This window comes from Musa acuminata, chromosome BXJ2-2, assembly GCF_036884655.1.
Source record: "Musa acuminata AAA Group cultivar baxijiao chromosome BXJ2-2, Cavendish_Baxijiao_AAA, whole genome shotgun sequence".
Lineage (NCBI taxonomy): Eukaryota > Viridiplantae > Streptophyta > Magnoliopsida > Zingiberales > Musaceae > Musa > Musa acuminata.
In genome coordinates, this window is record NC_088339.1 from 21239891 (window position 1) to 21378169 (window position 138279).

General features: G+C 40.5%; 18 protein-coding genes and 1 pseudogene across 37 annotated transcripts; 11 read left to right on the forward strand and 8 right to left on the reverse strand.

Moving 5' to 3' along the window:
- Window positions 1-299: 299 nt before the first annotated feature.
- Window positions 300-6448, forward strand: LOC135605312 (methionine aminopeptidase 1B, chloroplastic-like). Its single transcript, XM_065095250.1, has 10 exons — window positions 300-436; window positions 982-1060; window positions 1133-1370; window positions 2209-2370; window positions 2451-2492; window positions 2637-2708; window positions 3064-3143; window positions 3554-3651; window positions 4709-4756; window positions 6175-6448. Exons 1-10 carry the CDS (start codon window positions 334-336, stop codon window positions 6318-6320), a joined length of 1068 nt encoding a protein of 355 aa, XP_064951322.1. The 5' UTR covers window positions 300-333; the 3' UTR covers window positions 6321-6448.
- Window positions 6449-7907: 1459 nt separating this feature from the next.
- On the forward strand, window positions 7908-8647 carry LOC135605316 (histone H2AX-like). The gene is made up of 2 exons (XM_065095257.1): window positions 7908-8197; window positions 8283-8647. The coding sequence occupies exons 1-2, from the start codon at window positions 7982-7984 to the stop codon at window positions 8508-8510; spliced, it is 444 nt and encodes a 147-aa protein (XP_064951329.1). The 5' UTR covers window positions 7908-7981; the 3' UTR covers window positions 8511-8647.
- A 223-nt stretch (window positions 8648-8870) lies between these two features.
- Window positions 8871-14552, forward strand: LOC103970228 (uncharacterized). 3 transcript variants are annotated; one of them, XM_065095253.1, is made up of 12 exons: window positions 8871-9037; window positions 9113-9212; window positions 9313-9424; window positions 10311-10399; window positions 11364-11420; window positions 11531-11639; window positions 11723-11824; window positions 11900-11964; window positions 13198-13301; window positions 13391-13455; window positions 13751-13805; window positions 14204-14552. In XM_065095253.1, exons 1-12 carry the CDS (start codon window positions 8980-8982, stop codon window positions 14362-14364), a joined length of 1077 nt encoding a protein of 358 aa, XP_064951325.1. In that variant the 5' UTR covers window positions 8871-8979; the 3' UTR covers window positions 14365-14552. The 3 variants fall into 3 exon arrangements, with proteins under 3 accessions (XP_064951325.1, XP_064951326.1, XP_009382200.3); XM_065095254.1 differs by lacking the exon at window positions 14204-14552 and adding an exon at window positions 13925-14041; XM_009383925.3 differs by having other exon boundaries at window positions 8875-9037; window positions 9316-9424.
- LOC103970238 (uncharacterized) lies at window positions 14229-18198 on the forward strand. Of its 6 annotated transcripts, XM_018822497.2 has the most exons (4): window positions 14863-15667; window positions 16425-16534; window positions 17649-17892; window positions 17990-18198. In XM_018822497.2, the coding sequence occupies exons 2-3, from the start codon at window positions 16438-16440 to the stop codon at window positions 17876-17878; spliced, it is 327 nt and encodes a 108-aa protein (XP_018678042.2). In that variant the 5' UTR covers window positions 14863-15667; window positions 16425-16437; the 3' UTR covers window positions 17879-17892; window positions 17990-18198. The 6 variants fall into 6 exon arrangements, with proteins under 6 accessions (XP_064951332.1, XP_064951333.1, XP_018678042.2 ...); XM_065095260.1 differs by lacking the exon at window positions 14863-15667 and adding an exon at window positions 14229-14368 and having other exon boundaries at window positions 17649-18198; XM_065095261.1 differs by lacking the exon at window positions 14863-15667 and adding an exon at window positions 14233-14368 and having other exon boundaries at window positions 16419-16534; window positions 17649-18198.
- A 135-nt stretch (window positions 18199-18333) lies between these two features.
- Window positions 18334-22007, forward strand: LOC135605313 (polygalacturonase QRT3-like). Its single transcript, XM_065095251.1, has 5 exons — window positions 18334-18511; window positions 18586-18769; window positions 19332-20174; window positions 20436-20681; window positions 20769-22007. Exons 3-5 carry the CDS (start codon window positions 20001-20003, stop codon window positions 21804-21806), a joined length of 1458 nt encoding a protein of 485 aa, XP_064951323.1. The 5' UTR covers window positions 18334-18511; window positions 18586-18769; window positions 19332-20000; the 3' UTR covers window positions 21807-22007.
- A 4166-nt stretch (window positions 22008-26173) lies between these two features.
- Window positions 26174-38538, reverse strand: LOC135605314 (uncharacterized). Its single transcript, XM_065095252.1, has 13 exons — window positions 38380-38538; window positions 38211-38306; window positions 37751-37828; window positions 31095-31175; window positions 30794-31013; window positions 30656-30714; window positions 30123-30172; window positions 29921-30008; window positions 29581-29835; window positions 29397-29489; window positions 28805-28909; window positions 28533-28649; window positions 26174-26546 (listed from the first exon to the last, which is right to left on the reverse strand). Exons 1-13 carry the CDS (start codon window positions 38452-38454, stop codon window positions 26481-26483), a joined length of 1383 nt encoding a protein of 460 aa, XP_064951324.1. The 5' UTR covers window positions 38455-38538; the 3' UTR covers window positions 26174-26480.
- Window positions 38539-39005: 467 nt separating this feature from the next.
- Window positions 39006-39859, reverse strand: LOC135605315 (uncharacterized). The gene has a single exon (XM_065095255.1). It carries the CDS (start codon window positions 39840-39842, stop codon window positions 39192-39194), a length of 651 nt encoding a protein of 216 aa, XP_064951327.1. The 5' UTR covers window positions 39843-39859; the 3' UTR covers window positions 39006-39191.
- Window positions 39860-41232: 1373 nt separating this feature from the next.
- On the reverse strand, window positions 41233-44236 carry LOC135585166 (protein RGF1 INDUCIBLE TRANSCRIPTION FACTOR 1-like). Of its 2 annotated transcripts, XM_065094571.1 has the most exons (4): window positions 43776-44236; window positions 42133-42207; window positions 41902-42042; window positions 41233-41814 (listed from the first exon to the last, which is right to left on the reverse strand). In XM_065094571.1, exons 1-4 carry the CDS (start codon window positions 43971-43973, stop codon window positions 41518-41520), a joined length of 711 nt encoding a protein of 236 aa, XP_064950643.1. In that variant the 5' UTR covers window positions 43974-44236; the 3' UTR covers window positions 41233-41517. The 2 variants fall into 2 exon arrangements, 1 of the variants encoding a protein (XP_064950643.1); XR_010484270.1 differs by lacking the exon at window positions 43776-44236 and having other exon boundaries at window positions 41794-41829; window positions 42133-42895.
- A 1311-nt stretch (window positions 44237-45547) lies between these two features.
- On the reverse strand, window positions 45548-50579 carry LOC135604793 (glyceraldehyde-3-phosphate dehydrogenase GAPCP2, chloroplastic-like; annotated as a pseudogene).
- A 6699-nt stretch (window positions 50580-57278) lies between these two features.
- LOC135605317 (probable potassium transporter 11) lies at window positions 57279-63309 on the reverse strand. Of its 3 annotated transcripts, none has more exons than XM_065095264.1 (10): window positions 62890-63309; window positions 62651-62794; window positions 61301-61526; window positions 60423-60668; window positions 59716-59766; window positions 59197-59457; window positions 59046-59098; window positions 58858-58972; window positions 58527-58781; window positions 57279-58333 (listed from the first exon to the last, which is right to left on the reverse strand). In XM_065095264.1, the coding sequence occupies exons 2-10, from the start codon at window positions 62768-62770 to the stop codon at window positions 57318-57320; spliced, it is 2343 nt and encodes a 780-aa protein (XP_064951336.1). In that variant the 5' UTR covers window positions 62771-62794; window positions 62890-63309; the 3' UTR covers window positions 57279-57317. The 3 variants fall into 3 exon arrangements, with proteins under 3 accessions (XP_064951336.1, XP_064951335.1, XP_064951338.1); XM_065095263.1 differs by having other exon boundaries at window positions 62651-62807; XM_065095266.1 differs by lacking the exons at window positions 61301-61526; window positions 62651-62794; window positions 62890-63309 and adding an exon at window positions 60828-61282.
- A 7187-nt stretch (window positions 63310-70496) lies between these two features.
- LOC135604925 (MADS-box transcription factor 29-like) lies at window positions 70497-73225 on the forward strand. Of its 2 annotated transcripts, none has more exons than XM_065094574.1 (7): window positions 70497-70775; window positions 71536-71605; window positions 71695-71856; window positions 72117-72158; window positions 72237-72278; window positions 72357-72571; window positions 72895-73225. In XM_065094574.1, coding segments are annotated over exons 1-7 (720 nt in total). In that variant the 5' UTR covers window positions 70497-70587; the 3' UTR covers window positions 72896-73225. The 2 variants fall into 2 exon arrangements, with proteins under 2 accessions (XP_064950646.1, XP_064950644.1); XM_065094572.1 differs by having other exon boundaries at window positions 72866-73224.
- A 2180-nt stretch (window positions 73226-75405) lies between these two features.
- Window positions 75406-84109, forward strand: LOC103970288 (protein NARROW LEAF 1). Of its 9 annotated transcripts, none has more exons than XM_065095268.1 (10): window positions 75406-75563; window positions 75956-76517; window positions 76641-76801; window positions 77549-77781; window positions 79217-79796; window positions 80718-80861; window positions 82174-82414; window positions 82754-83086; window positions 83171-83254; window positions 83364-84109. In XM_065095268.1, exons 5-10 carry the CDS (start codon window positions 79317-79319, stop codon window positions 83762-83764), a joined length of 1683 nt encoding a protein of 560 aa, XP_064951340.1. In that variant the 5' UTR covers window positions 75406-75563; window positions 75956-76517; window positions 76641-76801; window positions 77549-77781; window positions 79217-79316; the 3' UTR covers window positions 83765-84109. The 9 variants fall into 9 exon arrangements, with proteins under 9 accessions (XP_064951340.1, XP_064951341.1, XP_018677850.2 ...); XM_065095269.1 differs by having other exon boundaries at window positions 83415-84109; XM_018822305.2 differs by having other exon boundaries at window positions 76629-76801; window positions 82754-83254.
- Window positions 84110-84480: 371 nt separating this feature from the next.
- Window positions 84481-85212, reverse strand: LOC135605318 (protein CYSTEINE-RICH TRANSMEMBRANE MODULE 6-like). The gene is made up of 3 exons (XM_065095271.1): window positions 85054-85212; window positions 84817-84967; window positions 84481-84715 (listed from the first exon to the last, which is right to left on the reverse strand). The coding sequence occupies exons 1-3, from the start codon at window positions 85088-85090 to the stop codon at window positions 84670-84672; spliced, it is 234 nt and encodes a 77-aa protein (XP_064951343.1). The 5' UTR covers window positions 85091-85212; the 3' UTR covers window positions 84481-84669.
- Window positions 85213-97894: 12682 nt separating this feature from the next.
- On the reverse strand, window positions 97895-99865 carry LOC103970329 (uncharacterized). The gene is made up of 2 exons (XM_009384066.2): window positions 99628-99865; window positions 97895-99175 (listed from the first exon to the last, which is right to left on the reverse strand). The coding sequence occupies exons 1-2, from the start codon at window positions 99628-99630 to the stop codon at window positions 98024-98026; spliced, it is 1155 nt and encodes a 384-aa protein (XP_009382341.2). The 5' UTR covers window positions 99631-99865; the 3' UTR covers window positions 97895-98023.
- Window positions 99866-101844: 1979 nt separating this feature from the next.
- On the forward strand, window positions 101845-103493 carry LOC103970871 (uncharacterized). Its single transcript, XM_009384796.3, has 5 exons — window positions 101845-102057; window positions 102236-102366; window positions 102437-102559; window positions 102621-102782; window positions 102878-103493. The coding sequence occupies exons 2-5, from the start codon at window positions 102260-102262 to the stop codon at window positions 103401-103403; spliced, it is 918 nt and encodes a 305-aa protein (XP_009383071.2). The 5' UTR covers window positions 101845-102057; window positions 102236-102259; the 3' UTR covers window positions 103404-103493.
- Window positions 103494-103989: 496 nt separating this feature from the next.
- On the reverse strand, window positions 103990-107134 carry LOC135604926 (ABC transporter G family member 9-like). The gene is made up of 4 exons (XM_065094575.1): window positions 106647-107134; window positions 105791-106574; window positions 104900-105216; window positions 103990-104807 (listed from the first exon to the last, which is right to left on the reverse strand). Exons 1-4 carry the CDS (start codon window positions 106737-106739, stop codon window positions 104154-104156), a joined length of 1848 nt encoding a protein of 615 aa, XP_064950647.1. The 5' UTR covers window positions 106740-107134; the 3' UTR covers window positions 103990-104153.
- A 5011-nt stretch (window positions 107135-112145) lies between these two features.
- On the forward strand, window positions 112146-113585 carry LOC135605319 (GDP-mannose 4,6 dehydratase 1-like). The gene has a single exon (XM_065095272.1). It carries the CDS (start codon window positions 112242-112244, stop codon window positions 113379-113381), a length of 1140 nt encoding a protein of 379 aa, XP_064951344.1. The 5' UTR covers window positions 112146-112241; the 3' UTR covers window positions 113382-113585.
- A 1558-nt stretch (window positions 113586-115143) lies between these two features.
- On the forward strand, window positions 115144-115602 carry LOC135604794 (uncharacterized). The gene has a single exon (XM_065094444.1). It carries the CDS (start codon window positions 115144-115146, stop codon window positions 115600-115602), a length of 459 nt encoding a protein of 152 aa, XP_064950516.1.
- Window positions 115603-118066: 2464 nt separating this feature from the next.
- LOC135604795 (uncharacterized) lies at window positions 118067-119806 on the forward strand. The gene is made up of 3 exons (XM_065094445.1): window positions 118067-118381; window positions 118448-119026; window positions 119165-119806. Exons 1-3 carry the CDS (start codon window positions 118067-118069, stop codon window positions 119804-119806), a joined length of 1536 nt encoding a protein of 511 aa, XP_064950517.1.
- Window positions 119807-138279: the final 18473 nt, after the last annotated feature.

Here is a 138279-nt window from a genome sequence, read left to right on the forward strand (position 1 = left end):
CGATTTTTATATTCTTAAAAGTTACAAATAAAAATAAGACGTTTAAATCCTTTTACAGGGTTAAAAAAATAATTTTATAAGATTACAAATAAAAAAAGATTTTATTAGAATAATGATGTTAAATATTTTATTTTTATAAGTATATGGATCTTAATGTAATATTTTGGTTTGCCGGTAGTTAATCGGAGGATAATACTTAATTAGCGCCGGATACTGTGATAGCTTGGACGGACACGTGGCGATACATCAGAAATCCTATTTTCGTTATATCGGGCTTCCAACATCTACAGTCCGTTTAATTTCATCTGCAAGAACCACGGTAAGGACCGAGAGATGGAGTCGATGGTCTCCTTCATCACCGGGCCGACCCTCGCGTCGTCTTCCTCCTCTTTCTTGGAAGCACGAACCCTCCGGACCTTGTTTTCTGGCGGACGAGGTATGGACTCTGAGGAGCTCGCGCTCCCAGCCGTTTTAACTTCGATTAGGGTTTATCTTCGCCGTCGAACGAGATCATATTAGGAACTAAGTTTTCTACAGGTGCCATCGGATTGTGGTCCACAATATTTAGGACTAAATTGGCCCTTTTTCTGTGAAATAGGAACTCAATTATTCCCTGTTTACGAATGTTAGCCATGACACTACTAGTGGCTGTAGGCCTGATTGTTCTGGTGTAAGTCTTATCTCGTGTAGAAAGGCATCTAGCTATTTATTGGAGTGGGACTTATTCTTCTTCTCTACTTTCTCGAATAAGCAACTGATCAATGATCATAAAAAGAAAAGGATGATTTTTTCTTTGTTTGGGTTTTCGTTCAAAAAATATATCTATGTAATGGCAAAAACTCTAACTTGAATATACTGTCACTTTTGTAAGGAAGATTTTGCTCATATATACCATTTGTTGGTTCGTCATTTTTATACAATATAATCAGCGTGCATGTTTGCTGGCTTATTCATGTATTTTGATTCCTTTGCGTTGTACAGGAACCAGTATTGTACAAAAGAACATTGTTATAGTATCTAGGAAGTTGTCAGGACTTGAAGAGGCCATGCGAATCAGGAGGTACTAGATCTGTTGTTAGTTCTGCTGTAGTGTTGGAATTGGCTGGGTATCTTAATTATATTTTACTTAAAGGTCTAGGGAGCTCCAAAGTTCAGGTAAAGCAACAAAAAGGCCTCCGTTGAGACGTGGAAAAGTGTCAGGACCACTTCCAGTTCCAGAGCACATTCTTAGACCTCCTTATGTGGGTACAAAACTCTTGCCTGAGATTTCTAGTGAACATCAGATACATGATGAGGAGGGTATTGATCGCATGAAGGCTGCTGGTGAGCTTGCTGCACGCGTTTTAGACTTTGCAGGGACATTAGTCAGGGTAAGTGTGAATTTCACAATATTAGGATTTAGGACTTAGTTCAGATATTATGGTATACTGCTAAGTGCTTTAAAGCAGTAGTGCAGTATCTCTGCAGTTTCTTTTGTGTAGTCACGTTGTTTGATAATGTAGAACTTCCTGTCATCCTCCATTGAGTTACTTTATATTTAAGGACCTTAATGATCATTTATGCTAAAAGATCCAATTGTTCTCCTGTATTTGATAGAATAACTGGCCTTGTGTTCCCCTTGGTTGTTACCCTTAAACTATTTTTTAAATACTTCGAAACTTTTATTGTATCCTGTACTCTCATTGTTTAAGGAACTTAATATAGAAGTAGGAGTCCATCTACATCCTCATGTCCCATGTTCCTTGGAAGAATGATAGGATTTGATTGGATTTAGCATATGTCTCTTTTTTGCAACAAAAACATCTTTCCTTGGGAGAATGATAGGATGGGCCTCCTATTTACTTCTCTTCAAGGAAAGGTAGTACTCCCAAGAGAACAAGAGGGGAAGAAAGAGAGACAACTAAATTTGATTTTATTACAAACAAGGATAATATCAATTAACCATGCCTCTCTGGCTTACAAGCTCACTAATTTATAGGATCTATAGAAGAAAATGTTGATGTCATCACCCCACAAAAAATGTCTAAAAGAGGCCTCTTGAACTCTCAAAACATGTATCCTAAAAGAAAATAATTCACTTAATCTATATTATAGCCATTTATTGTCACATAGAAATCTTTGTTCTTTTGTAGAATAACTTCAAATATACATCAACCAATTGCATCCTTCTAGTAAGAATGACACATTATTAGCATGTCTCTGTACCAGCCATCAGTAACAACAGACGAGATTGATAAAGCAGTGCACAAGATGATAGTTGATGCTGGTGCTTATCCTTCCCCGCTTGGATATGGTGGTTTTCCAAAAAGTGTTTGTACATCAGTTAATGAATGCATGTGCCATGGAATACCTGATTCTCGCCAGCTACAGGTTCAGAAATAGGAGAATTGTCATATTCTTAACATTAAACAAATATTTCCCTTTCACAGATAACTTTTTCTCTTATGCAGGATGGTGACATAATAAACATAGATGTGACAGTCTACCTGAATGTATATTCCTTTCTCATTCTCTGGGATCATTTCCTTTCTAATATTTTTTCCTTCCATATATTCAAGAAAAATGGGAACTCACATAGATTTATCTACTGACTTCTTATCATTCGGATATTAAAAGTTTTTTTGCCTTTGATTCAGGGTTACCATGGTGACACATCAAAAACATTTTTATGTGGAAATGTTGATGAACCTACAAAAAGACTTGTAAAGGTATTCTGTTACTTCTTTGTAGCACAAATAAATTATGTTATTAGCATCGTGGTAGTTAAATTACTAGAACACTGATGGCGCAATATGTCAATTTCCAGAGTCAAGCAATTAACAGTTGATGAATTCTTGAAATTGAAAAAATGTACTTCTCTAGTTTTTGTCAGTTAGATCAATTTAAATTCTGGTGCTATATCAAGTTGCTGTCTAAATCATGAAATCTCTAAGCTTATGGCACTTCTTAAATGAGGTAACTGCAGCATTCTTCCATGTTTATACTTGAAGCTGTACCTTAACCTGAAATTCTGTATCTTCATTTATTGTTGATTCTGATATCAGTAACTACTTCCTGTATTAGGTGACTGAAGAATGCTTGCACAGAGCCATATCTATCTGCAAAGATGGTGTAAGCTTTAAAAAGATCGGCAAGAAAATTAGGTATGCAAATAAATATCCTAGAAACTTCAAATATTAATTTGAATCTGATTCAAACATCTTCTGGCCTGTTCAAATTGTTGTTGCTGCTCCATATTAGTTACATGTATTTGCCTTGCATGTTGTCCCTTCATGTTTACACAGAAGTCTTGGAAATTGTAGTATCTTTTGAGATAGTGGTACATAAATTACTGTAAGAACTCCATGCTTCATTGTCTTATTTCCTTGAATTCACAAATTTAATCATGTGGATTGGTATTAATTGCCTTGATAAGATGTCATAATTAGTTACCATTCATGTTTAGAAAGTGAGGTTATACAATTTAATATATAAGTCAATCTAGGATCCTCTTTGCTAGTACTTCTTTTAACTTGCATTCATATGCTTCAGTTAATGCTTTTAATACTCCTAGTGAGCTTGCTGAAAGACATGGCTTCAGCGTGGTGGAACGTTTTGTCGGACATGGTGTTGGGAAAGTATTTCACTCTGAACCGATTATTTTGCATCATCGTGAGTCATCTAACTCAATATACTTATGATTATGCCTGAGTGAGAAGTTTGAGTCTCTGAAAGGGCCTTGAATCATGTTCACAAGTCCTTTGTTAGATCCAAGACATTATTGTTCTTATCATCACTCTCACACACATATGCAATAACTTGACAGTTTGACTAGGTTAGTCTCTTGCTTAAAACTCATATACTCCAAAGATACCAGTATGACAAGATACTGATCCATTGTTTCTGATAGCTTGACAATTGCCTTTAGGCAATTATGAGGCAAGGTAGGGGCTCACACTTTACCTTATGTGATCTTAATTGAGGGTCTTCTTGTTTGGTCCCTTGTTGGAAGTTGAAACCCCAGAGGTCTGGATGTATTGGCATCCTGATAAGATGTCAAATTGAGTTGGGTAAGCTATGATCCCCTAGTAGACCAACATCAGGAAATATTTATTGGATTAATAGATATATTAATTTCACTTAGATATAAGAATTTCAATGTCATAATTAAAAGTTTGTGAACAAAGGGTTGTTAAGCTTCTAGTATAGCTGGTTGAGGCATGAACTATTCACTGTGAAGCTGTAGGAAGATAGTTGGCAGACATCAGGGTGGCTTAGAATCTTGTAGCAGATATAAAGCAGATTACTTATTAATTAAATAATAGCAAATTGCCATGATCAACCATTGATTTTGTTATTGTCATGTAATGTTGTAACATGAAACTGGTTATGTATTACTATACTCTTTTCTTATTTGGAGATAGAATGAGATGGTAAGGATGGGGAGGAACCCTTGACAAAATTTCAAGAAAGAGATTTACTCATATAGACATTTATATACAAGGCTCTTTTTTCCTTAAAACTATAGTTCAGAACTTGATCAAACTCTTAAATATATGGATATGTTATGGAGACTACATTACATGAGCAGGTACATTTGTTGTGTACATATAGATATGTGTTTAGGCTATTTTTTTATTTGTATCTGTGACATATTCATGTTAAGATTGCTTAGCATCTAACATTATTCAAATTTTGCTCATCGGAATTACAATCTTCAATTTGACAGGTAACGATAACCCTGGCTATATGGTTGAAGGTGAAACATTTACCATTGGTATGTTTCTTGTACATCATATCTCTGGAATATTCTACTTCAGAATAATCTTTTTTCTTTCAGTTTTTGTTGCATTATTTGGAACTTTAAAGAGATGATAAGTATGTTTTCATGGTTAAGCCATTGTTGATCCTTCTGATAAAATCATATGCATACATTGGGCAGATCTTCCAGAATTAGTTGTTATCTTCATGCTTATGATTGCATGTTCAGAATAGTAATAGTAGTTTCCTACTGGTCAAGCTATGTTTTAGGTACTCTGTAGTTGAGAGTGGTTAATTGATGGTTGGCATTTGGAAATTGAATTGGAGGTCAGGAAAGTTATGTATGACTACGCAGACAATTATTGATGTAGAATGCAAAATGTGTCATCAGTCATGACATCAATTCTAATTGCATAATTGAGCGTGTAGAAATACAAAAGGAGAAATGATGTTTTGTTGAACTTACAGCTGCTGTTTTCTACATTATGCCAAGTTGGTCCCATCCAAACTTTGAGAGATTTTAACTTGCAAAATTATCCCACTTCTGAAGCAAATGAAAAGTTACCACTCCTTTGCCCCATAATAACCTATATTATTGCGAAGGAACAGCTTCAATGAAGCTGACAGACAGTGATTAATGTTGTCTACACTAAAGGATTTGCGATACATCATGAGTTATGTTCAGCCTCTGCTCCCAAAATTTTACTGCCTTTGAACATGCATTTTTAGAGTTATCAATAACAAGGTTCGTAATTTCGTACTATACTGACGTATCGAGCTTTTGCAAGAGCATACCGCTTGATACGTGTGTGTATATATATATATATATATATATATATAATATAATATAATATAAATATATAAAAAAAATAAAAAAATAAAAAGGAGGTGTACGTTGCCTCGACGTCTCCTTTTCTTCTCCTCATCTGTGGCGTTCGATGAAGACATCGAAGGCCACAGACATATCCGCCCTATGGCGAATAACGTGGTGAAGAAGAAGCCGAGTCGTTGCCACTCTGTTACCTCCTGGATCGGGATCGTTGAGGGAGGGTGGCGTCGAATCGGGAAGCGTCGGAGGTTCTCTTGATTCTCCCGTTTCTTCTCCCTCTTCTCCATCGACGCTTCTTCTTCCCTCGTCCCAGCAAGGCTGATATCGCCCGGTAGCAGGTGGTGACGATCGAAATCGATCGTTACTGACCTATTTCGGGTTGTAACGGTCGAAATATCGACCATTACTGCCCGATACAACCTTGTATTATCCGATACAGGGCTAGATCAATGGTACCGCCCGGTAGTGAGTGGTCTATGTACCGGTCTACTAGCGGACCGGTACGTACCGTCCGGTATGAGCGATATCATTTGGTATTGTAATCCTTGATCAATAATCAGCTAATCTTTTTCTTCCTTGTTGCTAACTGCTTATCATTTCCACAGAGCCTATTCTCACAATGGGAAGCATTGAGTGCATAACATGGGGTGACAATTGGACTACGGTGACAGCTGATGGCAGCCTTGCTGCTCAATTCGAGCATACCATACTGATAACCCAGAAGGGAGCAGAAATTTTAACAAAGTATTAGATTAGCATCATTAAATTCTCTGATTTGTTTTTTTTACTTATAATTGTACTTCTATTCCAAGATGATTTATGATAACTCTCATGCTGCATCCAATGATTCTTTTTCTCAAAGATCCTAATATTGGCCAACCATCTGTATATTATAATATGAGACCTGCAATGCAGTCACCTGATAAATGTGCATGGTGGCATCTGTCACAATGTATTGGTTCTTGTACTGTATTGTTTGTGGCAAGAACTAATGGAAGTATGATCCTAAATTTGCAGCACCAACCTACCATTGAGTGTATCCCAATTAATTGTTATGGTGGCTGTCGTACCTACCGGCTGTTTGATAAGCCCAGATTTTGTTTGAATGACTAATTTTCTTCTTTGAAAACAATTTATTCCCTAGCATTCTGTAATTGTTAGCTTATTCTTAGCTAGAAGTAGCATGTATATAGGGTGAAGCCCCCTAAAATTTTCAGAAATGTTATTGTTGGAATATAGTTTTTCTTATCATGCAAATCATCCTATTAATCTCATTCTCGTCAAAATTTATTATATGTATGGCTTTAATCTTTTAAAAGTTCCTAATTCTTATTTCTAACTTAGATTATTCTTTATGGTTCATGTACTGCTGTGCGTTCAGAAACTAAGAGGGTCCGAAGAGCTGCTTAAACCAAATTGATATGTTATCAAATTAATTATATATTTTTTAATTAGTTATATTTAGTGTTTTGATTTTTATACTTTAAAAATTATGTCGAGATTTTTATATTTATAAAAATAAAATATTTAATTTTATCTTTTTAATATTTTTTTAATTCTATAAAATTATTTTTTATTTTTAAATATTTTATTTTCATAAATATAAAAATTATAATATATTTTTTTAAAAAATAAAAAAATTAAATATAAAAAATAATTAATTATAAAGAGGAATATGTAATTAGTCCCACGTTCTTGCATGACTTAAGTTAAACTGATCAAATACAATTAGTCCCATATTTAGTATTTTGATCGGTATATTTTAAAAATTATATTGAAAATTTTATATTTATAAAAATAAAATATTTATTTTATCGTTTTAATATATTTTTTTTAAATTTTAAATCTATAAAATTAGTTTTTAATTTTATATAAATTTTTTAAAATATTTTATTGTCATAAATATAAAGATTTTAATATAATTTTTAAAATATAAAAATAATATTAAAAATATTTAATTATAAGGAGGAAATGTAATTAGTCTAGGTTAAACTGATCAAATGATAACGAAAAAAAGACTCAACAGTCTTTTAAGTGCTCATTTGGACGCACGCAAGTTCGTTGATCTCAAAGCAACACCGTCTCACCTTGCATCTCGTATCCAACGGTTGACAGCTTCCGTGATCGCAAATGGCGTCAACCGACGTGGCACGTAAAAGGGCGGGAACGGCGGGGTCGTAAACATACTAGAATGGTGCTGTAAATAATATCCGTCCGATGTCTCATGCAACCGGTCCATCGGACGCTCCAAAGTACCGACACGATGGCGATCCGCGAGTCGGGAACTCTCACCAATAACATCGGACGACTTGTCTTTTCTATAAAAGACCACGCCCACGGATCCTAAACTCTTGCCTTCGGTCATCCCTCTTTCACTTGTTCAGAGGCAAGGCAAAGGAGACCGTCGAAGACATGAGTTCGTCGGGTGCGGCAGCGGCGGCGACTACCACAAAGGGAGGTCGGGGCAAGCCAAAGGCCTCGAAGAGCGTCTCCCGCTCTCAGAAGGCCGGACTCCAGTTCCCCGTCGGCCGGATCGCGCGCTTCCTCAAAGCCGGGCGGTACGCTGAGCGCGTCGGTGCCGGCGCCCCGGTCTATCTCTCCGCCGTTCTCGAGTATCTTGCTGCCGAGGCAAGTCGACCCCCTCTTCCCCTTGTGGGATTACAGGATTTAGCCTTTTGATCTAAGCTTGGCGAGGATTATCTTGGGTTTTCAGGTGCTAGAGTTGGCGGGGAACGCGGCCAGGGACAACAAGAAGAACCGGATCATCCCGAGGCACATACAACTGGCGGTGCGGAATGACGAGGAACTGAGCCGGCTCCTGGGCGCCGTAACCATATCCAACGGTGGAGTGGTGCCCAACATCCACCAGGTCCTGCTCCCGAAGAAGCAGACCGGCGGCAAGGGGAAGGGCGATATCGGGTCCGCTTCGCAGGAGTTCTAGGGTTTATAGTCCTCGTATATCCCGTTTGTTTTGTCCGGCTTTGTAGTATAATGTTTGCTCGGCTCTGTCTCCAAGAACCCATCAGGCTTTTGGTTAGTTAATGCAAATGTTTCGCCGGCGGATGTTATCTGTTGCCATTTATTGTTTGGTTTTTTCTAAGATTTCAAGATTTGTTCATACGGTCGTTTATAACATCGAGACTTAACGGGTTAAGATCCGACAAGGGGCGTTATCCGCAACTAAGAAAAGTTCTTTTAACGGACGTCAACTTGTTAGCGTGACAGCTGGAAAACTCTAGACTATTCTTCGCATATAATAAAAAGCAAGTGTTTTTAATAGTTAAAACATGTTATTTGGGATAACGTTTCTTTTATATGGAAAAAATGCTACCGGAAGTGTTTTCATCGCATAAGGCTCAAGAAGAGCACGGCGGCATAGGTAGAACCGTAGAAGAGGGACTGCGGGAGGAATGGCCGTTCCCATGTTCCTACTTGCGCCTGATCTCAGCGTCTCCAGGCTCTGCTTCGGTCCTCTCTCTCTCTCTCTCTCCCTCCCCTCTTTGGTTACCTTTTTAGCCCGTTTCTGATTCCAAGTCGCTCTAGGAACCATGACGCTTGGGGAGCAGAACACGGTGCCGCAGTCCTTCCGTCTTCTCGACGTGGCCTTCGAAGCCGGCATCAACTTTCTCGACAGCGCCGAGATGTAAGCAATCGCCTCCCTTTATGCCGTACGCTGCGATCCAACCAAAGCCCCTCTTCATGATTAGGGTTTCTGCGTCTGTGCTGACTTCTCTTTCTGGAAGAAGGTATCCGGTGCCGCAGCGCAGAGAGACCCAGGGGAGGAGCGAGGAGTACATTGGTCGTTGGATGCGCGCGCGGAATGTACCACGCGACCGCATTGTTCTTGCCACCAAGGTCCGTTCTTTGTGTCTGTGCTCGTGTCAGTGGCATCATTATGCTTTAGCTTCTTTTTTCTTTTTCTTTCTAGGGTGAAAATTCTAAATCTTGTTCTTAGCATCTGGCCTTCTATACCCATCTAGGAGTTCGAATTCTGGAAGTATTGTTCATTAAAGCTGAAAGCTCTTTGATGACAACATGACATTTTATAAACGTTGCAAAGACACGGAGGTCAGGGATTGTCTATGGTTCCTAGCTTTAGCAAGCAAATCTCGACAAGAGTAATCTAAGTTGTGATGTGAAATATCTGAATTGGCCATGGACATCATTTTGCTGAATGACAAAATGGTTTGGCCATGAACAGCATTTGGTTGGATGACTTCATAGTAATAGAAGGGCTTGTTGTTATTGTTCGATGGGTATATATTTTTTCCTCAGCTGAACTTATTGGACAGTTCATCTCTTGGAAATGGATATCTATGCCTCACCTTTGGTCACTAGGAACTAGCTTAACATCATAAACGCAGACAGCCATTTAAGTAGATCGATATCTAGAATACTATTCACTCTGATATCACACATTACCTTCCATAATTCGTATATCTTATATAAGTTTGAGTACCAGGAACTGGTGCCAATTCATATCCAGATTCTTTGATTTGGTACACTGCTCGACAATCTTGCTTCTATTTTTCTCTTCGTTTTTGTCGGTTAATAACCATTATCTCACAATCTGACACATTTATGTGACCAAATTCTGGTCTTCTTATTACTTGACCCTTTGAGACATTTAAATTACTAAATCAGTCCTAATAATCTGTTATATCTGGAGTGCATACTATAGTTTGGTTGGACGTCCTATACTATTTGATTCTTCAGACAATTCAAACTACTCAACTTGCAGGTGACAGGACCTTCTGGTCAGATGACTTGGATACGTGGGGGACCTAAATCATTGGATGCTAATAACATTTTAGAGGCTATCAATGACAGGTTCTTTGTATCACTTCTTTCAGTGTGCAATTACCTCACCTGGAGAGTGAAAAATGTGATTTAATTGCTATTTTGATTGACAAAATCAGAATGACCATATTCCCACAATAGGGAAGTTACCTGATTTTGGGAATTTCGAAGGATTGATAGGTTATGCAGATGAGACTATTGTAATATTTAAGGTGGATTCTAAACCACCCTTGTCTAGACAAGTGGCCCCTACTGGCATGGCCTAGATTGTGTAGCTGGGCCCTGCATGAGGTCCTTTCGTAACTAACCGATTGAGGCTTGTTATTGTGCCTCAATCTTCGATTCTTCTGTAGTTTAAATTTTACATATCAAACGTAGCTCTGTATGTTGTCCATTTTTTATTAATTAAACTTGTTCTTGTCTGGCCATGAAAAAACGAAGTTGTAGTTTAAGATCACATACTCATTGTGCATCACACACACACACATATAACAAAAGGACTGGTAAGATTGGAGCAAAAGATGAACGCTCTACCCATATCAACCATCAGTAAGCAACTAACAAACACTTCAAATTTCTTAGATTAAACATCTGCTTTGGCTGTAGAGAATTAAGAGGCAAACTTTCGAGCATTCAGTTAAGATAATTAAAATTTGAACTTCAATGAGTCAGCTAAACATATGAACGAAATGGATTAGTCAAATCTCTTTTCATATGGAATTTTGCCTGGAGTAGTCTAGGTAAGGTGGAGCAATAAGAGGTGATATAGAACATGTCATTTTATAACATGTATGAACTTGTAGATGCACTTTCTCCTAGCATGCTTTGTCTGCAAATAAATCATTCATAGTGCAGATACAGAAATTAGACTTCCAATGAAATGATTATCAGAATTGCTTATATCAAGCAGTTAAGGTTGGCTTTGGAACATGATATATTGTTGTTTGTTGTTTGGTGATTACTTTTCTTATTCATGCCTTTTCACTTAATACAGCTTGTTGAGACTCAGCACAGACTACATCGACCTTTACCAGATACATTGGCCTGACCGGTATATGCCTATATATTACTCAGTAAATTAAACATTTTTGAAATACCTTGCTGATAATTCCAATTTTAGCTTAACTTCTAATTGCTATCTTTTCTCTAAGCCATTTTCAGTTATGTTCCAATGTTTGGAGAAACTGATTATGATCCACGTCAACAGTATGGGTCTGTAGCTATAGAGGAGCAGCTTGATGCTCTAGGAAAAGCTGTTGATTCTGGCAAGGTATTCCTTTAGTGTGACATTTTAGCAATGGTTGTCAGATTGTTTTAATAGTAAGCATTTGATTTACATTCTCTTGCTTGCAGATCAGGTACATTGGGCTCAGTAATGAAACACCATATGGTGTGATGAAGTTTCTTCATATTTCTAATTACATTCAGTCCAGCCCTAAGATAATCACTGTGCAGGTAACAACTTTAACCTGAGACATGAAATATGTGTACCCTTTTATGATTTATGACAATTGCTAACTTTCCTGCCAGAACTCCTATAACTTGCTCTGTCGAAATTTTGATTGTGGATTAGCTGAGTGCTGCCATCATGAGAGGTGATACTTTATCAGGTTAATTTAGTGTTGCCCTTGTATTCATGTCCAGATCTGTTTCCTTTTGGAAGTATGATGGCTGTGTGGTCTTATTTAGTTTCATTTCTAAGCTAGTCTCACGCATGCCTTGTTGTACTGTGCTTTTCTTAATAACATAAAGGCTTTTCGTCATATCTTGAACTCAGAATTTGAGCAGTAACTGCAGCAATTGATCTATCAAAGAGACAATTTTGAACCCCAGCTAATTTCAATAGCTTCTGAATGTCATATTAAACCATTATAGAATACTGTAATCAGTTTGTTTTTGCTTCAAGAAAAAAGAAATGCCTTATCTTTATTACCTTGGTTGTGTCATTAACATAGAAGACAACTTGGTGATCTTACTTGAATGATAAGTACAATCATATGAGTAGCATTGCACAAATGTTTAGCACATGGAATCCCATGTACAGCCAAAAATAAATAAAAAAAAGGATGATGTGCAATAGCACAGACATGAGAAAATTCATAGATCGAGCATACAAGTACAACTTAGTACTCAAGTGTTACTTGTTATATCTTTGCACTTTAAACAGTAAGGATCAGAGTTGATACTAATGCTCAAAGTTCTAGTTGACTATGCTCTTGCTATTTGTTCTTGAGATGGTTTTCTCTTGTGAAGGCCCTAAGCAAGCAGGAGGCCTGAAAAATTCAGAATCATTGAAGATAGTGAAAGATCAGGCCTAATAGACTAGAAGAATCTTGGTGTCAAGAGAGGTTTAACTCATGGTCTGCAGTACCGAACTGTACCGCCCAGTACGGGCGGTACGTACCGGTCCGACAGGTTGTCGGTACGCGGATCGCCTACTACTGGTTCGAGTGCACTGTAGCAGAGCTACAGTACTCGGCACACCTGCGTATACCGCTCGGTACACCTGGGTGTACCGCTCGGTATACTGTACCGTGCCGGTACCGAGCCCAGGTCGAAACACCGGTACGGTACGGTATTGCGAACCTTGGTTTAACTAACTATTGTTTCTTGTTTGAAGTAGGCATATACAGTTTATTCTCAATATCATGATTGTGCCATCAATAAAACATGCATATGCTATTTCATATGTTATTTGGGTTCAGCATTGTTAGAAATGAAATTCAGTCTCTGTTGTGTTCTTCTTAATATAATTATTTCTTTCTTTTGTCAGTTTTATATGTTGGTTACCGCTGTATTCTTATATCATATCAATGGAAACTTTACAGCATTAGCTTGTTAGCTTACAGTCCAATGGCGATGGGCATACTTTCAGGGAAGTACTTTTCAGCAGGAGGAGGCCCATCAGATGCGAGAATGAATCTTTTTCGAGGTTAAAGCCATTTCATATCCTAAAAGCTAACATTATCCTGCATCCATTTCTTTCCTTTTGATTTTGCCCCCTTTTTTCCTCCTTCCTAGGAAGGTACTCTGAAGGTGAATCCAGATACAACCTCTCAAATGTAACCTTGAAAGCAGCTGTTGAGGTAGGCAGGTTTAGTTTATGTCTTTTCATGAAGAATACACCTGAAAATCTGAATACTCAAGAAAAATTTTGGACACATAAAGATAATAGTGAAAAATGCTGTTTTCCTTAATTGTATAGTTTTATTGACTAGATTATATATAAAATATGTCATCCTCTTAATACAATTTGATATGTGAATAAAGTATATTGTGCTCAAATGGGTTTGCAAATCCTACAGCTATCTAGAAACTTAGCCAAGTTACCTATGCGAGTATCCTTGACCTGCTCTTGGTTTGATTGGTATACTTATGCAGGATTACATAAATATTGCCAGAAAATTTGGTCTCTCTCCTTTATCTCTTGCAATAGGTATGGTTCTTAATCTTGTTTACTCGATGTAGGTGCAAAACTCTATAATTCCCACTCATGCAACATTCTGGGATGATTTTTTTGTCACCATAGACTTAAGCTGTGTATGGCTTATGCAGATGTTATCTTTTGAGTATGATGTTCCAGGAACCATCTGACCCCAATAGCGAACATTGTCAGTTGATTCTATGTGCCACTAAGAAGTTAAATTGCTTAAATGCATCCATCTTCTGGAATTTTATGATGTAGAACACTGTCATTATTGTTACCTGTGTTGTTTCTGATTTGGCATATGCTTTCTAATATTATCAGATATTGGTTCTGCCATTTGTCAGTTCCTGACTGTTGGTTATAAATTGTGTTCTATCGTCCAAGATTCATGTGCTCCTCCTTTGCAGCATTTGTGTTGATTCACCCTCTTGTGGCAAGTGCCGTTTTTGGTGCAACAAAAGTTTGGCAACTTAGGGAGGTGGTCGAAGCTTGTAATGTCCATCTTACATCAGAAATGACTGCAGAGATCAACATGGTTCATGCAAGATATCCAAATCCTTGCCCGTGACCAGGTCCCTATATTAATTATATTTATTGTTCTAATTGATTTACTGAAAGAGATCCCTTTTCATGTGTCTTTAACCAATGTTCAGAGAGGGAAAGAAAATTCAAAATGATTAAATGGTCTGGATTTTGTGTATGCTGCAGGCAGCTATATTGCAAACCTGGCATTAGTTTTGATCTTTGTTTGCTGTATATTATTTTTCTGCTCCTGGATACGTAGCATTTCTTGGTAGTACACCCATCCAGTATTTTGCAAGAGTCTTAATTACCATTTGTGTACTTGTTTGTCGAATCATATTACTGTTTGCAAAGATATTTCGTATAACCGAGTCAGCTCTGTGAATCCCTTCTGTTGTGAAACTATATATTCTGTCTGATCCATCATATTGTTTCTTTGAGTTCTCTTCATCATATACTCATCATCTACAATTTGACCTAAATGTTGACAATATGAACTGATGTTGTTTCATGGAGTTCTCTTTGCTATATAGTCATCATTTCTACAATTATCTACAATATATGGCGTGGTGGCCTGAGCCACCGAGGCGGTGGGGCTCGGCGACACAGCGGAACTCATCAGACGCGGCGGAGGCAGCTTCTGGGGCGTGGTTTCCAGTCCGTGGTCTTCATATTAAGCATTGGCTGCCTCTCAGCCTCGACGGCCCAAAGATCCCAAGTCGATGGCTGCAGCAAAACCCCGATCAGAGGAGGGAGGCCGAGAAAACTACAAAAAGCTAACACCGGAACATGACTTTTACCCAATGCCAAACAATCATACAAGCACGCATCTACACATCAGGGGCCTAAACCAACGATAAACCAACGATCTCCCATCAGATAGAAAGACAAGCCTTGGGTATGGAACCGATCTTGAGATTGGCGTAGAGGGGGGTTTACTTGGTCTTTGCGGTGCAGAGCTTCTTGTGGCGCTTGAAGGTTTCTGCTGCTGACCGAGGATTTTTCCCATCGTCGAACTCTTGGTCTCGCCGTCTTTTTCCCATCGCCGCCGCCCTTGCCGATACAATAGGGTTGACAATTCATTCCATCCTCTTCGATCGGCCGCCGGATATTTCGGAGACTGGCGATTCAAGAGAACTTCGAAAAGGGGAGAGAGAGTTACTGCTTTGAGATTCGTGACATCCGAATCCGATGCCGACGAGCTTTTTTATATGCGGTCATCGGCGGATGTAACAGACACGACACGGCTGCGAGGAGAAGAGAGGGACCATAGGGGAATCCTTTTTGCTGCTGTTGCTCTTCGCTTACGAGATTTATCTGTCTCTTGATCTCCTTGATTCTTCAGCGTGGTAAGGTTCTTCACCAGCGGCAATTCCTGTCGGGTCTTCTTTGTTTGCTTGCGCTGTGTCGATGATGGTCTGCCGTCTCCTAGGGTTTGTGCAAGGGGAGGTGAAGAGGGTGGGGGGTTCAGTTGGTAGTGACTAAGATCTTTATGGCCGTGAAGCGTTGTGCGCATGATCGTTGGAAGACAAATGGTTCAGGAATTCTATAAAAGTACATGATAATTTTGGATCAACTGGCAGAGTTGTCTCTTCCAATGGGTTTGGGTACCTTCGTGTGCCTCAACTGATTCTTCTTGGTGTTCCCATTAGGCAGAGTAGTACCAACTGTGGCCGCACTCTACATGGTGGCAAGTTGCCATCGCCTAGACCAACCCTTGTAGCACATAAAACATTGCTGTAATGGTATAATCGCATTAATGACATGGACTTACAGCCATTATGGCAACATTCAAAAACCAGTGGGCGCTCTACTTAAGTTGTAATTTAGTTCTGCATGCTCAATGTTTTTGGACTGAGAGTTCGTCTAGATGCTGATAAAACTAGGTTTTATATACATAGCTTTGATAACTGAAATATTCAGATTTCTACTAATTTGATGTAAATGAATGACGTCAATATTCCTGTTTAATATGAGGCTTCTTTAATTTAATGTGAATGAATGACAACAGTATTCCTGTTTAATGTAAATATCATTGATGATTGCAATTTCACATGATTCTGCAGTAAAATGAGGCTTCTTTAATTGATTTTCATGAAGTTGCAGAATAGTAGAGGCAATGTCAAGGGTGATCAAGAAGTTCTTTATTGCATCGATGGTCATGTGGATAGCTCCAGTAGCTATATTATATGGGTTTAATAATCACATATTTCCTGGTACAGTAAGTTGCATTCTAGCATTCTTTATCATAATCTACAATTGTTGGTTACCAGCTTTTTATACTTGCAATCTCCAAGTTGAGAATGATGTTTGAGCTGTATACTTAAGCATGTCTTCAAGCTCCATTGTAATAATTGTTTCATTATGATATTATTTTGTGTCGCTTATCATGCTCTAATATGATGTCTAGACTAAAGATCATAAGAAACTATGGTTTACATGGACCAGAACTGTGCTCTTTTGCTATAGGCTAGGAAACTTTACATGGACCAGAATTTTGCAGCTTAGGAGAAAAAAAAAGCTTGCATCAATAATATATTCTTTGCATAAGAGCACAAGACACTTTGGATCAGTTCTGTTTGATTCAGAAATCCCATTCCTTTCTCCAGTCGCAGTCACTCAGAACCGTCAAATAATAGTATCTATAGTAGCTGTCATTTGAATCTAAGAATGAGTTGTCTTTGTTATAGAAGGTATATGAACAATTGATTAACAGATTCTAGATTTAGTGGATGAGATAGATTGAGATGCTAGTTTGAAGCTAAATGTTGGTTAAAGAGAATTAATAGTGATCAAGTGTTGGTAAGTTCTATTTTAGATCTCGTTGGCAAATTAGTAGTGAAGAACTTTATGTTCTTTGCCTTGGTGTTGTATACTATCAAAGATGTTATTGGAATTTTAGATGTAGACTTGTATTTAAGAGTATAGTACAAATTGTTTGCAAGGTGAATAAAAGGAGATAACATATCTCTGTGTTGTTTAAATGCCTTCATGCATGTGGTTTTAATATGCTTTTCACTAGTTTTCAGCTCTGGTGAATTCCATGGCTACTCTGCAGCATATGTGCCAAAAAGAGAAGGGCTTCTCTTTTTTATTATTGACTACTCTAATCTCATAAGATTATATTTCATTTAATGGACGTGACTACTTGTGGATTAGCTTTTTTTATGAATAGTTGACTACAGATCAGATAGTTCCACCAATGGAGATAAGAAAAAGAAATTGTTTTTTTTTTCTTGCCCCATTCTTTTGATGTGTGCTATACTCTTTGTTGATCACCATCTCTATCGCCCTAATCAAACACAATCTAATATTATTCTTGATGACCAGGTACAAGTAAGCTTTCATCTTCATCTCAAACACTTGTTAGTGGATTTCTTGCTGTTATATCAGTGAATCTGGTGATTGTGCTATACATAATCATGGCGATAAAGGAGCCTGGCAGCAATATGGAGCACCAGCCTGATCCTGCATTCTTAGCGGAAGCTAAAGCTAGCATTAACCAACCAGCAGCTGTGACACCTGATGACAATGCCCAAACTCGGGAGAAAGCAGAATAAGGATTCGTGTCCAAGTCAGATATGCTTCTCAAACTTAATTTACATTCTCACTGCAAGTGAAAGTTTGTGTAAGATCATGCAGTAGTATATGGCTTCTTTTTCTTCCATTAGGTCAAATTCCTTGAGAAATTTAATGCAAGTGGCGCCCAGATGGAGTGGATTACCTAGAGAAAGACAAACTGTGAACATGATGTTGCCTGTAACATTTTGGTTTGGCATTGCAATAACTTAGGACAGTAACATTGCCATGTGATATTGGTAGTACTTGTGTACCTCAAAACCTTTGTGCAAATTGTAATGACAACATCCATGTTCATGCCTCTGATGCTTTTGACTGACAGCTGCGTTGCTTGACATCTTATTCTATGCTTTCTATTTTTTCATGAAGAATAGTTCGTAACAAGTTGCTTTATTCCTCATGATGGGTCTCTCTTTTAAGACTTTTGCCTTACTGGAAGGGTTTGTGTTGTTCTGCTAATGTGCTCTTTCTCCAAGCAGTGATTTATTTCCTATCCTTTCTGCCTAGCCATCCTTACACCACCATATGATCCATTCCTACTGACATTTTATTGGAAATAAATGACATGGTATCGAATCTAGTGAGAGGCACAACATCCCTCCTTAAAGGATGAGGTATCACAAGGAACACTCTTGGCTTATTTTCTGTAATAAATTCTTCTTATTTGATTTCTTCATGGCATGGACAGGTAAGATATGAGGGTCCTTCTCAAGGCCAACATTGAGCTCAGAATGCCATTTTATATTCATTGGGAGGGACAGTTGAAAGAAGGCCACCAAAATTACCAAGAAAAAAGAGGCATCCAACAACTATCTCCACCAACCTTGCTTGCATACTCCACCATCTGGTCATTATCATGCTGCTACCACCAGGTGATGTCCATTTCTTTGGCTTCTTATGCATCCACATCACCTCAGAAGTTTGAGGCCAAATGACCTTTGAATCAATGAAATTAGCACTTGATTATTAGGGCTTATATGGGAAATGCATCAGTGAGGCATGGATTTGGTTGCATGAATCCATCAATTGGTAGGATGAGCTTAGACAGGCATCATAGGGGGACCTAAATGCAGTTAGAAAAGGTCAGGTTGGGATTTGGAAAGATGAGCTAACAGAGCTCTTCTACCAACCTTTTCCTCAATAAGAGGAAACATGAGATCTATCTTTTGCCTGATAAAATATGAAAGTTCTTTGTAGGCAAATGATGCATCGTTTTCTGGAAAATATAGCAAGCAGTTCTTTAAGGTGTAAAAAAGCTTTGTTGATATTAGACATCACACAGACCAGGCAAAGTCAAAGATTAAACAGCAGGGAGGTGTCATGTGTACCAAAACCCATCAATTTGTTCCAATAAAAAAGCTTGGATGAATGTGCTATTGGTTTTAGAGGCTCAAAGTCTCATTTGTGGGAGAATAATATGCTGCTACTTTTCAGCTTTTGGAGCCCCAATCCATGTCCAAAAGAACAACAAAAAGAAAAGAGAACAGAAGAGAGAAAAAGATGCTCCAGAATGCAAAGCTATTGATTTACAATATTCTGTACATTAGAAGGACCCAATTGATCCATCCACTGTGGTGCAAAGCCATCAAGTGGAAGCTTGGTATCAGAGACAAAAGATAAAGTGATGGAGTATACCAGCTGAGCTTTTTCCAGAAGGAAATCCCACAGAACCTGTGAGGTTTCTTGTCTGCTTCTTCACTCTTTTATCAGCACAAGGATCCCAAGTTTAGATGACCAGAAAGCACAAAGATGGGAAGACTGAAAGAAAAGTAAGAAGGGGGTAGAAAGAAGGGTTGGAATACCACAGCACCAAAGCAACTTTTCTATGCCCAGACATCTTTAGAACGTATCACATGCGTCCACGCCTGCTCATGTTCTTCTCTTCGCTCAGCACATCTCCACCCGTCCGCTTCCCATCCAATGCACGGTTTGTAAGACTCCCATGCACTCTTGCTTCTTCCGGAAGAGTTCCTCGTATAAAAGAGGTACAGGGAGAAGCTCCTCACCACCCTTCCTCTTCTCCTCTCCTCTCGTTTCAAGGCGCACAAGGGGACGAGAAAGAGTGGAGAGAAGGTAGGTCTGAGGAGATCATAGCTGATAACGATGGTGGCCAGAGGAGGAGCTCAGCTGAGCTGCTGTGTGTTGATGATCGTTAGCCTTGTCATCGCCGCCGCTCCGCTCGGGTTCTCCGGTGGCGGAGCACGCAGCCACCGGGACCGCATGGCCCGCCGCTTGGAGACCCTCATTGCTCCATCGTCCGCCGCCGATTCTCCGTCTGTGAGTCACTGTTTTCTTCTCCCTTCCTTTCTCTTTCAGGTTCGGGCTTTTGGTGAATCCAATGTCGGAAACCCGTTTCATTGTGAACCCTGTTCTCGGAAGCCTCGGCCCTAACTCGGTGGGCTGTTCCCAACATCTTGTTTCTTGCACACAACTTAATCCATGGATTGTCGGCTCTCTCTTCCCCACAGATCGTTTCCTTATCTTGTTCATCGGAGCTCGCGATTGATCGTTTACAGATATGCTCTATGAATGGCGCAGATCTCGCAGGCGAAGTCCGGTTCGCGTGTATACCATGTGATCGACTACGGCGCCGATCCGAAGGGAGTTGCCGATTCCTTCGCGGCAATCTCGAAGGCCATCTCCGACGCCTTCGCCGACGCCGCCTCCGGGCTTTCGCTGATCGCCGGAATCTCCAACCTTGGTGGTGTGGAGGTACACCTTGATGGTGGCGTGTACGTGGTCACTTCTCCCTTAACCTTACCAGCCAACGGCGGCAATGTGAAGGTACGTTTCAATTATGTTGAGGATGAGAAGTACTACTGAAGAAGAAGAAGAAGAAGAATGCTGAGTCGAGTATGGATGGACGAACAGATTCACGGGGGAAGCCTGCGGGCGGCCGACGACTTCCCGGCGGATCGGTATCTGATCGAGCTTTGGGCCGCGCATGACTCCACCGCCGGTGGTGGAGCCAGCTCTTCCGGCTACGACTACGAGTACGTCACGCTGAGGGACCTGATGCTGGACTCCAACTACAGAGGCGGCGGCGTCGCCGTCGTCAACTCTCTCCGGACCAGCATCGACAACTGCTACATTGTCCATTTCACATCCGACGGCGTCTCCGTCCGGTCCGGGCACGAGACCTTCATCAGGAACTCCTTCATAGGTCAGCACATCACCGCCGGGAACGATCCCGGCGAGAAGAACTTCACCGGCACCGGAATCAACCTGGCGGGAAACGACAATGCGGTCACCGACGTCGTCATTTTCTCTGCGGCCATCGGCATCCTCGTCTCCGGCCAGGCCAACACCCTGTCCGGAGTGCATTGCTACAACAAGGCGGCCGGGTGGGGCGGGACGGGGATCTACTTGAAGCTTCCCGGACTAACCCAGACCCGAATCACCAACTGTTACTTGGACTACACCGGCATCGTCTCCGAGGATCCCGTCCAGCTGCACATCTCCGGCTCCTTCTTTCTGGGCGACGCCAACGTGGTGCTCAAGTCGGTCAAGGGCGTGGTCAAGGGCGTCGACATCGTCGACAACATGTTCTCCGGCGGCGGCAAAGGCGTCGACATCGTCCGCTTGGACGAATCCAACGGGAAGTTCGTCAACGTTGATCAGGTGACCGTGCGGCGAAACAGCGTGAGCGGCATGACGGCGCGGTCGACGGCGGCGAGGGCGACGGTGGAGGGCAACGGGACGACATGGTCGGTGGACTTCTCGCCGGTGCTCCTGTTTCCTGGGCGCATCGGGCACGTGCAGTACACGCTGTTGGCTGACTCGGCGTTTCCGAGCCACGCGTTGAGGAACGTGTCGGGGAACACGGTCGTCATCGAGTCTGACGTGGCGGTTCAGGCTACTCTCCACGTGGAGGTCGACCAGGGCTTGGGCAGCATGGATGGTGTCTGAACACACCCGTTTCTTTTCTTTTCTCTAAAACGCGTAACAAAAAGTTTACGCACCACCGCACAACAGCTGATGGGAAAGAAGCAATTGTTGGCTCCTCCGGCTGTGTTTTGTTCCCTCCATTCCTGCCTTCGACATTCAATCACTCTGTAAGTAAACAATGTTCATGGAGATGGAGAATTCTGTGAAGCAACTATTTGGGTTTCTTTTTGGCAAAACTAATAGAAAATTAGATACGATAAATGGTGGACTGGAATCACAGCATCCACAAGGGCAGCAGTAGGTATAGTGATTCAGGAAGAAGGTGAGTTGCAGGATTGAATGATTTCAGCAGGCACCTAAACAAAGAAAAAGATTGTGCAAGCTTTGAACAATACGAATCATGTTGTTAGCACCTACTGATGTGGAGGAGCAGGTACCAAACTGCACTGACCTTGTCATCCATGAGATGTGGTTCATATCGCTTTCTGCAGAGGTGCTTTACTGACTCTGTCAAGTTCCATGTTGTTGCCATTGATTTGCAACAGTGCAAAGAGATGTACCTGCAGTGCAAGAAATTGTGCAATCGAATTATAATTGCAGGGGGAATAGAAGAACTAGCATCATCAATAAACATGCAATTTCGGCAGCAAGCACATGATAAATCATCCATTTGAATTTTCCTTCTGATGTAGATAGCTCAGCTTGATGACGGTCAAACCTGTTAAAGGTAAGCGAACAAGAAAACATGAGTTTATGGAGTTGGTAAAGAATATTCAGAGGTGGATTACATGAGTTTAGTACGAATTTTCCAGTAAAAACAAACAAAATGGATGACAATCAAAAGGAAACAATGTGTATCATGAACTCAGAAGAGTTGAACTAATTCATATTCCTCTTCAAACACATGGAAGTTACATCATCCTATGGTCGCTGGTCTCTTCCGTATGTAGAACATGCAAATATTAAGAGCTTGGACCGGTGATCAGGCAATGACAAAGGCAACAGGAGTTAGCAGAAGTCAAATGTATCCTAACTCTGTTCTGAAGCCTAAAAACTCCAAGAAAAAAGATGTCAAAAAGGATTGTTGCTCCACCTCAGATAATTTTTTTTCTCCTTCTGGATGGTGTAGTGTCAGTATCACAATGAAGGCAGGTGGATAAGTATAGGTGTTGCACTTGTGCTTCACATCAGGTAGATGACTATATATATATATATATATATATATATATATATATATATATATATATATATATATAATATGTAGATTTCAGTTAGGTAAAAACAGAACCTGGTCAAAAAGCAGGCAGACAGCACAAAATATTCATCACCCATTCTCATGGTTGGTGAACAAACACAAGGCAATTAATATAACAAACTGATAAAGCCCAATGTTAGCTTACCTACAAACCTTGAAGTCAAGGAGTCTCAAGCAAAGCCACTGCCTCTCTCTCAAATCCAATATGTCTCAAACACTTTGGGGACATGAAAAGAAGCACTTGTAACTGTGGATTGGCTGGTCTACTTCTTAACCCAAGTATCTTAGATCAATTAAGTTATTCCTCTGAGTTTAGTAGAAAACTACTAGATCGCTAAGCATTAGTTTTCAACTCTAACCCAAGTTACACGAAATTTTATTTCTTTCAGGAGTTGGCATTCTGATGCTAGTTCTTCTATTCCCCCTGCAATTATAATTCGATTGCACAATTTCTTGCACTGATGGTGTAGTGTCAGTATCACAATGAAGGCAGGTGGATAAGTATAGGTGTTGCACTTGTGCTTCACATCAGGTAGATGACTATATATATATATATATATATATATATATATATATATATATATATATATATATAATATGTAGATTTCAGTTAGGTAAAAACAGAACCTGGTCAAAAAGCAGGCAGACAGCACAAAATATTCATCACCCATTCTCATGGTTGGTGAACAAACACAAGGCAATTAATATAACAAACTGATAAAGCCCAATGTTAGCTTACCTACAAACCTTGAAGTCAAGGAGTCTCAAGCAAAGCCACTGCCTCTCTCTCAAATCCAATATGTCTCAAACACTTTGGGGACATGAAAAGAAGCACTTGTAACTGTGGATTGGCTGGTCTACTTCTTAACCCAAGTATCTTAGATCAATTAAGTTATTCCTCTGAGTTTAGTAGAAAACTACTAGATCGCTAAGCATTAGTTTTCAACTCTAACCCAAGTTACACGAAATTTTATTTCTTTCAGGAGTTGGCATTCTGAGGTTAATTAAGATGGTGTGTATATGAATTTCAATGAAAGGTTTGGTTTCTACCAACATTGGTGTCCTCCAAAACATTTGGAACAATCAAGTAGGTCTCATAACAAGGAACCGTGACAAGATTTGGGATCAATATAAAGATTTAAAGCACCACATTCGACAAATTATGAGTAAGAGAAATATAATAAGAGGGCGTATTTATACCTTCATGTTTTTTGTTAGAACATTAAGTAGCAGTTGCTTGGTAAGTGAATGTAAGAACAATTTCTCGTTGTAATTGCTAAGATTTTGACATTTGAAGGAAGAAAGAAATACAAATTATTCATTATAGATATTAGCAATAATGAATAAACCTCAAGAAGCACTCTCTCAAATGTAGTAGATATTAAACTATAGCAAATGAATCAGCAATAATGGCGCCGATAATGTATGGAATTATTACAAATAATAGAAATTCTAGAGCTTCAACATGCATCCATCTTATTAAAACTGGAGCTGGCTGATATGAAAATGGAAGACCTATTTTGCTCACTTGCTATACATATAGATGTGAGGTTTTGTGATGCTTACCAAAACTATATGTGTGCATATAAAATTTGTATATAGGCCTTTAGTCCATATGCATCCCTGTAGATATGGACATACCTCGCCACCTACCTGATTAACCCAATCTAAACATATACAATCAACATCATTTTCAATACACAAATTCCAATAAACATGCATATAACCTTGGAGGCATGATAAAAGGTAATTCCCAGCTGAAACATAGCACAGTCTATTGTTGACTCGTACGCAAAGCTCAAATTTAGTATGCGTGATTGCTGATCAGCTTCTACTTACAGCACATCAAGCCAACTGAAAATTAGGTTATTTTGGGGGGTGATTAAATTTTAACAATCAAAAGAGGCACACGATTCTTCAGAGAGCATTTCAAATTCTAAGAACAGCAGTAGGAAAACTTCATGGATGGAATAAGGGGAAAGCTTGTAAGAAATGAAAAAGAAAGAGCAAGATACGGTACTTGCGGTTCATAACCCTCGGTTCCCAATCATGGCAGTCTTCTTCCTGTTTCTTCGTCATCGCAGCAACCCACAAGAAGATATGTGCTTCGAAACATACAGGGCGAGAAGAATCAATTAGTCTCCCAGAAATCATTTCATAAGGTACATAAATTCGCATGACTATATTTTCTAGCACATCGAAACTTGCAATGGCAAAAAAATCGATCTTTTCTATCAGAAAGATACAACAAGTCCAAGACCGACAACCGCCACACTCGAAAAGCTTGTGGTATAATCCAATCGAAAAGATACGAGCAAAGCCGATCCGACGCAGTTCACAAGTCGAGCGATCAAGAAAGGAACCGAAGGAAGCAAGATATTTACCTTTTCTTCGCCCGCTGGAGAGATCAGAGATTCCATGGCCGTAGAGACTACTCCCCCCTTCGTCCTGCGTCTGCTTCCGCCTCGTGGGCCGTGCCGCTTCGTCCAGCTATTCCGCATGCTCGAGTTCGGGTTCCGCATCCGCCACCGGAGAGCGATGGATCGTAATCGAATTCCACGGGGAGCGAATCGTCGGGCTTGCAGCAAATCTAAGTGGGATAACGAGTGAAGGACAGACTCCTCCCCCTCCGGCGGAGATCATGGCGGGTGATGATTGAATTGAATGTTGTTAGGGCCGAGTCGAGTTAGCATCGAGACCAGAGAGACATTGGACCTGTTTCAGAGCGAACCTAAGTGGGATTAACGAGTGAAGGACAGACCTCCTTCCCCCCGGCGGAGATCATGGCGGGTGACGATTGAATTGAATGTTGTTAGGGCCGAGTCGAGTTAGCATCGAGACCAGGGAGACATCGGACCTGTTTCAGAGCGAACCTAATAATTATATGACCAAACGGCGTTGTTCTCTTCGGTGCATCCAAGCTGGTAATATGATCTTAGTTGGGCATTCTCCATATGCCTTAATAGGTATATGGAGGTAAAATTTAGTAGCATCATGTCAGACGTGAAATCGAGATATGAATGAAATAAATCGAACATTTCACTGCAATCAATTAAACAAAGTAGGACACCAAAAAAAATAAAATGCAAAACCCTACAACAGTGACGATCTGACAGAGATTAGCTAATAATCATTGAAAAAAATGGAAGAAATTAATTAAGGAAATCAAAAGCAGTGATATGAATAGAAACCAAATTTTACATGCAAACATATGATACGAGACAGTTCAGAATTCTATCAAGGATATGGCATATTGTGATGGTGTACTTGGGTAAAAAAATAAGACAAGAAAAAGCAATAGACATAGATAAAAAGGGAGACAACAAAATGGCTCTCTCTCTCTCTCTCTCTCTCATGACCTCAAAGCACATGGATGTATAGGCCTGAGTTCCGCCGAAAAAGCAAGCAATTAGGAAACCTTGCGAGAGACTTGTTAGCACTTATTTTCTTGCAAGCGATTCGGACTTGTGTTCACTGCCAGTTGTGACAACATAACCAGCACCAACCTGACAGTTCAAGACAATGGAACAACCAGAGGAAATCAAACAAACAAGTCAGTAATAACATTATGTGATGCTAATAGTTATAGCAGTGTAAGGTACAGATTATTCAGGAACACAGCTTGCAGAAAACATGCAAGCTTGACAAATTTTAGGCAGCAAGGGGAAGTGGACTTTTAATTTCCAGAACAAACTTAGAGACATCTACTTGTGATCACTGAAAGCAATTCATGCTCATTCTGTTCAGCTGGAAGTATCATATAGAACATCACACGCAAGGTGCAAATTATCAAAGCAATACTCTAGTTTGATACCAGAGCCCAAGAAAACTGGGTTTCTTTGTCTGCTCATAGGTTTAATATGAACATTTCAAATACCAACTTGATCGGTTGCTGGTAGCGAAGAACACTCTAAAGTGTGCTTGGAGTTGGAAGCTGAAGAGTTGGTCTCTATAGTTGGTTAAGACTTGTGTCTCTAAATGCACAGAATAATCTCGGCACAATTTTGAGTCTTTTTGGGCATCCCAACACTGTTCTTAGTTTACCGGCAAATGATGGGAGTGTGTCTAGAAAGAAAAATGACTAAAAAAAGGATGGACCAGCAGTGCACAGGGAATGCAGGATTGGAGAAGGTAAATGTACTCATCCTAAAGAAATTCACTGTGAAAAGGTGGTCTTCCTTTTCTTGGAAACATCAGGATTGCCTGTGATGGAAGACGATTATAGCTTCCAACCCTTTCAACTTCCCCTCTCCTAATCTCTTCAAATAGAAAAAGCAATCCTCAGTTTGATATTTCAAATGGACAAAATCATCCAAGCAAGTCCACTCATGAAGGGTGAGATGTGTAATGTAACAGTACTTACGCAAGTAAAACCATGAATGCAGGTATAGGTGCAATTTTGATTAGATTCTATAGTTGTATGAGAACACGATGGTCCTTATAAGGCTGCACAAGGCAGCTGTTCAACAATGGGTCAGGAAGGTGCTTGTGTTGCTACAGAGAGCTGAAGGTGAAAACTCAAATATGATGATATAATTCTTAGTGGCATAATAATAGCCCAAGACTCAGGGCAACAGGAAATGATAGTACTCATTAAAAAAGAGATTAAAAATTAAGTCAATGTGAAGATTGTAATAAGTTGGTCTTACGATTCTAACCACTAAAGAAAGTGGAGATCATTGGTAATTTGAATTCAATTTTAGATCACTTGCATCTGGTGTGAAAAATGGGATAAAGAGATGAAAGCCAACTCCTATTAGATCTGAACTTAGGTTAATCATAATCATAAATAAAAAGCCATTAAGGACTACAAGACTCATCTGGGCAACTCATATGATGTTCGATGTGGATTCCTTCCTTGGGAGTTCTTTCTGATTCTAAGACCACCACTAGTGAACTTGTGTCTAATCCTTGTGGGCACAAGTTCAAAAATTCAAAACTATAAGCTGTAGGCCTGTGAAGTATTGCAAATGGGTTGTTCCATTAATGAGTTGCACATACACATGTAACTTGCTTCCTCGCATGTCTGTACGGTTCACAAAGTGGTTAGGCTCATTAATAAGAGAGGGTTAGGACTGATTTGTACCTGTAATTACAGAAGCTCTATTGTATATTTTGGCATTATAGACATGCAAATCCTTTATCCTAGATAACTTAATATTTATCACGCATAAATTGTTCAGTGAGGTGATCAGAGTGAGATTTCCTGCAGAGATTCTTGTTACAAGTGTTGGAGGTTCCACATGCAGTACTTAGGCTTTAAATTTTACGTAAACGTTATGTCAGAGGTTATAATTCTTGTACCCACAATAGAAATATTCTCAAACTCTCCCCATGGACTTAGACTATTGAGACAAAACAACATATCTCTATCTTCCTGTATGACTTGCACTTCATTGTAATGTATTCAGGAAGAGATCTTTGTAGTAATCCTTTTTTTTTCTCATTCACAAATAGTAAGAGAAACAGAGAAGGAAAAAAAAATAGTGCACCTGACAGTCCTTTAGAACAACACGCTCTTGAAGTTGCACATTACTGCATACAACAGAACCTTGAATAGAACAACCATCTTCAATAGTGACATGATTCATCACAATAGAATTGACAATCTGCAGTCCCAAACACAAATCATTAATATCATAAATTGAAGTAATGTCTTCCCGCAGCATATACATGTTTTTCATATATGGCTGCAAGAATTACACTTTTGATAATAACACATCAGAATTGGCTTGAGATCAGGTTTACTGCAGTGTCTATGTACCTTGACATTTGAACCAATCCTGCAGTGGCGACCAATGACAGATCGTTTCACACTACATTTATCACCTAATTTTGAGCCTTCTGCGAGCATGCATTGTGGACCAACCTATATCACTAAGTTACATGAGTCATGTGGATAATAAAAAACAACACATGATTTTACAAAGTACAACAAAATATCAAGTACCAAAATGCATTGAAAATAAAATGTAGTCCAACAGAGAAAACTCAGTACAGAACATAACTCCAATGAACTTCACTTAGAAAGTAAAGATTGCAAGGGCATTAATACATGAAAAGGTAAAAGCAAAATTGATTTTTGAAGTGGCAACAAGTTAACAATTCAGCCCTATTGGTTAAACAAGGTAACTTCTGGGGTTTTATATATGGACTGATGTCTATTATATCATTAATCATGCATAAGAAAGTGACTCGATGATCACCTATGCCATACCAGAAGTATTATGCCATTTAGCTTACCTTTCTAATAAAATGCATGCATGAAAAATCAAATATATATATTGAAAAATCAAATATATACTATACGCACCATAGGTAGAACAAAATGATACTAAGAATGTGCAATGGCTCACCGTAGTTTTAGATCCCAGCTCAGCAGATGGATGAATGATGTTGTTTTGTGCAGAGAAAGAATACCCAGAAAGGTGACTAGCCTCTCCTACCACCTATTTGCCATATGAAAATTTATTAGCTGTTACAATACAAAGTTACTCAGCTGCAACGTCATGATTGTATTCTAGGTTTTTAGATTCTTACATCACGATTAATGTCACTATATGCCTGAATAGAGTTTAAACGAGCACAATACTTGCTTTCACTGGCGATATAAGCACAGCATTTATGGGTTCTTCGAGCATCAGGTAGCGGCTTAAGACTAAAAGCATGGGGCTCCTGGAAAGCAGAAGGAGCAATTTCTCGGTGTTGAGACAACCATCTCAGGTCATTTTGTGAAGATATATTATCCATCCCCAATTCAGATTTAATACCTCCATTATCTGATACTTCTGAATTCTGATGACAATGATGTAATTGTAATGTTAGCTAATGGTAGCAAAAATAAAAAATTACTAAGAAGTACAGATATTACTTAGCATACCAGCTGGGTTCTGATCAGATATGGTAGAATATCCTGTCTAATGCTATGAAATTTATCCTTTTGATCCAAAATGTCCTGCAGAACACTCCTGATATATGATAACTTGTTAGAGGACAAAGAAATGGATTTAGTGGTCAAAAGCATAAGAAAGATTTTATAAAAATATATATATAATAGTCACCACTTAAAGGAAATGCCAGACCTTTTAAACGCATACATGTGTGCATCCATGAGGTCAGCTCGAATTTCAATCTAATGGCAGCCAAAAAAATCATGACATGAGAACAATAAGTGAATTAAATAGAGGATCTATATAATTCTTTGAAACCCAAGATCAGATTGAGCACAAAAGGCAAAAGGTGGCAGCAACAATGACTAGAAAGCCAAATTAACTAATAAAAACACCACTTGACACGAAATTCAACAGAATATTGATGAGATTCGCCTGTACAAAAAGCATATGATGGAGGTGTCATTTACACGCTAGTGACAATTAGTGTGTGGCATCTGATTGTACAGGTAATTGTTTTAACTGAGAAGTTAGAATATTTTCTATATCAGTTCCACATGATTTGCATGTGTGGTTATCTCAGTCTCTTGTTAACAGAATATTGGAACCAAAAAATCACTCAAAAACTGAACCAAGAGAAAAGGATGCAACATGCAGTGAAAAGCAAGAAGAGGTTACAATATTATTATCCATAGTTATGAAAAATTATGAAACAGATTTTATACCTGTCCCACAGCCCGAAGAAGGCTCTTTTGAACTCGAATATCCTTTTCAACTTCAGCCCCTGTCAAGGTATTATGTTACATACAAGTAACCAAAAAAGAAGCTAGGTAAATTATACTTGGCATGATAAATTTAACAACCTGTTGCCAAGTGTAATAAATATTGTCTTGTTGGATCCAGCCCCACAATATTGCAGCGGACTGGTTTTTTAGCCTTTTCCTTTCCTCCAGAAGTTCCTGTATCAGATGGACCACTAACAGGAGCTGGACACAGCAATGCTGTCACTACTGCACTATGTCTTCGGTGTGTTGCAGCCACAGCCCCAGGAGGCACATCAGTAACAAGGTCACCGCTTACAATCTACAAATAAACTGAATTAATACAACGGAAACCCACAGTCTTTTTTCTCCTTCAAAATCACCAAGGAATTTAGATGACTACCAGAACATCATTGGCAGTGAGGTAAGATGCCACAGCTCGCAAAGCTCCTGCAGTGCCAACACCCTCGGGCACAGCTGCCACCTATAAAGGGACAAATAGATGCTTTCATAGAGCCTCGACGAAAGTTAATCTTCACTTCAAGTAGTTGATCGAGTTTGGTGCGTATATAAGTAACTGCAGCAGTCATTCCAAATAAGTAGTATTTTCTTACTTCTTTTTTAGCTATAGCTACGATGTTCACTATATAAAATCTTTACTTCTACATTATGTCCTGGAACCTGACATTTAAAGTTACTTAAATTCTGTAATTATCTAAACTTCAACCTTTAATTTGATTATAAAGTATCATATATATAACTAACATTGTTTTTCTCAATCCATGGCTTACCAACAGAACATATGAATAAAGTATTACACACTCATAATTCACATGTACTTGTCCCTGTGCCTTTTGCTAAGACATTCAAACACTGCCTCTGTTGGTCCCAAGCCCGGATAAAAAGGGTGGATGGTTGTGTTAGGCCATTGACAACCAACGCTCTACAACGGATCACATGAACATGGATCTACCGATTTTACTCAACGACAGCAAATGATGTATATAGCCGATACTGCTAAATAGTTGGGTGAGAAATTAAACTCCAACGTTCGGATAGTCAGTGACATATCAGAAATAGCTATTAAGAGGCGTAACTCAGAAAACATACAACATCCATAACACTTGATTGTGATAGTGAAAAAAATCAGCAAATGGAACCACTTTTAAAATCAGCATATTTCGGGCAGGAGGCCAAATGGGTCTGATGCAAGATAGAATATTCAAATTGACATTGATTTCAGACTTTGGTAAGTAGTAAATCTTAACTTGCGAGTGCATGATTGAGGAAAGGCATCAAATAGAATGCACTAATCCACTGAGCATGGTAGGTCATATAGTTGACAGTGGGCAGCATTGTAAGCACTAGCAGGAAAAAATTTGACTACACTATATAGTTAAAACAAAGGTATACAGTTTCGAATAATACCGCCCGTACCGGGCGGTACATACCAGTCCGTCAGTTGACCGGTACACGGACCGCCCGTTACCGGACAGTATATATATATATATATATATATATATATATTAAGGCGACGTCGCGTCGCCTCGATGACGTCGCCTTGAAGCTACACGACATCGCCTTTTATAAAAATCTTATATATATATAAAATCTTATATATATAAATAATATATATATATATATATATATATATATATATATATATATATATATATATAATACCGAGCGGTATGCAGATCTGTATACCACTCGGTATACAGTATCATACTGTACCGAGCGAATGTCGAAACGCCGGTACGATACGATATTTCAAACCTTGGTTAAAACATAATGTAATCATATGCATCAGAAAATGACAGAAAAAAAAGGAAAAAAAGTGGAAAGATTGCCTATACCACTATACTGTCACGAACAAATGTATACACAGGGTGTTCGAATTAATGTTTGCATATGTCTGTGTCTTTCGGTTTTGTTTATGTTTTGCACAGCATGTAGAGGGTTTGTAATAGGCTTGATAGAACTATTTTGGTTGACTTTTGTGATTGTTTCAGTCTTGTAAACACAGGTTATGTGCAGTCATCATGTAGAGGTAAAACTGTCCAAAAATAAGATATCCAGGCAGTCATTTTGAGGGTTTTCTAGTTCTGCAAAATGGTGCGGAGTGTCAACCAGCACAACACCCAAGAGCTATCCGGGTGGCATATGATTGGATGGGCCTTTGAGGTAGTGTTTAGGGTTGGTTTGTTGCCTTGTTTTTTAGTAGTCTCATGTGGACACTTGTGGAAACTTTTAGCCGCGATGAACCACTTGAACCCTTTGTTGCACGGCCGTTCAAAGCTTTTGAAGTCTATGTTTATAATTTACATTATTTATCAAGTGTTTGCCAGAATATCTATTTGTGGGATCCCGACTTAAACGCTTCCTCTAGCCCGTCTTCTCTTTTATAGGTCCTTAAGGGATCATAAGAGGTTTTGGGGAGACTGACCCCTTACGGATAGACATGCAATGATGCCACATGATTTAGGCAAAGCTAGGTAAGTCCGTGACAGATAATATTAGAGCGAGACAAACACACTTAGAAACACTTGGCATGTAAACGTAGAGGACCTAGTAGAACTATGTTAAGGGCAGACAGCACACGCAACCGTTTGAGGGAAACGAGCATAAAGACACCACAGGGACAAGTGAGCTGGGAAGAACGCGTAGTGCACAAAGGCCGAGATGATTGAATTCGAGCTACAACTCGATGTTGGCAACCAAATTTGATAGTGCTTAAGGCAAGCAGAGCACTTGGAAAAGGATAAGACTATACAAGGAGGGATGAGTTGCTCGATGACCGAAAGAGTTGTGCAAAGCTCACAGAGGTGAGGAATTGTTAATTCGAAGTATTTGATGCCCATGAAATGGTTTGTATGCGGACGAAGTATTATTCGTGGCTATCCTAAGGCGCGACCGAAACTCGTCGCTATGGAGCATGAAATCTTTCTCTTCAACACGGGAAGGATACGTCCATAAGAGGCTGAAGTGTGCAATAAGTTTAGCATTTTCTTGACCTTGAGTGACGTAGTAGCCATTGTATTGGCGAAGAGTCATAATCTAGCAAGTGCATTCGCGATGGTTAAACAATGCATAGTTTTTTAGCAAGGCGGAGTAGTCCAAAGGGATGGTGGTCTCCAAAACTTCTAAAAGGAATGATACGAAGAGAAAAGTTGCTCCAATAGGATAGATATCCAGGAGGGATAAGTCTTGGTTTTCCTGAAGGAGAATCATGTGCAACGGACTGCACATGTTGAGGGGAGTACCTCAAGACAACAGTTCCATAAAGCTCAACGGATCGAGCGAGCGATAATGAGTCACATGATCTTGCACGAGGTAATGCGTTGGTGGATGCATTGTTAGATCAAGTGGGGGAACAACCTTAGGCAACATCAAATGAAGGTACACTTAGAACCGATGCGGAAATCAGACTCAATGAAAGGCTGACCCATGGAATGGTGGACATGAGCGCCACCATCAACTCAATATAAACCAAGCGAAGCAATTTAGGTGGAACTTGATGAAGTGCTCGAGCCGTATGAAGGGAGTCGATATAGAAGACGGAATATGAAGTGGAAGCACAAAGTTTTCCTTGGTCAGAGGTCAAGGACATGAACTCTTGCAGAAGCAAAAGTGAAATCATGTCATTCCATGAGTCTCTCTTTCTAATGGAGCGGATTCATCTTGCATGGTGCCAAAGAAGAAGGGAGCTTCGAGGCACATGTATCTTATCTCGACAAAGCAATTACTGGAGGGACTAAGGTGACTCAACTTGCGGAGGCGAAGTTCGGGTCATAATGCTTTGGCATGAGATAAGAGGACACAAAGGCGGGTACTCTTGAAGAATATGCAACATTGCTACAAGTTGTGCATAATAGAGATTGTGCTGGGGGGCAACGGTCCAGTATCCAGAAAATGACGCATTAATTTCATCGAAGTCGGTGGCCTTCGAGAGCTACTAGGCGATGGACTGTCCTAGAGTTGTGCTTCATCCGCATGTGACCCGAGAATGGATGGACGAAGGTCGATTTCCAAAGGAGCAAATGGAGGTGACGGAGGCCCTGCGATGTATTGGTAGACGCCACACATGGAGAGATCGAAGTCCGAGTTTATCCCACAAAGATCAGAAAGCAATAGAGATGCCACCAAGAGGTGACATGGTGCAGCGAATCGTGGTGGAACAATTCGAGGCAATACGACACACGGGAGAAGTCCTGTGAGGGACTTGATCATACGAAGGTATGATTAAGAGCTATTGGTAGCTCCACTTTAGTAAACAACACGATGGCAAGAAGGGCTATGAATTCAAGGAGTAAATGTCATAGCACCGAAGAGGTGGGCCTTTCGTATGTGCATCGAATTTTGTATCGGATGAAAGCCTTAATTATCAGCATATGGGGGTTGTGTACTATCGAAGGGGATTTCGAGTGCAAGTACCTATAGTCCCATGGGGGGACTTGATTATACAACGGTATGATTAGAGCAGTTGGAGAGTTGTACTACTCCATAGCTCATATTCGCTTAAGGAAGCCCAACAAATCAAGAGGCAAGGCAAAGTAAACAAACGTTGCTACCAATGATGCAAAGGAGAACATAATCGATGCGAGCCTTGCAATATAATGATAGAGGTCATGCATGAGAGTTGTAGTCTATCTTTCCATCGACCAAGGGAAACTACTCGGAGAACACAAATGTATTGAAGCAACTGATCGAAAGGGGTGACGAAGCGACGACGAGTCAGAGGGAGTTAGCTACCCAAAAACTAAGCATCGATTAAGATGGAGGTGGACTCGAAGGAGCGCCACAATGCTATAGAGACGGACCTACCGATCGCGAAGAAAGGGACTTAGATGCGAGGCGACGGATAGTTAAACCATAGGCATGACAATATCATGGTACCACAGAGGTGAGACTTCCGTGGAGTCATCGATCCCTTGCTCTCATGAAAAGAGAACACATGGTCATAAAAAGGGTCGAGGTGGAGAATGCAGAGGCAAACTCGAAGTATTGAGACAAGACAGAAGGGCAGAGGCCAGGGAACTTCACAAGGCCGATGTCGATGTGCTTCTCATCAAAATAACCAAAAGTGGAGGACTTCAGGTTGATGCAGGAGTACTCGACCAAGGAACGAAATAGGCAATACGCGGTGTTGTGCCTTATCTACTCAGAGGAGCAGGTAGCGAAAATGATGGAGAAGACGATATAATCCAAGAGGCGACCAAAGCTTTCAGAGACTTGCTCTGAGTCGGGACGAAATTTTACTCTTTTTATGTAAAACTTCTTGTATTCCATAAGTTCAATAGCTATGAGAAGGCGAATTGCAGTAGCTAGGAATGCAAACACTTCGAGTGCTTCAGAAGTATAAGCAAAGAGCAAGCGAAGGCTAGTAATTAGCTTGATGCATGAAATATAATCCTCGAGGAGGCGAGTGCAGTCAAGTAATCATTACCTTCTCAACTTTTAAAAGAATGGGCAAAACCGAGTACCCTGGTTCTCTGCACATGTTCAAAGACCCTTCGAAGAAACTTAGTAGGAGACAATGATTGTCAAATCCTCACCAATGGTGATCGGTTATACTAAGAGTAGATTGTCCGCTTCATTTCCCAACAAAATATCAATCGAAAGCGGAAGTGATATAAACCTACTTGGAAGCGACAAGTAAAAGAAAAATTGATGGGCAAATTTTATGGAGGAAAGACCTAAAAATACTTCAAAGTCTGCAAGATAATGCTCGTTAAAGCTCCAACAAGCATCCACCCAGTTCAAGCAACACGAGACTTTTGACTCGACTGAGGGATCTTCGAGGTAATACTCGTTAAAGCGCACAACAAGAAAGATCTTTTCCTTAATCTGAGGGATCTGTAGGAGCCAACAAATATTAGCACAACTCGACTGATCACACACCCGAGTCAAAATCATTTGTGAGTTGAAGTAGTATTGGCGAATCAAAGTTCGATTACTCAACAACAGTGGCGGAGAGCAGCTAAGAGCCCAGAGGTGCGTTGCAACTAAGCAGAAGATTGAAGATTCATTAAAGGCGAGGAAATATCGTGTTTGCAAAGGCTTCGACGAGGATGTCAAAAGAATAAGTGAAGGAGAATGTCACAGACAAATCTATACACAGAGTGTTCGATGTAATGTATGTGTATGTTCGTGTCTTTTGGATTTGTTCATGCTTTACATAGCATGTAGATGGCTCGCAGTAGGCTTCACAACCCTATTTTGGTTGGCTTTTATTGTTGTTTTAGTCTTGCAAACATATATTGTGTGTAGCTGTCACGCTAAAGCAAAACTACCCAAACATAAGCCATCCAAACAATCATTTTTAGAGTTTTCTAGCTCCGTAGAGTGGTGCAGAGTGTCGACTAACATAGCACCCTAGAGCTACCCGTTGGCACATGGTTAGATGGACTTTTAGGGTATTGTCTAGGGCCGATTCGTTGCCTTATTCCGTAACAATGACATGTGAGCACTCATAGGGACTTTGGCCTCGACGGACCCTTTGTCACATGATCGTTCAGAGCTTGCGAAGTCTATGTTTTTAATTTGCATTGTCTATCAAGTGTTTACTGAAATATTTGCTTGTAGGATCTCGAGTTAAAACGCTTCCTCTAATCCGACTTTTCCTTTACAGGTCCTTAAGGGACCATAAAAGGTTTCGTGAAGGCTAAGCCTTTGCGGACGGATACGCAAGAGTGTCGCACGACTTAAGCAAAACCAACCAAATTCATGACAATACGATGGAAGATAAAAAAGAGAAAACAATATGAAACAAGAACAATGGTGACTGCAAAGTCATAAAAATAGGAACATGAATGTGAAATTATATTATAATGTTTATGTAAAAGAGGTAATAATTAATATTATGTGTATATTATCAACTAATTTAGAAGATGTGGTTAAAAATCTAACAAATATACCATCTTGGGTTGGCTAGTTACACTAGAAACCTGGGTTTTAACAAACTAAAGTATCCACATTAGCACAAAAGAATGAGTCCCGAAGTCTGGCTCCATCAAATATGAAGACCAAACATTCCAATTAATCCAGATAGAGACTAACCTCAACATGAAGACGGTCAACGTAAGCACCCGATATCCATCCGCCAATGCGGAGTGCAGCATCTTCTCCCTCAACCACCTGTGTGCATTTGGCAGTCAATTCAGAAACACTGCAAAAGCTACAAAAATCCGACTATTGATACCTCAACATGTAAAATAAGGGGAAAAAATTCGAGCTTATTCAAGCTGAAGTCACTTGGATAAACGGGACACAACTACTCATCCGTTTGCATCTATAAATATACGATTAAAATCTCTAAAAGCCGAATCCTTCGTAGTCTCGAAGAGGGAAAAAGCATGGAAAAGAACAAAAATTTCAAACAACTTCGTAATAAAGCAAAAGCCCTAAAGAACTAAACTTCAGCCTTCCAAGGGAAAGGGAAAAGTAAAAGATCAAAGAACTCGAGACTTCTCACTGTCAAATTTTCAGAAAGGAGAATCGGTGGGGAAACGGAGCTCACCACAATGAGATCCTTGAGGTTGCTGGCTTCGAGGAGCTCGAGGACGTAAGACAGGACGGGGCGGTTGGCGACAGGGAGCAACGCCTTGGGGACCTCCTGTGATCGAAGCAAAATCCCCAGATTAAGCGCACGCGATGGAGATCGAGAGACCGAGAGCCAGAGGGAGGACCTGGGAGACGAGGGGGTTGAGATTGCGGGAGGTGCCGCCGGCGAGGACGACGACTTCGAAATCCATCCTGGCCATCGGGACGAGACGGGTCGAATTCGCTGTCGAGAACTGCCGGTGCGGAGTGGCGAGGGTTTACTGCCATCCAATCGAACCGTGTGGAGGCTCCAATTAATGGGTTAATCCGGACCCGTCAATCTCGACGCCCGACCCAACTAAAATAGGGATTCCGATCGAGCTTAAGTCAGACTCAATACGGTCGGTCGAGACTGGTAGAATTTCCAGTCACGATGAGCGTATATTAAATTGATTCGAGTCAATTCACCATTAATAAGAGTAAACGGTTGAATCGAACCAAGTTAAGGAATTCAGTACACACATGCGGCACATTCCATTGGTTCTGTCGGTAGTGAGTTCAATCCTAATTCGATGAAAGCTTTACCCAATGAATGAATCCACGGGAGAGCTACGAAATCTAAGCGTCAAAGAAACGTGATAATGGAATTTTCAACCTCATGAGTCCAACATTTTCCTGTGGAAAATGTTGACTTTGCAATGTGTTGCCTTTACTGCTTTTACACGCGACCCAATCAAGCGTGCATTTTTTCTGCGGCAAACAGCTTGTCCACTTGGAGAGCAATTAATCACATCACCTCTTTCTGATTCGATACATATTGCATAAGACTAGTAAGGATATGATGACAATGTATATGCACATGCGTTGTCGCCCGTCTCGCTCTCTTCCCCATACACACGTTACATACATACAAGTATCGAAAGTGCTCTCTCATCTCTAATCCCGCCCTTATCCCGTCTCAAGAAAAGTACCCATGAGCCCTGTGGTCAGTGGAGGTTGGCCTTGGCATCATTTGGCTGTACGTACCATCAAAGAAAAAGTCATCGCCCACCTCCAAGGCAGTGCCGGAGTTGTTGAACCCTTGAAGAAGAAGAGCATCGTTGCTGTTGTTGCTACGATAAGCGCCACCGGCTGCGGTAAAGATGTTACCATCAGATGACTGATACTGCTGTCGCTCCTCCTGTGGGTACTGCAAGCTCTGCCCCTGGTACTGGTGATGCTGGAGGTGGCCGAAGGACGTGAAGGCTGTCTGGTTCAGTGGCTCATGCGAACTATAACCACCGCCCAGGTTGGAGATCGGGACGCCGCCAGGCCGGTACTCGGCCGAGTACGGTCCCGAAGGGACGCCGGTGAATTGCTGGACCATGGCGCGGAAATTGGTGGTGTCGGTGTTGAGCATGGTGGTCGGAGCCCTCCGGGTGGCTCTCGACCGCCGCCTCACCGGCTTCCCCACCCGGCCCTCGATCTGTTGGTGGGTGACCTTGGCCGGCAGCCCATCGGCGGTCAGGTTCGAGTCCGATGCGGCGGGCGTGGCCGAGGGGTACGGCCGGGCGCCGCCGCCGAGTTGAGCCCACTGCGCTGGGCCGGAGACGGTGTCACCCATGGCCATCGATGGATGGAATAAGCGTCCGAGGGTGGGCATATATAGGGGAGGACTCGGGCGGTCAATGGTTGCCTAAGATTTGGACGTGAGCCATCCGATTCTGACGTGTGAACCATGGATGGCTGCCACGTGCGGGCTGTCGCACCCGCAGCGTCGGCTTTCTGATCTTAAAAGCAAGGTTGGTTCGCGGAAGCATCCTCCCGAATTGTTTGGTCGAGAAAGAAGGGGGTGTTGACTCGGTCGGTTCGACCAAAGTCGGCCTTCGGCGCCGAAGCATTCCGCATGGTGTGCACAACACTAAGCAACACTGTTCATCATTTCACGTCTCCAAACGCTCACGGTATGACGAAGGAAGATTATAATACATTAGTACTTTTGAATCGTCATCATCCTTCTTTCAGCTTCTTACTTTCAGTCTTTCAACTTCGATACAGCAACTCCGAACCCTATTTTGTCTCCCAGGCATACACAAAAGTGGGGGGAGAGAGACAGAGGTATATGTTTTGTTCAGAAAGAATACAGTAGAAGAAGTGTGGCACTTGGAGAAGTAAAGACTAAGATGCGTGTGAAGTGACCGCATGTTCTAAGTGGCCACAGACACCCTCTTGCGTTGCCAGCTGCTGATGCTGCAGAGGCCGAAGAAGGAGTCAACAAACGACGTAATTATATTTAAAGACATTAATGAGAGAGAGAGAGAGAGAGAGAGAGGCGGGAAATAGGACCCACCAGAAGAAGACTTAGAATTGGTCAACAAAGGAAAGGGATCCATGTAGACGTGGACTTTACCACTGGAACCTATAAAGGTCTGTCTAATACTACTAAATTAGATTTAAGCATTTCGAACCAATTATACGATGAGGTTGAATTATGATAAATAACACTTTCAACTTATAAAAGACCTTAAAATTTAAATTATGATGCAATTTCGATTTCAATTTGACCTATTGGTTCTGATTAATAAAATAAAATAAATAAATTATTTCATCAAAATTTAAAGATCAAATTATTCTATTTTAAATTTGAAGTGTTAATCACTATATCATGGAATCCACTTATATTTTATTTTATTGTTAGTTGGTTTGGAATCAAATCAGACTCGTAACTCTCATTTTGGATTCAATTTGAAATCATCGAATTATTAACTCAATTTATTTCTTTCGGATCGATTCAACACTCTGTGCACTTATAATAATAATAATAATAATAATAATAATAATAATAATAATAATAATAATAATAATAATAATAATAATAATAATAATAATAATTCTTTCTGTTTATTACCCACATGAAGGCTGCTGAGTCAGTCGTACGAGTGGGAGACTTTGGTGTTCATTATTACAGCCATGTCAACATATAGCTGAGCAGTATGTATATGTATATATGTGGACAGATATAGATGCATTCCATTACACTGATACAAAACTGGTGGGCACAACTCCGAGCCACAGCCTCATCATCAACAATGGCCCATCGTCTCCACCTTGTCAGTAGTGGAAATGCTCGGCCACAGCCTCATCATCAACCGTGGCCCATCGTCTCCACCTTGACAGTAATGGAAATGCAGAGTCCTCTCGGACCAGTAAGCCACAGCTCTTTCACCCTCTTCTACGAATAACAACTTGTAAGAAGCTAAACCTAGATGCTTAGTCCTCTGGTAACATTAAGCTGAAGCATGACGCTAAGAGAGAGGTGATCTATGCGGAGCTCCCTTCCTCCTGTTGTTCAGGGACAGTACTATCCGAGGGAAGAACCTGCTCTTCCTCGTTCCTGAGCTGCCGCTGCCACCGCCGCCGTGGCTCGGCGGCAAGCATTCCTCCTTGCTCTGCGCTGGCTGTTCCAGGGTTGCATTAGCGGCGATCGGACCGTCATCCTCGTCCACCTGGAGACTCTCGAATCGAGAGAAGGCGAAGTCGGAGTCTTCGAACCTGAACAGGATGCTCGATAGATCCTCCCCACGTAGCAGAACATGGTCCACCTGCAATCCCAAACTCTGTACATCGTCATCTATGTCGAGTCGGGTTCAGCATGTGGAGAGCTCTCCGCGAGTTGTGAGAGTTGGTACCTTGCAAGAGAGGGAGCAGAAGTGGAAGGGTTCTTGGAGGATTCTGTCGCAGGTCAAGCAGATGTTGCTGGAGCCTTTGGAAGGCCGGGACTGTGGCCTTGGCTTCAGGAACACCACTTTGGCACTGTTGATGGTGTAAGGCTGCCACCAAGAAAGATGAAGCGTCATCAAAGAATCACATGCCACGATTTGCAGCACCAATTCAAATGCTCTAAGATTTTACTGGAGCACCTGCACAAAGCAACAGTCCACAAGCTTCTCGAGATCATCCAGTCGAACCACATCGTTGTAGACATAGCGGCGCACCTAAACAGGATCAAGACGGGTTGCTGTCATCGGTGATAGATCCAACTGTGTGCAGTAATTTTGCAAGGGAACAATTGGCAAAAGGGTTGCAGACAGATTTGGCCTCATTTGCTAATCATATAGCATCAGAAGTGATGAACTGGGAATACTGCAATGAATGCCAAGTTAAAAGAGTGTTGTAACGCTTTGACGACACGATCCTTATCAGAGGAAGCCACGAAGGAAAAGAGAGGACGGGAGATGGAAGACAACAGAGCACGGAGAGCATTCCTTGGAAAATGGCAGACTACAACCGGTAAATGTAGGAGGATTTGGAGGGTGAAAAGGGCCACACCATTGATTGGGACTCAGCATGGCATGGCTAATGGCCGTAAGCGTGGTCAAAAAAGTTACCATAGTAAAAAACAAACGGCAGGAAACAGATGGAAGGAGGAGTGAGAATGAGAGTTGTGTTTGTGGGGAGGGGAAAGCTCATACTTTTTGTGGTAAAAAGCTGCAAGTTATCAAAAGGAATCAGAAAGCTAAGGAGAAAAAGGAGCCAACCATTTCTCCTTAGAAAAGGCAAGTCCAGACAGGCCTCGATGAACAGAGAGAAGTGGTACAGGCAGCAGAAACTGGTTTTGCTTGCTGGAGAAGTAGATCAAGGCATGCAAACAAAGATGAAGAACAAGTGGAATTTAGAGCAGAGTTCAAGATTAGTTTGGATCAAGTGTCTAAAATCTACAAAAGGTGTTGGTGTCTAAATCAAGAATGATGATGACCTCAAGAGAAAATGAAGTGATATTTCAACTAGCATGTGAGCTTCTGCAGATGGGGCCATGACTACCACCACCACCACCATTCAGGAAAGCAATGCCTACAAATCCCATTTCTGACAGTTACTATACCCATATGCATTCATCTCTCTCTCTCTCTCTCTCTCTCTCTTTATCTGGAATAGATGTTGTGGAGAAAATTATTGGCATTGCAAGTATCAGAAGAAGGGAGAGAGAGAGCGAGAGAGAGAGAGAGAGAGAGAGAGATGTGCCGCAGCTATTCCCACCACTGTTGAAGCTGCAACAACTGCTGCTTCTCTGATGCCAAACAAAACCTGACCAGGATGGTAGTAATTTCCCCCTTTTCCAAATAAGAGATCCTAGAAAATGAATTGATCAGGGAATATAATTGCACAAACATGTGGAATTCTTTCTATATAGTGTCTTTTCTTTCCTATGACTAAACTGGAAAATAAAGAGAAAGTAGAACACAAAGGAGAGAAAGATACCACTGCGAGTCTCAAAAGATTAGTGTTGCTATCAGTAATATCCAATCAATTAATTCCTGGAATAATCATTTGGAAGAATAATCTAACTGAGGAGCACAACATTATGAGAGAGAGAGAGAGAGAGAGAGAGAGAGACTTTTTCTCACAGAAATTTCCTCTGTGCTTGCAGGGATGATTCTATATCTCAACCGCCGTGCTGGTAACATTAGTAGGAACAAAAGAGGAGCAGAGAAGATGGAAGAGTTGGGAGGAGAATAAAGAGGAAGAGGGGCACATCATGCAGAGGGAGAAGGATCATCATCACCTGGAGGAGCGGGTGGGAGCGGTGGGCGGGAGCGCAGTGGGTGCAGATGCTGGTGCAGCAGCCGAGGCAGAAGATGTTTTTCTCGTTCTTCCTCCTGCTCTCGTGGGCCTCGCAACCCACAAAGAAGCTCTCCTCCACCAGTCCCCCCAGCCACCCCGGCATTCCTCCCCCTCCTCCTACGTACTCCCTTCTCCCCATGTACGCGCGCCAGCGCACACACACGACTTGTTCTTTCTCTCTCTCTCTCTCTCTCTCTCTCTCTCGCTGTATGTAAATATCTATGCAGAAGAAGAACAGTTCTTTACCACTGGTTTACGCAGACTTGAGAAGAGGCGAGGAGAGAAGGAAGGCAGTGGTGCAGCAGGGAAGGCTAACGAACTTGCTGCGCCTATATATAGAGGAAGGTGACAAGATTAAAGAGATGAAGACAGGGGAAGAATAGAGAAATGAGTAAAGAAAGGCAAGAGAGAAGATGATGGGCCCAACCAGAAGAGCAATTATGCATTTACATATAAATGTAATATATGGAATAATGGGATGATTTTAAGAATAGCTTTGTCATGTCACGCTATTTTTGTTTGGGAAGGGGAGTGGACGAATTGGTGGCTTTATCTTATGCGATTCACAAACCCCACTACTATTTCTTTGAACCCTTTTCTCGACTATCCTGCATGGCTTATTCTTCTTCCCCCATTAAATACTAAGAATGGATTGTAGGTTGAGATTAAATGGAAATGAGGAATTTTCTATCTTATTTGTAGGTTGAATGAAATATATAATATATATAAATGGTCGAAAACACACACAAAAATCATATCATCCCAAAGACTTTCGTCATCAAGTGTTTGCCACCCCTTTAGGTTTTGAAGGACCCTCTGACTTCACAATGAAGCAGCTGCTGCCACAAGACATCGCCAGGAGTTCACATGGTAGCTCCTCCACCCATTGTTTCTTCAGCTGGGGGACAGCCCATCCCCATCGCCATCCCCATCCCCATCCCCATCCCCAACCGAGAAGCTTTTCAAGTGACGACCACTCGCCTCCTCCTCCACCCGAGGATGGAGATTGCAGTACCTGCAAAGATGTGATGTCTCTTATGTTGACGCATTATTTCCTGGGAAAAGGTAGACTTGGTTAAGATGGTTGGATGACAGAGGTCAGCTATCTTTCAAGTGCGGCAGCAGGTAGAACTCGAGTTAGTCTAACCTATCATGGAGTAAAGGAGAGCTATCACACTTATTTCTCGAGGCACGGCCTCCGAGAGACGACCACTCTGGTTTGCATCACATTATCTGACTCACAAAACGCTTAACAGGAGACAAAAAAGAAGAGCAGATTTCCAAAACCATGCACAAGGAATCGGCACCATGTCAGGAGGCAATAACTCTAACCGTGTGGTGGGTACATGCAGCATAGGAACTCCACTGCAACAGTAGTGCTAAACCATCTGCCCTGACCTGTAGAAGTGGACTCGGTGCTTCCATTACAAACTCGCGTTTCAGCTTCGACCGTGGCTGCTACGGAGGATCACCCCATACTGTACACCTCGCCATCCCCTAGTGCTGGATTCCTGCCAAGAGTAAATATCATGACAACATGGTGATGGATTGGACCGAAACCTTTGCCACTCACAGAAGATGAAACAGTTCACCATTACCCCTTCAGCCGCAGATCGAGTATAATAATAATCTAGGTTTATGGGAAAAATTACAGAGCAACAGAAAACACATCAGGCTTCAGATGTATATTGCAATCAGAAATCCTATGTCAACTCATAAAGATTGTAGCGATGGAAATAAGGTCTACATTAGCCACATTTTATTTTCAATACTAGGAACAAATCACAAATGAGTGGCATCAAAATTGCATCAATTATACAGTTGAAAAACTCCAAAAGCCGTAGGAAGAGGTACCATCTCTCTAGGTAGTTCCTCAGCACATTTCAGTGTTTGGCACTCACTAGAGCAATGTGTTCGATGAGGTCCAGTACCCAGTTACTGAAGTGAAAATTTCAAGTATCAGGTGGAAATTTCTAATATTGAAAGAAAAATGGATAGGTGTAGTGGATTCTAACTTGTAACCCCACTCAGTTGTCATACCATGAGACTAGCTTCATGGAAGAGGCATTCGATCCAGTACCAACCTTAAACAAATGAACAGAATATAATCCATACGATCATGCAGTACCTCTCCTAGTTGTAAATTACATGCCGAAACAGACTTACCCTGAGTCACCAATGAAGTCATTGGAGACATCGTCTTCATCGGCGAAGCCAAGAATGCCCTTGGGTGAACCCTCTGAGGCACACCTGAATGATAATCAAAGAATAGACATGCATCATAGAAAAACAAAAGCTTCATCAATCTTCACGTAGTTTCAGTGAACTGCAATGTGGTAGAGACAAAAAAATCAAACACGACAAGAGATACAACAGAAAATAGCTACAAGGTTAATTCAAAAGGATAAGAGGCAAAGCAGACTCCATGTAGCACACGTCTCAATATATCAGCCAAGAAAATATATGGAATATAAGTGAGACAAGGGAAAGATTTGCATACTTAATTGCTGCTTTTACACCATCATATGATGCACTTTTCTCAAGTCCGCAAGTTAAGTCCACAACAGAAACATTAGGTGTAGAAACTCTGAAAGCCATCCCAGTGAGCTTCCCATTCAGTTCTGGAAGTACTTTTCCAAAAGTCTATAATCCAGGATAAAATCATTTTCATTTAGATAAATCAGAAGCACATAGTGTCTCACATATCATTTCAACCTCACCTTTGCTGCACCAGTCTGGGGATGATGTTCTGTCCAGCCCCACCGGCCCTGCGCCAATCTTTCATTGAAGGGCCATCAACAGTCTTCTGTGTTGCTGAAACAGAACGAGCCAAACTAAATTAAAAGAACAGTATAAAGTAAACAATATGATATGATGATAAATGCAATAGCAAACTTGCAAAACATATTCTGGAAAATGTGTTCCTATTTCATCTACAGTTGATGTAAAAGAAGAAACCTGTTGTTGCATGAACAGTGGTCATAAGGCCTTCAGCAATGCCAAACTCCTCATGGACAACCTACAAGATATGAAATGGTCAATCATGTAGTGGCATAGCGATGTTCCACGTTCTATGAAACTTGGGATCCGAAAAGACAGAAGGAGAGGCAAAGCACACTAGAAAATCCTAAAAGGTCAGATGGTAGGGGACAAGCATAATTATAAACTACAAAGTACCACATGTCTCTAACAGTTATGACATTGCAGGTCATGCCGGGCAATCAGAGGAGAAAAAGACACATGATCGATAAAACAATAAATTCAAGCAACAACCTTGGCTAGAGGAGCAAGACAGTTTGCTGTTCAGCTTGCATTAGAAACAATATTCATGCTTGGTTTTTTTGTGTTCTCATTTACACCAACCGCAAACATGGGTGCATCAGCAGATGGAGCTGATATTGTCACGTTTTTTGCACCACCCTGCAGAAACATTTAAGAGGTAGCCCCTTACATTTTCATAGACATAAAAAGAAAAGCTAAATGCAATAATTGAGCATATGAAAAAGATGCAGCATGCCTTCAAGTGAGCTGATGCCTTTTCCATTATTGTAAAAACACCAGAAGATTCAACAACAAATTCAGCCCCAAAATTACCCCATGGGATATCAGCTGGATTTCTGGTAGAGGGGTGCATTTAGTCATTTTGTTACTTCAAACAGAAAGTATTCATGTATAAGCAATATATGGAGCAAAGTTGGTAAAACTTGAATTCCACTATTAAATCAAAACAAACAGTAATTTTTCTTTATATCACAAAACAAACAGAAATAAACCTGCAAATTCAGTTTAGCTCCTCCATTGCAGATAGTGTCTCTTAATAAATGTAGCACAAAATGGTAAAGAAAAAGTTTCAGATAATAGGCTAATCAGATGATGTATAGCAATCCAAACCTTATATTCATGTGCTCATACATCCATCCAAACATATGTAGATATATTGATTCAATGCGCAACAATTAAAGAAAGAGGCAAAAGAGTATACTGCAAATACCATCAAGATAGATATCCAATAAAAATTTTCATGCTGCTAAAATTTAAATATAATTGCAATACCATTTGCTTGTGACTGCAATCCTTTTACCATTGATCTCTAAGTTGGATTCATCCAAAACCTTATTGGTTCCCTTGAAGATTCCATGAGTTGAATCATACTTAAACATGTATGCCCAGAGAAAGTGATATGATCATTATTTTAAAAAAGATGGAAGAAATAGTAAGAACCATTTTGTGTAAATGAGCAGATAGGTATGATCTAGAGTAGACAAAAGCACTTCCAAATGAAAATTCAATATAACAAGGATTCAAACTACAAGTATATTTAAGATATTAATTAAGTAAACAAACACCTAAAGACACTAGATGGTTGATAATTTGGTTTGAGAAAGGTGAAATGTACCAGCATTTATTATCAGACTGAAATTTAACTGGAGAACCTTAGAGAAATCAGAATTCCATGCATCTCAGTGGTTGCTCCTCTTTGTTAATTGTTTAATTTACTCACTGAATACTTTTGCTTGCAAATTGATTTAATTTGTGAACCGATCTTAGCTATAAGATATATTTCTCTAGAATCAAAATCTTTGGAGCCCATATAATCATACATATAAATACCAATTATTTTCCATTTGCATGCGTGTTCATTTAGACCAAATAAGTTGGCACAGTCATCAAGGCAGTAAAGTGTGTACACAACAGAAGGATTCCGTTGATAATTTCAACTTCCATTAATACCAGATACAAGTAGTCCATAAAACTAATCAAGTAAATAAAGTTGGATAATCCTTTGACATAACTGTTTCACTGAGGCCTTCTCTTGGTTTACTATAGTTAATATCATTCATCTAACAAGTGATAAGTTCTAGCTAAACTAAGTACTACGAGGATTACTGACTAGTTAAAGCCTAGATACAACTTATAATCAGCTACGCTATAAATAATTGAAACAATCTAAATTAACAGGTGATTACAAATTTATGCAACTAGAAATTAAAAAAAAATCATCAAAAGTTATAGCACAATATTACTTGTACTATTGGCATAAAAGATACTTTTATCCTTATTGATTTACTTAATAAAAAGCAAGCAAATTTTAGTTCTGTGCAAATTATGAGTATCATTATGTGAATAAGAATAATAAAGATTCCCAGTTTCCTACCATATACTTGGCATCAATGAAGGGATCATTAACAGATACTGCTTCAATGTCATCTCTGGTTGTTACTATGCGCATCACAAGCCTTCCAATATGCCCAAAACCTATAATGTGAGTTTCCTACCATATACTTGGCATCAATGAAGGGGCCATGAACAGCTACTACTTCAATGTCATCTCTGGTTGTTGCCATGCGCATTACAAGCCTTCCAGAATGCCCAAAACCTATAATGTAATAGCTTGCAAGTTACAGTTACATTTAGCTTCGATAAAATAAATAAATCTTAAATCATTAAAGATATTGTAAATATACAAATTTAAGGCAAAGAAAGGTGCACTCGTATAGTTTAAATATCCTGGACAACTTGTATAACCATTCCTATGAAAGGACCTTAATCTTTACAAAATCTAGCACATAACAATCTTGCACAGGAAAATGTTACAGACACAGATTGCACTAGTTTGGCACTTTTAAACTCTTTGGTAGTCCATTGACTTTTGAGTATCCTGATATACACAAAATGTCAGCGCTTATCTAACCAACCGTTTTGACTGAGAGCATGCTCTCAAAAGCTTATTCAAAAACTAGTGTACTATATTAGTATATTCTTCTACATTGTACAGCTATCTAGGATATAAAAGGGTGAAATTAGATAAGGCATGCATTTTTCTGCTAGTCCTGGTCTATATAATTGGACATTCCATTTAAGTGAACAGTGGAGAAAAACTTTTAGATAACAACATATTTCGGCAGCTAACATCAGAATCATATATACACACAGACTAATAAGAAATATGCACACCAGAATAACAGTGCATAAGCAATAAGTCACCATCCAATGTCTTAGGAAAAGCAGTGATTAATATAAGCTAAATGGCTCTCAAATGTGGAGTTAAAAGATATGCAGGATGTGATGCCTGCTGTAGATCAAAATAGGGTAATCCAGCCTTTACAACAATGGACCAGATCACCTATTGTTGCCTCTTTAGCATTCAAAGAAGTAGATTTTCCATTGCTTCAATATCCTTCGGTAGATGCAAGTAAAGAAAAAGGACTATTTGCCATCATAGAAATATGTGACAAGCAATAGCATCGATCACATACAATTCATAAAATATGAACAAACTGAACAGTGCAATGAGAAAGGTTGTAAGGGAACTCACCATTTATGCCAATCTTTGTCTTTCTCCCACTTTTAGAACCTATAGAAAGCAAGTATAGAAGCCAACGCCATAAAAAAGCCCTCACCATAAGCAAGTTACAAGCAGAGACATAAGTGACTCCTATTCTATTTTTAACTTCTCCCGAAAAGGATTACTTTTAAGTAAAGGAGGAGCTTCAGTCACTGTCGGTTTATCTGGCTGAATATTTCTCCTAGCATCACAGTTCCTGCACGATTCGCAAAAAATAGAAAGATGGATGCTCGTTTAGCAAAGTCATACTTCAGATCACTAAACACATAGCTGCTAATCACTACCTAACGGGGACGAGCATGCTTCCACGGAGCTGAGGGCAGAACCGAAAAAGTCTGAAGAAATCTGAGCCGAGTTAAGACTCCGGATGAGCAAGAAAAGACAGTGAATGCACAACATGGAATCGTTGAGTCAGTTACAGAGCATGAGTGATGAATACAGAGACCATCTAGCAAAGACTCGATCGAACTGGAAATGGAACGGAGATGCTATAACCGTCAGTTTCCCAGTGAATCCACGTAAAATGGATCGAAAATGGACCAATAATAAAAAAGGATCGCCAAATAAGATAATTCGGGGGGAGATCGATCGGACCTTGGAAGACCCGGAGGGGAAGCAATCGCGGATCCGAGGATGGTTGAGAACGCCATCGGAGACCTTCCCTTCTCTCTCGCAAAGTGAAAAAGCCCTAGAGGCGAACGAAATGGCGCAAATGTGGGAGAGCAGAAGGTGATTCGGCGACTTTCTCTCGCTCTCTCAGGTGGGCGGTAACGTCGATGCTCTTCCGCGCCATTCTCATAAGCTCGCGTCACCCATGATGCCTGAGTGTGGGGCCCGAAGCATCAGCCAATCACAAAGCAGGTAAGAGCAAGGCACGAACTAATTGAACCAGGAAGAACAAGCGGGCGACAGAAACGCGCCCGCAGCGCCGTCCAGAGGAGATATGGTGTTTGGAGGCGGTTAGGTGGCTCGGCTGGGGCTCCAGAAACAGCGAACAGGAATTCCTACTCACAGTACTTCTCCATGCAATGACCTGAGGTCGGATCCTGGATCCTGGATCCTGAATCCTGCCGAGACAGGTACAGATGATCGTCCTAAATTCTTGGGGACGGGCATTATGTAATTGATGAAGTGTCTCTTAATGAGAATTAGTATACGTTATTCCTCGTAAACAATCTCTTCTTTTCTTCGAATTGAATCTCAACAACAATCCAGTCTCTTTCTTCACGGATTTGCTTCTCTATTTGATCGAATGGCATCAATCCGTGTCTGGTGCTTTCCACTGGTGTAGCAGTGCCTGAAGCAGATCCATTCGTAGATGTCTCAAGGACGTCAACTCAAGAAAGATTCGAGGAGGCGAAGAAAAATAAGCATAGATCAAACGTGAAAAGCAATCATTTTCTTTAGTGTATGGAAGAGAAAGTGTCAAAGTCAATAATCTCACTAAAAAAAAAAGTAAGTAACGAGAGTGAAGATCAATAATAATTCAGTAGAAAAAAATAAAATAATTATTCTCGTAGAGGTTAGTGTCCCATTTCATAGACTCGATTGATTTGATACTCGTAGGATTATAGATCAAAGCCTCTTTGTTTTTCGATATGAATGAAAGATCGAATTGATCTAATATAAATCGTCAATGACTTTTTTTTTTATTTTATGGGTGGAGAAATATTGTGAATATTTTGAGTAGTGTATCTTTTATTTATCTATTATCGGAGAGAATGGAATGGAGCAAGCAGACATTAACCTAAACGAAATGATCGAATTGTTTACGAAAGAATCCTCTTCTTGGCTATTTAAGGGATTCTACTAATTTAAGTATCATGAGAATGTGGGTAGCACTTCCACTAAAACAATGAAAAGCATAGCATCATATCTCAAGGAAAGTGGAAAAGCCCTTCTTTTTATTATTGTAGGCATCGATAATAAGAATTAAGGAAGCAATCAGCCCTCCACTACCTATGACTGGGCAGCTATCTAATCAAACCCCTTCACTCTCTCCTATATAGAAGCCTTCTTCTATTCTGTATAAATATTCTTTTAATTGAAATATTTGAAGTTGACAGTTCTCTAACAAAATATTGGTTGTCCTCTGCCCCTCAGAGAAGCTTGTCTTTAACTCTATATTCTCATTTCTTACTTGAACTAAAAAAGAAGACTACTCTCAGGCTTATAAAATGAATTACTAAATTATAGCATCTCTCTAATTCTTTATTATCCCTTAATCTGATAACTCTTTCGTATGATTTTTTTATGAATTCCACGATTACTTTGGTAGGACGTGAAAGGGTCTATGATAGTGGAGCTTCTTTCTACTAATGATATAGGGTTAATTAGGGGTTCATAATTATCTTTAACTGTATATTGGACTGTCATTAAGTATAAGTTCACTATTATATTTCTAATAAATTTAGTCGAGGCTCAATTTTTTTATCAAACATCCGGTGTCTGAGTCTCACACAAATTAAATTAAAACTCATCTATCGATAAAGATACAAATAATATATATATATATATATATATATATATATATATATATATATATATATATAATCATTTTACAATGTCTGTACTTCACAAATATGATAAAGACATGCTCATACTTTCGACATTAAAGTTGAAGTATGTGATTTCCAAAAATATTATTCTCAATATTTTATGAAATATTAGTTGAGAATATATAAGAATCAAATATTTACTTTAAATATGTTTTACAGCAAAAAAGATATGGTCCTTTGATGCAACAAGCTTAAGTGTACAAGTATATTTGAGTATAAGATTAAATTATGATAATAGACATGCTTATAGTGACTAAAAGTTGTTACTGAATTGTAATTAACCTTAAGTAAACATGATTAAAGTAATAAATTTTAAGTTTTAAATATCATGTAATAAAGGATAATAAGTTACTAATGCATAGATGAAGCAACAAAAAATTAAATAAAAAATATAAATTAAAGAGAAGTGTTATGCTGTAACCTTATAATTATATTAGCAAAAAATAAACTTGAAACAAGGACCAATAGGATTAAACCCTAGAACTCAAGACAATTTTTTAAATAACTCCATTTTATTTTAATCTCATCCTCTTTATAAACTTATAACTCATATTTTTTTCTCTTATTCTTTGGTCATTCTCTCAACTTTTCTCATGAAAGCTAGGTACCCCAAACTTAAGAAATGTTAAGATAAAAAAAACTCAATTCTTTCCTTACTATACCTAGCATTTTAATTTTATAAATTATAGACTAATATTTTTATCTACTTTTGAGCAACCTTGATTTTAAATTAATATTTAATTTTTAGATATATTTATATAAATCTCTTATGGTGTAAGACCTCTAGTATAACTTTAGTTTGGGATTAATGCATAGAGTTATAAGTGTCTCAATCCGTGATACTTAAAATTTATTATTTTTTTAGAATGAGTTTTATTTGAGTCGAATTGATGTACTTACAGATATGATTAGGCTTTATCTTTTGATATATTTTAAAATATTTCCTTAGAATTCTATGAGATTTGAAAATAAGTGAATACCAACTTTGTGCACCAACATATAAAGTTTATAAGTTCAGATAATCTCAACCTAATTTCAGTAGAATAAAATAGGTAAATTAAGAAGGTACTATAGCCTCCAAATAATTCTGTTTTAAGCTAAAAAAATTATGTATTTAGTTTGTCTTCTAGTCTTTTACAAAATTTTATGATAATTTAAGATTATTTGGTCAACTAAAATAGTAATGTAAAATGTTTTCACAGAATTATGTAATAGTTTAAGTGTTACTAACTACTATGGTGAAATTTTGATACATTTTAGGTTGAGTATAGTCTATTTTATTAGAGATTTTATCAAAAAATTTTATAAAATTATTATAAATTAAATATCTCATGACCCTATGCTTCTAATTTAATAGGCGTATCACTCTCTAGCATACTTGATCATTAAGAAATATAATCTTTCATTGACATATTTATTTTTGAATTAAATAAGGTAAATATAAATTTAATTCACTATAAAAAAGTGATCATAAAAATGAATATATATTTTATAAACATAAAAATATATGAATTGAGATGCGCATGCGCATACACACATACAAACACACACACACACATATATATATATATATATATATATATATATATATATATATATATATATATATATATATATATATATATATAAGAGTGCATGTGTTTTCAATGATATACAGTGTGAGAGTGTATAGATATATTATGACGTGCATTGCATGTATATACTATTACATATTATGTTTCGTACATATGCATACATATAAGTATTTTGAACTATTTTGATATAGAATTTTATCTCTTTATTTTGCATATACTATGTTGTAGGGTAATGCTTACAAAAAAAAATTATAAGACGAAGGGTTTACCATTAAATATCTTTTGCTAATGATTTTAAAATATTATAACATAACATGATGCATGTTCACCTAAATAAACCTATAAAAACTTATACTTATTAAGTGATTATTCACTATAAATTCTATTTTGCAGGTAAAGATATTAATACCTTACCCAAATGATTGAGTTGGAAAGTGAGCATGTACGAGCCTATGCCAATATAGATATAAACGATAACATGTGGATATTTATATGTGTATAACTTTTGGACATATTGTATAGGTGTGTATTTCTTTTAGTTAGAAGTAATACGTATGTATATGTATCAAAATCACTCTATACCGGAGGAATCCTATCATTTTATTTAGTAAATTAATATGTTTTATCTTTTAGATTGTCTATTATTTTTGCTAGACTCATTGATAACAGTAAAAGAATTGAATAACCAACATAAGAATTAGTTGAGTTTTCTCTTTCCTTTCTTTGTTCATGTCTAACCTATCGTCAGTGAGAGACGCTTTACAGCTAATACATATGCTTTTGAAGTATGATTCAGAGTTGATAATCATGGAATCTCCAAGTGGTGTCCTCTCCTTTACGAACTACGAATGCAATTTCGACCACATTTTAGCAAAGTCTGATTGATGCAGGGACCTCTTTATGGAAAAGCCGTGCGAACGTGCTCCTCTCATGCTGAGATTCAATTCCCTATCAATAATCGAAGTTTTTGGTTTTTGTCAGCAGTTTGATTATGAGCTGATAGAAACTGAAAGAGAAAAGGAAGTCAGCCTGTAGCCTTGGAAAGACAAGATTGCTTGGATTTACAATCAATCACATATTAAACCCCTCATCACTTGCCTTAAACCACCTTTGGATGTTGTTGATCAAATTCCACCACCTTATTATATAATAATGGAGTAATGGAAATCTTTTCTAAAAAAAAAAAAAACTTGCTGATGTCATAACGACTTTGGTATTAAAAACACTTTTTCGTTTTCTTTTGCTTTGTATGAATTTATCTGGTTAGTAGTAGCACAAAATAGTGGAGCTGTAAAAAGATAATTGATTTCTTTCTTGAGTCCAGGATATAGAAAATCAAATCTATAAAGAGTTGTCGAAATTGGTGCTACACTAAAGCATCGATTTGAATGAAGTGAGAAAACGTAAGGGTGAACATGGTCGTCAATCATTGATCTTCTTATTTATATATTATTATACTTTTAAATTAGAAAAATATATTTACAGATGAAATTCATAATTCCTTATCATTATTAAGTTCAAGGAAGATTTGACCTTTATCTTTTATTGGTCAAATCACCAAATGTGATGTTTATCATTTATATTCATTTTGATATATTTTTTTTTGATGTCACACATATATGATTTGTTCATATTATAATATCATGTGATTGAATAGGATTTCCGTTCTTTTCTTCTTTTTCAGCTAAATTACTTTTCTCACCGATTATTAGGATGATAATAACATGAAGAAACATAATGACTATATATATATATATATATATATATATATATATATATATATATATATATATATATATATATATATATATATATATATATATATATATATATATATATATATATATATATATATATATTAGATCTCAGTTTAGTCACGTCCATAGCTTTGATTAGACCCCATCATCTTCGTTCTTTTGGGATTCATCGATTTGATTTCTATCACATCTTCGTTTTTTCCAAGACCTCCAAGAGACATTCATCTTTATTCTCAAGTGCAAGCTTAATTTGTAATTCTTACTTTATAGATTGATCTTTTCCTTTTTTTGCAAGTCTTTATTTATGAACTTGAAGAAAACTTATTAATTCTTAAAAAGATAATTGTTCTAAGTTCTTATATGAGATGTCTTATCAATAGTTTCAATGCATTTGAGCTACATAAGATAGTCCTGTACGTGAAAGTCGTGGTGCAGCACTAAATGAGCTTTCAAGCTAAAAGGAAATAAGCTATTCTTAAAGTTAAGTGAGTCACGAAGCAAAAGGGAAGCAATGCTATTAGGTTCCTCACTCATAGCATATGTGTAGTAAGCGTTAGCACTCGACCAGAATAGGAACTCTACTTTACTACTTAGCGCTGAAGACAGAAAGCCATAATCTTCATAAAGCCAATAACCTTTTTCTATGATGTCAAGCCAAGAAATAACTGTTGGGACTTGTACTCTCTCACTAATGCTTATGGGAGAGTTTTCGAGGTGCCAACGTAAGCTTTGTTTTGAGCGAACACAGACTATAGTTGTGGTAGCATTAGAAAGTCAACACAGACCATAGTTGTGATAGAATTAGAAAGTCAAGAACTCTCGTTAGGGATGAGATTGCCAATTAATGTAATTTTCTTAAAAAAAGGGCGAAAGCAAGAGAACAAAGCCAAAGTGTGTAGTAGAGTTTTGTCACTCAATCGTATAATAGAATAAGTGCACTTCTCTTTATATTATAGCTAGTAAGGAGTAACACTTCAAGAAAAGAATTAAGACCTCAGCTCAAGTAGAAGAACACCATGCTTTTGGAACTCACATTCAATACTTAGTTATTGGGTTGGGAAAGGTTGAAGAACTCTTATATAAGAGCTCTTTAACCTCTATTCAACATAGCTAATGCAACATCTATCATTGAGGTACCTAAAATGTGTTGATCTTGATAAGACTTGATACTTGATATCAAGAACACTTACAAGTTAAATAAGTAACACATGCAAAAGAATATATAGCCTTATTTACTGGGAACATGAGCTATACATAAAACATCTGTCCTACATTCAATAGGCTCTCATGGGGAACATTAAAGATCACACTATTTTCCCTGCACACCCTCCTAAGGAAAGCATAGATGTAATCAACAGCAATCTTGTTCACGATCCCAGAGTTCCTACGTGCCCTCACAATTGTATTCCCAAGTATGTGCACCACCCCGGCTTCCTTACACCTGTTCAAGAACTCCAATTCATCACTCGTCGTGTTGCTAGTTTGCCCTGACGATCTCACTATACTGTTGTTCCCTCGACATGGAGATTGAGCAGGTACGATAAGATGGTGACAATTTCCATTCTCCCTCGCTGCTGTTAAAGCTATGGGTTTGTCTGTTACCTGTGTAGCTTGTAGGCTGTTCTCATCCGAATCCGAGTATCCTTCCATCATGCTCTCCAGTCGAACAAAGAGGGACAGACTGTCAAAGAGCATCTTCTCAAAGTCGTCGTCTTTCTTGTGGAGATCCTTGTATCCGTATCTGGTGACGCAACGGAACATATGGAAGCTCTTTGGCCCTATCCGCTTCACCAAGAACCGCTCTTCGAGTGGCACGGTATAGACCGGGAGGTACTTGATGCAGATGAAGACGACGACGGAGTGGATAGCAGGAAGGTTGGTGATGAAGTGGGAGAAGATGTGGGGGACGCCACTGGCTAGCTCCGTGTACACAAAACCTATCCCGGGAACCCGGACTAAGCCCAGGCTGGGGCCGAGGCCTAACATCCATGCCATGGAGACTCTGCTGTGCACCTCAAGCTCGTATCGCTTGACCGTGCAATAATGCCAAACATACATGACGACGAGGAATGCTGCAGCAATGACGAGAGGTACCCAGCCACCTTGATCTATCTTAAACAGCACGGCGGACAAGTAGGGGAGCTCCACCGACAGGGATAGAGTGGTGAAGATGGAGACAAGGATCCAATGGCTTCGCCAGACCAACAGCATAATTGGGATCATCAGAAACGTAGTCACCACCATAACTATCACCACTGCAGTTCCTGTTATCAAAAGAAAGCAAACAGTCGTTCAGTAACTTTTGGCAGCAATCGGTTCCACATTCCAGGCAGTCATGAGAAATGAACATGCTCAGTGTGCTCGTATTGTGGCACCATTATCATATGACAACATCTATCTCTGTTCTTTGAGATGCACATATGGCACAGGTTATCAAGATCAATCAAGCTTGCTTACCATATGCGTTTCCAATCTGACTTTGATTTTTGAATCCAACAGTTACTGCTATGCAAAGAATCATAAGGACCCAATTAATATCTGGAATATATATCTGACCAAGAAAATTCTTTGATGTGTGCACAACTTTGACCCTTGGAAAACAACCAAGTGCATGGGCTTGCTTGATTATGGAAAATGTGGCAGATATGGTGGCTTGGCTGGCGACAATTGCTGCTGCTGTTGCAACAATAAACATGGGCCAGTACACACCATCTAGAACAAGAGAAAAGAAATGTCATCACTAGGAAAAGTAATCGAAGAAATGCATACCAGAAGAGTCAGAAAGAACCTGGAATGGATCGATAGAATGCATCAGAGACATGCCCATTGTGATGAATTATGTACGCAGCTTGCCCAGTGTATGCCAAAAGAAGACAAGGGAACACAATCAGAGTGAAAGAAATCTGCTCGAAAAGACAACATTAGTGCAAGAGGAACTTTGATTGATCATGATCATGACATGGTATTACTGTTTACCTGAATAGCTAGGACAGGGAAATGACACAGGTCAGCAAATAATGCTTCTGTCCCTGAAAAACCAAGAACAGAGTGATTCTGTCTATTGTCTGAAAATATACATGATATAACACCAATGTGTATCATAATTATTTGTCTGAAGATAGCCAACCTGTTATACTAAGCAAAATTCCTCCAAGTGAAATCCAACTATCACGCTTCCGTCGTCTAAAATATCGGTATATGTAAATCGGATAAAAAGCCTTCAGGACCGAGCTATCATATTTCCATATGTTCAGAGCACCAATAGCTCCGATCAACAGAAACCAGAGGAGCACAATGGGAGCAAAAAGCCATCCAACTTTATCAGTACCACAGTGTTGCAAGCTAAACAAACCAATCAATATTACCACCGCAACGAGCACAACCACATCTGAAACATTGGGAATTAAGGGAGAAAAAAAGGCAATTATTCACAATGATCCAGACCTTGACATCAACAAGGACAAAGACACTAAATCTAAAAGAACTTGTTAACTATTCATTAGGTCCCATATAACGGAACATAATGATAACCTGCCATAATCTGTTTAGAACTGAGAGTAAAATGTTTCCTCATATGCATCTATGCAAATAAAAGTGCATAGAAACGAAAAAGAAAAGGACTCCAGTCTCAAGGTCGTAGACATACCATTACTCATCTTTGGATGGTTAACCTTTATGCCGCCTGATGCAGAAAGAACTGTAATGACATAAATTGCATAGGTTAGAAGATCAAATCCCGGATATGTAAGAGACAATCATCCTGGTAGGCCAGATAAGCATTTGCCAGACATATAAATAATTATGCAGAGAAAATTTAAGATATAATAAGCTCTGGAGAACAATAATTTATGCATGAGCAGTGGACACTTTGATGAGATGTAGAGACACCTGATCAAATTGTGTCCCTGTCAATAAACTTCAGGAGAGCTTTTTCTTCCTTTTATATGAATTTAGAAGATGTGGATCTTGCATACTTTAATTAATAGAACAATATAAACCGAGGAAACCGCAACAAAACCTTGTTATCACACCAAAAAAGAAACATTTTATAACAACTAATGAAAAATGTTGTAAAAAAGATGGTAAAGTAATTATGTCTAGAAGTGAGAAAAATGCCACATGAGATGCATGCCTTGATAGGAGATGATGAACCACAAAAGCGATTAGCCACAAAGTTACCAATGGTCATTACTGTAAAGAATGCACATTTAGTGAATAGGAAGAGAAACTATGGAATGAAACATTGTTTGGAAAGAACCAAGATACTGCAGATGATTAGGGAAAAGAAGGAATATAGAAATATAAGAAAAGTTACCTTAACAAATAGAAATATAGAAAAAGAAAAGAGTTCACCTGAGATGACAGGGGTGAGAATACCATCACCAATTGCCATACAAGTGCCAATGAGTACAAGAATAAGAAGAGCATTCTTTTTATAGGCATGCGACTCTAACCATCTCTTGACTGTTGCTGCGAGTGAGCTCTCATCATATGTATGACGACTATATGTTGTCAGTTGTTCATCAGTTCTATGTTGGTTAGGAATGGTGCTTACTCTTGCATGGCGGCAAAGCAGGGAATACAGAGCAAACGTGCCACCTGCATATAACAATGATGTATGTACTTCAAACTTCATTTTAATTGGAATGTGTCAAAGGTCTCTGATGCAACTGTAGAGAGCAGAAACTTAGCTGGACTAAGACTTAATCATGGACACAATCAATTGACAGTACAATGGACACTCAGTAAAGAGAATACCTCGATGAGAACTCTTGTTCATCTATGTATGCAGCATCAATGTTATGTCTGAAATCAAAAACTGTTACCGGACAGTATTAACATGTTTGCTTCAATGTTCATTTACATACAGACTACAACCTGATTGGTATCCACATGAATACTACAAAGAATTTTCAATATTGTGCATATAGCACTGAATTTAGACATTTCAAGCATCTACTTTTTCAAGGAAGACCAATCCCATGTGCCTGAATTTTGCTTATTGTATGAAATTTTTCATCTTTTCATAGCTTTCCTTCAAACCAAAATGTCCATACTTTATGTGCATTATTTTTTTTATTAAACACATACTTCTGCTAGGAAGCCTGTTTTCACAGTTTCGAAAATAAAATGATTTTTGATATGCAATATACAGTAAAAATACATAGAGTTGTGCATATGGTATTAGATCATTCAACTTCATAACTAAAATTTTCAGAATGATGGCTTACCCTGACCATTGTCATTTGCTCTCAGAACAACAAAAACATATTTAAGAAGTGGTATGAGTGTCAGCGAGTATATGATCAAAGAAAGAGCTCCGATTACATCTTCTGCATCTTCAACCCCATGAGGAAATGTATTATAGAACACATACAATGGTGATGTGCCCAAGTCTCCAAAGACAACACCAAGACTCTGAAAAGCAAGTCGCATAACCAAAATGGCTGAGGATTTCTGCAGAAAAGAAAAATCAGCACAATCGTTGATTTGCTTAGATGACTACATTATGAGCACGAACAGAAAGAGAAGTAGAGAGAAAGAAAGCGAAAGAGAAGAGTGAGATTAGAAAGAAGAGCAAGAGATTAAAAGAGAGAAGATGGAATTCTTTTTTATTCAAATTCTGAACTGTTCAATCCGTTGACAAACTCCACTATTTATAAGGGTTTAAAAGTCTTAGTATAATCAATGAAGACAATGATTTCTAGGAGTAACCAACCTCCTAGACTTCCTCCTTTGACTTATATGGAACTTGTATGCCTTTTGAAATCTAAAATATGACCTTCGAGAGACCTAAATAGCCTTAAAATTTATCATATGAGAAGAAAAAAAGTGCACTTAATACAAAAATAGAGTCCAAAGATTAATACCTAGAAAGACCGAAAGGACTCTTCATTTTTTCACACAACTCTCAAGAGTTTTTAAGCTAGCTAATTGATGCAATTTTGCTGATTTCTTTGCCTAGAATAAACTTTTCTAAAATCCTTCCTAAACATAGGTGGTTCTCCATCAATTAGCTTAAACAGATGGAGGAAAAGCTTAATCCAACGAAGTGCTCACTTTCTGCTGATTCCATGATTGTCAATATTTCTATTTTCTGTTGCATATACTGAAAGAACAAGCAGCTCTAAAATCCAAAGACCAGTTTTTCCCCAAAAGAAAATGAAAATGAGAACCTTTTCTCAAAAAGATTGAAAAGGCAAACAGATCAGTAAATCCTCACAATGAAAAGTTGGTAGTTGCCAAATTACCCAGATCAGTTTAAAGTACCTGCGTTTTACTTCACATGAATTTGACATGAAGTATGAAGAAAAGATTAAGACTAAAACCTATCAGTTATTATAAACCTCGATCAAGATGTACTAAAATTTAATGCAAAAAGGTGGAAATGATTCCCTAGAAAATGCACATTATTTCGGAAGTGTAATATTCGACAAGGAAAACCAATGCAAAACGACGATAGATGATCAATATGATTGAAACTTTTATCCCGTTACAGAAAGTACAAAAGAAAGAACAACAAAGGAGTATAAAACCTTTGCATAAATCACAATTGAGTCCTCAGAGCAATCGAATCACACCTTTTCTCTGTACATACTTCTCAATCTGCCAGCCTCTTCATCCATCGGTTGATCAAGATTCTGGTCCAGTTCCCACATACTTCCCCTGTTCGTCCCCTCATTTACGGGTCCGGACGCCATGAGACACCACCAAGTTCAGCAAACCTGTTCACTTTAACTGTGACCCCAACCAATATCGAGGATCTCAATCTTGGATCTGAGCGAAAAGAAGATGCCACAAACGAACATAAGAATCAAACCTAGATAACGAGACAGCTCAAACTCGAGATGCCCAGCACCCGGACCAACAGAGAGAGCTTCCGGTTGGACACCGAGATTATAACCCTTGAGATGAAACCTCTAGAGCTCGAGGTCGTTCAACTTGACAGAGACAACGAAACCAGCGGCAGAGACACCTGTTGAGCGATCGACCGAGGGAAAGGCGGCGCCTTGCGGAACTCGACGACCCCAGGCGAGGGTTTGGGATCGGAGGGAGGACACGCAGGAGGGAATTCCTTTGCCGTTTCTCGGCCGTCGGGTTTACAGATTGCAAAGAGAGAGAGAGAGAGGTGCTTTTTGGGTTCCACAACCCCTACATGCTGTCGGATTCCTATTCCCTTCGAAGAGATCAAGTCGCATTCTACTTCTTGCCGTTCCTACTCACCTGTGAGATAGTCTCGGTTCGCAAGTGAGACCTACGCACGCGATTTGCGTACACCGGTCCCGACGGACTTCTCTGTTCCACGGCGAATACGCTGGCCGACCAAGAACACGTGCCCGGGTCCCACCAGCTAACCAAAGTCGCAGTGTACGGAAACCACGTGCCGCGTGCGGACTGCAGCGGTTGGGAGTTCGCTGTCGCACGGTCCATACTTGCACTCTTCGCGCGTCTTGGCATTGGGGCAGTCCATCATCTATCATTAAGATCATCATTCGCAGCCGCCGCGTGTCCAAGAATCGTAAACGTGGCGTGCCATGGTCTCCATGACAGGTCACAGCAGTCGTCGAAAAGGACATATCGTTTAGGATACTTATCATCGGTGGGTGAGTCGAAGGATATCGAGATAAATCGCATTCGTTTTCTCTCACCCACCTACGTCATATTTTATTTGGTCATACATTTTGAAGTAAAAATAATAGATCTATTCACTTATCTTCAAAATAGCATACAATAATTAATGAATTATACGTAGCATGCATGCATGCATGCAACGGGCTTCACAAATTTATTTGTGTGTCTTAATAAATATTCTTGATTGCAATCATTTCATAGGGTTTATTAGGTAGAGTCAATTTTGATGTTAATGTAATCAATAATATACATTCCTTAATATGTAGGAATGTGACGCCAAGCTGCAGCAGATGAGATCTGATCTGATAAGACTGTCCAAGGTTCACAAATTTCCAGCTTTAAAATGGTGTTGGACCCCACCTAATTCAGGACCACATGATTCAATATTTTAGGTGAAACTATAACTTGTCTTGGGGAAAATATCACTAACGTCTTTTTCAACATGATGTGGTCATGATCCATATGTGCGGAGTTGTTCAAAGTAAAGATCGTCTTCTCCTAAGCTGTCACTTGCACAAAGATCAAAGTTGAGATAAACTTTTCGAACTGATTCCTTCGACGCTTAAATTGGTACAAAGGTCATTTCCTTTTTATCTGAGTCTCCTTTGTCTAGAGTTGATAGCGTATTTTTATACATGATCCTGAAGAGACGAAATATCCTATAAAAATTATGCAGAGAGGATGATTTATAATCCATCCGAGCTGTCCTATATTCTCAAAAATATTTTTGTGAATATTCTATATATGAGACAGTTTGTAACTGTCTTAAGTTTTCCTATGAATTTTCGAAAATATTTCTGTAGATATTCTGTAAATGAGGTAGTTTAGTAACAATTGTCCCCTAAAATTTTAAGAATATTCTTAGGAATATTCTATAAGGGAAATAGTTTGATAATCAATTCGAGTTGTCCCTACATTCTCAAAAATATTTCTATAAACATTTCATAAAAAAAAATAATTCGATAATTGATGCAATCTATCTCTTCATTTCCAATGTATATTTCCTGTCAACTTGAAAACTATACTGTGACATGATATGCCACCAAAAATTTCTTCCGTTGACCGGGACATGAGATTGATGCCAAAAGTTTGATTGGGAAGGCCGATCCTTGTTGTAGTACTACGTATCTTAATTTGCTACGTACTACGAGGAGCTGTAATTCTTACTATGTCTCGCTGATGATGATGCGATCCAGCAAAGAGTCCCGAGTACCTGTTTTAATCCCTGTCTCTTTTTCTTTGATTAATAGTTATATGGATGTTCTTAACATTTTATTTTATTCAACAAAATTTACTTTTTACAGCCATCATTGCATATTCTTCTGCTAATTTTGTTCTGACAGTGAAATTTTTCCTGCCAATTTCTTCCTCAGGTCTTTGTTATTTCTGTTAATTTTTCTTTCTTTTTTTTTTTCTTTCCTTTCAGTCTTTTTTTTTTTTTTTTTATCTCCAAGACTTCGATTTGATAGTAAAAAAGACAACGACAGAAAAAAAAAAAAGAAAAAAAAGATAGATGTTTATATCCTTAAAAAAATTAATTCAAATAGTTAAAATTAAATGAAATAAAAAATTAAAATTTAGATTAAGATAAACAGATGAGGGTGAGAAGATTTATGAGATATGATAGATTTTTTTATTACTTTAAAAAACTTATATTCTATCTTTTGAATAATATAAATAGGTGCTTTCGATGAATCCAAAGCATCATAGATGGGAAGTGTCCCTCGTTCCTTTTACTATCTTCTTCTCTTCTCTCTAAAGTTATAGGGAAAGTTAACAGATATGATATTAAAGCCTGGTTCGAAGAAACCCAACAAGAGTACATCGATTAAGATAGAAGAAAATATTAGTAGATCCAGAAAAAAATAAATAAATAAAAAGATGACAAATATTGGGGTAAGTGTTTCTAATCAATTTCTTTCTATTTTCAAAGGTGAAAATTAGAGTCATTAAAATGAGAACTCTATTTATTTCAACTCTATTTATTTCATAAGGATTATGGAACCTAGTAAAAAATAATTTTATTGAATATGATATACAGGATCATAATATTATTGAAGATAAAAAAGATCAAATAAATGAGAATATACAGAAAGCTGTAAATGCCCTCTATATGCTAAGTAATAGATGAGTTTATATTTTTGTGAATCATGATGGCATTAATATCAATAGAAACCTGAAAAATATTAAATATATGTATGGAGGCATAGACAAGGTAAAAATTTTAAAGCTTCAAATTCTTTGATGTGAATTCGAAACTCTTATGATGAAACATTCTGAATTTATCGCTAGTTTTTTTCTCAAATATCTTTTATATTGTGAACCAAACGAGATCTTAAAATGAAACTCAAAAAGATCAAATTGTAGTAGAGAAAGCTTTACAGAATTTATCTTCAAAATTTGATGTAATTTCTAATGTTATAGAAGAAGATAAAGATTCATATATATTATATGTTAATGAATTAATGGTCTTGTTTTTAGTTCATGAAAAAAAAATTAAATAGATCTTCTGATAAAACTTTATAATATGCACATCAAATGAAAATAGATCGTACCAAAAGAAAATTTTAAAAGCCAAATCTCAAGGGAGGGATCAAAATAATAAAGGTCGTGGATAATCTAGTGCTCAATGTAGAGGATAAGGCCAATCAAATGAGGGTTGGAAGAACTCTAATGAAGGTAACAAAAAACCTTATCAATATTTTTATTAAAAAAAGATAAATTAAAAAATATTATTGGTACAAAAATATAAATATAAATATTCCTCTCTACTCTCATTGTAAAAAATATGATCATCTTAAAAAAGATTGTTAGAATAAAAATCAAACAAATTTTTATAAAAAATAATAGTAAAAAAAAGGATGAAGAAAATATTTTCTTTATAGCATCTAATAAAGAATATTTTAGATCTGTTTGGTTTTAAGGTAATGGATGCAATAATCATATGACGAAAGATAAAGTTTATTTCAAAAACTTAATGATTTAATTAGATCTATAGTACAGATGAAAAATGATAGTAAGGTTTTAAGTGAAAGAAAAAGAAACAATTGTTGTGAATATCAAATCTAGTAAAAAAATTTCTAATGATGTGATGTTATTCCTAGTTTAAAATAAAATTTCATTAGCATAGGGCAATCGATGAGAAAAGGATATTATATTATTTTTTATAATAAAAAAATATTTAATTTATTATAAGAAAATAGAAGAATTGATAGCAACTATCAGGATGACAAAAAACAAAGTATTTCTCTTATTATTTTTGGATTTTTCTTTATATGCATTTATTGTTATTATTATTGATGAATTAACATTATGACATAAAAGCTATGATTATTTGAATTTTTGTGGATCTATGCAAACTATCTCACGTAGCGACTATGAGATGAAATATCATGGCATAGGACATGGTAGTTGGGAAATTGTAGCTAATGAGACACATGTATAGGAAAAAGGACGAGGCCTTCAACTCCGATGATAATAAGCTTACAACCGAGAAGTCACAAAAACAGAAAAAATCAATATTATTTGAAGAGACCAAGGATAACAAGGAAGGTGCAACTAATGATCCAGAAGAAAAGTAAGAGGATAAGGAGATGACTCTAAAAGAATATAAAAAGATTAAGGAAAAAAAAAGAATGATCTTGCTTGCAATGAAGTATGAGAAGAGAAAGGTCAAAATTAACAAGGAGTTGTAGGCTATGTAGTAACTATCTTTAAAAAAAAAAACAAGATTATTTTTTTAATGATAAGGATTCAGGAAAAAAAAAAAGAAAAACATTGATCGTGATGAACGAAGCAAAAACTCATTGAGCATCAATGAGTTCCTAAAATCAACTAAAAAGTTCTTAGATACATAAAAAATTATGACATTTGTTATAAGTAGGTAAAAGATTTTAAATTATATTATTATATTGATAGTGATTAGGCTAGTTGTGTAGATGATAAAAAAGACACTTCAGGATTTATGCTCAGCCTCGACTTAGGTATGATTTCATAAACAATAAAAAGGCAAGAATGTATTATTCTCTTAAGCTCTAAAATGGAGTATGTTGTGATTATAAGTATTACATGTTAAATAATTTGGTCTCGAAGAAATCTAATATACATTCAAGAAAAATAAGATGAACTAAATAAAATCTACTTCGAAGAATTTGTCTTTCATGGGCACACCAAACATATCGAAGTTCTACATCATTTCATTCAAATAGACTACTATAGTTTTTGATAAAGGAGAATTCAAATAGACTACTATAGTTTTGATGAAAGAAAACTTTTATTTTTTCTAAAGACAATTTTAAGTTACAACTATTTTGAATTAAGAGGGCATGATAAGGTTGATTCAAATAGCTAGAATCGGATGAAATAAAAGAAAAAAATTAAGATTAAGATAAATAGATGAGAGTGAGAATATTTATTGGGATATGATGGATTTTTTTATTCTTTTAAAAACCTTATATTTTATCCTTTGACTAACATAAATAGTTATTCTTGAATGAATCCAAAACACTCCAACACTTTGTTCCTTCTTGAAATAAAAGATAAAAATTAATATTAAGATAAATAGATGAGAGTGAAAATATTTATTGGGATATGATGGATTTTTTTATTCTTTTAAAAACCTTATATTTTATCCTTTGACTAATATAAATTGTTATTCTTGAATGAATCCAAAACACACAAACACTTTGTTCCTTCTGTTATCTTCTTCCACTTCTTTATAAAGTTCAACAGAAAGTCAACACTCCTTTCCTACTCAGCTCACCCAAACCACGCCTCTTTCTGCCCCTGTCTTAACTCCAATATGAACAAAAAATTAGAATTCAGCTGAAAACGGTGTTTGATGTTAGCCACCCAAACCATCCTCGCCAAGCTCCGCAAGCTGAAGATGGTGGAGGACGTCGTCTCTGGCAGCTACAAGCATGTGTTGCAGAACTATAGGAAGAACATGATTCACTTTCTTGGAACATGAAGCTATCAAAATTTGGACTCTTCACTGGAGCACACACCCAATCACGCAACACATGCAAGAGGAAGAGAGATTCCTGTGTTTTCGGGAAGCCCCGGCCCTTGCGTTTTAAATGTGAGTGCTATTTATGCAGTGTGCATGGAACTGCATGCAGCTGGAAGGAGCAAGAAATGATGGCGTGGTTGTTGAGGTGTTTGGTGGGAGATGGCGAGGGTGGCTGCTGCATGATTCAATGAAATGGCCAACTTCTGGAATGCAGAGCAGCAGAGAACATAAAACCCTAGGTTTAATTAACACCTTGGATGAAAACCTAACCCTAAGCTCTCTCTTCCACACCAAGGACACTCATCATCACGACAAAGAGAATAGGAACTACTTTATGATTATATGAACTTTGTGAAAGTATCCGAACCCTAGAAGATGAGAGATGGTGAACAGACATGGATGAGGATTGGGTTGCTTGAGGACACCGAGACTGATCTGGTGATTACCTAACAAACGAGATAGTTTAAGAACATAACTTATGATTGACACTTACATTGTTACGGAACTTTAACATATGGTCTTGTAATTGGATGTAAGCATATCAAATAGACCCAAAGACAACAGGAAAACTCAAGTGAGGTCAGTGAAAACACAGCAGAAAAACTCTAGGATTAATTCTGCCATTAAAGACAACATCAAGTACCTTCTTTAACATCGATATCTCTCGACGCACATAATTCATGCTTTGGGTCAGTGAAATGGGGCAGTACATATGAGGAAACCTAGTGGGTCACTTGCTACTAAAGAAGGAAGAGTGTTGGAGTGCTGAAGCACCATCGTCCAAGACCGCTCCATGTGCTCATGCTCCTGAGAAACTTAGCCCGCCCACCTGCTTCCATCTCCTCCATTTTCCAGTGTAGGCAAATCCTTGGTTTGCTAGCACTTGCAAGAGTTTCCATATACAAGCTGAACAGAAGAGGAAGAGTTGCAAGGGGCAGCGCAGGTTGGGGCAGTTAGCTGTCCATATCACCAACCTTCTCTTTCATGCCCCCATTTGGAGGACAAGCGGAGAGGAGTTTGATTTTGATGAGGAATAACTATAAGCTCCGAAAACAATTGAGATGTTAGCATCCCTTCCTTCGATCTTAAGCAATGATCCAAAGTGGCAACTGCCTTGGAGAAAGTTGCATGCTTCATGCGTGTACTGGATAAGGATTTCTGACTCATCCTTTTCTCTCTCTTAAACACATGAATGCACTCACTGTCATCTAGCTGACCGCTTAGCATGCAGAACACTGTCTCAAAGACGTCTTAGTTTCATTGCCAAAAGTTACCAAGAATAGGCAGCCATTATTCATGCCAGCATTCTCTCTCTCTCTCTCACTCATATGCAGATATATATTATAGTATTGTTCTTGTTGTGAGGTGTTAAGGGAAGGAAGAGAAAGTTATTACGTAGAGCTTAGAGTCTTGTTTTTGTTAATATACAGCAAATTATAGGTTGTTTTGGAGTATTATTGGGTTCTTTGTTAACTGCAAGAGGCTATGCATCATAATGGCCTGACATTGCTCACTCTTTGGCCTCAGACTGTAAGCCAATATTAACAGGTAGAAAAATCAGTCTATTTCTTCATCTCTCTGTCTCTCTCTATACCACCTTGGCTCCAGGAAAAAGAAAGAAGTATCATTTGGATGCCTTTCATTTCTACTTACTGATGACAGTAAGGGTGTCTCCTAATCCCTTATATAACCTGATCCTGTTTGACGAGCTTATTCAATGCATCCAAGGCATATAAAAGGTCTTTCTAGTTCATTTAGTCACTTAACTCATTCAGACAAAAGCCGGTAGTTTCCCCTTTTCTCGCCAAGGGGAAGAAGAGTGGGAGAGAGAGAGAGAGAGAGAGAGAGAGAGAGAGTTCGACAGTACTGGTGGCGATGGGTCGTGGAAAGATAGAGATCAAGAAGATCGAGAACCCGACGAACCGCCAAGTAACCTTCTCCAAGAGGCGGGGAGGGCTGCTCAAGAAGGCCAATGAGCTTGCGGTCCTCTGTGATGCACAGGTGGGGGTCATCATCTTCTCCAGCAGTGGAAAGATGTTTGAGTACTGCAGTCCACATTCGAGGTTTGCCAGTTCATAGCTCCTTTGACTCTTTTTAGTAGATTCACAACAATTTCTCGTTGTCATATCATAGTCCTTTGGTGTCCCTCCATCTACATTTCGTAATATAGCTGGTTTAATTCTGCTCTCATGCGGATTAGGTTTTGTTCTTCTTCTTTTTCGTTTCTTTTTTCCCAGCTAATGGATAATCTTATGAGCTTCCATTTTGCTCACCAAAATAAATGATCTATTCGATTATACAATGAATGTCCATTCCCTTCATAAGAAATTTGCATTGATCATTTATGGCATGGCAGATATGATGAATACTATTCTGCCTTTGTTATTAGTTGTTGCCAGCTATACCAGTGTGGTGAATTCTTCATGTTTGACTTGTCTTATTGCATTAAGATATGCCTTCTTGTTCAAATACACCTATGCATATGAATATGATCAGCAACCATGTGATCCGAGGTGCATTCTCTGTGGCTTATGATCATGAACCCTAATTTAAGAGAAACCTATATGTGAGTAGAAGCTTAAGAGATTGATGTCGGGCGAAATAATCTACAAATTTATCCTGTAAATATTCACTTTTAACTCCAACACATCATATCTACTATCCATATTTACATCGGAGAACAACATCAGAAGAACTCTTTCTACAATTCATCAAAATGACCGTCTCCGCAAGGAGCTAAAGAGATCTAGCAGCTTAATATTTTCGCGGCGTAAGTTCTTTGAAGAACAAATTCTTTTTACTATCAGTTAATTTGTGCTGCAGTATGAGGCAAATCATGGATAGCTACCAGAGAGTCACAAACACTCACTTTGAGGAGATTAATACTCATCAGGTACATATGACATTTAATTAACTCTTCACAGCCGTTCATAAATAAGTTGCGGCTAATCTGAAATTTTTGTACTGTGTTTTCCACTTCAGCAAATATTTTACGAGATAGCGAGGATAAAGGATGAGAAGGATAAGCTGCAGGAAAGCATGAAGCAGTATGTCGGCGAGAACTTGACTTGTTTAACTTTGAATGAGCTGAATCAACTCGAAGAACAGCTCGAATCCTCCGTAAACAAGGTCAGAGTAAGGAAGGTAATGAGACATGCTTGAATCATCAATGCCATTATAACTACATCTATTTTGAAGCTGCCTACTGATATAATAGAAATTGATGAAGCTGTAAAATAAAAAAAAACGAAAACTCCTAAAGAAGCTCACAGAATTAGAACTTAGCTGATGACAACTTTTCTACTCCAATTAGCTCCATGAACTGCCCGATTGATACTCATCACATTACTTTAAGATTCAACACTGATGACCAACTACAAATTTTTTATCCATATCATCTTCAGCACCAGCTGCTGCACCAGCAACTGGACAATCTACGTCGCAAGGTAACATGCAAAACCAGAAGGCTCAATCGTTCAGATACGTGATGCATACATATAACGCTTGCTTGTGATATTGATCAGGAGCACATCTTAGAGGATCAAAACAGCTACCTATGCCGCATCGTAAGTTACCATGTATACCACATCTTAGTCTCATGGCTTCATTTTTGCTTGGAGTTTATGCATGCCGTGGTTTTGTAGCTGTCGGAGCACCAGGCAGAGCTGGAACACACGCAGGCTGCCATGGAGCACAAGGTGGGTGATGTGCCGATGCTGGAACACTTGGAAAACTACTACTCCGGGGAGCCATCAGAGAGCTTGCTGCAGCTTTCACCTCAAACGCATGCTTTCCGGCTGCAGCCAACACAGCCCAACCTGCAGGAGGACAGCCTCCAGGGCCATAACCTGCAGCTCTGGTAAGACCACATCTCCTCTATCTCAACCCTAAGTTGATGGAGTTCCAGGACAATCTCCAGTTGGCCCTAAATTGACCGACAGGATCGAATGTTAACCAAATAATATTGGTTTTCATGTCATAAACTGAGTAGTTGTCGGACCTTCGTGTTGCTTTCTACATCATCTTTTCTTTCCAGCTCTTTTTTGATGTAATTCTACTGATAGTTATAGCAATACAATCTTAACAATCATCAATCTATGTAAAGATTGGTTCCTGTGCAGTCAAGTTATGCGCTAATTTCTTATCTTTATAGGTCTTGACTTTCTACATGGACTTCAACAGATTCCAAACTCCAAGAGAAGAAACAAGCAGCAGGAAAAGAGAAAGGATACCGAGTCATCACACTACTGAAAACAACTCATTTTTAGATTAATATACTTCTTCTTTTCTATATATCTGTAGGAAATGATGTTTGCAAGCATGCTTCCATGGACAGTTTAGGCATCTTTGATGTTGTTATGTGTCTGTGTGGCTATCTATCCATATATGTGAGATGTCATCCAGTTAAATACAGTTGGGTCATATACGTGATGCCATCAAATATGATGGCATGTTGTATGGCGTTTAGTAGGCTAAATAGAGTTGTGCGTGCTAATCCAACTATTTTAATGGAACACCAGACCACCTGGCGTAGACTATGATTCAGATGATTCAGAGTTCTTGATATGATCTTCAGCAAATCATGTTCTTTGTTTTGTTCCTTTCTGCCTGACCTCTGTCGACCAGAGAAAACTTCCACTGTGCCCTCTATGGGGTCTCCTCTCTATCTCTCTTCCATGCGATCGATCTGAGGGAGTCGTCCTCTCAATCATGGTGAGGCGCCATGGTTGGCAGCTTTTTCCACATGCCTTGCGGGCCTTCTTCTGAAGATTTCCTGTACACGCCTTATGTTTGCCTCCATATCTACACCGAGAAATGGCTTTCTTTCCAAAGGCCTTCTTGCTTTGGCTATTATCTGTTTTCGATACTAATGGATTTCTTGGATCTAGCAGTTTGTGTGACCATACAAGGCACATTTGACCTCATTTTTGTTGAGAGAAAGGGAAGTTTTTGATCGGGTAAGTGGTGCCACTCTGATTCCCGAAGCCCGGAGAAGCTCATTTGCTTTGACCACACAAGATCACACCATAGAATTCTTTCCTAAGTTGCTTGACCCATTGATTGTAGGAACAATTAAGTCTTTCAAACAATGCCAAGCTTACTTGTATGATATTACTGAGTGCTATGAAGGAAATCTGAAGTCCCATGATGTACAAGTGATTTCAAAGAAATGCTATTCATGAGATGATAATGCAATAATGGGATAAAAAGTATAATTTTATATATGAATAAATATAAGTAGGTCGTAACACATAACGAAATTAAACGAAAATCACAATCAAATATGACACTAAGATTTACGTGAAAAACCCTTCTAATGTGAAGGGTAAAAATCACAGGAAAACCTAGAGAAAATTTATTATAAAAATAATGAATATATAAATCTCAGAATACAAAAATTACGTCATTGTGCATAATATCCAAAATCTCCCCAAGTAATCATAGCAAGAATCTACTATAAATCGGATCTAACTTGAGGTGATAACACTGCCTAGATGATTGAGAACAGTCTCAGCCTCTGTATTATTTTTGTCTTCTTATCTTTCCTTCTTCTCTTGTTTCTCTGTTATTTTCTTTTCTTTTTCTGAACCACATTGCTGTAATTTTTCAGCCAAGTTCACAACCACCACTGTCCACATTTTTCTTTCTTAGCCACTAGAGTTAGGGTTTAGGTTAGAGAAAAGTGGACTATAGGTTACTAAAGCTCACTATAAACTAAACTAATGAATTGTCTGTCCAACATGCAGGAAGTAACAACGAACTTAAAGTACCATAAGAGGAAGAGGACTTGATTCTAGTAATTTCGAACTCATTAGCTGCATCAGAGTAATTTTGATATGGTCGACACAACAAATTTGTTCTAAATAAGTTTGAGGCTGAGAGATAATGATGTCAACTCATTCTATCAACAAAATATGTTGATAGCTATGTAAAAATATAGAAGACTACAATCAATAACCACTGAAAACTGATGTCAACTCATTCTATCGTTGATGTTTCAGGTCCAGCGTTCTTCAGTTCTCACGTATGAAGGAGTTCTTTGCGAGTCTCACCTATTAAAAGATACAAGCTTTAAGATACAGGCACTCCATCAACCTATGAGAATCATGGAAGCACAGGAGATCAGTCAATTGACTGGTAGAAACGACTAAAGGTTCCAATTTGAAGATCAACCATCAACAAGAACCAGAACGGATCACAAGAATGGACAGATGTAAGGGGTAGGGAATCACCAAATGGCTCGTGAGGATGATCCTGGCGCCGTGCTCGATCAAGTACTTGATCGTCTGTACTGCAGCACGGATTCGAGAGTCGTCTGTGATCTTCTGGTTGTCGTCCGAGGGAACATCGAGACCTGCTCTTACGAACATCCTCTTGCCCTTGAGATCGGCTTCCTTCGGACAGCCAACGCTCCTCTTCGTCGCCATTCTTCCACCCGATCGACAGAAGAAGCAACAGATCGGTGAAGGCCTAAAAGCAGGACAAGGAAGAGTGATCGAGTCGAGCAACCGGCAAAGGCGGAGAGCGCGTAATGTTGACCGGATGACGCTAACGTTGGCTGGATTTGGACGGCTCAGATGATCTAAATGGAGGATCGGACGGTCATCATGCCATCATTCGTGTTGGCCGCCGCGAAGCCTCGATGGAGGACCGGTGACTCATAGGCACGTGATGTGCACGTGATCTTCATCGAGACCTTTTCCTGCTCTCGGACGAGATAGTTCCCCGTCGCTCCCTCCAAACCACGAAAGAATGGAAAGAGAGAGAGAGAGAGAGAGAGAGAGAGAGATCGACTGCGAGGAACCAATCACGAGAAAGGAATCCGTCATCGATCATTCGATTAGCCCAAGGCAAGCCTCTCTCTCTCCCCCCCCTCTTATTGGATCCAGTTCCAGTGCTTAGTTTTTTGGGATTCACCATATACTCTGTGGTTCTTCGATCTTTTTGATTGTGATGACTAGTCGCGGTACCTCGATTCGGCCTCTCGTGGGCTCTTCGTTTATACTCTAAGATCTTTGTGGGGGATCCAATCGATAGTCAAATCGATCTTTCAGGCACAAGTTTTGGTTTCTATTGGATGAATGATTGTAAAGATCGGACCTTTCTTGTGGTTTTCCGTTTCTTCAAAGCGTTTCTTTTCGGATCTGTCACTGAAGTGATCTCTTTTAGTTCTTGATGCCAACTAGAATGCTTTGAGTGAGCAGGCGCACGCTTCTGATTGATGAAGCCTTTGCAATCGCAGGTGAGTTTGTTCGTGCGAATGTCGGATAGCTGTGTTCGGTTTAGTCTCCTTCCTCGTTACGATTGATCACCGAGATTGGATTACCACAATACATAGAACCCTAATTTCGTTCTGTGGCCAGCGCATTGGAATGTCAGATTGACTGGTTCCAGTGGACGGTAGGCATAGTCTGGCTGACAATTTGTCTCGGCTGCTTAACCCGATAGTGAAAGTGGCAGAAACATCACTCACTGTCAATCTTGAATCAAAAAAATTCAGAAACAAATATCAGCTTTTGAATTTGAAGGAAAAGATCAAAGAACTAGAGCTTCAACCTGGAACTGTCTTTGGAAATCTTGAAAGCTCAGAAGCTGAACAAACCTTGCTAAAAATCGAGTTTGTTCTACGAGTCAGAGAAGATGAACAAGCATTGAAGTCGACGAAAACCAGATCTTAGAAGCATTTAAAGCAAAGGGCATGAAGCATGAGGAGGTTACCGACGCAAGGGAGTCTCTTTACCGAGCTGGGGAGCTTGAAGAAAAGAGCAAAGGCACCTGAAGCAACCATCAAGCAGTCATACCCAGTGAGTTGGATTCTGTTTTCAGCTGGTTGAACTTCCATCATTTCATCCAAGCATCACAGAGATCTGATTTCACATTAATATTTCATGATTTCTATTCACCTCATTCTTCAGCATATTGCTTAGACTTGCAGGATACACCTGAAAGCAGAAGGATGTGGAACTCGATGAACTGAGACCGAGTCAAACTGTTGAAATGGAGAAGAAGAATTGCAGAACTCGAGAACGCAGCATTGCTTTTGGCTCGTGCAAGAGTTTGGGGGGACGATGAAGACCAAGACAAGCAGGTATTAAGCGTATTGCTGACTCGGATATGTTACTTCATCACCGCAAGTTAGAGACGTTGAGAAATGTTTTGATCTATTGATCATTAATGCCAAAAGCTTTATATAAACTTTAATATTTCCTCTCACATGCAAATTAGTTTAGGCGACGTATAAACAGAATCAAAATTCATGATATTGATTAACACATCCTAAAAGCTGACGTTGACTTAATGTATTTATGATCCTTAAATAGAGTCCATAAGAATCATGGACAATAATTAGACACGTGACGAAATGGAGAGGAATGCTATCTATCCATGGGTGATGCTGAGTCAACATATCTCATCAGACATCACAATAAAATTACCTGAAGGTGCCTTCCGATCCGAGAGAGAGAGAGAGGATAAGAGGATCACCGAGACGGAGATTTAGGACGTAAAATATTACACTAGGCAAAGTAGCAGCCTACACAAGCTGTTGGCCAATGTCCACAATGCATGTGATCCATGGTTCAAGGTCCTAGGAAGGAACATGCATCGATGGTGGCCGTGCAATCTAAGGTACTCGCATTCCAACATCTCATGATTCACTCTCACATATTCTGAGCCAACAATTTCCACCTAATTTATTTTCTTCAATTACTTTGTCTTTATTTCAATTACTGATTTGTTTATATTATTATTATTATTATTATTATTATTATTATTATTATTGCTAACCGTGGTGGTCTCCTCTTCTGCCTTGTTTCCCCCACCCCCGGAAACATAGGTGTGGGTTTTTGGCCCATTACTGCTCTCTTTATAAGCCTCTGCGGGTGTGGGGTTAGGAGTCTCCTACCGTCTCCTCTCCGATTCCTCTCCTCTGCCACCGCCCCTGCAACCAGGGGGGCCCTCTGCCGCGCGAAATGCACCAACGATGACGCCGCCCGCCTCCAATTCGGTGGGAAGCTATCCCCCGCAGTCACGGTCCCCGAAACCCCCTCCATTGCGCTGGATCCTAAGGTGAGTCCTCCCCCTTCTGTTCCTTCTGTCTCTTCTGTGAAACCCTCTAGATGTTCCGCGTGAGGGAAAGAAATCATCTAGATATCGCTCGAGGCTTCCGCGGAAAAGATTTGGTTTTGGGGGGGGACTACCTGATACTTTTGTGTCCAGTATTATGCGCGATAGGGAGGGGAAAGGTTGGACTTGAGTTTGATCGCTTCTTCTGCTGTCCTTGGGGTGTTGTGAGAGAGGAATCCATTTAAAGATGCTTTCTTTTGGGCTTGGAATACTTTGATTCCGGGATTGTTGATCTAGGTTCCTTTGGTTTCTCTTTTGCCATCATGTACAAGGTTCCATTCTCTGAAGAAAAGGTCTCTCTTTCTCTCACACACTCTCTACTTTTAATTATTGTGTTTTTGTAGAGTTCCAACTGTAGATTCTAACTCTTCAATTCCATTGATGTGTATCGGGGATTTTTCTACCATTTTCTAACCTGTTATTAGACACGATCTATAAATTATACAACTCCTTTTAGCTTAAAGTCAATGCTGTTTAGGCGAATTGTAGTCTGTCGATGTGCTTTTAGTGTGACTGTTGAGCAATGTTGTTGTAGTTCCTTTTCTGTCCACAGACTGTTTTCAGTTCTAATTTGAGTTCTTTCATCCAAGTGCAGATTAAGGAACTTACACTATGGTAACCAAGAAACATATTCTCTTTTTTCTCTTGCACTTTCTACATGAGGTTAAATTTTGCATATGTGCAGATTTTCTATTGTATGTTGCGTTTTGCTCCATTATTCTAAATTACTCACGTTTTGTTCCTTACGGATGTCCATTTTCTTACCTGGTACTTAATTTCACGTTTTCATTTTATAATTCTGCTGAAGATAGAATGTCCTTGTCAGACATGTTTTTCTTCACTTAAATTTATTTGCCATGTCAAAATTTCATTCACCTGCTCAGTCCATAGTGTACTTGTTGTTTCTTCTAGAAAAGAGATAAAGAGGGAATAGCAATTAGGAACCCATGGTGTCATATTTGTATTTTCATTAATGTTTTTGATGTCCAATATGATACTTATGAATCTATCATTCCTTATGCTTTAATCCATCAATTCCTTGCTGTTGTCGTTGGACAAGGAGATTTTTATGTGACCTACATGCTTTCTTAGCTCACAATTGCGTTTTTAGTGCCCAACCTGTTTCTCATGTGTCCATATTAGGTGTCACAATTTGATTTTTTGTAGACAAAAGCTTTTTTATATCTGATCCTTCTTATGTGTAAAATTCTTCTCTTAGCTCTGTTGATTCCCCATTCAGGATAATTTTTCTTTTTTTTAATCATTTATTACAACCGTGCCATTTTTTTTTAATTGGGCATTTTTAAAGGCTACAATGTGTTGTTTGAATATCCTGTCCAGAGATTACAACAATGGGGCCTTATTTTCTGGTTGTCAGGATTTGCTCTTTGCGACCATCAGCCTATTCATTCTCAATGGTTCAGAGATCAGTTTGATGTGGGCCTAGCAAACAGCTTTCCAAGAAACCATTTTGTGTGATGAGGCTTTCAGACAATCAGGGCAATCGCTTGGGATCAACACAATCAGAGGAGTCAGCCTTGGACACACACAGAAATTTATGCAGTCATTTGCCTTATAATCGATCTCCTCTCCAACTAATTGCATCAGCTGGTCAGCACCCTGAAAATAGTGCCGCATACTTTTTGTGGCCTACCTCTACCCTAATGCATGGTGCTTCTGAAGGACGATCTAAGTACTTCGAGAACCTTCAGAAAGGAGTACTGCCTGGACATCTTGGCCATCTGCCAACTGGACAGCAAGCAAAAACACTTCTTGATCTGATGATTATAAGAGCATTCCACAGCAAGATCCTGCGTCGTTTCAGTCTTGGTACAGCTATAGGCCATCGAATCAGAAGGGGAACATTGACTAACATTCCAGCAATTCTAGTTTTTGTTGCACGAAAAGTTCACAGGAAATGGCTTGGCCACAACCAGTGTCTCCCATCCGCCCTTGAGGTAAATAATGGTTTCTTTTCTAGCAGCTTGGTTTTATAATATCAATGATATAGATTGTTACATGCAAGTTGGGCCCTGCAATGCTGCACTCTTAGGCTTAAATAATTTTGTCAAAAATATTAGTAAGCGTAAATTAGGTCCTAGAGAACGAAGCTAAACCATAAGGTTGAAAATCTTGGTTACTGCCTTTAAAAAAGATGCAATGGACTTGTCTAATTCACAATAAAATGTAATCAATAGGTCCAAGCTCTCTGAAAAGAAGAAGATTAGTTACAAGAGTATGGCTTATGCGTAGTGCTGCATAAGCTCTATTGAATTAGAGAGATCTAAGCGATAAAAGATCTATGCCATCAAACTATTAGTCGTTAGCTTATGCATGAGGCTTAGCTGTGAAATCAATCAATAAGAGCTTGACTCAAAAGGAAGCTAAAACATAAAAGGTTGTTTCCTGAATTTGAAGCCAAACAATAAAAATTGCATCATGCATGAAAAGGCAGGCTATTTTTAGTAGAAGGGGAGGTCAAACCATGAGTGGTTGGCTCATGAATAAGAAGTCAAGCCACTGAGCTGAGGCATGAAACTAGACCATGAGATTGAATTATGCATAAAAGCCAAGCAATATGAGGTTGCCTTATGAACTGTGCTTGCTCATCAAGCCAAATCCACAATATGAGTCATAAGACGTTGGCATAAATAAAGCCATCAAACCAAGACCCAAGTGGTAGGCTTATGCATAAAAAAGCTATCAAACCAAGCCATGAGAATTTAGCTTATGAACATTACCCTCATGTTTCTCTATTAGTATTATGCAATTATTTAATTATTCTTCCAGACTATACTATGGTCATCTTTGAGGTTACTATGACACATTTGCTTAGCGCCTTAATGGTTTCGGAGGTATCCTTGTTTTAAAATGAGCAGGGACCAGGGGGCGTATGGTGTGATGTGGATGTGGTGGAATTCTCTTATTATGCTGCACCAGCACCGACTCCAAAGGAACAATTGTACAGTGAGCTTGCGGATGGGTTACGAGGAAGTGATCCATGCATAGGTTCAGGCTCTCAGGTACTTCTAACAGAAATAAGAATTTTTTTTTGTCTTTTTATGTACCAGAATGACGGTTGGCTAGTTGTTAGTCAATTGCATTCCTAGAGAGTTTTGAGCATTAAAACAGATGCTTACCAATTTTCCATATTCATGATATAATAACTTATCGATGTTGAATTAACCATGCAAATGTTAGAGGAGATGCACTCACAGAAGGTTTTTTGCTTCCGTAGAGAGTTACAAGCATTAAAGCAGATGCTTACCATAGTTTCATATGCATTGTATAACTTTGGGGTTGGATTTACGATGCAAATGATAGAAAGGATGCACTTATAGAAGTCTTGCAATGAGGAAATAACCTTCGCTGAGAAACAGTGAAACTGTGATTGATTGAGGGGACACCAATTTAACTAGCTACATTGCTGAAGATCATGCAGTCGAAGATGGAGCAGCAATTTAGTTTGCCAAATCCAAATTGTCAATTTGCTGTTATCCTCTTTCTCTAGAACAGCATCCAGCCATCATGGCCTTGATAATCAGGGTCATTTAATCAAGTGACCATTACCCCATTCAAGAATGTGCTGCATAACCCAATCATACTTGGAGCAAAACAGACAAATTCTAGAATGAATCAAGTATAGTTGTATATCACTATGTTGCTGCCATCTTGTTCAAACATAACCCTTGAAATTAAGGGTTAGCCCCATTATATACCCAAATCTAGATTGTACCTTGCTTTACAACTAGATACCTCTTTGTTCAACTTTAATTACTGGAATTGATGTTATTGCCACCCTATTACTTTTTCTTCTGTTTCCAAACATTACATCCACCCAGGATTTCTCCATAGCTGCAGTTTTCTGCCCCATGTCAGCATCAACATGCCAATTTATTTGCGAGATATCCTCTGGTATCCTCCCTACATCCCTACATTTTCAGAATTCAATCTTGTACCATGTTTTGGATACAGCTACTCAGAATTGTCAGAAAGAAATCCTCATGACATCATATCAAGAAGGATTGTCTTCCTCTCCTGGACACCATCAGATTCCCCTTGATGTGAATGCAAATCAAGTCTACAATCTTTCCATCAATTCTAGCAAACTGAACAGAGTGTTTTGAGAAATGGTATGATCGATCATTAGATCTGTGGTATCTTTTCCTCCTTGTGCCAAAACCTTTCTCTCCAAGATTTGAGTTTTCACAAAACTCCTTGTGCCAACACAGATGAATTATTCTATGCATGTGGAGATTTGCTTGTGCTTTCTATTGGTGTAAGATGAGCCCTTTTTTTTTCTTTTTTTCTTGAAATTCTTTGCTCTTACTACAGGTCGCGAGCCAAGGGACATACGGGACTTTAAGTGCCATTGTGAAAAGTCGAACAGGCAACAAACAGGTTGGTTTCCTGACAAACCGTCATGTTGCAGTTGATCTGGATTATCCTAACCAGAAGATGTTTCATCCATTGCCACCCAATCTTGGACCTGGTGTGTACCTGGGGGCTGTTGAGAGGGCAACATCATTCATCACTGATGATGTTTGGTATGGAATATATGCAGGAACAAACCCAGGTAATAAAGTTCAAGACCATGCTGCTGTTATATTGAGGTAGCATGCATGTCATCATATGGGTACCAGAGCCATGTTGCTTAGTTCTGAAAAGCTACCTATTACTGAGGGATGCTTCCTATTCTTCCTCATTTATATCTAATCCTACTGACATAGGCATAATTGTGCGATAAAAAATTCTAAAAGGACAAAACTCATGTACTGACGTAGGATTAATTGGGAGTTACATTTTTGGTTATTTACTTTATTTTCCTTCTTTCAGGATTTAAATGTGTTCATTGTTTCTTATACCTGTTGCGATGTTCTGATTCCCAAAAGTACCTCTTATGATGCACCTGCAGAAACTTTTGTGCGAGCTGATGGTGCATTTATACCCTTTGCCAATGACTTTGATATGTCCTGCATTACCACTGCAGTGAAAGGACTGGGTGAGATTGGAGATGTTAAGGTTATAGACATGCAATCACCAATCAACAGCCTTATCGGGAGACAAGTGGTGAAGGTCGGAAGGAGCTCTGGTTTGACAACTGGAACTGTAATGGCTTATGCACTAGAGTACAATGATGAGAAAGGAATATGCTTCTTGACAGATTTTCTTGTTGTGGGTGAGGACCAACAAACCTTTGATCTGGAAGGTGATAGTGGGAGCCTGATTATTCTAACAGGACAAGATGGTGAGAAACCTAAACCTATAGGTATCATCTGGGGTGGGATTGCTAATAGAGGAAGGCTGAAGCTTAAAAATGTCCATGAACCAGAAAATTGGACCAGTGGAGTGGATCTGGGTCGCCTTCTCGATCTCTTGGAACTTGATCTTATAACAACAAGTGAAGGACTAAAAGGTTTGCTATCTCACTTTTTATAGAGGCTGTAGAAGATTTCATATTGCAGTGCAATAATGTTTCCACTATCTTTCTCTCATTTATCTTTCGTCTTTCATTGTGGTTAAAGATGCACTACAGGAGCAAAGATTTGCCTTAACAGCTACTATCAATTCTGCAGTTGGTGAATCATCTCCAATAGTAGGGAGCCTTCCACCTAATGAGATATTTGAACCTCTAGGCATTAACCTTCAACAGTTCCCTCCTGAAGGTGGTTCTGGTTCAGGAGAGAATGTACCTTTCACAGATATGGCGTTTCATGTGGATACAGCTGAGGTTGCAAACAGTGTGGAAGAGCATCAGTTCATTCCGAATCTAATTAGCATGTTGCCAATGCATCGCAGAGAAGACAACCTGGAAAGGAAGAATCTATCTGCACCAACTAACCTATCTGATGAAGATCCTTGTGTTTCACTGCAACTGGGGGACCGAGAACCGAAGAGGCAGCGTTCTGGTCAAAATGAAGATTAGTTTCTATCAAAGTGAAGCAGCTATTCATCACGTCGGAGCTACTTCTCTAGTTACAGCTTCATGCAAGATATCCATGTGACATGGATATGACAAAAAAGGCTCGGGTAATTTTGCATTTTCTGAAGAGAATTTTTGAAGGCTTTGAAAGGGAAGCCTCAGTCTTCTTTGAACCGAAGAATAGCCTCCGCTTGGAGAATCTTCTCTTTTTAGAAGTTATGATCTGGAACTACGCATAGTTGAAAGGTCGGACAGTCAAATTTTGATTGCTAGGACTTTTTACAAACAGATGTAGAAGAAAGACCATTTATTGGAAAGATTTCAGTCAATTTGCCCAGCTTAAGCTCATTCTGGGGTATTTAAATTTGAGAAAGTACTTTGGGGTTATTGAAGTTTTATCCCCACATCATGAAAATGTCAAACACAAATGTACTTTTGAAATGTGAAATTATCCCAATTTACTTTGGTAGTTTGAAGATTACAAAACAGTTTATCAACTATGTCAATTGATGGTGCATATACCATGAGGTGTTTTGTTGTAATTTCTTCTAGCTCAATGGTGTTCTTTGTTCATGAACAGACTATGCACACCAAAAGCCAACCACATGTTACTCCCATACAGGAAAGGCTTGCGTAAGGTTATTTTATTTGGTAATGGATTTCCCAAGATAGGATGAATCATGTGAGAAGGAAAGGAACAGAATTTAATTGCAATGATATCACAGAATATGACTAATCTCATAGACGAATAAATCAATATGTCTCGTGCTAATATCTTAGCACACAATCAACATGAATACTGTCTCGTGAACACACGAGAGCCAACATTTTATGTAGAAGCTAAAAGAACAGAACACAGAACGACAAGGCGATGGTGATAAGACGTCTCTCCATCTCCCTTTCCAGCTTCAGAAGCACATGTCCAGAACGCAGCAGCAACACAAGGCAGCACAGCTGCAGGACACAAAGAAGCAGAGCAGCACAAACAAACCATATAAGAACCAGCTGATCGAAAGAAGCTGCTAAAATCACAAGGAAAAAGGCTGCAGGCTCACCATCCCTTCCAAAAGCCATCACCGCGACTCTTTGTCTCCACGGGAACTTGTTGTGAATTCACAGCACCACCATCCCCGGTGGGATAGCCTGCAGGAGGAGGCGCGACGTAAGCTGGTGGGTAGGCCTGCCCGGGTGGAGGATAAGCTGAATCTGAACCAAGGCGAAGTCGATCATGAAGAACGTAAAATGCTAAAGGGGAGAAACCTATATGGAGAAGATAAAGAACATTATATTACCTTGAGAAGGAGCCTGCTGCTGAGCGTAGTAACTCATCTTTAAACCAAACCAAACGGACGAGAGCACCAAAGGAGGCAGAAGACGATCGATGCGGAGGTGAGAGGAAGACAACCTGAGAAGCAGTACTTATAGTGACGGGATTGCTTCGGGCATGGGGTTTTCTTGGATCGACGCGTTGTGATCAGAGAGGTCAAAAGAGACGTTCTTCGAAGATGCCAAATTAGAAGCCGCCAAACTCCGCTCGAGCGTTGCGACTGATGACGCGACAGGCGGCGAGGAAACGCGGTTTCTGGTTGAGCTAATGCCGCGTTGTTTTTTTTTATTTGTTTATTTATTTATTTATTCGGCTGTGCCGCGTTGTCGGGCGTTGGAAATGGTGGAGGAGGAGCTGTCCGGTGCGAACACATGGCATCAGGACAAGAGTTGGACGGCCAATCATGAGACGAGAGGAGGACGGGTCAACGCACGTGCCCAAAAAGGCACAGCGCAATTAATGCTGAATGGATCAGGATAAGGTGGGTAATTTATTTAAAAGAAAACTGCTGGTAATAAGTTTGTAATCAGATGATGCCAAAAGTATTTTTTTTAATTCTAATAATATTCATGAATCGGATTTCTGTACACTTAGGTTACAATCCAATTATATTATTTATTCATGATACCTAATAAAAATATATTAATTTTTATATAAATTTATTTTAAATGCATGTGCATAAAAAGGTCTTCATACATACATGCATACATACATACATACTTGTACGAAGGGACAAGGTAATTAATTATTGAATAGACCATAAGAGAAGATAAGGAAGGTGAGTAATTTATTAAATAAATAAAAGACTCCTAGTAATAAGTTTTAATCAGACGATGCCTCATATTTAATTTTTATTAAAAATATTTTTAAAATTTTGATTATATCTTTGAGTCAAATTGTCTCAAGCCCAATCGACAATGAATTGATTCGGTTCATATCTATAGTCATGTTACGATCGAATTATACTCGGCACATAATAAAAACATAATAATTTTTATGTAAATTTATCATAAAATAAAAATTAGTATAATTTTTGTTAGAATCATATTCTAGTAAAATTCTTAAAGTATTATATTAATTATCCTAAAAATATCTTAAAATAAAAATTATTAATTTTAAAATAGGTTAGGTAATTGAGTTTAACTTATTTTAATTTAGAGTGCAACTAAGTCAATATAAGAAATAGGAAATAGAAAATAAAAAAATTTATAAATAGTTTTATGATGAATTTAAGATAATTTTATATAAAAATTAACATGTTCTATAAATGTGTGTAACCCAAGTGTCACTTGAGTGTAATGATTTTTTTGATAATTTAAGATAATTTTATATATAAAAAATTAATATATTTTTTAGGATAACTTGAGTTTTTTAGTTTTATGAAGAATTTAGGATAATTTATATTAAAACTAATATATTTTAATATATTATGTGATTGAGCGTAATTATTTTTTAGGTCACTTAGGATAATTTTATATAAAAATACTATATATTTTTTAATATATTATGTGAATAAGTATAACTCATGTGTATTATTTTTCTAGGTAAACTGTGAATAGAAGAAGGCGGAGGAGGGGAGGGAGAGGGCAGTGGAGGAGGAATAGAAGGGGGAAAAGAAAGGAAGCTAAAAGGCAGGGTTAAAAGGCGATGATGAAAGTTGAGTGAACAACTCAACTCAACTCAACTCAACTCAACAAAGATGATGTGAGGAGGTGGTGGAGGTGGAGTATGGCGAGAACACGGAAAGGAAGAGGAGGAAGCCAAGGGGGAGGGTGAAGAGACGGAAGTTAATGGGGGAGGGAAAGGAGGTAACAGAGTGGGAGCGAAGTGACGGTGGAGGTGAGAGATAATTTGAAAAAATCAAGAGGTAATCTAGGGCTTAATTAAATTAAATTAAATAGTTAGGATTTAGTTGAATCAATCTAGTTCGATTTATCTCAAAAAAATCAATTCAATCCTAAAAAATCAAGTCAAACTTAGTTAGAGGATAATCATCATCTTTGTTATTAGTTTATAAAGAATATTTTGATCAAAGCACAAGAAAAAAATTGCCAAATAGAAGCTTACTCTTTTAGAGCCAACTTTTTTATTATTCATAATCTTTTAAACACTAATAAAATATTATTTTATTATTTATAATCTCTCTAATTTTGATTTTATATTGTCGACTCTCCTGTCATTATTACTAATCATTACTCTTAGCCTACCCCTCTATCATGCCACATGAAATATCGTGTGATCCTATCTTAAATAAATAATATTAAATTTTTATTAACAATTCAATCCATGATCCAAACTAACATTTGAAAACACTAAGAAATATTCAAGTGTCGTTCACATCCATAAAACCTGTGCAGTTTATAATCATACACCACATTCGATAATTCACATTTATGAAAACTCAAGTCAACTTAACAAAATATTAACAACACTTATAAATCCATAAGCATAAGAATTTATAAAATCAGAACTCCAAACATTTATCACAAATTTATATCATTGTAAACTAAACTTAACATTCTAAAATTTCAAACGTGAAAGGTCTTTTAAAACTTTTACATGATATATTAATTTAAATCTATCGATAACATTTTATTACATATAAAATATACTTATACAACAATCATAATATATCAATCGATAAGACTTACCGAATAGTTTTCCACTACCGCAGCCCAATTCTAACATTTTAGTGAGTGACAAAGCTAACCTAAAAAATTTATATAACAATAAAGTAAGCTACAAAGCTCAGCAAGTGACAAACATATCGATAGCAATAAATGATAGTTTCAAATAAATTTGGTATCAAAATGTTGTTGGGCTGGCAGCCCAAAGTGGGTTCAGCCCATGGTGGGCTTTATCAGCCCACAACCCACACCCCTTTGACCTAACCCTAGATCAATATAAGGGGGGTGTGGGGGCTGTGTTTTAGACGCAGAAAAGAGGCAGAAAAAGGCAGCAACATTGACATCCTCGTAGCAACAAAGAGAGAAGAACAAGGTAGAAAAACAAGAGAAAGAAAGGGAAGAAGACAAGGACAACGCAGAGAGACTGTTCTCAATCATCTAGTAGTATTCTCGTCTCAGGTTAGATCAAATCTACAGTAGACTCTTGCTGTGATTACTTGGAAAAGTTTTAGATATTGTAGGCAGTGACGTGATCCTTGTATCCCAGTTATTCTCTTGTGGTTGTTGCTAGGGTTTTGGGCAAGAGATTGAGATTTGTATATTCATTATTCTCATAGTGGATTATCTCTAGTTTGCCCCGTGGTTTTTACCCTTCACATTGAAGGGGTTTTCCACGTATATCTTGGTGTTCTGTTTGATTGTGTTTCCATTTTATTCCGCTGCGTATTATGGTCTTCTAGTATTTGTTCATACACAAAGGTTATTCCTCTTTATATTCCCATCAACTGGTATCAAAGCAGGGTTTTGGTGATTTAATTTTTGTATTTGAACATGGAGGCCAGTAATATTTCTCGTATGATTAGTTTGAATGGAAATAATTGGATGATATGGAAACCAAGAATGGAAGATCTTTTGTATTGCAAAGATTTGTATGGACCTTTGTAAGGGGATAGTGCAAAACCTACAACTATGACAGATGATGAGTGGAAGAGGTTAGATCGAAAAACAATTGGGTTTATTAGACAATGGCTTGATGATAGTGTCTTTCACCATGTTTCTACTGAAATTTCTGCATATTCTCTTTGGAAAAAATTGGAAAGTCTCTATGAAAGAAAAACAACTAGCAAAAAGCTTTTTTTATCAAAAAACTTGTGAACCTAAAATATAGAGAGGGTGCTTCTATTGCTGAGCATTTGAATGAAATGCAGAGTATTACTAACCAGTTATCCTATATGAAAATGTCTCTTGATGATGAGTTGCAGGCATTGTTACTTCTCAGTTCATTACCAGAAAGTTGGGAGACACTGGTGGTTTCCCTTAGTAATTCAGCGCCAGATGGTATTGTCACTATGAGTTAAGTAACAAGCAGTTTGTTGAATGAGGAGTTGAGAAGAAAGAGTTCAGCAACATCTCAGAATGATTCATAGGCACTTATCTCAGAGAACAGAGGAAGGTCAAAGTCTAGAAGCAGTTCACGTATGGGTAGGAGCAAGTCAAGATCAAGAAAAGATATTGTTTGCTATAACTGTGGTGAGAAAGGACATTACAAGAACCAATGTAAGCAACCTAAGAAGAACAAGAAAAAGGGAAAAGAAGTGGAGTCTACAGAGTCAAAGGATAATACTACAGCTACAGTGCAGGGTGGTGATTATTTGATTTTGTCTCCTTCTGATGATATTTTTTCTTGTGTGTGTCAGGATCTTGAGTGGGTGATTGACATAGGTGCTTCTTATCATGCTACACCTCGGAGAGAGTTTTTTGCTACATACAGGTCTGGAAACTTTGGTGTTGTCAAGATGGGCAACTATGGCACATCAGACATCATTGGCATGAGTGATATCCATTTAAAGACCAACCTTAGCTGCAAGTTGGTACTTAAGGATGTGAGGCATGTGGTTGACTTGAGGCTGAATTTAATTTCAGTTGGAAGACTATATAATGAAGAGTATGAAAGCAGATTTCACAGAGGGCAATAGAAGCTCAGTAAGGGTTCTCTTGTTATAGCTAGTGGAAAGAAATGTCATACTTTGTACAGGTTACAGGCTAAAGCTTATGGTGAGCAGTTAAATGCTACAGAGAAATACTTCAGTATAGAGTTGTGGCATAGGCGATTGGGACACATGAGCGAGAAGGGGCTGCAAGCTCTTTCCAAGAGAGAGGTATTACCAGATCTCAGAGATATACATCTGAACCCTTGTATTGATTGTTTGGATGGTAAACAACATAGAGTCTCATTTGCTAGAGCTACTTTGTCTAGAAAAATGCATGCCTTAGACCGTGTTTATACAGATGTATGTGGTCCTTTGAGGACAAAAACTCTTGGTGGATCTGTTGATGTTCTTGGTATAAGTGGTGCACTTTATTTTGTCACTTTTATAGATGATTTTTCTAGGAAAGTTTGGGCTTATGCTTTGAAGACCAAAGATCAGGTTATTAATGTCTTCAAAGAGTTTCATGCCAGGGTTGAAAGGGAGACAGAAAGGAAATTGAAATGCATAAGATCAGATAATGGTGGTGAGTATACGGGATTGTTTAATGACTATTGCAAGTCACATGGGATCCAACATGAGATGACAGTTCCTGGTACACCTCAGCATAATGCAATTGCAGAGAGGATGAACCGCACAATCATGGAAAAGATCAAATGTATGCTTTCACAGGCCAAGCTACCCAAAAGGTTTTGGGATGAGGCTTTGAGGACTGTAGTTGATGTGATCAACTTATCACCATGTACAGCCCTAGATGGTGATGTTGCAGAGCATGTATGGTCAGGGAAAGATGTTTCCTACAGGCATTTGAGAGTGTTTGGTTGTCGTGCATTTGCACATGTTCCAGATAATGAGAGGTCCAAGCTGGATGGTAAGTCTAAAGAATGTATTTTTCTTGGTTACTCACATGATCAGTTTGGTTACAGGCGTTGGGATCCAGAAAAGCAGAAGGTGTTCAGGAGTAGAGATGTGGTCTTCTTTGAGGATCAAACCTTTGAGGATTTGAAGAAGAATGCACCAGCCAAGACTTCTGCAGAAGGATTAGCAGATTGTGACCCAGTTATTCCTCCAGTATATCAGGGTGATGGGGGAGATGTGCAGAAAAATAGTGTAGAGCCTTATGTTGATTTACCTGCAGGACATGTTGAGCAAGAAGAAGTAGGAGAGCAAGTTCCCACAGAACCTCAGTTGAGAAGATCTTCTAGACAACGTCAACCTTCCAGAAGATACTCTACAGATGAGTATGTGATGCTTACTGATGCAGGTGAACCAGAGAGTTACCAGGAAGCAGTTGAGAGTGAGCAGAAAGAGAAGTTGTTAGTTGCTATGCAGGAAGAGATGGATGCTCTTCAGAAGAACCACACTTATGATTTGGTGCTGCTACCAAATGGAATGAAGGCCTTGAAGAACAAGTGGGTTTTTAGGTTGAAGACCCAAGAATATTGTTTTCAACCAAAGTACAAAGCTAGATTGGTTGTGAAAGGCTTTGGTCAAAAGAAAGGTATTGACTTTGAAGAGATATTTTCTCCTGTTGTTAAAATGTCTTCTATTCGTGTTGCTCTTGGTATTGCTGCTAGCCAGGACTTGGAGGTTGAGTAGTTAGATGTGAAGACAGCTTTCCTTCATGGTGATTTGGAGGAGGAAATTTATATGGAGCAACCAGAAGGCTTCAAAGTCAAAGGTAAAGATAATTTTGTCTACAAGTTGAAGAAGAGCTTGTATGGGCTAAAGCAAGCTCCAAGACAGTGGTACAAAAAGTTTGATTCATTTATGATAGAAAATGGATACAAAAGAACGGCTTCAGATCATTGTGTGTACATCAAATAGTTTGGTGAGGATTTTATTATTCTTTTACTTTATGTTGATGACATGCTTATTCTTGAGAAAGATATGTCTAAAATTGACAGGTTGAAGAAGGAACTGAGTGAGTCTTTTGCAATGAAGGACATGGGGCCAGCAAAGCAAATACTAGGCATGCAGATTTCTCGTGACAGGAAAAACAAGAAGATATGGTTGTCACAGAAGAAATACATCGAGAAGGTATTAGAAAGATTCAGTATGAGCAATGCAAAACCAGTTGGTTCTCCTCTTGCAGGTCACTTCAAGTTGTGCTCAGAACAGAGTCCGTCAAGTGATGAGGAGAAGGAGAAAATGCAAAAGGTTCCTTATGCTTCGGCAGTTGGAAGTTTAATGTATGCAATGGTATGTACGAGGCTAGACATTGCATATGCAGTGGGTGTTACTAGCAGATTTCTTGCAAATCCAAGCAAAGAGCACTGGGCAGCAGTGAAGTGGATTTTTAGATATCTCAGAGGGAGCTCTAAGGTTTGTTTAAGCTTTGGAGGTGGACCACCAATGTTGACAGGTTACATAGATGCAGATATGACAAGAGATATAGATACGAGGAAGTCCACTTCAGGTTATGTACTTACTTTTGCAGGAGGAGCTGTGTCATGACAATCCAGGTTACAAAGGTGTATTGCTCTCTCCACCACAGAAGCAGAATATATTGCTGCTACAGAGGTATGCAAAGAAATGTTATGGATGAAAGAATTCTTACAATAATTGGGACTGAAACAGGAAAATTATGTGGTGCATTGTGACAGCCAGAGTGCCATCCATTTGTGTAAGAACCCAATGTTTCATTCCAAGTCAAAGCATATAGATGTCAGATACCACTGGATTCGAAATGTATTTGAAGAGAAGCAGTTGCAGCTTTAGAAAATTCATACAGATGACAACGGAGCAGACATGTTGACGAAGACCTTACCAAAAGAAAGACAGGAGATATGCCGACAGTTGGTCGGCATGGCTTCACATTGAGGAGTCATGGGACAGCCTCCCTTATGGGCTGAAGGGGGAGGTTGTTGGGCTGGCAGCCCAAAGTGGGTTCAGCCTATGGTGGGCTTTATCATCAGCCCATAACCCACACCCCTTTGACCTAACCCTAGATCAATATAAGGGGGGTGTGGGGGCTACGTTTTAGACGCAGAAAAGAGGCAGAAAAAGACAGCAACGTTGATATCCTCGTAGCAACAAAGAGAGAAGAACAAGGCAGAAAAACAAGAGAAAGAAAGGGAAGAAGACAAGGACAACGCAGAGAGACTGTTCTCAATCATCTAGCAGTGTTCTCATCTCAGGTTAGATCAAATCTACAGTAGACTCTTGCTGTGATTACTTGGGAAAGTTTTAGATATTGTAGGCAGTGACATGATCCTTGTATCCCAGTTATTCTCTTGTGGTTGTTGCTAGGGTTTTGGGCAAGAGATTGAGATTTGTATATTCATTATTCTCATAGTGGATTATCTCTAGTTTGCCCCATGGTTTTTACCCTTCACATTGAAGGGGTTTTCCACGTATATCTTGGTGTTCTATTTGATTGTGTTTTCATTTTATTCTGCTGCGTATTATGGTCTTCTAGTATTTATTCATATACAAAGGTTATTCCTCTTTATATCCCCATCAAATGTAAGGTAGGGATACAAGAGTTTATAGATATCATCTCATTAGATACATAATCGCAAATATCATTTCAATCGAAACATATTTGATTCGTAACGAATAGAGTAAAGAGTAATTGGAGCATATCAATAGCATAAGGAGCATTTTATAGCATATCAATGACATATAGAATATTTCAAAACGTATCAATAGTGTATGAATATTTCATAGGCATAAGAAGCATTTTAGAACATATCAATATCATATAAAATATTTCAGAGCATATCAAAAGAATAATTACAAAATAGAAGCTCAAATGTCACATTTAACGTTGCATTCATTTCATTATTATCCAAAAAGCATATAAAAACACATAACCAAAGCTCTAGATATCATATCAAACATATAGAAGGTGAAGTGAGATCTCAAATATAATCTCTTATATTTGGGAGCATTATCCATCCACATTTGGATGAAGCCAAAGGGGATTGGCAGAGCATCGTGGGCTCTAAGCATGCACCATTTACCATTTCTAACAAAGGTCCAAATAATCATTTTATCATTTCTAGTAAAAGTTCAAATAATTTTACAAATATCAGAGTATAAAAGGATATTGTGAACAATAAAATTGGCATATTTCGGAAGTACATGTGAAACAACAAAACATATATGTGCCTTTATGAGTCAATACGATACAAACATAATCTTTCACAAATACATTCAAATTTGAAAGAAATTAAGAGCAAGAGCATACAAGCATTCCAAGCAATCATATATAGCTCAATTGAAGAAGAAATGCTAGATAAATTCAATATCCAAAGAGATGAAACTAGAATGGGTACATTTGAAGAAAGTTCTATTATGGCATATTGAGTGGCATTATACAAATAATTCGAATCATCAATTATACTCTAATTTACTCAAAAATATATATCATTGGAAAGATATTTTAATCTACTTTTAGATAAAAATAAGTTTTATATAAATGAAACTTTCCAACAAAGAGTTACAAATAATTTGTTGAATCTCGGATTTTGATGATGAAATCAATTGATAGTGTTTATGATTTGATCTACGTTTTGAGTGATGCAGGAAGCTTCGATCAGGGATAGACAATTAAAAGCAGGAAGATTCATGTTGGGCCTGAGAAAAATATGTCATAAGATTGAACATCGAGCCAAAAGATCGATCGACGTATATGCAGAAGGTTTCGGGGCATGGGTTTGGGCATCGAGCTAAGAAGAGAGGAAATTGCACCAAGAAAATTGAAGTTACGGAGGTCAACTGGCCGATTAGGCAATAGGCCGCAAGAGAGGATGATGCACCGAAAAATCGGATGAAGAGTCGATGAACCAATGACATGTCGGACAACACCTGATTCAAGCTTTGTAATAATTGTCTAGATCGAAGTAGGTTTTCAGTGCGCAGGATTAACTATGATAGTGATCAAGGCATAAAGCAAAATGAAGTCCCAAAGTCAAGAACGAGATTTCGTTGGGAGTTCGAGAGTTCGTCGGAAGTCCAGACATTCATCGGAAGTTCTATCGGAATTGACCGAGAAGTCCAGGAGCTTGCCAAAGAAGCTCATCCAAACTTGCCAAGAAGATCATCGTGAGGTCCAGGAGCTTGCCGGGAGTCCGCTGGAACATTGCCGAGAGATCGTCGGAAGTTCGCAGGAAGAAATATAGACTTACGGACTTATTTAGCTCAATGAATATCTTAGAATTCGTAGTTAGCATATAATTAAGTTGGAATTGAGCCAACTCAATTAGGGGTCAATTGGGCCCAAGTTTGGGCTATGTTGAGCTAAGTGAAAGGCTCAAATAGTGACCCAACATGTGACATCATCGTGGCATAGTCTCCGAGACTGTGTCAGGCAGTGGTACCACTCAGACTCAGTCTCCGAGACTGTTAGGCGGTGGTACCGCTTAGACTCAGTCTCCGAGACTATCAGACGGTGGTACCGCTAGTCTAGGCGGTGGTACCACCTAGTGTCAGGCTACAGGCGGTGGTACTGCTTGTACCCCGAAATCTCGGGTATTTGAATTTTGGCTCCAAGTTTTGAAGTCATTTGGGGTCTATAAATACCCCAGCTATTCCTGCATGGAGTAACAAGAAATATGATCAAAAACTCTATATTTCTAAAGTTGAAAACCCTTGTAAAGTGTAGAGTCCCTCCTCTTAAAGTTTAGAGATCATTCTAAGAGAGAGTGTGAGGGAAGCTTTGTAAAAAGGGGTTGTAAAGGTTCTCTCCTGAACCTATCAAAAGGAGAATCGAGTTGTAAGGATAGTTGATCTTCGCCCATTGAAGGAAGATTATTAGTGGATGTCGGTAGCCTCGACATAAGAGGAATCGGTAGAGTAGATATAGGTCACGATGATCGAACCACTATAAAACAGTTTGCATTTATATTTGAGCAATTTACCTTTACTGCAAACTGAATATTTACTTGCCTACTGCTTTCACTACATATACGAACGAGATTTCAAGTTATCTTTCCGAAATTAGTTTTAATCGAACGAAAGTTTTTTTAAAACTGACATTTTTATCCGCTGTACTAATTCACCCCTCCTCTTAGTGCCGGCTTATTCCTAATATAATTTAGTAACCAAATGTCATAGAACAAAATCTCTAATTTGTAGGATCCTAATTGAAATAGAAGTCTAGGTAGGAATTTAAACTCCAAATCTTTTAATTTAGGTATCAAAAGAAAGATCTACGAGTCTAGTTTCCAATAAAGTAATTTTGTATAAATCAAAATTTCTAACGGGTAGTTATAATATCAGAAATTTCACTCCTTGTTTTATAGAGTCCATAGGGTCAATTGAAATAGAAGTCTTTGTGAACAATTAGATTCTAAATTTATTAATCTTAATATCAAAAAGTTACGAGTCTATTTTTAAATGAATTTAGTTTTACCTAAATTGGTGTAGAAAATTATGACAAACAAAATAGAAATTTCACTCCCCTCTTCTCCTTATTTTGTTTTTTTTTTTTCTTCTCCTATCTTTTTCTACGGTTGCAACTCATGCAAAATGTAGAGGGGCATAGTCACCCTACTAGATTCTCTCCCTCCTTTTATTATGCTCCTTCTCTCTCTCTCATAACTGTAGTCCAAGCCCCCTTCCTTCCTCCCCTGCTCTTCTTTCTTCCTCCTCTTCTTCTCCCAACCACAACTTCTTCTTCCTCCCCTACTCTTTTTCCTCTCTTTCTTCTCCCAACCACAGCCTCTTCTTCCTCCCTTGCTCTTTTTCCTCTCTTTCTTCTCTCCTAGACATAGCTTTAGCCGTACGTTCCTTCCACTTCTTCCTTCCTTTCTCTCCTTCTCTTTTTTTTATTTTTCCCCAACTGTAGCCACAGTTGCAGCCTCTTCTTCTTTCCCTTCTCTTCTTCCTTCCTTTTGTTCTTTCCTAGCCACAGTTGCCACAGCTACAGCCCCTCCTTACCCTTCTCTTCTTTCTTCCTCTTCTTCTTTCCCAGCCAACTGTCGTAGCCACAGCCACAACCCCTTCTTTCCCTTCTCTTGTTCCTCTCCTTCTCTTCTTCCTTCCTCTTTTTCTTTTCCAATCGTAGCTGAGACAGCCACATCTCCTTCTTCTTTCCCTTCTCTTCTTCCTCTCCTTCTTCTCTCCTAGCCTCAACCTCCTTTCTCTCTTCTCTTCTTCCCTCTCTTCTCCATCTTCTTCTTTTTCTCTTCCCCGACACACCACACCTCCTTTGTTTCATCATGTGGGAAACAGAGGTGTGTGGGAGGCACCACACCTCCTTTGTTTCCTCGCGTGGGAATCAGAGGTGCATGGGAGGCGGTGGGATAAAAAGTACTATTTTTTTTTAACTTTAACAGTTTAATCACTGAAATTTTTTTTATTTACATATGGATCTTCCGATTTATAAATAAATCTTTATAAATAATTTAAAATAGGTCCTTACATAAATTTTAGAAATTAGGGATATTACATCCTGTTGTTCCCTGTCATCGATCATTGCCTCCAGTTTACCCACCTGCATACTTTACCCATTTTTGCACCTTACAAACTCTCCCTACTTTTCGTCGTCCCCAGCCCGTGCTCCCTACTATCGATACACCCTCCTCTATCATCACTAATTCTAATGGCTATGGATGTCGTTGTCGTTTGCCTCATCCCGACACAAAGGAGAAAAAAAGAAAGAAAAATAGATTGTGGGCAAGGAGTAAAATGTTTTTATTAAAATTAAGTCATAAATTGAATACATATACATTTATTTACAAATGGATAACTTAGGGATATTTAAAGTTTTTTAAAAATCATTATTGTGAATAATAATCTCTAATTAAATATGAGAGTACCATCTGTTAAAAACCTATTATCAAAGGATATTTCAAGTAAATTTCTCAGAAAAGATCTTGTTATCGATCTAAATTCGTATGATTTTTCAATATTTTCACAAAATGCTAACAAATATACCAAAGTAACGACAGATACATTCACATAAATGACTCCCATTGCATGCCAATCGTCTTCTCGAAATAGGAACTCAGCGTGAGAGCATCTTCATCGCTTCTTTGCAGCCCGATTATTATTCCATCATCGACTCCAGTTTTAATCAATCAACAGCTATCGACGAAGTTTAGTAGTATATCAGAAGAAACAAGTCAAAGAGTGGGAGAATGTTAGTGACTAAACTTATCTCCTTTTCCGAATATTATGTGAAAAATATACCTAAGAAATGAGAAATCAAATTTAAGTTTGGATCTCAAGAGAAGAAAAATTAACGAGTAAGAAAATAACTCAAATTAATTTAATATACTTCTAGGACATAAATGTATGTTTCGTATATATGTTATATGTTGCATACAGGAATAGGCAGGCAGACTGATCTGATCTGAGGCTTAACATGTCAGATGAAGATGACACTCAACATGGCGCCCACCAGCAGCGCGCCAACGAGACCAAAGATGATCTTTATGTTCAATCTTCCCCCGTCCGCAGGCCTCAGCGCCGCCATTAGCATCTGGCTCTGAATGAATAGGAAAGCCGAAGAACATAGAAACATGAAGCTTTTAATGGCGAATGCTTCGCTGCCCAGATGCAGTGGGCGGACCACCATCATCAGCAAAAAGGCAAACGTCCCTACGGTCTTCCATATATCCTCCAGCTGAACCACCTCATCTTCTTGCATGCCTCTTTCTCGCCTCGGTAGATGGTAGCACAGAACTCCACCGACGGCAAAGAACATAGTGGACAAGACGTGGGGGAGAGCAAGCGACTCGGACGCGATCATCAGCGTCAACAGCATTGACAGAACAAATGAAGCGTAGGTGGAGAAGCTTGCAATTGCGATCAGGCCTTTACGGCGGGCGGCGGAGTAACTAAGCATCAAAGTGAATAGCAAAAGCAGCATGGCGAAGAAGCCTATTATGTTGTTGATGAAGAGCAAAACCACGGATAATTCGAGGCGGGAGTGATAAGCTGACGAGGTGAAGTTCTTCATGTAAGCGATGACCGTGCTTATGATGCCCCCAGAAGTGATGGCGGTGACATAAGATGACAAGTTCAGTAGCTTCGATTCCTGTGCTTGGGAAATTGCGTCGTCTTCGCCATGGATTTCATGTCGTAGAGTTCCTCCGCGAAGGAGCACGACGAGGGTGATCCCCAGAAGAAGGAGAAGAGGAACCATGGCCAGCATGTAGGGCTTTTTGAGGATGAGCATGAACAGGTAGGTTGTCAGCACCAGCAGGACGACGGAGGAGATGAATATACTTGTGCCAACACGAAGCTGGAAGCGTGTGATCATGCGGCGTTGAGTGTAGCTGATGATGAAAGAGAAGAACATCAAGATGATGGAGGAAATTATGGTGAACATGTTGAAGAGGATACAGCTCTTGAGGATGGCTGTATTTGCATGTGCTGCCAAATCCTTATCCCCGGGTAAGATCTGTAGCAATGATCCCGAAGAAACGGCGAAGGTGCAAAAGGAGAACCAGAGGGTACGTTTGAAGTAGGCAACAAAGCCGGATTCCGCATCTTCTCCTCGTCCACCTTCTGGCATCTGCTCACGAGTACATGTGTCTAGATATCATCATCCCAAGGTTGCAGACAGATGCAGAATTAAAAGCAAGCAAATCAAGGCACAGAGTTCAGATCAGCAAAATCCATAAGCTGCCCTCTTTTCCTAAGCTTCGATGCTCAGAGAACAGAAGCGATCGGAGTCTATTGTTCTCATCTCTCAAAGCAGAACTGAGTACAAGCTCGTAAGGGCCAACTGAATAGATAAGGCCTCAAGATAATTAGAACATCAAAATCGATGGAGAGAGAGAGAGAGAGAGAGAGAGAGAGAGAGAGAGAGAGAGAGAGAGAGAGATCTTGGAAATTATGAGCTGTGTCTGAGTTCTCTTTTTTTTCGTGAATTTTCTCCGGAATTAAATTCATAGAGATCGATCATCCATGCATGTGACAAAGATAACATGAAATAAAAAGGCCTAAGATGAGTTTAGCTTGTACCATGATGATCGTCGACGAGCTGAGACGCCGTATTAGATGAACGACCTCCTCCGGTGGGTGTGATCTCCCACAAGGAACGGTGAGCAACGCAGCAGTTGATCATAGCCTAATGTTCTTCGCATGGAAGACGTTGACTTTTCCAAGTAAACGGGGCGGTCATTGGAACAACCGTCGGCAGTTTTTGGCTTTGTTTCTGTTTTGGAGTGCGGATTAGTGTTCGGAGGAGAATAGCTGAGGATGGATTTCATTTATACGTACGTATAGCAATTGGATGAGTGAAGATTAAAACAAAACGTATCACTTAGTCACTACAAGTATAAGTGATGAAGACGAAATATTTGGTTTTATTTGATAGCTTAGTTGGTTAGAGAAATTCCAATTATAAGTCTTCCAACCGTGTGTGTCGAGGTATTAATGGATGTAGTGGATATGTTTGTCGTGGCCAACTCGAGCAAAATAATTGAGATGTTACTTTTTTTTTTTTTTAATTATTTGGGGTAGGCGAGACTTGACTAATTCTGTCACCTTCTTATATTATAATCTACGAAGACTTGACTCTGTGTGCAATTGGGCGCTTAAATCTTCAGCAGCCGAGGAAGATTCCTGGTTGCTTTCTAGTCTGCTACTTGATCTTTATCTTTAAGGCATCGCTATCAACTTGGATTTCTGGAATTAAAAAGAAGTTTTTTTTTTTTTGGAGATTTAAAGAGGGAAAAGAAGGAAGAAAGGGAGGAAATGGCCATCCCAAGTGTAAAATATAATTCTCTATATTTTATATAACGAGACTCGGAAGGCTCAATATAAAGTTTCAATTTTCTTTACCTTATATTGTCGGGATATCAAGGGTTTAAATCCAATCCACATCCAGCATCATAGCCTATCGTAAATCTGAATTTGATCGATGAACTTTAAAGACCTTATCAAGGATGTACCTAATGAAAAGCTCTCCGATAATTAAATTAGTGATGTGAGAGGATTCGAGAAATGGGCATGTAGACTAGTCTTCTTATGACGTACCTAATTATTTTTTTTTTTATGATTAACCACCAAGATAATGTGAAATATTAATTTATGTATAAAATAATTGATCATTATTTAATCGTGAATGTTACGGTACTCATAAAATCGATTAATGAGTTAGCATTCATGTTGGGGTCGAGTCCACATCGTTAAATAATTGATCATTATTTAACGCAACTTGACGTGTCATCAGCTTCTCGGCTTATCAATCTCCTTTCCCATTTATTCTCATGCATAAACAATACATTCTTTATAGTCTATCAGTATTGTTGGGTCCAGCTTTTGACTAGATGATTTAAACAGTAAGCCCAGATCTACGTGAAACAAACAAAGAGTGAAAAGGAGAAAAGATTTAGGTTTTTGAGACTTTTACTTAGATTATCTGAGTACCTAAATTTTATTAGTTTTATCTCAAATTATACGTGAAGAATCCTTATAATATGCTCTATAATCTTAACGGTAATTTATCCTCCTAAGATGCTTTCCTATGATACTCAAATTTGTGAAAGTTAAAATTTTCTTTTCATGAAATTCATCCGATTGATATATTAATGTTGAGCCAAGATATCGTTGATGTTATTGTGATCCTTTGATCATTCTGGAAAAGATTTATTGTAAATTTGTTATCATTATTAGCGATAGTAGAAGTTTAAGGTGGACTATGATCCCATAATTTTTTTCGCATTGGATTTTTCATGTAAAAATTCGGTATTTCACTGATTGATTTATTGTTCTACTGTTTATATTACTCTTTTGATAAGGAATTCATTTTGATGTATGTAAAAACAATTATTTCGTTATAACAATTTTTTCCAACAATTATCAATCTCCTTTGCCATTTATTCTCATGCATAAGCAATACATTCTTTATAGTCTGTCTATCATTCACGTACCTAACCACAGATTTAGAATATGAAGAGGCTTTCTATCTAACAGGTCACCTGTTTGTCCAATTCGGTACATTATTCTGCATGATAAGGTAAGGTGCCTAAACTTTGACTACGTTAATCTCACGACTCTATTGCACTGCGCTCCACATTAGGCCGACTGTTCTCTGTAAATACTTGAGTTAGTGTGTGGTGATGCAATCTGAAATCCATTGTTCGATTAATTAATTATCTGAGACAAATTTTCTTTTTTTTTTATCGAGGAGAAAGTTAATCGAGTCAACCTTTGGATTCGATCCAAAGAATGGCATCCGAAAAGACCAAACGGTTTTAGGTTGATGGCTTTGGAAGTTCGGTTCCGTAGATGTTTGAATTCTTCTACTGGCGATGCATAAATCTCTCCCACAGCTGCACCTCAAATACAACACGATTCATCTCGGTGGTTTCTCTTCTCTATGTACGTCGATTATGGAACAGAGATCCTCTGTTGAGAACAAGCCATCTTTATGCGATTGATCTCCTGGTGATAGTAACTCTAATTTTCTGGATGATTTCATTCTGCGATTTTAAGAATTTGGTTCTCTTTCAGTCTCTTCTCTTCTTTTGATTAAGCACTTCGCTTCCATCAGGAAAATAATCGTTTTGTTGGCGTACTCTACGAATCATTCGTGTTAGATTTATAGTCTTCTCCATCTCCACAGAGCACAGAGATATAACGCTCGAGGATGGAGACGATGTTCCTCAGCGATATCAAGAAGAAAGCCTCCTCTTATATTCAAGAGAAGTACAAAACAGCTCTTCTGGCTCTCACTGATATAACGGCAGCAGAACTGTAAGTGTTGCGCTGAAATATATGGCATTGCAGGTCAATTACTCATGTCTACGGTGTATCACTGTCTTAGATTGGCCGAAGAGGCTACGAACAATGACTCGACGGGTCCTGACGCCAAGACGATGACTCGGTTGTCGGAGGCAGCGCACGACGTGGATGACTACCGCAGAATAGTTGATGTCCTGCACAAGAGGTACGAGATCAAATGGTACTCTGCCATGGACGGCCCTGCTTCATCTGCAAGTTTCTTGTAGGTTCTGCACGATCGATTTCAAGGAATGGAGGCCATCGTACAAGGCATTAGCGCTCCTGGAATTCCTGTTAACGCATGGCCCCGAAGGCATTTCGGAAGAGTTCCACTGCGACGTCAACGTCATTCATCAGTTGGGCGACTTCCGCTACACCGACGACAAAGGGTAATCACGTCGATCGACCGACCGACCGACCGATCGATCGGAGCGGCTAAACGTGTAGTGTTCTTGATCCGTTACGTCTCCTTGATTTCTGGCAGCTTCGACTGGGGCGCATGCATGCGGAGCAAATCCAAGAGGATACTGCGGCTGCTAGGGGACGAAGAGCAACTCAAAGACGCGCGCGCGGAAGCCCTCCGGATCTCGAGAGAGATCCAAGGCTTCGGGAACCTGGTCATGTCTCCCTCCGCCTCTTCCTCGCCGTCGTCGTCGTCCTCGTCGAGGGCATCGAGAACTTGGTCCTTCGGCTCTTCCTACTCCTGGGATTGTCCGAGCTGGAACGGACCGGATGAGCCAAACAAGCGAGACGAGGCTCATCATGTATCAGGTGATTCAGTCGATCTCAAGGAGGCGGAGATGCATCTCTTGGACGCGCCTGTGCAGGAGAGCAGCTGCCTGCTGATATCGAAGAAGGAAGGCCGAGAAGGAAGCCCGGATGGTTGGTCCTCTAGATTACGTCTGCGGCTTTTTGGGAAAGATGACAAGCGGCTAGCATTTCGAAGCCTCTCCGACGTGGAGAAGGAGCCGAAGAAGAAGTTCGAGCGGCAGTCTTCGCTAGGGTTTTGATCGGCCACCACCGATCCATACTCACGATATGTTTCTGTAACAAAGAACATATTGTGGCGCCGTCATGCTTTTCCACATTCAATTTTTATTATCGACTCCAACACTTGCTTTCTTTAACGTTCATTATCAAATTTTGTTGCGACATGAGGATTCTGTGCTGCTTGTAATTTTTCTTGCATTCGTTTCGATCTCATTTGCCATCTTGCTTCGTCATTGTTCCTTGATGATGAAAGAAATATACGGAGGGAGAAGAAGTATTTTTTACTAAATTATTAAATGAATATTTATTTGCTCTCAAACTCTGCAAGATTTGGAGATCTAATTGATGTTTTAATGCAGTTTCAAGTAAACACTACTTTGTTCCTTAATTAGGTTTATTTTGCAGCCACTTTTATGTCGGATAAAAGTAAACAGAGAAATCAACAAGCAGCTGTTGGTCAGTGATGAAGAACTACTCGAGAACTATGTTCTTCTTAGAATCGTTCATGGTGTTACATGTTCCTACATTTGACAGATACTGGAAAGCATATGGACACAAGAAATTATATGTAAGCCATCTTCTATCTTTATCAGGACAACATCAAAATATCGCAACTGATAGCATCTCAATTTCAAAACTTTAATATGAAGCTGGAGTGTGTATGTGTATGCGTCTACAAACATATATGCTTTATTCTGCTACTGCTGCTGCTGCAACTACTGCTGAAAGGAAGTAATAGAACAAGCGGAGTCATCTGCAGGGAGCTTTTGCTAATTTATGACACCAACCCTCATGAGGCCCAGATAAGCAGCAAGCCTATACAAGACGAGCATCAGCAGCAAGGCAAACACTGCCAAAGCTTTGTGGTCGAAACCAACTAGCTTGATGGAGGGGAAATCTGCAATCTGGCATCTCATACTGGGAGTGCACTGGTACGTGTCATTGGGAGAGTACTGTGAAGCTATCTGGAGCTTGAAGGTGTAGTAGCTGAGGGAGATGTACTTGATCCACTCAATAAAAGGTGGGATGTTCTGGACGTAGAATCCGCCGGCGAGCATGAAGGATAACATGAGAATGGAGCCGAGCGTGGTGGCAGTCTTGAGGTCCATGACGAGCGCCCCCAGTGCAAGTCCCATGCCCTGCGCCACCAGCACGCACAGGAGCAAGACGGCAAGGTTCATGAAGAAGTTTACAGCAACAGGTTTTAGGCCACCCATCCAGTACGTGATGGTGACGAAGATGATAGGAAGGATGAGTTCCATGGGCAGGTCGCCCACCAATCTAGCGGCGAAGTACGATGACAGCCTATACATTCCGGAGGATCTCTCCTTTGTCAGCATCGTGCGCTCTTGCGGGAAGGTAAATATGGCTTCGAACACTGGGTAGAATGACCAGAATGAAGCGACGAAGAAAAGAAGGCCGACCTGCATGAATTAAAGATCATGGAAACTACTAAATGGAGATTGGAGACGTATCAAGAGAGAGAGAGAGAGAGAGAGAGAGAGAGAGAGAGAACCTGATCCTGGACGTAGCCGCCTGAGTGAAGCCACAGGAACCCTGCAAGAAGAGCTACTACGAGCACTTGCGAGATCTTTAGCCCGGAGAAGGACTCATGCTTTCTTTCCTTGAGATCCCTCTGCAGCAGCACAGTGAACTGTTCCCACCAACTGGTGCACCACTGAGTTTCAATATTGTCGGGCTCACACTCCTTGAATTGTTTGCTCAAAGCTAAAACCTCCTCTGACACCTTATCATGTAAATGTAATCTATAAGCAGACACTAGAGCTTCTTTGGTGGATGCTCTATCTTCTGATGTTTCATCCGAAGATACACCTGCACTTTCACAACCAGCCCACCCTCAACTAGTGTCAAACAGAGATCTATCAGATATAAACACCTCATCATGCTTTTAAGCTTTTCCAAGAATGAGAATTATAGTCCATTGTTAGAAATATTCTTTGCACTGCAAAAGAAAGATTTGCAACCATTACACCACATCTTATATTGCCTTGGCATCTAAGATAGATAGATGTCTTGCGAGCCATTAATCTAAAGCTAAAACATGAGATGCTCTATTGTCCTTCAGGAGAAAATCTTCGGTGCCAGAATCAAGGATAGGAATAAAGAACAATTTATGTACAGGAAAGCAAAACAGAGAGCACAGAAGCATAAGATGTAAAATCTCTCTGAGGTCATTTGAGCTTGGAAATGATAGATACAGTTGCTATCAGAAATCTAGCATATAGAATTAGCTTCCTGTTCTTCATGTGGTGGGCTTGAATATTCTCAAGCATCAGATCCAAATCTCAAGTAGTTGGTCATGTCGCATTCTCAACCATCGCAGTGTAATCCAGACACCATGTTTAGGAATCAAGTAGAGAGAATACCAAGCGTAAAGGGCGCGTACCGTTGGCGAGGTCGAGCAGGAAGTCAGCAGGATTCATGGGCACAGTCGGAGCGTAGCCGACGCTGGCGAAGTAGTCCATGGCATCGGAGCCTTTGCCGAAGTAAATTGAGTTACCATCCGATAGGAGCAGGACCTTGTGGAACATATAGAAAAGACGACTCGAGGGCTGGTGGATGGTCATGATCACCGTCTTGCCTCCCTTGGTGAGATCCCACAGGGTGGACACAATTCGTCCGGCGATGGTGGAGTCGAGTCCGGAGGTTGGTTCGTCGAGGAAAAGCAGGCTCGGGTCGATGAGCAACTCCTGGCCGATGCTGACTCGCTTGCGCTCCCCGCCGGACACCCCGCGCACGAGAGGGCCGCCAATGATGCTGCTGCGGCACGCGGTGAGGCCGAGCTGCGCCATGACGGCTTCCGCCTGCGCGGCCTTCTCCTGCCGAGAGAGGGTGCTGGGAAGGCGGAGGAGCGCGGTGTAGACGAGGGTCTCCGTGACGGTGAGGTGCGGGTAGAGGACGTCGTCCTGCGTGACGAAGCCCGTTCTGCGCTTGAGCGAGTTGGTGAAGGGCTTTCCGTTGTAGGTGATGCTACCTGTGAGGAGGCGGGTGCGGCCAATGCGGCCGCCGAGCACGGTCAGCAAGGTCGTCTTCCCACTTCCCGAGGGGCCGAGCATGGCCAGCATCTCCCCCGGCGACACTGCACCCGAGACTCCCTTCAGGATCACCCTCTCGCCCTCCTTTGCTTTCCCCTTCCCCTTGGTCTTGATCTTGTACACCACATCTTCGAACTGCGTCCGACGCGACAAAGATTGGTTCGACATATCAAAGGGATGACAGATCGCGGCAAAGATGTTGTGTACCTTGAGAGTAACAGGACGTCGGACTGTGCCAAGGGTTGAACCACGGCCATCGCCGGTTCCATGGTTTGGTTGCGCTTCCATCTCCGTCTCCATCCTCCTACCTTAAAGATCTTCACGCATGCGCGAGTATGGACTTAAAATCCTTCCCCTGATCCAATCTACACCAGAGACATCCTTTCCTCAATGGAGAAGGGATCGATGAAGCAGGAAGGAATTACAGGAGACGAGGGGACGGACGCCACCACACGCCTCCACAATAAAAGAGCGGTACATTCCACCCTTCCTCAACAGCGAAGGAGCCAATAAAGGCTAGGTTGTGATCGCGTCTGTCACCCTTTTTGCCTCCACATTTAATGCTGATCTGGTGCTGGAATGATATGTGGCAGTGGCTCAAACCATCCCTCTCTGCCGGTGGAGGAATCAATCGAGGATTGAATCGGCTCTTCCTACGCCCCTTTTGAATCGGAGTTCGATACGTTCTTGCTACCTGATCCCGACTCGGAACGGACTCGGAGTCGCCCCTGCGAACAACTCGGATTCCAAATATAGGGTTCGTTTGCAGGATTCGGAAGAAACTCTTGTCGTCATTCAATGCGTCAAACATACACGATGTGATTGATCCTCGAGATTGCATTATCTCAACAACAAAAATTAAGTATTCTTCTGATAAGAAACCAAAGAATAGTGTTAAATGCGATCATTTAGTTTTATATTGATTTAGGAGTATTGGAATCAAGGGTTTATAAATCCGTCAGATCTCTCTTACTCTCGGAGGCACCTTTTAGAATTCACATGCTCCGAAAGGATAAAATCGTGTAGGTATGCCTAGAAGAAGGGCCTAGAAGAAGGGTCCGATGCCTACACCTCGGTCGAGTAAACTAGTCGTGCACCTCGGTTATGAGCCTTTGATTCTCACACTCCCTCTTTCTTACCCTTCGAGACTTTTTAGAACTCACGTGCTCTGAAAGAATCGATCAAATGATCCCTTATCAAATGATACAATCTGAGACAGGATTTAAACCATAAGTTACGGTCTGTAATTGAAGTATAAAGTGATGCAATCTCGGTTACTTACTTAGGTCGAGTATAGTAAACGCTCTAAAATACATTTGGTTGTGTGCCACCAATTAGGAGCGATAATCTTTTAAATTGGGTAATTAATCACGTTTATTTGACACAATAATATAGACCCGTTTGTGTTCTTCATTTGAACTTACATTATACATTTAAGTCTATTTCATATCTCAAGACTTCGTGAGAGGGGATTTTGAATCTAATATTCATTGCATCATTTCCTAACGAGTTAAGGATTATTAGAAATTAAACCCAAAATCGTGATGACAAGCAAATCATGAATCCGAATAAAATATTTATGCAATACCCCTCTTTATTTGAGTTTGTATCTCGTTCATACGGTAAAATTATTCTAAACCAACTTACACATGAGAGCATGTTAAAATTTATAAATATATTAGGACATTTCATGACAACTTAAGTTTTTATGATTTGTATTAACAAAATCAAATTATTTATCAAATGAACGAATATTTAGATAGAATTTTTAAAGATTATGTAATTCATATTACAATCCCTAAATTTTTTTTTTTTTGCTTTTCATAGACTTGCGATAAAAATGTCGCATTAGGTTTACTCAACTGTATAAATCATTATCAAACCATCCATTTCAACTAAAATTTGGTGTGAATTCTACTCATGTAATTAAATCTCCCAATTTAAGGATAATTTTTTTTCTTGCTAATAAAATTTAGGAAATAAATATTCAACATTCCAAATTGAGTAATATTAATTTTATCAATAAATTAAATGAATATATAAATATAAAAAATTACCTTAGGTGTAGGACTCATAAGGGATTCCTCTCCTTTGTTCTTCACCAGCTCAAGTGGGAGGAACGACGAGTTATGATGAGAGATTTTTTTTTCCTTTCTTGAAAGATAAATATTTTCTTCTATTCTTTCAAGTGTCTATAATTTTATTTTTAGATTGAAACATGTTATAATTATTCATGAGTTTCTAAGATTTTTTTCTATTCTTTCAAGTATTTAAAATTTTATTTTTGTTTTAATATATATTGTAATTATTCTTGTTATATGTAGTTTCTAAAATTTGTATCCTACATGTGTAATTCTAGTTATAATACTTGATTTCTATTAAAATATATAATAGTTTATTAAAAAATTATTTCTCCTCTTATGTATTTTTTTCTTTTAATCTATTTATTATGTTTTAATGACTCTCTATTAATGATTAGATATTTTGATTATAATTCCATACTATAATTCAGAATTGAGGAAATTGAATAGAATTTCAATTGAAATTAATTAATAGGTCAGCCAGACTCGTTGGCTAGGCCACAGCTTATAAACTATGCCTAGCCAGTATGTTAGGCTCTAACCCGAAAGCTAACTTGAGTCAAGCAGTCATGTGTAGTGCACATAATAAGTCCATGAGTCCCGGCCTAACATGGTGCATGCATGGTTATGTGTATGTGCAGTGCAATTCACTAGTATATGAATTGCCCAACTTAGCTCGATACTATGTAGTCTAGATTATTGTCCTTATTTTATTTGATTAGTTCTAGAATGATTAAATAAGGACTAGAAAGTTTTAATTAAATCGAGTTTAATTGAGCTGAATGAGCTCAAGTTCAAGTCAATTTAGTACTAAACGATATTATTTAATATTGATGATGTGTGAAAGATGAATTCAGATATTCTAATATATAATTTCATTCTAATATGAAATGATTTTGTTTCCTTACCGAGGAATGGTCTGATAGTTTTCTTTAGGGATTAATGGGTCATTAGACATGTTGGTTGGACGATTCCTCCATCTGCTATTAGAAGGAATATATTTTCAGTTTAGTGGATGAGGGACACTACTCTAAATACTATTGGGAGTGCAATATGGTTTTGTTTTCATCCACGGAAAACATAAACTCATCCCATAGAAAAAAGTCTCTCCATCCGCGAGATGTGCTCATTTATGCATTTGATATATGTTAGTAGGATGATTAGCTTTTGAATATATATTTATTTTTAAAATAACTTATAAGGGTTCCTACTCAATGTTGTTAAATTTTTTTTATTTTATTTTTTGATTTGTAAAGTAGCTTTCAAACAACACCGATTGGATTTCAGTTGAGAGCATATCTTTATATATCGTTACATAGAGCCAATTGAATTTTATTTTTTACTTGGCATTACTATATTTTTTTACTACTTTTGACTTATATTTTGATGAATAAATAAATTATAATAAATATTTATAATATTATTAATAAAGTGATGTTTATTTATTTTACTCTTGATGTACCTATGAAAAGATATTATAATCCTATAAAAAAAATCTAGGATGTAACCTCTTTGTATAGTTTTAGAGCATGATTCAAGGTATGTAGGTCGTATAATTAATTTTGATCGATAGTTGTCTTTTGACCTGTTATAGAAGTAATAAAGCCAATTCAAGAGCAGTAATTCTACCACTCGAGTCTCATGATCGTAATGTTATTAGTCTACCCACATGTTCGAGCAAATCCTAGTTTGGAAGTTTTATGCATTATAGAGCAAATATAGTCCTCACATATACTTATCATTGATCATGTGATAGCTTCCTCGACATTATAGAATACACCTCATACCTCAGCACATGTCAACACTCTATATGATATATATGGAATCCTTAATAATATTAGAGGCTTCTTTGAGCTTAAGGAGGAGCGAGATAGAGCTCAGTAGAGTGAAAACAACACTTTAGATCATTTTAAGAAATTAATGAAGAAAACATTTGAAACTATTAAATATAGAGAAAATAAAAAAATGTCATTTCTCTTCTTTTATTTTGAAATGAAAGATAAATACTTGGTGGACCTAAAAAAGAAGGATATTAGAGGTAGAAGATTATATGGTAACTTGGGATCAATTTAAAAACATATTATATGAGTAATTTTTTCTTGATTTAATTCATTTTGAGAAGTAATAAGAGTTCCTTTGCATTCGAGTAATTATTATTTCACTAAGCTAGTTTTAGTTCTCTCCACATTTTACCTTCAATAAATATCAAAAAGCTTATCACTTTAAGAGAAGACTATTTTTAATATATATTCTGATAAATAAATAAATTATAATAAATATTTATAAAATAATATTTATTTATTTAACCATTAATGTACTTGTGAAAAAAATGTTATGATCATGTGAGAAATAATTCAATATATGATAACCCAAATCTTATCTAGTATCATAGACAAATTATCTTGAATTCCAAGATGTTACCTAATGATGTTGAGAAAGCATTGTATAAAAGGTAAAAATGTTGAAGTCTATTAAAGCCTAAGTGTATGCTTGGAACAAAAGTCTTTAAATAATCATGAATAAAAGATACATGTGAATTGGATAGATAATTAAACTATGAAAGGAGATGAGGTGATGCTTATGCTACAACTATGAGGAGAGTATACCATATCTTTATTTCTCATTTTTATTTAAATTATTTAAGTTATTTTGGTACTTATAAATGTGAATGGATATAAAATAGATATTTAAACTATATTTTGCATGAATCCCAAGATTTAGGTAGCTAATTGGATTTAGATTTACTATAGAATAATGCTAGATAAGTAAATTATTATATCAAAATTAGTTATTCAAAATGGATGCTTACATGGAGTCAACTCAACTGAAGCCTTATTTCGTGCAAGTCTGTTATCAATATTAAGAACAATTGAAGCCATAATTAGGGTATGACCGACAAAGTTCCTTTGATATATCAAGTGTGGCCAGACTGAAAGTACTATTTGACTAAAAAAAAATTATATAAGAATACACGAGTAGAGTTTTTATAGTATAGCTTTAGAACCGTAACACAAATAATTATATGCATTGAAATTAGAATGATTTCATATATCTTTCAATTTTGATGAAGTCATGCTGCAACAAATCTGTCGTACATACAATAGACATAACATGATGATAACGTTGACATGTTGATCATATAGGATCACATGATATCGAGTTGTTGATCAAATACCTTTGATCATATAGGATCAAAGCGTCAATCATATCATTATTCTTTTATTAAAATAAAAAATATAAAAAAATAATTCTTACACTATAACTTTGAAAAAAAAAAGTTCATAATTTGAAAAGAAACTAGAAGAGAAAAATTGATGTGTAGGCTGAAATTATAAAAGGATCACACCACATGAAAATGGGAGAAGGGGGTAGTGCTCAAGCTATGCATGTAAAGTGAACCGACCATCTTGATTTAGTCCTACGTGCTAAGTGGGTTGAGGAGTCGATTAAGTTATAAGGATACGATGAATACAATAAATATTTTGAATAAGTAATTTTAATTTAATAAATTAATGGATGAATTGTATCCAACATTATAATATCAATTAATGTTGTCGTCTTCCACCAGCCCACCCAGGCCCAAGTTTTTCCTCTAGTCGCAGGCCTACGTCCCTTGTGATCCGCCACACCGTATACTGTGACATCATTGTCCAACTCTTTCGTTTCCTTCCCGTCTTCAACCGCCCTCGCTTTCCTCTTCCTCAATCTCCAGATCTGAAAAATGGCGTCACACGAATCCACCAACGACGTCGACAGGAGAGAGGAGAAACGCGACTCCGACGGTGGATCCGTGGCGACCAACGTGGTGCCGCGGCCGATTCCGGGGGAGCGGCGCAAGGTGGCCCTGATCACCGGCATCACGGGGCAGGACGGATCGTACCTGACGGAGTTCCTGTTGGGGAACGGATACGAGGTGCACGGCCTCATCCGGCGCTCCTCCAATTTCAACACCGCCCGCCTCGACCACCTCTACGTCGACCCCCATAACGCTGCCAAGGCCCGCATGAAGCTCCACTACGCTGACCTCTCCGACGCCTCTTCCCTTCGCCGCTGGGTCGACGCCCTCCTTCCCGACGAGGTCTACAACCTCGCCGCCCAATCCCACGTCGCCGTCTCCTTCGAGATCCCGGACTACACCGCCGACGTCGTCGCCACCGGCGCTCTCCGCCTCCTCGAGGCCGTCCGCTGCGCCACCAAACCCGCCCGCTACTACCAGGCCGGCTCCTCCGAGATGTTCGGCTCCACGCCGCCGCCCCAGTCGGAGGCGTCCCCGTTCCATCCCCGCTCTCCATACGCTGCCGCCAAGGTCGCCGCGCACTGGTACACCGTCAACTACCGTGAGGCCTACGGCCTGTTCGCCTGCAACGGCATCCTGTTCAACCACGAGAGCCCCCGCCGTGGCGAGAACTTCGTCACCCGCAAGATCACCCGCGCCGTCGGCCGCATCCGCCTCGGCCTTCAAACCAAGGTCTTCCTGGGCAACCTGTCCGCCGCCCGCGACTGGGGCTTCGCCGGGGACTACGTCGAGGCCATGTGGATGATGCTGCAGCAGGAGGAGCCCGGAGACTACGTGGTCGCCACCGAGGAGTCCCACACGGTGGAGGAGTTCCTCCAGGCCGCATTCAGCTACGTCGGACTAAACTGGAAGGACCATGTGGTCATCGACCCACGGTACTTCCGCCCCGCCGAGGTGGACAGCCTCAAGGGCGACTCCACCAAGGCGAGAAAGGCGCTCGGATGGAAGACTAAGGTGGGATTCCAGGATCTGGTGAAGATGATGGTAGATCATGACATCGAGATCGCCAAGAGGGAGAAGGTGCTCGTGGATGCCGGATACATCGATGCCCAGCAGCAGCCATAGAATAGAATTCTTCTTCTCTTCTTCTATCTTCACACGCTATTCATATACCCAAAATTTTCCCACTACATGTTATCTTCTTCTACTTTTCCTCCTCTGTTGGTAATATATTACTGATTAAGTAATGTGCTACACTTTATTCTGCAACTTCGTTTATGTGCTACTCACTATGTGATTGTAGTATAATGTTATTATTAGTTTGCTTCATCTTATGTGTTATCACTCAGCCTGCTCAATCATTCTGGCTCTTATACAAACAAGAACCCAACTTTGTTGTTCTTCTTAACACAGATAAGAAGTTGATGTACTGTAATGTTTTTGAAAGGTTTCATATTGGATACAGTTTAATATAATACATATAAAACAAATTAAATTTGATGATTTCATTGGTAGGTGTGACATTATAAAAATTGTAATTTTAGGATTATAAGTGTGTGCACTAATGCATCAGTTTGGAGGCATTAGTTGATAGGGGTAAAAACAGATTTGACGTAACATACAAGATTTGACGTAATACACTACGACGTCAGCTACCCCTGGACGGCACACTGCCCCAGGGAGCGAGCATTAACACCAACATAATGTGCACCCATACTCATTGTACCCAGACGACCTCGTCTGACCCCGCACGACCGGTCGAGGCAGGGGAAGGCGTCGATCGAAGCTCGCCATACCCTACGGCAGCTCGGCCTTCCACGCAACGCCCACGACGACGACAGACGCCATCAGAAATACGGCCCTGCCCCGGCAGGATAGCACATCAGGTAATATCAAACTCACCTATAAATACCCGCTGGCTCCCAACGAATAAGGGGGACGACTTCATCCGAAAACTCCTCTCCCAATCACTGACTTGATCGTCGGAGGGGTCGGGCCGAACCGCCGACCCGACCTTTGTGCAGGTACTCGACCGAAGCCGACCCTAACCGGCGCAGTGGACCTTTCCAATCAAATCCCCCGCAATCGGCTGCCACAAGATCTCGAGAGGAGCCACGCCTGGTCCCAGCCATTCGGACCCCTGAACCAGCTGCGTCGACCCCGAGGTCACGGCTAAAAAAGTTACTTACTGTAACAGATTGGCGCTAGAAGGAGGGCCCGTCCGAATGTCGAGCGATCAGCGATTCCACTTCGGCGAACCCGCAACCGTCGGGCCGCCCACGATCACCATCCCGGCGGAACACCCCCCCGCATGGTGAATCCCATGATGAACACCCCGCCGCAACGTCAGAGCGTTACTGGCGGTTGTTCAACGACCCGGGCTTATCACCTCCCGACGGCGCTCCCGCCGGCCCGTCACCAATATCATCCGAGGCCTTTCACGACCTCGCTCACCAAGTCCAAGCTCTTACGGGCGTGGTACAGACCATCGTCTCCCAACGAACTTCCCCGCATGCGACCCGGCCTTCACGGCAGCAGGAGACCCCCGCCCGGACTCACGCACCACTTCTCGAGCTCCCCACCTCGCCTCAGAACCCGATAGCCCGGCCCGGGAGCCGAGAGGCAGAAGACACCGTGAGCCGCCCCGAGCCCGAGGCTCCATCCGCCGACTCAACAAATGCCTTGCGAGCTCAGTCAACGACTCGACGAAGTACAACAAGAAGTTCGTAACTCAAAAGGAGAGCTCGGGACAGACGGACAGCAAGGATCCCCGTTCACCCCCGAGATATAAGATCAAGCGATCCCGCCGCATTTCCGCCTTCCCTCGCTAGATGCGTATGACGGTGCCGCTGACCCAGCAGACCACGTGGCCGCTTTTCGTGCCCAGATGGTGCTATATGGGACTTATGATGCCTTGATGTGCAGGGCATTCCCAACAACCCTGCGAGGGTCAGCCCACGCGTGGTACAGCAGCCTGAAGGCCGGGACCGTCGCCTCCTTCGATCAACTTGCCAAAGACTTCGAGCTCAACTTCCTGGCTTACGCTCGACCAAAGCCGTCCATGGCGTTGCTCCTCGGACTCAACCAGAGGGAGGACGAGCCCCTCTCCTATTTTGTGAACCGTTTTACGACCCAAATTCGAGGACTATCGGACGCTCACCCCTCTCTGTTGATGCAGGCGTTCATGACAGGCCTGCGCCCTTCCAGGTTCTTTTGGTCTCTCGTGGAGCGGCCCCCCGTCGCGGTCCCCGAGATGCTTCAGCGCGCTAGCCAATTCATCGCCGCGGAGACATGGATGGCTGGGAAGCGGGAGGAGCACAAAAAGGTCAAGTCGGAGCCGCCCTGACAACAGCAACCCGCCGCGTCCCAGCGTAAGTTTGACAGATCCGACCCAAGGCCTCCCCTCCCCGCCTTGAATTCATCCCGAACAGAAATATTTCTCCATGAGAAGGGGAAGGGGCTACTCAAGGATCCTCACCCGATGAGGAACCCGCGAGAGCTCGCGGACCATTCAAAATATTGTCGCTTCCATCGACAGCATGGACACGACACTGAACAGTGCCGTGAATTGAAAAGACAAATTGAGGAGCTCATTCGCATAGGGCATCTCGGCCAGTACCTCCGGCCGGACGGAGAGCTATCACCACACCCGGAAGGCCTCGTCGAGTGACACATCGACGTGATAGCTGGCGGTCCCGCATCGGGGGGGGGGGGGGGGGGGGGGGGCTCCATGTCGGGAAGAAAGGCGTACGCCCGAGCCGCTCCAGACGTAACCCCTGGACACGGGCCCGAGCCCGAGATCACTTTCCTGACCGGGGTGTCCGAGCGACCCGAACACGACGACGCCCTTGTGATATTGGCTAGGGTGGCCAACGCGCAGGTGAGAAGAATCATGGTCGACACTGGGAGCTCGGCCGATATACTTTACTTCGACGCCTTCCAGAAGCTCGGCTTGGCTAGGGAGAATATGAGGCCGATGTGCTCGGCGCTCACCGGGTTCACAGGAGATTCGATATCACCCCTGGGGGCTATTACTCTGCCCTTGACCCTGGGGACCCCACCGAGGTCGAAGACGGTGATGATCACATTTTTGGTGGTCGACCTCCCCACGGCTTACAACGCCATACTCGGTCGGCCGACCCTCAACAAGGTCAGAGCCGTCGTCTCGACCTACTACCAAACCATCAAGTTCCCGACTCACGCTGGGGTCGGAGAAGTTACGGGAAGCCCCCGAGAGTCCAGGCGGTGCTACCTGACTGCCATTTCATTACACAAGAGGGCGAGGATCGAGCCACCACTGGAGGATCTGCGAGAAACCAAAAGATTGGCCCCCCATCCCGAGCCGAGGGGATCCACCATCGACATACCACTGTAAGAAGCTTGGCCAGACCAGACGGTCAAGGTCGGTTCGGAACTGCCCGAGCGGGAACGGGAGCAACTCGTCGGCCTCCTACGGGAGAATGCCGACATCTTCGCTTGGTCCCCGTCTGACATGACGGGTGTCGATCCGGGGGTCGCACAACACCATCTCAACATCCCACCTGACGCTCGCCCGGTAAAGCAAAAACCCAGGCGGCAGGCCCCTGACCGGCAACGCGCCATACGAGAAGAGGTGGGCCGACTTTTAGCTGCAGGCTTCATAGAAGAAGTCAGATATCCTCAATGGCTATCCAATGTAGTCCTCGTGAAAAAACACAATGGAAGCTGGAGGATGTGTGTTGACTACACCAGTCTTAACAATGCATGCCCGAAAGACTGCTACCCCCTCCCGAAGATCGACCAGCTGGTCGACGCAACGGCCGGACACGCACGCCTCTCTTTCATGGACACCTATTCGGGATACAACCAGATCAGAATGGCGCCCGAAGACAGAGAGCATACGGCCTTCCTCACCGATTAAGGGGTGTACTTCTATAAGGTCATGCCGTTCGGGTTGAAAAATGACGGGGCCACATATCAGAGAACGGTGAATAAGATATTCACCCATCAGATCGGAAGGAACATGGAGGTTTACGTGGACGACATGATTGTGAAAAGCCAAGAGGCCGGAGCGCACCTCGCCGACCTGACCGAGGCGTTCGCCACGCTACGCAGGTTCGGTATGCGACTCAATCCCACAAAATGCGCCTTCGGCGTCACCTCCGGGAAATTCCTCGGGTTCATCATACACGAAAGAGGAATTGACGCCAACCCTGAGAAGGTTCAGGCAATCATCGACATGCAGTCTCCCCGGACGATCAAAGACCTGCAACGACTTAACGGGAAGGCTCGTCGCCTTGTCTCGCTTCCTCGCCCGGTCGGGTGATCGCTGCCTCCCCTTCTTCAGGGCGATCAAGAACCCGAAAAGCTTCCAGTGGACGACGGAGTGCGAGGAAGCTTTCAAACAAATAAAGCAGTGCCTGGCCAAGCTCCCCCGACTCGCCTTTGTCTCTCCCGGGGAGAAGCTGGGCCTCTACCTAGCGGCCTCCCCATATGCAGTCACTTCCGTCCTGATCAAAGAAAGCTTCGACGAACAACTTCCGATCTACTACGTCAGCCACATCCTGAGTGGACCCAAGGAGCGTTACCCGCCGATAGAGAAACTCGCACTCGCCCTGGTGCTATCAGCTCGGAAGTTGCGCCCCTACTTCCAGGCCCACCCGGTGGAGGTCATCACCGACCAACCTCTTTGACAGGTCTTATCTAAATTTGATGTCGCAGGGCGGCTCCTCAAATGGGCGGTGGAGCTCGGCGAACATGATATAAAATACGTGCCCAGGACCGCCATCAAGGCCCAGGCGGTAGCCGACTTCATCACAGAATTAATTCAGATGGCAGACGGGGATCTCGAGCAACCTCCCGAAGCTTGGATCCTACACCTGGATGGCTCGGCCAGCTCAAAGGGCGCCAGCGCGGGGCTGGTTCTGCTCGCCCTCGACGGATGCTCGTTCGAGCGCTCCCTCCGCTTCGGGTTTCAAGCCACTAACAACGAAGCGGAATACGACGCACTCCTAGCAGGACTCAGGTTGGCCCTCAAGATGCAGGTGGCTGCCATACACGTCCTCACCGACTCGCAGCTTGTTGCCGAGCAGCTCAGCGACGGATACGAAGCTCGAGACCCAACCATGACGAAATACCTAACACGGGTAAGGGACCTGACCGCCAAATTCTCTTATTTTACGTTATCTAACGTTCCAAGGCAGGAGAACTAGCGAGCCGACGTGCTAGCTAAGCTGGCGTCAAAGCCGACCCCCGAAGCATGGCCGGAGGTCGAGGAGCTCCCTGTCCGCGCCATCGAGGTAGCGACTACGGCCCCTGGCAGTGCGCCGATCACATGGGTACAAGAGCTGCTGCGCTTCAAGCGGGATGGGACCCTTCCCCACGATGAAGTTGCGGCTCGACGCCTGCGTCGTACACACGCATGGTACACCGAGGTGAGTGGGCGGCTCTATAGGCGGTCCTTCACCTACCCCCTCCTTCGATGCTTGGAGCCCGACGAAGCCCGAACGGTCTTGGCCGAGATCCACGAAGGAGTCTGCGGAGAACACGTCGGCGGGCGAACCTTGGCACACAAAATACTCCGCCAAGGTTACTACTGGTTGACCATGTGCCGGGACGCGAAAGCTTACGTACAGCGGTACGGTTCGTGCCAAGAACATGCCTGCGCACCCCGGCAGCCTGCGGTCCCGCTCAACCCCATCGATTGCGCGTGGCCATTCGCGCAGTGGGGTTTGGACCTGCTTGGACCTTTCCCACCGGCTTCGGGGCAGCGGAAGTACATCATCATGCGAGTAGATTATTTTACAAAGTGGGTCGAGGCTGAGCCGTTAGCGACAATCACGGAACACCAAATGGAGAAGTTCATGTGAAGAAACCTAGTAACTCGGTTCGGGTTGCCCAAAACCATTATTACGGATAACGGACCTCAGTTCGCCGGTAGAAGGTTCCGGGAGTTCTGTGCCAGTCACGGCATCCAGCTAAGGTTCAGCTCGGTGGCCCACCCTCAGACGAACGAGCTGGCAGAGGTAACCAATAGGTCAATCTTGGACGGACTCAAAAGAAGAGTGTCCGTAGCCCGATCGGCCTGGACGGACAAGCTCCCTAGCGTCCTATGGTCACTGCACACCACTCCCAAGACCGCAACTGGAGAGTCCCCGTACAGCCTGACGTTCGGAACCGAAGCCGTCCTTCCGCCCGAGGTAGCCATTGCCACCCTACGGACAGGAGGCTATGACGAGGAAGTCTCGAACGAGGGACTTCGAGCCGCCCTCGACCTGCTGGAGGAGCAACGCGCCGATGCACACTTAAAAGCCCTCTCTTATAAAAGGGCCGTCGCAAGGGTCTACAACAGGAAGGTACGACCCCGACCAATCAAGTTAAGCGACCTAGTCTTACGCAAGACCGAGGTAAGCGACCCGACCCAAGCAAGGGGGAAGCTGGCCCCCAAATGGGAGGGACCTTATCGGGTCATCGAGGTAGTCCGATCGGGTACATATAGGCTGGAGACGATGGACGGTTCTTCTTTGCCAAGAACATGGAACGTCCAGAACCTTAAGAAGTTTTTCGTCTAAGAAAGAAGTTTTTCGCCTAAGGGAAAAAGTTTTTAGTCTAAAGAAGGGGAAGTTTCTCGTCAGAGTAATGAGCTTTTCGTTTTTTGAAGATGAACAACATACGAGAAGAAAAGTCTTCTTTATTTTAGAAATAGGGAATTACAAGACTCGACTATAATAGGACTCGAGGATTACAAAAAGAGATTACATAACTCAACCCCAGCTCTGTTAGGATCGAGAGCACTAAGAGGGGGGGGTGAATTAGTGCAGCGGAAATCTTTCAGCGATTAAAAATGAAAGCTGCGTTCGTTCGATAAAAACGATTTCGATGTAAAAGCCGATTTTAAGATTACTTAAGATTAAGCGCAGTTTTACTTCTAAACACAGTTTACGTCTAAACACAATTTACGTTTAAATGTAGTTTGCGTCTAAACGCAGTTTTACGTCTAAACGCAGATTTACGTCTAAACGCAGATTTACGTCTAAACTCAGTTTACGTCTAAAACGACTAAACACAGTTTGGGCAGTTTTACGTCTAAACACAATTTTACGTCTAGACGCAGTTTCAAAGGGATCTGAACTTAGAAACTCGTTCGTAAAAGCGCAGAAGATAGTTTTGCAGAATCAAGGCGTAAACGTAAACTGTAATGTAAATATCGTACAAAAACACTGGTTTATGTCTGAAAGCAGATTCGGACAGATCAGCACTTAGAAACTTGTTCGTGAAGGCGCAGAAGACAGTTTTGCAGAATCAAAACGTAAACGTAAACTGTAATGTACGAAAACACCGATTTACGTCTGAATGCAGATTCGGAAAGAACATCACTTAGAACTTGTTCGTAAAAGCACAGAGAGCAGTAGTTATGAAGGAGGTTTGCAGTAATGATAAAGTGCTCAAAATAAATGCAAACCAGAGATTTAGAGTGGTTCGGTCAGTCTTGACCTACTCCACTTTTGGCTTCCTCCACCGACGAGGTCACCGACGTCAACTAGAGGCCTTCCTTCAATAGGCGAAGGCCAACTGCCCTTTTACAGTTTCTCTCCTTTTGACAGGCTCAGGAGACAACCTTTACAGACCTTTCTCTCCTCACTTAACAACTCAAAACTTGAAGAACAGAAGGAGGAGACTTAAAGGCTTTACAACACTTTTGAGCTCTTAGAATCACAGAAAAGATCAAGATTTCGGTGTAGGTCTGTATCTTTTCAGTGCTGAATGGGTGGGGTATTTATAGGCCCCAACCCAATTCAAATTTGGAGCTCAAAACGATCAAATCCCGGAATTCCGGGATCAGGCGGTTGCACCTCTTGACTGGAGAGGTTGCACCGCCTGGTAGAGCTCGAAGACTGAGCCCAGGCGGTTGCACCTCTCTGTCAGGGGCGGTTGCACCGCCTGAGTCTGGCTCGGAGACTGAGCCCCAAGCGGTGCCACCTCTTGACTGAGGCGGTTGCACCTCTCTACTAGAGCTCGAAGACCGAGCTCAAGCGGTGCCACCTCTCTGTCAGGGAGGTTGCACCGCCTAGTCTTGCTCGAAGACTGAGCTCAGGCGGTGCCACCTCCTGGCTGGGGAGGTTGCACCGCCCAGTCTCGCTGGGAGACTTAGCCCAGGCGGTGCCACCTCCTGGCCTGGGCGGTTGCACCTCCTGGTGCAATCAGGGTCCGAATGGTTAGCTCCATTCGACCCAATTTCAGTCTTTCAGGGGCCCAATTGCCCCAAGATTAAGCCAATGGGATCACCTCCCATTTTCGAACTTAATCAATGTGCTAACTACGATTAAATCTAAGACAATTTCTGTAGCTTTGCTTCGGTGCGTCAATCGCTTCTTCCGGCGAGTTTCCGGCGAACTTCCGTCGATCATCCGATGAAACCTCGGTGATGCTCCTGCGGACTTCCGGCAAACTCCTGGACTTTGCGACGATCCACTTGGCGAGTTCCGACGAGCTTCGCTTGGCAAGCTTCTGGACTTCTCGGATCTGTTCTCGCAGAACCTCCGACGACCGTCCGAACTTCCGTCGAACTCTCGAACTCCCAACGTGATCATGAACTTGACTCCGGCGCAACTCCTGCTGCTTGTCTAACTTTCATCGTAGTTAATCCTGCACACTTATCTCAACACATAGATTAGACAACAAATGACAATTGACTTCATCATCAAAATCCGATATTCAACAATCTCCCCCTTTTTGATGATGACAATCAATTGATAATGGAGTTATCCTTAACTCCCCCTGTCTATATGCCATAGTTGAGATAAGTCAACCTTGAATTCATGACCCAAGAATTCAAGTGACGTATTGATAAGTTTGATCAATTAAACTTATCAATACTCCCATCATGATACTCATGATGTATCTCTTCAAAGATGATGTCAAGGCTTGACATACATCATCAAGTTTGTATGATTGTGTTTGTAACTATTCATCATGTAGTTTGAACATTATTATATAAAGCTGTGAAGCACTATTACATGATGCACACATTTGAAATATTCTAGCAAGTTTTGCATTTTCTTCACATGATAAGATATCAACTCAGGGCATAATGCAAACTTTAGCACATGTTCATATATTTCTTGGTGATGCAAGGATGGCATAATCATAGCAGTGTTTATAGTATCATTCATAGTATTTCTAATCATAGCAGTGTTCATATATCAACTCAGGGCATAATGCAAACTTTAGCACATGTTCATATATCTCTTGGTGATGCAAGGATGGCATAATCATAGCAGTGTTTATCATTTCATATATTTCTCCCCCTTTGTCATCAACAAAAAGCATAGTAATTATGATACCAGGAAAATAATATTAGCAAGCTTATAGAGGAATTTTACATAGATTGCTTTAAATACTTCTTCCCCTTTTTGTTATATACGTAAAGATTTTGCAGGATGGAATACATACACATCACTTCATCAAATTTATTCATGAAAGTGTACGAGAAAATCTGTTTTATAGCAAATAAATAAGATGCATTCGGGCAAGATTTTGTTGCAGATTTTCACATAGAAACATGGCAATCAAGTGATTTGATAATTCAATATAGTCCGAAAAATAATTTTAGCAAGTTTATCTATTCGGACATATCAACATTCCTAATTCTCTTCTAATGAAATCAAATTGTTCTTCACTTAGAGGTTTTGTAAAAATGTCAGCTAGTTGATGTTTAGTATCAATGAACTCTATGGTTACGTCATGATTAGTGACATGATCTCGTATAAAGTGATGTCTAATATCAATATGTTTTGTTCTTGAGTGTTGTATAGGATTCTTGGTTAAGCAAATTGCACTCGTGTTATCACATTTAATGGGAATATCTTTAAGATTAACTTTGTAATCTTCTAAAGTGTTTTTCATCCATACAACTTGTGCACAGCATGCACTTGCTGCGATATATTCAGCTTCGGTTGTTGATAGTGCAACCGAGTTTTGTTTCTTTGATGACCAGGAAACAAGGGCATGTCCTAAGAATTGACATGATCCTGATGTGCTTTTTCTATCTAATCTACAACCAGCAAAGTCTGCATCAGCATAAGCAATTAACTCAAAGTTCTCTGATTTTGGGTACCATAATCCTAGATATGTGGTACCATTAAGATATCTAAATATTCTTTTAACTGCTTTGAGATGAGATATCTTAGGGTTTGATTGAAATCTAGCACAAAGTCCTACACTGAACATGATGTCTGGTCTGGTTGCAGTGAGGTAAAGTAAACTTCCTATCATACCCCTATAAGTTTTTTGATCAAAGCTTTCTCCACTTTCATCAATTTCTAACTTAGTGGAGGTGCTCATAGGAGTGTTACTAGCCTTTGAGTTGTTCATATTAAACATTTTTAATAAATTCATGGCATATTTAGTTTGACTAATAAAGATGTCATTGCTTAGTTGTTTGATTTGTAAACCTAAGAAGAATGTTAATTCTCCCATTAAGCTCATTTCGAATTCAAGACTCATAGTTTTAGCAAAAGATTCACAAAGAGATTCATTTGTAGAGCCAAAGATAATATCATCAACATAAATCTGAACAATGAGAAAATTATTTTCAAAATTCTTGATAAATAATGTAGTATCAACCTTGCCTTTTGTAAAGTTATTTTTGATAAGAAAAGAGCTAAGTCTCTCATACCAAGCCCTTGGGGCTTGTTTTAAACCATAGAGAGCTTTAGTTAATCTAAACACATGATTAGGGAGGCTATTATTTTCAAATCCAGGAGGTTGTTCAACATAAACTTCTTCGGAAATAAAACCATTTAAAAAAGCGCTTTTAACATCCATTTGAAATAACTTAAAATTATTACTACTAGCGTAGGCAAGGAGCATCCTTATGGCTTCCAATCGAGCCACAGGTGCGAAGGTTTCTTCGTAATCGATACCTTCTTCTTGGTTGAAACCTTTGGCCACTAATCTAGCCTTGTTTCTAACCACGATACCATTTTCATCTTGCTTGTTTCTGAAAACCCATTTAGTACCAATTACTAAATGGTCATTTGGCCTAGGAACAAGCGTCCACACCTCATTTCTCTCAAATTGATTCAATTCATCTTGCATTGCGATAATCCATGAATCATCTTTCATGGCTTCATCAACACATTTGGGTTCAATTTGGGAGAGAAAGGCGGCGTTGGCACAAAAATTTTTAAAAGAAGATCGTGTTTGAACCCCCTTTGATGTGTCTCCTAATATTAGCTCCTTAGGATGAGCATCTACATACTTCCAATCCTTGGGTAAGGATGTTTCAGAAGTGGATGCATCCAAGTTGCTAGTTGGAGAAGGGGTTTCATTTAAATTTAAGGAATCAAAATTAACATCATCATCAAGATCATTTTTCTTAATTTCGGAAATCTCATTAAAAACAACATGAATGGATTCTTCAATAATTAAAGTTCTTTTATTGAAGATACGAAAAGCTTTAGAAACCGAAGAATAACCAAGAAAGATTCCTTCATCGGATTTAGCATCAAATTTTCCTAAGTTATCCTTTTCATTTAAGATAAAACACTTACACCCAAAGACTTTAAAATATGAAACATTGGGTTTTTTGTTATTCCATAACTCATAAGGAGTTTTGGTGAGTAAGGGTCTTACTAGTACTCTATTCAAAATATAACATGCAGTGTTTACGGCTTCGGCCCAAAAGTATTTGGGTAGGCTGTGTTCATTCAACATGGTTCTTGCCATTTCTTGTAGATTTCGATTTTTTCTTTCTACTACCCCATTTTGTTGAGGATTTCTTGGAGTAGAGAAATTATGGTTATATCCATTAAGTTCACAGAATTCTTGGAAATTGTGGTTTTGAAATTCTCCACCATGATCGCTTCTTATTGACGAAATCATAGAACCCTTCTCATTTTGAACAAGTTTACAGAACTTGGTAAAATATCTAAAGCATTCATTTTTTTTGTTTTAAGAAGTAGGTCCATGTATATCTGCTATAGTCATCAACAATGACAAAGGCATATTTGCTACCTCCTAGACTTGATGAAGAGATTGGTCCGAACAAGTCCATATGGATCAATTGTAAGGGCCTAGAGGTGCTTATTTGATTTTTAGTCTTGAAACTACCCTTAATCTGTTTACCTAATTGGCAAGCATCACATACATTATCTTTGATGAACTTGATATGAGGAATTCCTCTTACAAGTTCTTTAGATGATATTTGAGTGATTAGTTTCATGCTAGCATGACCTAATCTTTTATACCATAGCCAAGCATCCTCATTTAAAACTGAAAAATATATTTCATTACACAAATCATTGATGTCAATAGTGTATACGTTATTTTGTTTTAATGCAATCATAGACATGTTTTTATGGGGTTTTTCAATGATACAAGCATTGGATTCGAATTTGACAATGTATCCTTTATCACATAATTGACTAATACTCAAGAGGTTATGTTTTAAACCATCAACTAACAAAACATCTTCAATAAAGAAGTTGGATTTGTTACCTATGGTTCCTTTGCCAATGATTTTACCCTTGTTGTTGTCTCCGAAGGTAACATAGCCTTCATCTATGCTAGTGAGCTTAGAGAATTGAGATGGATCTCCGGTCATATGCCTTGAGCATCCACTATCAAGGTACCATCTCTTGCTCCTAGCTTGGGATGGTGTGGGTTTCTACAAGAAAGGATAATTTTTAGGTACCCATTTGCTTTTGGGTGCCTCACAAATAGATCTACACTTCTTATCATGTTGCATAGAATTTGTCATGGTTCCTTTAGGAACCCAAATCAATTTGTTTGGACTTATTTTCTTGAATGGACAACAATGTGTCTTGTGTCCAAATTTACAACAGAAGTTACATTTTGCTTGGTGTTGAACATGTAAGATGGAGCCTTTTATAAAAGTGGTTGGATTTAGGTGAGGACTTCTCACAAATCCAATTCCACTTCTTTTTGGAACGTGACCCTTGTTTGCAAGGATCATGTTCAATGACTTGCTACCAACCTCGAATTTCTTCAAGGTGTCCTTGAGTAGCAGGTTTTCTTTTTGGAAAGTTTCTAAATCATGACATTTGATACATGAATTTAAACTATCATGATGTTCAACTTTTAACTTGTCAAATTCACAAGTAAGACTATCATGCACCTTTTTCAACAATTTATATTTTCTACTGATACTCTTGCATTCGTCAAATAAGTCATTGAAAGCATTTAATAATTCATCGAAAGATAAATCAGCATTTAATGAATTCGTTACCTCCTCTCCGATAGCCATTAAGGCGTAATGAGCAACTTGCTCGGTGTTGGACTCCTCTTCCTCAGATGCGCTCGAATCATCCCATGTTGCTTTGAGCGCCTTCTTCTTTGTTGTTCTCTTTTTGGCTTGGGGACAATCACTCTTGTAGTGTCCCGGCTTTTTGCACTCATAGCAGATAACTTGATCCTTCTTGGGTTCAAGTTTATTTTTAGTATCATTCTTAAACTTGTTTCTTTTAATGAATTTTTTAAATTTTCTAGTTAGAAGTGCCAAGTCATCGTCACAGTCCTCATCACTTGAGTTTTCTCTCAAGTGATCTTCAGAAGTTTTGAGTGCCATATCCTTCCTGTTCTTTGGAAGGATGTCTTCTTGCTCTTCATGAGCTTTACAAGTCATTTCGTAGGTCATTAATGACCCGATTAATTCTTCAAGAGGGAAATTTCGCAGATCTTTTGCCTCTTGAATAGCCGTGACTTTAGGATCCCAACTCTTAGGAAGGGATCTTAGTATCTTATTAACAAGCTCAAAATCCGAAAAGCTCTTTCCGAGTCCTTTTAGGCCGTTGACGACATCCGTGAAACGGGTAAACATGTCGCCAATGGTTTCACTCGGTTTCATCCGGAAAAGTTCGAAAGAATGTAACAACAAATTGATTTTTGACTCTTTTACTCTACTTGTGCCTTCATGGGTCACTTCGAGTGTGTGCCAAATATCAAATGCAGTTTCACAAGTTGAAACACGATTAAACTCGTTTTTATCAAGTGCACAAAATAAGGCATTCATAGCCTTTGCATTAAGAGCGAAAGCCTTCTTCTCCAAATCATTCCAATCGATCATTGGAAGAGAAGACTTCGAAAATCCATTTTCGACAAGATTCCACAATTCAAAATCCATAGAAATAAGAAAGATCCTCATTCGGGTCTTCCAGTAGGTGTAGTCCGTCCCATTGAACATGGGTGGACGCGTAATAGAATGCCCCTCTTGGTTTCCAGCGTATGCCATTTCTCTTGGGTTTTAATCCGTTAGAGAGTTAACCTTGCTCTGATACCAATTGTTAGGATCGAGAGCACTAAGAGGGGGGGGGTGAATTAGTGCAGCGGAAATCTTTCAGCGATTAAAAATGAAAGCTGCGTTCGTTCGATAAAAACGATTTCGATGTAAAAGCCGATTTTAAGATTACTTAAGATTAAGTGCAGTTTTACTTCTAAACACAGTTTACGTTTAAACACAATTAACGTTTAAATGCAGTTTGCGTCTAAACGCAGTTTTACGTCTAAACGCAGATTTACGTCTAAACGCAGATTTACGTCTAAACGCAGATTTACGTCTAAACTCAGTTTACGTCTAAAACGACAAAACACAGTTTGGGCAGTTTTACGTCTAAACGCAATTTTACGTCTAGACGCAGTTTCAAAGGGATCTGAACTTAAAAACTCGTTCGTAAAAGCGCAGAAGACAGTTTTGCAGAATCAAGGCGTAAACGTAAACTGCAATGTAAATATCATACAAAAACACTAGTTTACGTCTGAAAGCATATTCGGATAGATCAGCACTTAGAAACTTGTTCGTGAAGGCGCAGAAGACAGTTTTGCAGAATCAAAACGTAAACGTAAACTGTAATGTACGAAAACACCGATTTACATCTGAATGCATATTCGGAAAGAACAGCACTTAGAACTTGTTCGTAAAAGCGCAGAGAGCAGTAGTTATGAAGGAGGTTTGCAGTAATGATAAAGTGCTCAAAATAAACGCAAACCAGAGATTTAGAGTGGTTCGGTCAGTCTTGACCTACTACACTTTTGGCTTCCTCCACCGACGAGGTCACCGACGTCAACTAGAGGCCTTCCTTCAATAGGCGAAGGCCAACTGCCCTTTTACAGTTTCTCTCCTTTTGACAGGCTCAGGAGACAACCTTTACAGACCTTTCTCTCCTCACTTTACAACTCAAAACTTGAAGAACAGAAGGAGGAGACTTAAAGGCTTTACAACACTTTTGAGCTCTTAGAATCACAGAAAAGATCAAGATTTCGGTGTAGGTCTGTATCTTTTCAGTGCTGAATGGGTGAGGTATTTATAGGCCCCAACCCAATTCAAATTTGGAGCTCAAAACGATCAAATCCCGGAATTCCGGTATCAGGCGGTTGCACCTCTTGACTGGAGAGGTTGCACCGCCTGGCAGAGCTCGAAGACTGAGCCCAGGCGGTTGCACCTCTCTGTCAGGGGCGGTTGCACCGCCTGAGTCTGGCTTGGAGACTGAGCCCCAGGCGGTGCCACCTCTTGACTGAGGCGGTTGCACCTCTCTGCCAGAGCTCGAAGACCGAGCTCAGGCGGTGCCACCTCTCTGTCAGGGAGGTTGCACCGCCCAGTCTTGCTCGAAGACTGAGCTCAGGCGGTGCCACCTCCTGGCTGGGGAGGTTGCACCGCCCAGTCTCGCTGGGAGACTTAGCCCAGGCGGTGCCACCTCCTGGCCTGGGCGGTTGCACCTCCTGGTGCAATCAGGGTCCGAATGGTTAGCTCCATTCGGCCCAATTTCAGTCTTTCAGGGGCCCAATTGCCCCAAGATTAAGCCAATGGGATCACCTCCCATTTTCGAACTTAATCAACGTGCTAACTACGATTAAATCTAAGACAATTTCTGCAGCTTTGCTTCGGTGCGTCAATCGCTTCTTCCGGCGAGTTTCCAGCGAACTTCCGTCGATCATCCGATGAACCCTCGGTGATGCTCCTGCGGACTTCCGGCAAACTCCTGGACTTTGCGACGATCCAATTGGCGAGTTCCGACATACGCTGGTCGGTCGCCCCCGCCTCAGACTAGAGGCGCATCACCTCCGCCTCGAGCTCCGAGGAGCGCTATTCGGCCGCCGCGACCGCCTCCGGAGCTGCTCCCGCGCGGACCTCCTCGAGCTGCTTGCGCAGCTCGGCATTCCGGTCGCACAGGATGCCTAGGGCTCGACCCGCGTCACGCACGCGGTCCGCCAACGCCATCGCATAGTGCTGGCCCTGCAAAAGAAAGGTCAGGACCACTCTTGGACGAACTGGAGGTTAGGATTCAATAGCGAGACACTTACCCACAGCAATGACTTCATGGATTTACCAAGCAAGACATCCGAGGGCATGGCATACAGCTCGCGAGCCATATCTGGATGAAGCCCTCCTCGGATGAATGCGGCTACAGCTTCCCCGTCAGCCCATACTCGGGTCCCGCGGGTCAGCCCCCCCCCAGCGGGCCACCAACAGGTCGGAGGGTTGGCCCTCCGAAAGCTCGCCCATCAAGCGCGCCTGGTAGGATTCGTTCGGCGCCCCCGCGGGCAAATGACACAAGTCCCGAATCGAGGGCTCCCTGGGCGCTTTCCCCGCCCCCTCGTTGCTCGGACCGGCCTGGCCCCGGCCATGCCCCCTTCGCCGGTCGCGCCTGAGCCCTCAGCGGAGTCAGTTTCTTCGAGGCGGCAACCTTGGCCTTCTTTCGAGGACGGCCGGCCTCGAGCTCCACCGGCGCCTCCCTCGTGCCGATGCCCGGGCCGGTCAGACGCCGCGGGGATGCGGTCAACGAAGTATGCCCTCCGCGCACGGCTGTGAGGTTCACCATTTCTGCACGAAAACACCGACCTCGGTTAGAACACCAAAAAACGGGAAGGTCTGCCGCTACCTTCTTTAAGGCATACCTCGAGGTACCGGGCTTAGACCCACCTCGACCAACCATGCCTCGGTCATCTTCCGGATGACTTGGGAGGCCGGGAGGATCTCCTTCAATCTTCGAAGGGCCTGGAGCTCCTCTGTTGGGAAATCGTTGGGGGCGACATCATATGCGCAGCGGAAGAACAAGAAAACAAAAATCCCCGATTCCCAAAAAGATGTTCGTCGTCGTGCGAAGATTGGTGCGTAAAAATCCGCAAAACACAAAACTGCGTATCGAGATTGTGTTACCTAGGGAGATCGTATATCCCTGTTTCCTTGCAGATCCTTAGGAGAGGGTGAAGGAGGTCAAACGTCCTCCTCTCTAGCGGTGATCCACACAGCAGGGTTGCGACGACGCTCCTCAAAACTCCAGGCCTACTCTGAGGTGGAGAGGGAGAGGAGAATAGCTTTGCTCTAGCCTATGAGGCTGTGAATCCCTCATATTTATAGAGATCCCGTGTCAATCCCTAATGGGTCCTTCCCTAGTGGGTATTGGATCTGCATCCAATAAGACAAGGGCTCCGTCGGATATCTCATATCCGAACCTCTACTCATCGCAATGCCTACCATATGTGTGTGACCCTCTAGGCCCAATATCGAGCTGGCCGTGAGTCATACCTGTCAGAACTCCTTCTGACTGAGTGAATTATTATCTCTGTAATAATTTACTTGACTCATCGACTACGGACGTACTAGGCCACTACGCCGTAGTCCCCAGACGATACAGGGGAATCCAATCCATTGGACCTGTCTGTCCTCAGTTACCATGTACCTATAGTCCCTCATCCATCTAATATCTCAGAGACCGTATATCGAGCATGGTGCTGTCAGACCCATACGGTTTCTACTCGAGTCTCGTTCTAATCGGATTCTCCCGGAGAACTCTTTCTCTCTCAACCCGAATGACCCTGGCCAAGGATTTGTCTGAGCAAGAACACATGGGATATTCCTCTCATGACGCCGAGAGTGGATGATCCTCTATTGACACTCAATAGCCCTCGTAAGGTCGACTACCACTCCCAATGACCAACTGTACTAGATCTGGGGACAGCCAAACCTATAAGTCTGGTATCAAAGAGGTGTCCTTTGGTGTCTTAAGTCTAAGGACCAGATACACCACTAGAATTACGGAATCGCTGTCTGACAATAAGGCATCATCAACCATCCAGCATTCCGTAAGCGGATCAATCAGTGAACTCATTCTCCAATGAGCACCTGTACTGTATCCCTAGTGTCCCTACACGAGCAGCTATGAGACCAGCTGCATCCATCATATGGACGGGTATACAGCACACCAGTCTATCCGGTTATCACGATGTCCCTCTCGAGTAACCTATGACCGGGATTATTTAGGATATGTGTTTAAAGGTGAATCGATCTCATTATCGTGATCTCATCACGATCCGATTCCCATTGCACAAATCCAAGGACATCACAATATATATATATATGCATTTATGCAATAGTTATAAAGTGATATACGCCAAAATATAATAAGCAAAAAGATTCTGTATCAAGTCACACGTGCCATCACTCACGTGATTGGCTTGCTGGGCACCTATGACTAGCAATCTCCCACTTGACCTAAAGCCAATCACCTATGTCTATGATCCCCATCAGACTCCTGTGACGCTCAAAGACAATCTGAGACAACGGCTTTGTCAGTGGATCTGCAATGTTATCTTCGGATGGAACTCTTTCCACTACTACATTTCCTCGGGTTACGATCTCTCTTATAAGCTGGAACCTCCTCAGAACACTTCTGATGAGACCCGGGTTCCCTTATTTGAGTAATCACCCCATAGTTGTCGCAATATAAGGAAGTCGACTTGTCGCTATCTGTATCGACTCCCAAATCTGTGATGAACTTCTTCACCCAGACTCCCTCCTTTGCTGCATCTAATGCAGCAATGTACTCCGCCTCTGTGGTCGAGTCAGCAGTGGTATTTTGTTTGGAACTCTTCCAGCACACTGCTCCTCCATTCAAGGTGTACACATACCCTGAATTCGACTTGCTATCATCGACATCAGACCGAAAACTTGAGTCAGTGAAGCCTTCAACCTTAAGGCTATTACCTCCATATACTAGCAAAAGATCCTTAGTCCTTCTCAAGTACATAAGGATACACTTTACTGCTTTCCAGTGCTCCAAGCCTGGATCCGCCTGATACCTGCTCGTGACACTCAGAGCATACGCTATATCAGGCCTAGTACATAGCATGGCATACATGATAGACCCTATTGCTGAGGCATAAGGTATCATATTCATGTTTGCCCTTTCTTCTGGTAGTTTTCCATGTCAAACCTTTTGACAATGGTTTCTATGTACCTGGACTGGGACAAGCCAAGCATCCTCTTAGATCTATCTCTATAGATTCTAATCCCCAAGATATAGGATGCTTCCCCTAAGTCCTTAATGGAGAAGTGTCTAGATAACCAAGTCTTTACAGTGGATAGCATTCCTACGTCATTCCCAATGATGAGGATATCATCCACATATAACACCAAAAAGGTGATAACGCTCCCACTTACCTTCCTGTACACATAAGGCTCATCTTCGTTCTTAACGAAGTCATAAGATCTGATTGCCTCATCAAATCTTATGTTCCAACTTTGGGAAGCTTGCTTTAGTCCATAAATGGATCTAAGCAACCTACACACCTTATCTGGGCAGTTCTTGGACACGAATCCCTCAGGTTGCATCATATACACCTCCTCCTCGAGGTTCCCGTTGAGGAATGCGGTTTTCACATCCATCTGCCAGATCTCATAATCATAGTGTGCTGCAATAGCCAATAGAATTCTGATGGATTTTAGTATTGCTACGGGTAAGAAGGTTTCGTCGTAGCCAACACCTTGCCTTTGACGATACCCTTTAGCCACTAGCCTTGCTTTATAGGTCTCTACCTTTCCATCTACTCCGATCTTTTTTCTTAAAGATTCACTTGCAACCGATGGGTACAATACCTTCGGGCGCATCAACTAGGTTCCAAACCTTATTGGAGTACATAGAATCCATCTCAGAATTCATGGCTTCTTGCCACTTCCCGGAGTCTATACTCATAATAGCCTCCTCGTAGGTCTGAGGATCAATATCCTCAGCATCCTCTCCTCTAATATGTCCCACATATCTCTCAGGAGGATGAGATACTCTATCAGACCTGCGTAAAGTTGAAACTTGTGTATTAGGTACCTGAACAGACTCGGGCTGTAGAGTGGTGCTTGAGCTTGGTTCTCTAACTTCGCTCAACTCTATCATTCTCCCACTGTCTCCGCCAAGAATGTGTTCCTTCTTAAGGAACACTGCTCTCTTAGCTACAAAGACCTTTTTGTCCTCGGGATGATAGAAGTAATACCCACAAGTTTCCTTGGGGTATCCCACAAATATGCATCGCTCTATCCTTGATTCTAACTTATCGGGGTTGTATCTTTTAACGTGGGCAGGGCAGCCCCAAATCTGAACAACCTTAAGATCAGGCTTCTTCCCTGTCCATATCTCATATGGTGTAGATACTACCGACTTACTTGGAACTCTGTTCAGAAGGTAAGCTGCGGTTTCTACGGCATATCCCCAGAATGAGATGGGTAGGTCAGCGAAACTCATCATGGACCGTACCATATCTAAAAACGTACGATTTCTCCTTTCAGAGACACCATTGAGCTGAGGTGTGTAAGGAGGTGTCCATTGGGATAATATCCCATGGTCCTTGAGGAACTGAGTAAACTCTGTACTTAAGTACTCACCTCCTCGATCTGATCGAAGAGTTTTGATACTCTTTCCAGTTTGGTTCTCCACCTCATTCTTATACTCTCCGAATTTCTCAAAGGCCTCGGACTTGTACTTCATTAAGTACACATATCCATACCTTGAGAAATCATCAGTAAATGTAATGAAGTAGGAGTAACCTCCAATGGCATGAGTTGACATGGGTCCACATACATCACTATGTATGAGTTCCAACAACTCAGTGGCTCTCTCTCCAGTTCCACTAAATGGAGAGTTGGTCAATTTTCCACGAATGCAAGGCTCACAAGTTGCATAAGATATATAGTCGAATGGATCTAGATATCCATCATTTAGCAACTTTTGAATCCTTCTTTCATGGATGTGACCTAGCCTACAATGCCACAGGTATGCACTGTTCAACTCATCTCGTTTCCTTTTGGACACATTTACATTCATGATATGTGGAGTGGTGTCTAACATAAATAAACCATTATGCAATGTTCCTTTCGTGATGATCTTATCATCTAATAATATCGAACAACCATTGTTCTCAAAAACAAATTTATATCCACTAACTGTTAAACATGAAATTGAGATAATGTTTTTGATAATAGAAGGAACAAAATAACATGCATCTAATGCAATAAAAGCTCCACTAGACAGATGTAGGGTGACCTCGCCAATAGCTAATACAGTAACTTTTGCTCCATTACCCATCTTGAGGTCCATCTCACCTCTCTCTAGTCTCCTAGGCCTTGTCAGAACCTGCAACGAATTGCATATATGATAAGCACTACCGGTATCCAATACCCATGTGTTATCATAAGAGTCTGACAAATGAAGACTGATCATGAATGTACCTGAAGCTTCATCAAGCTTTTGTTTCGCCCTTTCTGCAAGGTACTCTTTGTAGTTTCTCTTCCAGTGCCCATCTTTACCACAGTGGAAGCACTGGCCTTTGTCCTTTGTTGGGTCTTTCTTAGCAACCTTTGCTTTACCTTGTTTGCCCTTGCCCTTTCCCTTCTTAAGGGACCTTTCTGCTTTCCTTTTCTTTCTGGTCTCACTAGTGTAGAGAACTGGCTTCTCTTTCTTAATAGTACTCTCTGCCTCCCTCAACATATTGAGGAGCTCTGGGAGAGTCACCTCAAGCTTGTTCATATTAAAATTCATTATGAACTGTGAAAAGGAATCTGGTAGGGACTGAAGCACAATGTCCACACACAAGTTATCCTCTAGGACCATTCCTAGACTTGTGAGTTTCTCTATCAACTCAATCATCTTTAGGACATGGTTCTGAACCGGTGTCCCCTCAGTCATCCTAGCGCGGAAAAGGCTCTTGGATATCTCATATCGTTGAGTCCTTCCCTGTTCCTCAAACAATTTGTGGACATGTAGGAGAATGGATCTGGCATCCATCTTTTCATGTTGTCTCTGTAACTCTGGAGTCATAGAGCCCAACATATAGCACTGAGCAAGAGTGGAGTCATCAATGTACTTCACGTAGCGAGCGATCTCATCCTCGCTTGCCCCTTCTTCGGGCGTAGGCATCACTGTATCAAGGACGTACACGATTTTCTCCGCTGTGAGAACAATCCTCAAGTTACGGAGCAAATCCGTATAATTTGGACCAGTGAGGCGGTTGACATCAAGTATGCCACGTAAGGGATTTAAAAGCGACATTTTCTGAAAATAAAGATGTAGCAGAAATGAATAACATGCAGATTTTGCAAGAAATAAACTATCAAGATATGGACTTCTATCTTAATATGCTCCCACTATTTTACTATCGAGTCACGCGACACCCTCAACACGTAAATCGGAAGTCTCCGGCAGACTTCTAGTGGGGATCAGGATCCAATCAGCGTCTTAGTGTAACCTCGAGGGACTCAACCAATCACACTAAGCCTAAAAGGTAGGCAACTCTTGCCGATCACAACTCCTTGTGATTCCCGTCCTGTTCGGCCTCCGAATCACCATGGCCTCGAGGGACTCGACCAACCATGATGCTCAGTTAAGTCAACACCTTCGTTACAAGATGAGTCTGATTTGATGATATATCCTCGAGGGACTCGACCAAGCATACCATGCCCTCAGGTCACCGGTGACATCTATATGTCGTAAGCAAGATAGCGAATCGCGATATAGGTGAGTCTCGAGGGACTCGACCAACTCAACCTACACCGGGAATCGGTTCCTACTCATAACGATGGAAGGCCACGTGGGTCAATCTAATTGCCTCACGTTTACCGACTTAATATTATCGAGAGATGTTTCTATGATTTGGTCTCCTAATATGACATGTCACACATATACATATTTAATATATATCTACATCGCATGCAAATATATATACATATCTAGTATGTGTATAAGCAATCACACCAGATGATCATGGACCACAACCTAATATGATTAGGCCCGAGCCAGTAAGCCTAATCACTCACATCAAGATCTATGTGTGCAACGGTGCATCTCCATGCCCTGTGATCGTCCATCTCGTCCTCGTCGGTTTCGTCGACATCTTGATGCATCTCCAAGCATCACGATCGTCCGTCTCGTGGGTCCCGCTATCGCATCCACGCTCCCGCTGCGCCTCCTCATGTGATTACAACTTAATCATAGGCACGCAGGCCCGACAATAAACGAGAAATATAATGGAGGTTCGCAGACCTCAATAATAATAATCACAAGTACACACATCACACGGTCCATGATCATTCGTCCACACATCATACATCACATGTATAAATAATTATCATCATGTAGGACTACTAGATAATAATAAAAATAATAATCAACTAAATCTTTTAATTAATTAATATTTTTCTGAAATAAGGGATATGTAGGGAATTTCTCAATTCCTAAGGGTATTTTCATAATTTGGACAAAAAACAGAAACTGGAATTTCCAAATTCCGAGGGGCAAAACTGTCTTTTTCCCAGAAAACCCTAATGCCCTTTCCCCCTTTCGCTGCTGCCGCCGCCGCCACCCTGTCGGCGGCGGACTGTGCGGCGGGGCGAGGGCACTGCCCTCGCTTGCAGGCGGCATGCCCGCTGGCGGCGATGCCGCTGCGGGTGGGCGCCCCCTTCGGGCGCCGCTGCCTCCGCAGGCGGTGCTGTACCGCCGGGCGGCCGCCCTTGTGGGGGGGGTTTCGCCCGCGGGAGCAGCGGCGGCAGGCGCCGCTGCCCTGCGGCGCCTCTGCCCGTGGGCTGCCAGCCCCGCCAGCAGCAAGCCTGCTGCAAGCAGACCGCCGGCCGGCTGCTGTAGGCGCTGCCCGCCTTCGGCTGCGCTGCACGCACGCAGATCGAGGGCAACAACTGTTGCTGCCCTTTCTCGCTTTTGCGTCAACGATTTTGACGTCAAAATTCTTCCTAAACACAATACACGCAGTTCAAAACCAATCATTCGCACGAACAACCTGGCTCTGATACCACTGTTGGGAAATCATTGGGGGCGACATCATATGCGCAGCGGAAGAACAAGAAAACAAAAATCCCCGATTCCCAAAAAGATGTTCGTCGTCGTGCGAAGATTGGTGCACAAAAATCCGCAAAACACAAAACTGCGTATAGAGATTGTGTTACCTAGGGAGATCGTATATCCCTGTTTCCTTGCAGATCCTTAGGAGAGGGTGAAGGAGGTCAAGCGTCCTCCTCTCTAGCGGTGATCCACACAGCAGGGTTGCGACGACGCTCCTCAAAACTCCAGGCCTACTCTTAGGTGGAGAGGGAGAGGAGAATAGGAAAGGCAAGCAAAGACTCTAGCCTATGAGGCTGTGAATCCCTCCTATTTATAGAGATCTCGTGTCAAACCCTAATGGGTCCTTCCCTAGTGGGTATTGGATCTGCATCCAATAAGACAAGGGCTCCGTCGGATATCTCATATCCGAACCTCTACTCATCGCAATGCCTACCATATGTGTGTGACCCTCTAGGCCCAATATCGAGCTGGCCGTGAGTCATACCTGTCAGAACTCCTTCTGATTGAGTGAATTATTATCTCTGTAATAATTCACTTGACTCATCGACTACGGACGTATTAGGCCACTACGCCGTAGTCCCCAGACGATACAGGGGAATCCAATCCATTGGACCTGTTTGTCCTCAGTTACCATGTACCTATAGTCCCTCATCCATCTAATATCCCAGAGACCGTATATCGAGCATGGTGCTGTCAGACCCATACGGTTTCTACTCGAGTCTCGCTCTAATCGGATTCTCCCGGAGAACTCTTTCTCTCTCAACCCGAATGACCCTGGCCAGGGATTTGTCTGAGCAAGAACATATGGGATATTCCTCTCATGACGCCGAGAGTGGATGATCCTCTATTGACACTCAATAGCCCTCGTAAGGTCGACTACCACTCCCAATGACCAGCTGTACTAGATCTGG

Bases quoted from the DNA above. Each gene is read 5' to 3' on its own strand.
- LOC103970871 (XM_009384796.3), top strand. From the start codon at position 102,260: ATGGAGACGATGTTCCTCAGCGATATCAAGAAGAAAGCCTCCTCTTAT. The intron at 102,367-102,436 runs GTAAGTGTTGCG...TCACTGTCTTAG, and splicing joins GATATAACGGCAGCAGAACT to ATTGGCCGAAGAGGCTACGA. The intron at 102,560-102,620 runs GTACGAGATCAA...AGTTTCTTGTAG, and splicing joins GTTGATGTCCTGCACAAGAG to GTTCTGCACGATCGATTTCA.
- LOC135605316 (XM_065095257.1), top strand. From the start codon at position 7,982: ATGAGTTCGTCGGGTGCGGCAGCGGCGGCGACTACCACAAAGGGAGGT. The intron at 8,198-8,282 runs GCAAGTCGACCC...TTGGGTTTTCAG, and splicing joins TCGAGTATCTTGCTGCCGAG to GTGCTAGAGTTGGCGGGGAA.
- LOC103970238 (XM_065095260.1), top strand. From the start codon at position 16,438: ATGTCAAGGGTGATCAAGAAGTTCTTTATTGCATCGATGGTCATGTGG. The intron at 16,535-17,648 runs GTACAGTAAGTT...CTTGATGACCAG, and splicing joins TAATAATCACATATTTCCTG to GTACAAGTAAGCTTTCATCT.
- LOC135604925 (XM_065094572.1), top strand. From the start codon at position 70,588: ATGGGTCGTGGAAAGATAGAGATCAAGAAGATCGAGAACCCGACGAAC. The intron at 72,159-72,236 runs GTAACATGCAAA...GATATTGATCAG, and splicing joins TGGACAATCTACGTCGCAAG to GAGCACATCTTAGAGGATCA. The intron at 72,279-72,356 runs GTAAGTTACCAT...GTGGTTTTGTAG, and splicing joins ACAGCTACCTATGCCGCATC to CTGTCGGAGCACCAGGCAGA.
- LOC135604926 (XM_065094575.1), bottom strand. From the start codon at position 106,739: ATGGAGACGGAGATGGAAGCGCAACCAAACCATGGAACCGGCGATGGC. The intron at 106,575-106,646 runs GTACACAACATC...CGTCGGACGCAG, and splicing joins GACGTCCTGTTACTCTCAAG to TTCGAAGATGTGGTGTACAA. The intron at 105,217-105,790 runs GTACGCGCCCTT...GTGAAAGTGCAG, and splicing joins CCTGCTCGACCTCGCCAACG to GTGTATCTTCGGATGAAACA.
- LOC135605315 (XM_065095255.1), bottom strand. From the start codon at position 39,842: ATGGCCATGGGTGACACCGTCTCCGGCCCAGCGCAGTGGGCTCAACTC.
- LOC135605313 (XM_065095251.1), top strand. From the start codon at position 20,001: ATGGTGGCCAGAGGAGGAGCTCAGCTGAGCTGCTGTGTGTTGATGATC. The intron at 20,175-20,435 runs GTGAGTCACTGT...TGAATGGCGCAG, and splicing joins CCGCCGCCGATTCTCCGTCT to ATCTCGCAGGCGAAGTCCGG. The intron at 20,682-20,768 runs GTACGTTTCAAT...ATGGACGAACAG, and splicing joins CCAACGGCGGCAATGTGAAG to ATTCACGGGGGAAGCCTGCG.
- LOC135585166 (XM_065094571.1), bottom strand. From the start codon at position 43,973: ATGGGGAGAAGGGAGTACGTAGGAGGAGGGGGAGGAATGCCGGGGTGG. The intron at 42,208-43,775 runs GTGATGATGATC...GATCCTGTTTAG, and splicing joins GCTCCCACCCGCTCCTCCAG to GTGCGCCGCTATGTCTACAA. The intron at 41,815-41,901 runs GTACCAACTCTC...TTGGGATTGCAG, and splicing joins TCTGCTCCCTCTCTTGCAAG to GTGGACCATGTTCTGCTACG.
- LOC135604794 (XM_065094444.1), top strand. From the start codon at position 115,144: ATGGTGCTATATGGGACTTATGATGCCTTGATGTGCAGGGCATTCCCA.
- LOC135605312 (XM_065095250.1), top strand. From the start codon at position 334: ATGGAGTCGATGGTCTCCTTCATCACCGGGCCGACCCTCGCGTCGTCT. The intron at 2,371-2,450 runs GTTCAGAAATAG...TCTCTTATGCAG, and splicing joins CTGATTCTCGCCAGCTACAG to GATGGTGACATAATAAACAT. The intron at 3,144-3,553 runs GTATGCAAATAA...TAATACTCCTAG, and splicing joins AAGATCGGCAAGAAAATTAG to TGAGCTTGCTGAAAGACATG.
- LOC103970288 (XM_018822305.2), top strand. From the start codon at position 79,317: ATGAGGCTTTCAGACAATCAGGGCAATCGCTTGGGATCAACACAATCA. The intron at 80,862-82,173 runs GTACTTCTAACA...CTCTTACTACAG, and splicing joins GCATAGGTTCAGGCTCTCAG to GTCGCGAGCCAAGGGACATA. The intron at 82,415-82,753 runs GTAATAAAGTTC...ATGCACCTGCAG, and splicing joins ATATGCAGGAACAAACCCAG to AAACTTTTGTGCGAGCTGAT.
- LOC135605317 (XM_065095264.1), bottom strand. From the start codon at position 62,770: ATGGCGTCCGGACCCGTAAATGAGGGGACGAACAGGGGAAGTATGTGG. The intron at 58,973-59,045 runs GTAAACAGTAAT...CTTTTCGAGCAG, and splicing joins TCCCTGTCCTAGCTATTCAG to ATTTCTTTCACTCTGATTGT. The intron at 58,782-58,857 runs GTTCTTTCTGAC...CTCTTGTTCTAG, and splicing joins ATTCTATCGATCCATTCCAG to ATGGTGTGTACTGGCCCATG.
- LOC135605319 (XM_065095272.1), top strand. From the start codon at position 112,242: ATGGCGTCACACGAATCCACCAACGACGTCGACAGGAGAGAGGAGAAA.
- LOC135604795 (XM_065094445.1), top strand. From the start codon at position 118,067: ATGGCAGACGGGGATCTCGAGCAACCTCCCGAAGCTTGGATCCTACAC. The intron at 118,382-118,447 runs GTAAGGGACCTG...CAGGAGAACTAG, and splicing joins TGACGAAATACCTAACACGG to CGAGCCGACGTGCTAGCTAA. The intron at 119,027-119,164 runs GTAGATTATTTT...AACGGACCTCAG, and splicing joins GGAAGTACATCATCATGCGA to TTCGCCGGTAGAAGGTTCCG.
- LOC135605314 (XM_065095252.1), bottom strand. From the start codon at position 38,454: ATGGCCAGGATGGATTTCGAAGTCGTCGTCCTCGCCGGCGGCACCTCC. The intron at 30,715-30,793 runs GTTGTTAAATTT...ATACCTTGACAG, and splicing joins TTTATTACACTTGGCAACAG to GGGCTGAAGTTGAAAAGGAT. The intron at 26,547-28,532 runs GTGCACTATTTT...TTGAACTGTCAG, and splicing joins TTGTTCTAAAGGACTGTCAG to GTTGGTGCTGGTTATGTTGT.
- LOC135605318 (XM_065095271.1), bottom strand. From the start codon at position 85,090: ATGAGTTACTACGCTCAGCAGCAGGCTCCTTCTCAAG. The intron at 84,968-85,053 runs GTAATATAATGT...GCCTTGGTTCAG, and splicing joins GCAGCAGGCTCCTTCTCAAG to ATTCAGCTTATCCTCCACCC. The intron at 84,716-84,816 runs GTGAGCCTGCAG...TGTGTCCTGCAG, and splicing joins GATGGCTTTTGGAAGGGATG to CTGTGCTGCCTTGTGTTGCT.
- LOC103970228 (XM_065095253.1), top strand. From the start codon at position 8,980: ATGGCCGTTCCCATGTTCCTACTTGCGCCTGATCTCAGCGTCTCCAGG. The intron at 10,400-11,363 runs GTTCTTTGTATC...CACTTAATACAG, and splicing joins TTAGAGGCTATCAATGACAG to CTTGTTGAGACTCAGCACAG. The intron at 13,806-14,203 runs GTATGGTTCTTA...CCTCCTTTGCAG, and splicing joins TCCTTTATCTCTTGCAATAG to CATTTGTGTTGATTCACCCT.